The sequence below is a fragment of the Centroberyx gerrardi genome, chromosome 3 (assembly GCF_048128805.1).
Source record: "Centroberyx gerrardi isolate f3 chromosome 3, fCenGer3.hap1.cur.20231027, whole genome shotgun sequence".
NCBI classification, from domain to species: Eukaryota; Metazoa; Chordata; class Actinopteri; order Beryciformes; family Berycidae; genus Centroberyx; species Centroberyx gerrardi.
Genome location: NC_135999.1, coordinates 26904618 through 27018673, shown reverse-complemented (window position 1 = coordinate 27018673; position 114056 = coordinate 26904618). Strand labels below are relative to the sequence as shown.

General features: G+C 41.1%; 6 protein-coding genes and 1 long non-coding RNA gene across 8 annotated transcripts; 3 read left to right on the top strand and 4 right to left on the bottom strand.

Moving 5' to 3' along the window:
- The first annotated feature begins 17087 nt into the window (after positions 1-17087).
- Positions 17088-24270, top strand: grap2b (GRB2 related adaptor protein 2b). The gene is made up of 7 exons (XM_078281845.1): positions 17088-17249; positions 18388-18475; positions 19466-19557; positions 20531-20653; positions 21790-21952; positions 22695-22766; positions 23305-24270. Exons 2-7 carry the CDS (start codon positions 18398-18400, stop codon positions 23488-23490), a joined length of 714 nt encoding a protein of 237 aa, XP_078137971.1. The 5' UTR covers positions 17088-17249; positions 18388-18397; the 3' UTR covers positions 23491-24270.
- Positions 24271-26154: 1884 nt separating this feature from the next.
- Positions 26155-37789, top strand: fam83fb (family with sequence similarity 83 member Fb). The gene is made up of 5 exons (XM_071907518.2): positions 26155-26743; positions 33023-33190; positions 33893-34014; positions 34868-35613; positions 36173-37789. Exons 1-5 carry the CDS (start codon positions 26279-26281, stop codon positions 36217-36219), a joined length of 1548 nt encoding a protein of 515 aa, XP_071763619.1. The 5' UTR covers positions 26155-26278; the 3' UTR covers positions 36220-37789.
- A 1584-nt stretch (positions 37790-39373) lies between these two features.
- Positions 39374-55227, bottom strand: cyth4b (cytohesin 4b). Its single transcript, XM_071907514.2, has 13 exons — positions 55124-55227; positions 50793-50875; positions 50421-50485; positions 50002-50068; positions 47823-47941; positions 46625-46705; positions 45255-45367; positions 44748-44896; positions 43424-43535; positions 43054-43130; positions 41655-41726; positions 40911-41065; positions 39374-40525 (listed from the first exon to the last, which is right to left on the bottom strand). Exons 1-13 carry the CDS (start codon positions 55140-55142, stop codon positions 40444-40446), a joined length of 1194 nt encoding a protein of 397 aa, XP_071763615.1. The 5' UTR covers positions 55143-55227; the 3' UTR covers positions 39374-40443.
- A 2114-nt stretch (positions 55228-57341) lies between these two features.
- Positions 57342-73484, top strand: LOC139918220 (ras-related C3 botulinum toxin substrate 2). Of its 2 annotated transcripts, none has more exons than XM_071907521.2 (7): positions 57342-57481; positions 61816-61887; positions 63317-63434; positions 64022-64084; positions 70067-70226; positions 71416-71549; positions 72667-73484. In XM_071907521.2, the coding sequence occupies exons 1-6, from the start codon at positions 57447-57449 to the stop codon at positions 71544-71546; spliced, it is 579 nt and encodes a 192-aa protein (XP_071763622.1). In that variant the 5' UTR covers positions 57342-57446; the 3' UTR covers positions 71547-71549; positions 72667-73484. The 2 variants fall into 2 exon arrangements, with proteins under 2 accessions (XP_071763622.1, XP_078147299.1); XM_078291173.1 differs by lacking the exon at positions 72667-73484 and adding an exon at positions 71221-71230 and having other exon boundaries at positions 71422-71524.
- A 7108-nt stretch (positions 73485-80592) lies between these two features.
- LOC139918215 (trypsin-3-like) lies at positions 80593-102937 on the bottom strand. The gene is made up of 6 exons (XM_078290066.1): positions 102851-102937; positions 93453-93633; positions 86096-86275; positions 83830-83921; positions 81515-81660; positions 80593-80765 (listed from the first exon to the last, which is right to left on the bottom strand). The coding sequence occupies exons 1-6, from the start codon at positions 102897-102899 to the stop codon at positions 80619-80621; spliced, it is 795 nt and encodes a 264-aa protein (XP_078146192.1). The 5' UTR covers positions 102900-102937; the 3' UTR covers positions 80593-80618.
- LOC144543029 (uncharacterized) lies at positions 89841-91930 on the bottom strand. Its single transcript, XR_013507608.1, has 3 exons — positions 91792-91930; positions 90712-90827; positions 89841-90069 (listed from the first exon to the last, which is right to left on the bottom strand). It is a non-coding gene; the product is annotated as an uncharacterized LOC144543029 (long non-coding RNA).
- A 1521-nt stretch (positions 102938-104458) lies between the features above and the next one.
- On the bottom strand, positions 104459-113167 carry LOC139918218 (trypsin-like). The gene is made up of 7 exons (XM_078290063.1): positions 113106-113167; positions 112128-112317; positions 111334-111513; positions 110714-110775; positions 106320-106459; positions 106074-106161; positions 104459-104526 (listed from the first exon to the last, which is right to left on the bottom strand). The coding sequence occupies exons 1-7, from the start codon at positions 113152-113154 to the stop codon at positions 104459-104461; spliced, it is 777 nt and encodes a 258-aa protein (XP_078146189.1). The 5' UTR covers positions 113155-113167.
- Between the last annotated feature and the right edge of the window lie 889 nt (positions 113168-114056).

Here is a 114056-nt window from a genome sequence, read left to right as displayed (position 1 = left end):
TCTAATTTGGAGGAGCTGGACCCGCTCCAAGGCCTGCTCCCTGGCTGCGTGGCCCAGATTAGTGGCCCCTAACTGGGCTGCGATGGCAGAGAGAGCTGCCTCATCATCCGGGAGCTCCAGGGAAGCTCCAGGACAGGCAGCCCTCTTAAAAAATCTCATTTTGTAGGGAAGTGTCTATCTGAAGGCTTTCTCCCTAACACATTTGTGGTTGTGATTGCACTTTAATGGCCAAGTGGTGCAGAGACATCTTGACAACTTGTGAACTGTGAAACTTACGAGTTTCACAGTTCGTGCAGACACACATGATACAAGGCAAACAGGACGTCACATACACTGTGCTCATCTTTCTGTCTTTCTGTTCGGCTGTCAGTTTGTCTGTCTGTCTTGGAAAAGTCAGTATATGGTTTAAGCGCCAGACTCTGGTGGCCATGTGGGAAGGCTGCACCGCCTTACAAAGTAGGGAAATGGTATCAACTTCAGTTTTTGGTTGCCAATTAGTCATTGTTCTGGGCAGTTAAAAAAAACTTTAAATCTGTGATAGGCAAGATTTTTATGTAAAAATACACCCATCTTATCAGCCTAAATCACAAAGTGGGGCTGCAACAGAGAAGAGTCCCATCCCCACTAATTACGACCCTGTAGATTCGCTCTATTTGCCCAAATGAAATTCTGGAGAAGTGACGCATCAAAACTTAAGAGTGAAATCCAAACTGTCTCCTAAACAGCAGTGAGCAGCGCAGTCCAGAGAAAGCTGGACTCACCAAGGTTAAATCTTTTCCTCCCTTGTCTCTTTGGTATCTTTGGTATAAAGCATCACAGACCGGCCGGCTGGTGAACATGAGCGAGCTGTGTGACGTTTACTGAGGACGCCTTAAAGGATTTCTGGGTATTGAAGTCCTTGAAATTCAAACAGGTGTCTCTCGTCATGTAGGATTACCTGTGTGAAGCTGCCTATTGCACCTTAAAGCCATGTTTCTCAGTTTCATACCAAAGCAGCAAGGCAGTAACTGCAGTTCAAAGGCAACCTGTCAGCATCATCCAACATCTCGTTTTTTTTTGTTTCTTTTGTTTGTTTTGGAGAAAGATATTTTATAATCCTCTTTTTTTTTAAAATACTCCTGCCCTTTCCTTTCTTTCTCTGTTATCACTTCACTTCTGTGCTCTCTCACTTGGCAAATAAATAACTGAAATAAACTAAACTCTGCCTCTCTTATCTTCCCTTCCCATTTACTCTTTCTTCTCTCCTTCACCCTCCTCCTCCTCCTCTCTTTCTCCAGTCTCTCAGTGCTGTAAATGAGCTGACAGGGAGCCTGAAGCTGAGGGACTGAGCTGCAAGCACCAATCCTGTCCCAGCTCAAATGTCAAGCACTCCTGCCTGCGTCTACCACACACACACACACACACACACACACACTTTCTTCTCTGTTTCTTTATTCTCGCCTCTCCTCTTTCTCTCATCCCCCCTCCTCTCTCCTCTTGCTCTCCTTTCTCCTCTCCCCCTCTTCTTCCATACCTTTCTCCTCCTCCTCCTCCCGCTCTCACTCTATTCCTTTCTCATCTTCCCCCCCGTCCCCCTACTCTTCCTCTACCTCTCCCCCTCCCTTCTCCTCTCTCACCCTTCCTATTCTCTCTCTCTCTCTCGCTCTCTCTCTCTCTCTCTTGACATTTAACAGCCTTGGCGAGACTCGTTTGGTCTGTAATTTCTCGTCATCTCCGGCAATCTAGCAATCTAAAGGGGGTTAAGGACGGGAGTTAAAACAGACAGGACGGGGTCAAGATAAGCCATGGTGACATTTGCTTGTGTGTTCACTGCTGCTGCAGGAGCTGATCATCAGCTTGGCTGTCGTCACGGGACTCTAAAACCAAGGCAACAGTGAACTTGTTGCACCCAGATTGCAGTCACCCTCTGGACCAAATTAGTAACTAAAATAAATACACTTAATGTACAAAATATTAGGAACTTCTTCCTACTGTTGAGTTGCACCCCGGCGTGCACAACCCATGTCTTGATTGTCAAGAGGACTAAAATCCCTCTTTATCCCCCTCTTTATCTCCCTGTCATGGCTGAAGTGGATTTAATCGGTGAAATCAATACAGGATCACAGTTTTCACCTGGATTCACACTGTTTGTCACCTTGTTTTGACCTGTAATTGTAACACCCTCCTTGAGCCAAGTTTCCCCAGCGTTTTGTTTCGTCAACCCCCTCCACCCCCACAGCCCCCCACCCCTCCACACACCCCAAAGGCAGCCAATAAGCACCTTAGGATTTTTCATTATAAAAAACAAATATCCCTCAAAGGTTCCAATATGTTCATGGATGTATGGTCAGACTTATGAAGGTGTTCTTCAAGGAACCTTCTAGGGTTCCTCTCTGAAGGAAAAATCCACCGTAAAATACTTTAAAACTGTTTGTAAAGCAGCTATTGGTGATGTACTTTGTATTTCTGGGTCCATTTTGTTGTTTTGGTGATGTATTTTTGGATTCCCATGGATAACTGGCCAAACATAGATGGCGTGACGTCACTTTGAAATATTTCCGGCTCATATACAATAGAGTTTGGTAGCAGAAAAAAATTAAACTATCTAAAACATCAACGGTGAACATCAGGATTTGGTGCCAGTCCCTCGGAATCATCATTTTCCTTTAAATGTTCCTTTAGTCCCTTTATTTTTCAGAGTGTATAACAGAGCTTTGCTCCAAAACCCCTCAGGTTTGGATGACTGAAATACACTGGAATACCAAACTAAAGTGAGTTTTAAATATGAAATATGCATATGGTATAGTGTCAAAATGCTATACATTTTAATGTGCAGTTAAGAGGCTTCTAAGTGCATGTAGTAAACATGGACCATTATCATCACATATTCCATACAATACACTGTCTCATCACCCAGACCATTTACTGATATTAAATTCCTGAAACGGTGCATGAAAATGAAAGCAGTATATACTGATGCAAAGAAAGAGATGAACACTGCTTGTAATATTCTTACTGGAATTGTTGGTGTAATTATTCTGCCGTTCTGCTTTGATCATAACTCACTCAGGATATGAAAAATTGGAAACGTAAATGTAAATCTAAAGGTAAAATGTCCTTTTAGCACCAACCCAGCCCACCGGTGTGGTGTACAGTGGCGTGGCGGAGCTGGGTGGGTCTTGGGGTGGGCATCAGTGTTGTATAATGGGGGGATGGGGGCCTTGTGGGCAGGGCGGCTCCTGTGGATGGACCATCTGGTGCCCCTGGCAAACAAGGGCAAAGCTATGACCTGGGCTGTACAGACAAACACACAAAAACACAAAACATGGCTAGCTGAACACATGTAGAGAAGGATAATGGCTGCAGGAATGAGAGATGAAGGGATGAAGGAAAGACGAGAGGAGAAATTATGAAGGTGGTGGTGATAGCGATGAAGATACAGATGAAGATGCATGCTTTGCGATGCATGATGAAGGTAGAGGAAGCCTCCGTATTGGACACACTGAGAGGGAAAATTACAACAAAAATGAAATGTATAAAAACAAAGAAAACATTTAAAAAATGAAGAGGAAGTGATGGTAAGAAGGAAACATGACGATGATGTGATGATGATGATGATGATGATGATGATGATGATGATGCTTTTCCTGGCATGATTCTGGGAGAGGAAGTCTGTGGTTAGTTCCCCCAAATGTGCAATAATGGGCCCTTCTCTCCACAGCTCTAGTGGTGCATGAGGTGAAATGTATGTGTGTGATGATGATGATGATGATGATGATGATGATGATGATGATCCCAAATATGACAACTAAAGGATCCAGCTTGAGTTGCACAGCAAGAAACCCCTCCTCAAATGACTTGAAAGGGCAAGAGATGATCCAAGATCCAGATGATCAATTCAAAAACAGAAATAAAAGCAGGTACATGACTATGATTTGTTCTTACCTTTATTCTACAAGAGATGGAAAGTAACTGAGTACATGTACTCAAGTTCTGTACTTAAGTACAGTTTTGAGGTACTGGCACTTTCCATATTGTGTATTTCCATTTTGTGAGACTTTATACTTTTACTTCATTACATTTCAAAGGGAAATGTTGTACTACATTTATCAGGCGGCTGGAGTTACTAGTTACTTTGCAGAATAAGGTTTTACATGCAAAACATACAATAAGCTCATAAAATATGTTGCTTGTTAGAGTTTAAACTCCCCAACAGTATATGGAGCAGTTAGACTGACAACATTAAAATACTTCTTACAGGCTAATGCTTCAATAATTAAACACTCCAAGGGACCGTTCTTCAGAATAAGTGCTTTTACTTTCAATGCTTAAGTACATTTTACTGCTAATACTTCTATACTTTTACTTAAGAAACTTTTGAATGCAGGACTTTTACTTGTAATGAAATATTTTTCCCTTATGATATTGCTACTTTTACTTAAGTACCACTGATAGATACATATGGAGAGGTGAGGCTCTGGTGAGAAAAATGTGGAAGTGTGCAAGTGTTGTTTCCCTTTGAGAGATACCCAGTGAACATGTTTTCTGAGATTGTCAGGGCACCTAAACGTCTATTTTGTGTTTTTACTGATGTGATGTGATGGTAGCCACTGTCAACTGGCAGCAAAATGAATCGATACCTGTGTAATGGTAACGGCCATAAAGACAGACTGGTAGCACTGAATCTCTCACCTCACCGACGACCCAAAAGCCTCTACTGGACAGCTAGCTTACCTCTGTGAATACTCCCTGACCTGCCCATTGATGGCATGCTCACAGCATCCATCAACAGCCACGCCATGAGTGACTCTGTGTGTGTGTGTGCGTGTGTGTGGGAGAGAGAGAAAGAGAGAGAAGAGAGTTGAGATTGCATGAGGGAAAGGGTCAAGGTAGATTCTCTGTGTGTGTGTGTGTGTGTGTGTGTGTGTGCGTGTGTGTGTGTGTGTGTGTGTGTGTGTATGTGTGTGTGTGTGTGTGTGTGTGTGTGTGTGTATGTGTTTAACTGTCAAGGCTGGTGGCTGTCAGGTGCAGAGCAGCGTGCCCACGTTGTGACACCATTACTCTGTCAAGGATGCCTCGGATGGACAGGCCAGTGTGTGTGTGTGTGTGTGTGTGTGTGTGTGTGTGTGTGTGTTTCTGTGTATGTCTGTGTGTGTATGTGTGTGTCTCCTCTCCACCTCTGTGTCAGCATGCTGTTGATTGAAAGTCTGTTTGCTTTCACATATCTCTTCCTTTCAGCTTCAGCAGTCGCATATTTAATCAGACTGCAGCGCTCTACTGCCCCCCGCTGGTCAGCCTCAGTACTGTCACAAAACTCTGAATATACAAAATATCAGGGACATCTTCCTGATACTCAGTTGCAGTTTTGGCACAGACCACGTCAGTTGTCTCAAAGCCTAAAAGTCTGTCTGCTTCTCTTTATTTGCATCTCCTCCTTTGTGATTGGTGTAGATTTAATTCAGGAAATCAATAAGGGATAATGCCTTTTTCCTGGATTCACCTTATCAGTGGACTTGAATAGTGGTATCCCTAAAGTGTCCCTAATATTTTTTTTTATTTTCAAAGTATGTTACTGGGTAGATTTGTTTATCTAAAGTGTCTTATGGGCCCATTCTTGACAAAATAACAAAAAGTTTTAGATGTGCTAAAGGCTTAATGTCTTTAAAAACTGTAAAACAGACCTTGGTTCAGAATGTTCCAAAAAGCTTATTTTCCATCAAATCCAACCCAGAATACATAGGACCCCTATTATATGAATTACATTTTTCTTCTTCATCTTTTGATCAAAGATGTTTAATGAACAAATTGATGACATTTTATTTTGTTTGGTTAAATAAAGTTGTTGCATTTTCAAAAATCCATTCTTTTTTACAGGCATTTTCAGACTAACTTGCAGACTAACCAACTGGACTCGGTCCTGATTGGCTCCCTCACTAAACAATTACTCAAGTCCTTTCAGTCAGGCCAGTTCGCAGCATTTGAACTGGAAAGCAGGTTTACCTCATTTGAATTAGAGGAGCCGCTGCTGTTGGCCAATCAGGGTCCAGTATTGTGACTGTTCTGCCAGCGTCTTCAAACTCATTCAATCTAATTCAATTCAACTTTGAGCTAAACTGCATTTATTTGCAAAACATCATGAAGAACATTACTCTGATCCTGAGCCAGAGTAGATTTGGAAACAAAAACAGGAACACTGAATAATATCGGATCTGTAAATGCTGAAAAAAAACACTTCTGGGTTGTATGTTTAAGACTCCCTGGATTACCGGTGCTTCCCATGCGGCTTCTCCTCTATTCGCCACCCCCCCCCCCTTCTGAAGACTTTTCCGCTAAAAGCACACGCTCTTCAACGCCAGCTTCTTCCCCATCACTGCTACCAGGACGCTTCACCTTTCCTGTCACCACACCACCTCCGCTCAGTGTTGTCGTAAACATCTTCAATGTCAATGTCTGAACCTCGGCAAATGGAAAAGTTCTGCCTCCACTTACTGCGCTCCATGTTGTCCTGCGCGTACATTGTTTACTATTTGATGCCATTTACATTATCAACTCATCTCACACCTCTCAGTTTTGTGCCCATTGTGTGTTGTTTGATGTCTACTTATTGTTATGTCTCTATGTTTTTAGTGGAGCTGTTCCATTCTGTTCCATCAAAAGCAATTTCCAGCGGTCCAGGTCATATGGAAATACATATTCTACTTTATTCTACTCTTAGGTTGTTTGTGCTGGCAGTGAGAATCAGTTTGGGTAATCTATTTGTCTGATGCTCTGGCAGCAAATTAGGGCCGCAGCTAAGGATTATTTTCATTATCGATGAATCTATCGATCATTTTTTCGATTAAACAATTAATAATTTAGTCTATAAAATGTAAAAAAAATAATGACAACTGCCCATCACAAGTTACCAGAGCCTGATTCTTCAAATTTCTTCCGTAGTCTGACCACCAGACAAAAAACCCAAAGCATTCATTTTATAATATATGAAATGAATAATATGAAACGCAGCAAATCTGTGAAGCTATAACCAGCAAATTGTCATTGTTTGATATTTTTTTGTTTGATAAACACGATTAATCGCTTATCAAAATTATAATCGATTAATTTTCTCCTTACTCTTTCATCCTCTCTCTCTCTCTCTCTCTCTCTCTCTCTCTCTCTTTTTTTTTCTCCCTCAAAATCACTTTCTTTCTCTCTCCCTCTCTACTTTTCTCTCTCTCTCTCTCTCTCTCTCTCTCTCTCTCTCCCTCTCTCCCAGTCATTCCTTCTTGTTCTCGGACTCTCTCCCTCTGAATAAATCAATAGCTCCTCTAACAAGTGTTCAGATCGGCCAAACAAATCACTGGCACACAGTCTAGTCAAACAGATGGTGATTTATACAGCTTCAATGTTTCTGCACACAGGGCAAAATGCTAACCTCTTACAAAAAGGTCACTGTATTCGGTTATACTCAGTGTGTGTGTGTGTGTGTGTGTGTGTGTGTGTGCGTGCGTGCGTGTGTGTGATGTGTGATAGACAGAGAGAAAATAAAAAATGAGAGGAGAGAGAAATTGACTGAGTTACAGAGAGAGAATACAAAAGAGAGTGTAAGAGAGAAAGAAGGAGTAGAGAGAGAGGGAGAGACAGAGATAAGAGCAAGATATAGTGTGTGTGTGTGTGTGTGTGTGTGTGTGTGTTACGTTTTTCAGCAACAACAGTGATTTGTTTGGAATGAATGGAAGAAGAACTGCATAGTTGCTGTAGCAGCTGAACGCCACCTACAGAAACACCAATGTCACGGTCCCGCCCACACTGTTTGATTGACAGGCGATCTCTAGGAACTGCAGTGTAGAAACACCACAGCAATGAGCGCTGAGCACCAAAGATGGAGCCAAAATCCCCAAAAACGAGGATCTCGCAGATTATCACTTTAAATCAATTTATTAATCAATTTCGATGGACATTTGCCATCATTTGAAATGCAAATAAAAACCTTACAAAACAGAGTGTACGGGGGTTCGAGTGACCGGAGGTGCTCTTCTCCATGGCAACGGTTCCCATGTGTGTCCTGCTATTGCAAACATTGAGGAAGTGACCCTCATTTCAATAACATGCATATTCATTTCATCTGTATGACACACAGAGAGAAAGGGGGAAGGTGGGGGGGGGGGGACATCGACAGAGAGAAGATGGATGGAGGGAAGGAGGTTTAAGAGATGCTGAAGATGAGAAAGGAATGCAGCAATATATACAGGCACAGATGCAGAAATATAAGGAGTGTACGTGCGCACACACACACACACACACACAAACACACACTCAGCCCCCTGCCAGGCCAGGGAGTTGAATAATTCAGCAGAACAGAGGTGTTGCTGAGGGCAGTGGTGTGTGGAGTGTGTCCTCTGCAACCCTGACTTACCCACTCACCTTGTTGGACTGTCAGTCATACACACACACACACACACACACACACACACACACACACAGGTCTGCAGGATCAAAGATTCCATTAACCACTCCATTTAAATGACAAGTTGAAGCTGATTGTAGGACTACATTTTGCTCATGCTGTGCCAGCAGGGATTCCAGTTTCTCCTCTTTCCATATAGATTTCTGTCAATTCCAGACCGATCTCACAATCTTTTTGTTGTTTGTATTTTCATGAGATTCTCAGATCGGTCTGGACTTGACAGAAGTCAATATGGAAAAAGGTGAAACTGGAATGCCTGGAATTAAGTGGACGGACACAGAGTCCGTCCATATTATAATATCCGTATATTATTATAACATAGAATCTACAAAAAGCTTAAACAGTCAGATAGATTGATAGAGAGACAGACAGACAAATCCCCTTTCAATAATTTATTTGAAGGGTATCTTTCCAGAATAAGAGAGTGGCCATTTGAACCAAAAAAACAGCTCTACTCTTGCAAAATTAAGCAACATAACACAAGAGGGAGTGTGTTTTAGTAAATAACATCACTGATAATCTATTGCAACTAAAGCCATAATATTATTTACTATAACACACATCCTCTTTTCAAACCATATTTTTAGTCCAAGTGGACATGAAGATGTGAGCAGTCTTCTTTGGGTACAGATAAAATGGAACATTTACTGGAATCTTGCCAAGTTACATGAACCCCCTGATATTTCCTCTGTCCGTCTCCAAATGGTCTTTATGATTCTGTGTTTCTTCATTAAAACTCACGGTTGGTTTTGATGAGGAATGATGATGGTTTCAGCTCTCTCTTGCCCTCCTTTTCCCTGCAACAAAAGTGAAGTTGAATGTTGAACCAAACTTTGTTAAGTAGGCCTCTGGGGCGTATGAGCGGTGTATTATTTTCTCATCACTGGGTGTCAGCGCCTGGTGGTGTGTGGCTGCGTCCCTGCCCTCCCGTCTCATTTTCTTCACCACTCAGAGGAATACGGTATTAGCTGAACCTTCATGATACACCAGGACCGACTGATAGGGGATTCCATCTGTTCAGTCCAGCTTTGAGCCCGAGGTAGCTGCTAACACCACAAACCCCCCCCCTTTGGTGTTGCACACTCAGCTGTAGTATTCTGCCCAACTCCTCCTTCCTGATGCTTGACAGGTTCACATTTTTCTTTTATGCTGTCTGTCATTTCTTTCCCTCTCAAGTTCACCGCTGCATGTTGGTGTCCAGTTGACTGGTTGTTGTTGCTGTCGCCAACCTTAACCCCATTTTTTTGAACCATATCCATTTGTTAGCTAGCTAGCTTAGTTTGCTGACAGTACTCTTAGCGGACACTCCAATCATTTGCCATGGACGACCGAGAGTCTGCAGGTTTTCCTTCCAACCAATGTCTACACCAATGTCTACACCTGGTGATTTCATGGTGTAGACTTTGCCCTCCATGGCAAATGATTGGACACCACTGGTCTAGACTGTAACAGAAGTTAATTGTTTAACACCGGGTTACAGTGCATCAAATTCAATTGTAAACAAAGTAGAATAATATAGGAGAAGTGATGAGGCACCCGTAATGTTGTCACCCATTTAGGATGCACCCTGGCCAATCAGATTGCTTGATCAGAACCAACTGCTGTATAAGAATTGCTAACACTAAATGAAAACAAAGAACATCGCTTTTAATGGGAAAATCCACCCTAAAACACATTAACGGCATTAAGAACAGTTACTGGTGATGAACCTTGCATTTCTGGCCCATTTTTTATGTTTGGTGGTGTATCTTTCTTATTCCCACAGATAACCGGCCAAACATAGACGACGTGGCACTACGTCAAGATATTTACAGCACATCTACAATGGAGTTTCATAGCAGAAAAGTTTTCAGGTATTCTTCTGGTGTCAGCCCCTCAGAATCAAAGAGTGAGGGCTTCATTCTATACTCGCCATTTTTGCATGTTCAATCATACAGTGAGTATCTAAGATACCAATTTTCCCGCTGACAGTAGCCTCAATAGACCAGAATGCAACGCAGCCACAAGACACGTTGCCTTGTGAGTAAGGAGCGTGATTCTCGCTTTTTCTCGCCTGGAAAAAACTCTCACTCTCTTGCTCTTACTATGCTGCCACTATCGCTCTCTCCACCTCCACATAAAACAAGTTCAAGTTCAAGTAACAAGTTCACCCCCATGCTCTGGGGGTTGTTGAAAGGCATTCTGGGAAACGTAGGAAATCACTAACTGAAGTAGAAGCAGACGAGGCAGGTTGAGGGAAAGTGGGTTCACCAAAAAAGTAAATTCCGACACGTCATCACAAAATAACTCCTGGAATGCTTTGAACATTACAGATGAATGATAACTAACAGTGTAAGAATGTCCAAGGGTGGATTTTTCCTTTAATGATAGTTGGTGGCATTTACAGAATGGAGCCTCTATATTTTAGAGATACTAAATGATGAACTTAAGTCTATTAACTTTTTTTCAAAATGGACATGTGGCATTTAAGTTAAAACTCTTCATTTATACATTGGATTGTTTTTCTGACAAAAGGATTTCAGTTTTTGAAATAAGAAGAAAATCCACCACTATTCGATTATATTAATAAAAAGTTGAACCCTGACATATTCCACTATTCCAGCATATGATAAGCTCTGGACCCATTCTGTTTGATGGACTCTCTCTCCAGACTTGCTCCCCTTCCAGTTGAGGCCCCACCACTGATCTCACAGCCGTTTAAAACCTGAATGTTGGTGTGATGCAGTATGATGCATGGATATGAGCTGGTGATGTATGAGGCCAGAGGCTGAACGTGATGTATGGGCTCTGACTGACAGGCCCATCTCCATCATTATGCCCAGGACAAGGCCAGGACACAGAATGGCAAGGGAGGCCTATTAATAATGTGATATTTTATTGATCCGCTTCCCTTCCACAGGGACGTCAGGGTCAGGTACCGCCGGAGCTTGTAGGGATTCAGTGTCTTGCTCAAGGACACTTCAACAGGGTGCTGACACAACAGCTTGAACCTGAGTCCTCCGCTTGATGTGGTCTTCCTGCTCACTAAGCCACCCTGCTGCCCAAAATGTGAATAGACTAAGGAGGCTAATAACATTGAGGACATTTTTTGAGGGGGAGTTGTAGAGGATTATTGATTGCTGCACACTATCAAAGGAAAAATCTACCGTAAAACACTTGAAAACAACAGCTACTGTTAAAATATCTTGCATTATCCCATCGATGTGATGTCATGTCCAGATATTTCCAGTGTGGCTAAAATCGAGTTTGATAGCAGAAATATTTTCAGCGATCTGAAACATCAGCGGTAAACGTCAGGTTTTGGTGTCAGTCCCTCAGAATCAAAGAGCGAGGGCTTCTTTCTAGAGCTGCCATTTTGCACCAAGAGACGTTCAACAATCATACAGGGAGAAATCCATCGTAGAAGAGGAGAGAGACCAATTTCTCCACCCACAGGAGCCTCAATAGACCAGAATGCAATGCAGCCAAGCCATGTTTTGAGTAAGGGCCACGACTCTCACTTATTCTTGACTGGTAAAACTCTCATTCTCTTGCTATATCACTATTGCTCTCTCCACCTATAACCACCTCCACCTATAACCCACAGCTGAAAGCAACAAGTTCACACCCATTCTCTGGGGATTGTTGAAAGGCATTCTGGGAAACAGAGGAAATCACAAACTGAAGTACAAGTAGATGAGGCAGGTTTAGGGAAAGTGGATACACAAAAAACAAACAAAAAGAAAAACGTAAATTACAACTTTTCGTCACAAAGTAACTCCTGGAATGCATTGAACATCACAGACTGATGATATATAATAGTGTAAGAGTATCAGTGGGTGGATTTTTCCTTTAAGACCTAATTTTGCTAAGCTGCTTGCAAAGTTGTGATATTTTCAATCATATGAATTCAAAAGAAATACACTTGTACCCAAACCCAACAACAACAAACTGATGATTATGCACTAATATCAAAACTTAAATGTTTGTTCAAAAGAATAACACCAATAAGGGCTCAGCATTTTAGCAATATTCTTTCATCAGGGGGCAGTAGTCATCCAGATCATCATCCAGCTTATGAAATATGGAGGAATTGTGAATTTCAGATGCCTTTGTTTTGAAGATGTAACGTTTGTAACGTGTAACGTTTTGCATACAGACAGCTTTCACTCTGATCTCTTTCTGGAAGATCTTTCTATCTTTCTATGGAGTGCATTTCTATGGAATTTTGCTCTTCTTAGTTTTGCTGTCGGTCTTGCTGTTTTCTAATGCTGCTGGGTTATTTTTTGTCTGTGGCTTTTGAGAGAGATGTTTTGTTGAAGAACTTCAAAAGTCAGTCTTTCCTTTCTTGCTTATACTTTCTTTTGCTCCCTCTGCCTCTTCAGAGTCGGTAAGAGGACAGAGGTTTGGGAGAAGAGAGATGAGCAGAGCAGGGTAAGGTAAACAGACAGAAATGTGATGTTTACTCAGAGCATATTTACCGTACATCTCCGTCTCTCTGTTGTCAAATACATTCGTCCTGCTCTCAGTCTTCTCCCCCTCTTCCATTTGGGCTCTCTCTCTGCCGAGTTTGAAGTCCCTTGACACCTTAAAAACGCAACTGTCAGTGCTTTGCCACTGTCGCAGAGTGCTAACACACACAGACACACACTCAGTCACTCAGACACACACACACATCCACTCATGCACTCTGAGCAGAGTTAACGGGCCCATTAACACTGAATGGCAGCACTGTGTTCAGACATAAGAGTCCTTTCCACCTGCTTAAACAGAGTTTTATGAGCTCTGTCATGAGGCTAGATGGGATATTTCATGGGTATAGCCCATTAAACACAGTTTGATGGAGAATTGGTATGTCACACAAACACACTTACACACATTTGCATTTGAATAGTTACACCTGTACCTGTTTTTTTCTCCTGATGGTGCATAATTGTCCTCTAAGCAATTTTTCGGCCCAAATAACTGATCCCAGATCCTCACGTCAAAATGAATAGGGGTGTAAAATGATTGCCTTTAACCAACGAACTAATGGTCATCCTAACAAAAAATCCAAGGTGAGTCTCTAAAAAGCCTTTATGCTTATGATTAATGCAACTTGCAGAGATTCTCTATTGAGATCCTCTATTGTGCTTTTCTTTATGTTAAGGTGGATCCTGATGGGTTTTGAAGCTGCAGTGAAAAAAAAAAATGTTGCCATACTTAATTCCGGCATTTTATGGCTTTGTGAAGCGGGATAACGCAACATCCGCACCATGGTTGTTAGCAAAATATTTTTAATAATAACTTCATCATATGTCATTTCCACTGACATTATTTCACCTATTTTAAGAAGAGAGCAGAACGATTGCCATAGATGAAAAAAAATCTATCCCGATGTAACTTGACAACAGGTATCAGGAGGCAAATAAGCATTGTACACACACACACACATACACACACACACACACACACACACAATCTATGGCCCTATCAGCGCACATGGAGTTCATTCATCAAGCCTCTTGTGGCGGGAGTGCTGATTGCTATAGGAGGAGGGTTTGCTTTTTTAAAATCACATTTACGTTTCAGGCTCAAATCCCCACTGAACACCACATGGGGATCTGTGCATTTATGGCACTCTATAGCCACTGATGCTGACAGTGAAGAGAGAGAGAGAGAGAGAGAGAGAGAGAGAGAGAGACTTGGTGATGGTAGAATTTTCTTTCAATGCCACTGACTGCATCCCTGCATCCTCTCTCCTGTCTTTCTTTCTCTGTCTCTCACTCTTTCAGTCAGTCTATTCTTCTCTTTTTCTATCTCTTAGCTGTCTCCTGCTCTCTCACCCTCCCTCCCTCTCTTTCTGTCTCAATTCTGTTTTTTTACAGAGAGATTTACGCCTTCCTTCTCCCTCCATCTCTCTGCCTTACCTTTCTCTCTTGTAAGCTTATGCTACTTTTCTGTGACTGACAATTCAGCTGACACTATAGGTGCGATCACACCTAGAGTTTGTTTTCTTTGATCCCAACTATAGTGGACAAGTTGTTGCTGCATTTTTGTTCATTTAGGTTTACACAGCCCAGTTATAGTTTAACCAGGGCTTGTAAACAAAGGTCACATGACTCACAAGTAGCTTGCTTATCAGACAGAGTTTTGGTGACCTGCCATCCTGTCAGGTTAGAGATTTTTGTGTTAGGTGGAGTCAAAACAAATCTGATTCCAGTTCCTGTAACTGTAGCTAAGCAAGATGGACTTGTCTGCACTCTTTGCTGTAAATTCCCTTCTCTGGTGTTCATACCAGTTAAGATCACATGAGGAAATCACTGAAAATGAGCATCAGCCCAGACTGCAGTTTGCCCTTTGTTCATGTTGTTCCGCTAGGCTTTCCAGGAATGAGGAACTGCTGGATATCAGATGACAACATCCATCTTTTTATACCCATAAACCCTTCTGTTTTAGGGTCATTTCTTGTAAATGGTATGATTACATTCTCACTCCTAACAAACAGCACTGCAGTTGTCTTAGAAGAGGACAGAGAACTATTTTCAGCCGTCTTGGAGCGATCATTTTTCAAGTTCGAATGGCATTGTTCTCACCTGCCAAAACAAACGTAACTAAAGGAGTAAATGCTCCACTTCAAATAAACCGCTCGTGAATTGTCCTGGTGCAGTGAACCCTGCTTATCTGGCACTTCAACAGGGAAAAATAAACCTTTGGAATTTCTGGCAATTACCTTTTCACCCAGGTCTGCAGAACAAGTAGAACCTGAATTTGAGTTCAGGCTTGTCACTTAATATATACCAGTGGGACTGGGAGCAATCTGTGTCTAGGTTGATCTTGAACCAAGTCCAGAGCCATCTGAGAGGAGGGACTTCCGACACCCAAGGCTTGACTTTTCTTATAACCTGCTGCCATCTTGTGGCAAAAAATAATCATACAGCAGAATCCAACCCTTAATCTAACCTTCAAACATCCTAATTTACCATAACTGACATTAAAAATAAAAATATGAAAAGTGAAAGTAAATAATAGTAATTAAAAGCTAAATAACAAGAATTGTACACAGTGGATGGAATTTCCTACAGGGTCTTGTGATATGTGTCTAGGCCTGTTACATCTTAAGCTCCATTCTTCAATGTGTGTCACACATTTTACTGGTGTGAATAACAAGAGGGCTGGAACGAAGGCATAGAGATGAAGAGATGGATGAAAATAGACATGTGACAGCTCTCACAGCAGATAGCAAAACAAGTAGATACAAGCTGAAAACTCAAATTCTTACACTTAATCATACATTTATTGGAGCCAATGCAGCACCCGACATGTCGACTCTCAGTCTTTGATAGGGATAAGCTGGAAAACTTCAATAAACAAAGTAATGAATTATTCAGTCACACACTAAATACTGTAGAAAACATCTCCTTAAATGATTGATCTCCTTAAATTAATGCCGGTGGTTAATAAAGACACACATGCTCACATGATGTATGTGCACACAAATTGCAAGACACAGCAGAAGTAGCCTACCAGCCAAGGAAATGAGTTCAACAAACCACAACCACAAAGTGTCAGCCACTGAAAGAAATGTTGTATACACACATACAACATGCTTTTCACAAGTCACACTCTTTTCTTTTACAGGAACTAAACTTCCCCTTTTCAGACACCAGCGAGCTGATGTTGACCAAAGCTAAGACGTTATATTCCGATGCATGCCTGTGCTGCTATTGCTCTGGCCGGTTTGATACGTAAGTAAAGCAATGCTCATTGTTTCCTTGTGTTATAGAATTAATTTGCCGATGCAAAAGATGTGCTGTAACTATTTATTGTTATCATTGTGTAACTAGGATGTGTGCTTATAATGTACCTTGGGGAGGGGTCAGAGGATATGGCAAAGGGGTTCCTAACTGGGCACTTTCCATCAACATTTAGGTTTAGGTTTAGGTTTAGGTTTACGGTTTGGTTTAGGTTTAGGGTTAGGTTTAGGTTTACGGTTTGGTTTAGGTTGAGGGTTAGGTTTAGTTTCGGTGAATTAGGCCCAACAGTAAAGCCCAGTCTTTTCCAAATTCCCACCTACCTACCCTATTTTACTTTGCATCCTTGGGAGGATCCCAGGGGATCCACAGACAAACGACCACTGGTTAAATTGCGTTATAGCATTAACTAAAATTTTTCTCAAGAGAAAAACTGTCTACATAAGTCGTGCGTTTCTGTCTCCCCACTGTTGCCCCCCCCCCCCCCCCCCCCCCCCCCCCCCCCCCTTCCTTCATAAAGACAAGAATTTTCTCAACGGGGCCCCAGCGCAAAACTCCGCTGTGGATCCCTTCCTGGAAAATCAAAAAGTTTTGATGGCCTGTGCTTTAGAGGATAGGCTTGATGAGGGTTGTTAGTACCCAATGTGAGTGCATATTGTAGGCCTATAGTTAACAGTGGAGAGAGAGATTCAGCCGTAGATCATACATCTACTTTACTTTATGGCTACAAAAGTACTTCACTACTGTGTACGGTTGTGGCTTTAACACGTAAGGCTGCGTGTGCATATGTGTGTGCATGTGTATGCATGCATGCATGACTTTGTGTGCATGCAGTATTTGTTTCTGTGCCTGAGTATGTGTGTGTGCGTGTGTCTATGCATGTGCATGAACCATCCACTTGCACATGTGTTTATTCTAGTGTGTGCTTGTGTCTGTATTTTCAAGTACATTACATCCCCAAAGTGGTCAGCAGCAGAAGGCCTGTTTCAGCAGCAGCTGCAGTCTAACTGTACATCCTGTGAGCTGACAGTGGCAGTTTGTCACTTCACTGTGTCCACTGTATGATACTGTCTGTATGATATCGGCTCTGCAGGGAGAACAACACGTACATGGTGAGTAACACAATATCACTGTCTCTTTTCAAAGCGGTACAGATGCCGTTTTGAATTATGGTCTCTTGGCTAGCTGCTACTGCAGAATTTGGATTATCAATGCAAACAAACGCTTGCATATCTGAGGAGTCGATATAAGACTTTCCTCCTACTGCATTGAGGGTACAACACATTGGATCCACTTGCACTTACCATGAAATAGACTGAATCCAGGTGAAGTCTGTGATCCCTTACTGAAGATGGAGAGAAGACAGGTTAAAGAAGGACTGAGACATGGATGGTGCATAAGGCTGCAAATATAAGGAATGTGTTACTGTGTATATGACAAACTCTTCTCTATCATACATGATTATTCCAGGGAGACCAGAATATTTACATCTCATGTCACTGACTTCAGCCATTGCACTCCTTTAAAGGAATAGTTCACCCAAAAATTAAAATTCGGTCATTATCTACTCATTCTCATGCCAGTACAAACTCGGGTGAGTGTTTTTTCTTCATACAACTTACCTGGAGTTCTCCAGGCTCGCTGCTGGAGGAGCTTCTTCCAGTGAATGGGGAGCCGGACGTTCTGCTTCAAAAAGGGCAATAAATGTCCATAAAATTACTCCACAAAGCTTGTGTAGTATAACCAAAGTCTTCTGACGCCTGACGATCGCTTTATGAGTAAAAAAAAATGAGATTCGATCCATTACTTCATGAAAATCCGAGTCGATCGCCATTGTACTTCTGCATTACTCACCCGAGTTTGTACTGGCATGAGAATGAGTAGATAATGACCGAATTTTAATTTTTGGGTGAACTATTCCTTTAAAATGTGCTGGTCTATAGCCTATACCTTGTTGTACTGTTGTAGAGTGTCAGCTAAATGCCTACAAAGTAAATACAACTGTAAATGCACCCAGTAAAGTGAAATAACAGACAACAGTTCACTCTAAGAAACCACTTAAAATGTCTTTAAAGATTGCTTTTTTAAACTATTTGCACAGCCCTTTGTGTTGTGCGCTGTTTAAGTTCACACCTCAAACTATCTTCAAGGTTTCTCTCTCTCTCTCTCTCTCGTCTCCCTGTCTTTTATTACCCCCCACCCCCTCCACACACACACACATACCTCCTCCTTTTCATCCCCATCTTTCAGTCCTTGTAGCATGGAGGCTACGGCCAAGTATGACTTTGACGCAACAGCCGCCGATGAACTCAGCTTCAGAAAGGGAGACCACTTGAAGGTAAGGACACACACACACACATTAAATAACACTTTTCATGATTTTTGCATAGTTCCTTGATTATGCTTTCAACAAGCCAGTGAACAAACCTAATCAGCTATGAATTGAATAAACCCAATATGAAAAACATTCAAATGTGGACTGTTTCTACAGTGCTGGCAGTATTTGCATGTAAATCAGTATATATTCTAATTGTCAGTGTAACCTTGACAGCTTGACATTCTACTACATTCATATGAGTAATACATATTTGCATCAACATGCCACTGTTTTCAGAAGGACTTTGAAATAGTTTTGCAGCAGATTGTGAAAATGCATTATGAAACTGCCTACGTCTGTGCTAAGAGGCTATTGGAAAGGTTTCTGGAGAAGCCTTTCTGGGTTTGAGGGCGATGTCACCCTCCTGCACCAGGAAGTGTCACACTTCCTCTTAAGCTACAGTATAGTGAAGTTCATAGGGCCATACGACTTGACCGTTCATTCTAAATGCATATAGCACTATTATTAAAAGCTTTATGTGTACTAAAAAAAAGGTTTAAAAATTTCCGTCCTGGTGTAAACTAGGCTCAGAGAAGCTTACTTAGCTTGCACTGAAAGTAAGATCCTCTGTTATGTTACAGAACTCAGTTCTTGGTTCAGTTCAGTCAAACTGTTATTGCCCAGAAGGGAAATTTGGTATGTTAACAATGAAAACACATAATAAAAAATAATTGAAACAATAAAACACAAAACAAATTACCCAAGCATATACGTATCAGCTGATAAGACCAGACAGTCATTAGCTTCATATTGTGCAATTACTGCAGTACAACATACAGAGCATGGTGGCTGTACTGTATGTATTAATGTTTCTGCTTTAGTTTTTGATGCATCTCCAAACCGATGCCACCAAGACAAATTCCTATACATTCATTGTAATTGACAAACGAAGTGATTCTGGTTGTTTTTGTGTCTTTCGCTGCACTGTGTGTGTATGTCTCTCTCTGTCAGATCCTGGGAACCAGTGACGACTGGTACAAAGCAGAGCTTAATGGAAACGAGGGTTTTGTACCCAAAAACTACATCAACATTAATCTGCCCAGGTAAAACTCTCACAGGAAAGCACAGAGAGAATGAGAGAGAAAAGGATGGAGGCTTTTGATCATTTTTAAAGAGACTTATCACTTGGAAACAACAGAGAACAGAGAACAGAGTCAGCTTCACATGGAAGCAAATGGACACTGGATAAACACTACACAGTGTCTTACTAATTCATTGAAATAAAGCAGTATCATGTATCATGTAGATGAGATGAGAGATGAGCAGGAAAAAAAAATTGTGAAACCCAATGATGTTGTATTTCCTCATTTTGGGTGGTGGATTGCTAAATTTAACTAGAAAAAGAGCCATCACTCTTAAGAAATGAATGAATTGTCTCCAGCAGCCACAAAGAACAGAGAACTGGATTTTTTTTTCTTCAGTTTTTGCAATTTTTCAAGCCTTTTGCACCTTAATGTGTCTTTTACACTTACATTTTACATTCAGCTGATGCTCTTATCCAGATCAACTTAAATGTAACAGTAGAGTAAGATTTATTTCCTTGATCGGCAAATTACAAACGGCCAACAGTGAAGGGGGCACAACCAGAGAAGAAGAACAAGAGCTAAGGAGAGTTAATAGAAGCAATACTTATGGAGGATAATATCCCTCTCTCTCCCTTCCTCTCATTCTACCTCTCTCTCATCCTCCATTTCTCCCAATCTCCATTTTTATTTTACCTTTCTTGACCTATCCTCCTCCCTGCCTCCCTCATTTCCCCCTTCCTCTCTCCTTCTCCCATCCTCTCTACTTGCCTCCCTCCCTCCTATTCTTCTCTCTTGCCTTTCCCACCCTCACCCGCTCTTTCTCCCCTGAGTATTTCACCTATAACTCGCTCCCTCATTCCTCCCTTCCCTATCTTCCCTCCTCTTCCACTCCTTCCTTGCTATGCTGGCCTGGCCGCTCCCTGCCTCAACTCCTTTCCTTCCTTCCTTCCTTCCTTCCTTCCCTCCTTCCCTCCCTCCTCCACGGCTCCAGCTGGTACCAGGAGGCTGCCAGTCGTGGCGATGCCGAGGAGAAGCTGATGGCCCAGCCTGCGGGGGCCTTCCTCATACGGGGCAGCCAAACAGGCGCACCAGGAGAGTTCTCCATCTCTGTCAGGTCTGTCTTCTGTGTGTGTGTGTGTGTGTGTGTGTGTGTGTGTGTGTGTGTGTGTGTGTGAAGAAGGGGACAGGTAGGGGTTGCATGTTGGGCAAAAGTTAAAGGAAAAATCCACCCGCGGATACTCTAACTCTGTCATATATCATCAATTTATTATGTTCTAGGAGTTATTTTGTGATGAAGTGTTGTCATTTACTTTTCCCTTTTTCCTTCTACTTAGATTAGTGATTTACTACAATTCCCAGAATGCATTTTGACAACCCGCAGAGAAGGGGCATGAACTTGTTGCGTACAGCTGTGGGTTTTATGTGCAGGTGCAGATAGTGATAGCAGATCGAGAAAAAGTGAGAGTCACATCCTTCACTCAAAGCAACATGTCTTGTGGCCGCATTGCATTCTGGTCTATTGAGGCTGCTGTCAGAGGAGAAACTGGTGGATTTCTCCTGTATGATTTTTGAACGTTGGTGCAAAATGGTGATGTCTAGAAAGAAGCTCTTGCTCTTTTATTCTGAGGGACTGAGCAAAGTGCTTTAGGGTGGGTTTTTGCTTTAACAAAGTAGCACTATCTTCTCTTCCCTCTGCAGTCTTTCCTTTCCTCAATCTCCCTCTCTCTCTCCTACACCTTACTATCCCAAAATCCATTTCTATTTCACCTTTCTTGACCTATCCTCCTCCCTCATTTTCTCCTCCCTCTCCTTCCTCTCTCCCTTATTTCTCACCCTATTATCACCCACTCACTTCTCATCCTCTCTCTTTCTGTCTGACTTTTACAGAGGTTTATAGGGTGGTGGGATTGTCACTGTGCTGTGTTTTGCTCAGGGACGGGGGGGGGTTCAACATGCTGTAAGAGCACAAGAACGGCTTTTAGTAGAAAATAAAGGCTACTTCATATATTATGCACTGTATATACGTTGCATTACACACCTTCTATACCTTCAATACCTATTATAGGCTGAATGAACCCCAACAAGAAGCTGTAAGCCAGGAAAATGTTCTATAAAAATGGTTTCTAATACACTAATGCAGAGAAATGATCAGAAGTATAAATTGTAAATATTACCTGGACACCATGAGAGTTTAATAGGCGAGGAAAACCATACTTAGATACTACTGTTCTCTATTCCACTCCATTGCAGACACGGAGCAGACGTGCAGCACTTTAAGGTGCTGCGGGACAGCAGGGGGCAGTATTACCTTTGGGCGGAGAAGTTCCCCTCCCTCAACCAGCTGGTGGAATACTACAAGGGGAACTCTATCTCCAAACAGAGTCAGATCTTCCTGCACGAGCCGGGACAACAGGTAGAGCTACGAATGGAAACCTAAATTTCCTTTTGTTTTAATATATTCTAAATTTCAATCTTGTGCTGTACAGGATAGAAATTACGTGGTCCTGTATTGCTCCATAGAACATGGCACTAACACTACCAGAATTATGGGTTCCTCAATGGGACCACCCATATTAAACATGTGTAAACTTATGGCATTGCAGGGGTACTGCGTCCACTAAATGATGTATACAGGGGATGTAGTGGAGGGTAAACAAACCTAATCGTAGTTTAACCCCCTTTTAATTTGCAGAACAGCATTTACTCACCTGTGTATACTATTCATAGTAAACATCATAGTAAGTAGTACAAAGCTGGTATATCAGGTCTTTTAAATGAAAAAAGCACAAATTAAAATATGAAAATAGAACTGATTTTTGTTTATCTTGGTGTTTATTTGCCTTATGATGATCGCAACTGGATGTCATTGTTCACCCACCCTTTTTAACACCATATCACTGGGTGTTATATATATAAATAAAATAAAAAATAAAAATATAAAGAACATAATGTGGACAACACAAAGGTTTCAGCACTAAGGCCTTCCTCAGTGGGAACACAAACATTTTCTGCATTGATAAAAAGAATTAGAAATAGCAAAATCTGAAAATGCAGTTACTGTAACTTGAACACTGCAGACCCAACTTTGATTGTTGCACACTCCAGCTGGGTGAATGTTATTCCCCCTTAAACCAACACTGCTTGTGTCCTGACAGCAAAGAGGAGCCACAGACCGTTTACCACCTCTCCCTGCCACCCGTGCCCCACCTAACCCTGCACCACCACAGGTACTCCGCAATACTGTGTGTGTGTGTGTGTGTGTGTGTGTGTGTGTGTGTGTGTGTGTGTGTATGTGCATGCGTGCTCTCTCTTTCTCTCTCCCTCTATATGTGTGTGTGTGTGTGTGTGTGAAGAGAGAGAGAGAGAGAGAGAGAGAGAGAGAGAGAGAGAGAAATCATAAGACCATGCATACGTATGTACGTATATATGACAGAACATGGAAAAACAGGCACATTACGGGAGATATTTTTTGTTGTTTTTCATAGATTTGGGGTTTTCACTTTCAGAGCCTTGAAATGTTATATTACACAATAGGGATCAACAAATAATTTGGTAACATAATTGCCTATTGCACCTTTAATACTGAACCAAAAAGTGCTTTTTGATCACTCTTTTGCTGATGAAACATGGGTCTCCTGTAAACTTAAATGAGCCTGGGTTCATGGATTTTTGGCACATGTATCTGTCTGTCTGTCTGTCTGTCTGTCTGTCTGTCTGCCTGCCTGTCTGTGTCTCACCCTGCTGCATGTCGTCCTCCCCGTCCAGCACGCCCCCTCGTCCACGCTGCGGGTCAGAGCGCTGTACAGTTTCCACGCCGAGGAGAAAGACGAGCTGGCCTTCAGCGCCGGCGACGTCATCGAGGTCCTGGAACACTCCGACCCGTCCTGGTGGAAAGGCCGGCTGAGGGGCAAAACAGGCCTCTTCCCCTCTAACTACACCAAGCCCGTCTGAGAGGAACACACACACACTTAACCATAGCCCTTGCCCATACCTAAACCTAATCCTTCAAAACATAACCCTAAACCCAAGCCAGAACCCTAAACTAGCCCCTTGAAGAAGTAAAGACTGGCAAAATGACATTACTTTGGAAGATTTTCTACATCCACTGTATACCCTTGTGAGACATTTGGTCCTCATAAGAATGAAGAAAGACTGGCTGGTTGATGGACAAACTGGTAGGGACTCAGTTGTCCAGAGTCACATCCAGCGTAGAAAAAAGGAACAGTTTGTCTAAAATGTCAGCTTTTCAGGAATTAAGAAAAACTGGTTGGTTGAGGGAAGCACATCTAGGGTTTCAGTTTCCCACATCAGGGCCGGTCTGCATACTGTTGGTTTCCTGTAATAGAAAAAGAAAAGTGTCTTCAAAATGTTCAGGAATGAGGTTGATTGTAAAATTGACGCTGGATTTCTCAAAGGATCATGAAATAATTTTTATTTTAATATGTTTTACATATTTTATACACATATCAGCTGTCAAATGTATATAAAAAAAAACCCAGCAAAACTGAAGGTGTAAAAGAAGAGTTTCATTTTAAGGTGAGATATCCACTATTTGAAAAAGTGATGCCTACTTATTATTGCTTTTTATTGTTTGATTGTTAACACAAAATTAAAACAATTAAGAGGTAATGGAATTAACTGTTTCAGCTATCCTACCACATCTATCATTTATTTCACTGTGTTTGGTGAAAAGATTATAATCTACAATATGCTGGTTATGAAGGTAATACAAATAAAGATATTTATTTGCAAAAGATGTTTATTTTTTTCATAAATTACAGTGATAAGAGTTACTATTGATAACTGACAATAAATTGAAACAGAACTGGAAATCCAAACATTAGAAGAACAAAAGGCCCGCTTCAGGTCAATGGTCCCATGCATTTTAAGGCAACTCTGGCATGTCATGGTGTTTATGTCAATATGATTTATCCATTTACTGTCCATTTAATGTTTTTGTAATTTAGGAATCTGTGAAGTTATAGCCGATTGCTTAGCTTCCTCAGAACAAAAGGTTTCTGCAAAAGCAAAATACTATTCTGAACTGATTTATTCATTTGGTCCATTGTGATCAGCCCAACAAAGCCTATATAGCCTACATTTATTATTATGTGTAGACTTGTTCATTACTGGTGATATACATCAAATACTGTACTTTGTCCCAAAACTTAATACCAAAAATGTATAGCCTAATCAAAGGCTCTCCAAATGTAAGGAAGGAAAACTACCGGGAGACAACGTGTAGGCTACATATCATACATCCATATATACATCCATCCATACATCCATCCATCCATACATACATACATACATACATACATACATACATACATATGCCCATAAGCCTATATGCACATACTCTAGCCCATAATACAAATTTGCATTTGAACATTCAGCTGGGGAACTCCAGTGTGACTTATAAAGAGTGCAACAGTAAAATCAGCTTAAATTCCTAAGCCACATATATTACAATAATCTATAATTGATCACAGAAATGCATTAAAAGTACAGTGAAGAAAGACACCACTGAGTTTATTGCATTAATAGGGGATCATAGCATCATGTTAGTATGTACTGTATATAGAATAAACCTTTGTCAAATCAAAAATGGGAAATGTCAACAGTTCCAGAAAAGCATGTGACACAGTATGTCTTGTTTACAGGTTATATGAGCATTTTATAACTTGGACAGTTCGATTTTTTACAATAGGAACAAGGGTTAGGCTACAAGAAACTCCTTGGTTCAATACTTCCCAAAGAACCAGCCCTCTCTAGATAAACATAATGCTGCATTCAAGTGCTTCTTGTCAGTTCGGTGTCGCTAAAAGCGAGTCTATTGTGTTGCAGTGGGAGAATGAAATCAATGTTTCCATTAGCTTATTCAAAACAAAAATGTGTGATAACTATATGTTAAAAAAGACTATAAAAACATACAACAATACTAATTATTTACATTGGATGCCAAACAAAAGCAGAAAAATAAAATAGCCTACATAATTTTGCAATTGATAGGCTACACTGCAAAAAACGTCCATTTTAACAAGTCATTTGGTCTCATATTCAACCTTCAAATCTTATTTTTTTTTTAAACAAGAGAAAAATTCTGCCAATGAGGTGTGATAACGCCACTTCTTTCCATTGCATTTTCACTTGTTTCAGGAATCTTCTAGAAATGTATGTCAACATCTAGAAAAAAAAAGAATAAGGCAGATCACTGCACTACTAGCTGCTAAGAAAATGAAACCTGATTCTACAAAATTGAAACTTGAAGTTGAATGACTTGACTTGAATTGAAAATTGAAGTTGACAAGTTCACATTGGACACAAGTGAAATTATTTTACCCCATTGGCAGATGTTTTCAGTTGTTTTAAGAAAATTATGATTTTAGGACTCAGTAACAGACTATATGACTTATTAAGATGGAGTCTTTTTTTTTTGCAGTGTACAGCTTACATGTTCCATGATGACAGCTAATTCCCACTTTCCCACTCCTATTCATTGCGGTGTTCAAGCAGGCTACACTTAGCACGTAATTACGATATTTCCGATAGCACTTGAAGGCAGCATGAGTTTCCTGCCCCGAGCCCCACCTCCCTCCGTCTCAGTCAGCCAGGTAAGAAAACTTTCCCAGCTTTCAGTTTACCTGTCCGGCGTCACACAGGTAAACAAGCTTAAAAACACAACAGGTGTGACAGCGTCTCTGAGCTCCAGAGGGGGGGAACCGCCGCCGCCGCAGCCATGGCCGAATCCCAGCTCATGTGCATGGAGGACGGCCACATCAACGCCAAGGTCCCGGAGTCCAAACCGGAGTTTTACTACAGCGAAGAGCAACGCGCCGCTATCGAGGAGCTCCTCAGGAACGGGGACAGCGCCTTCAAAACGCGACTCCAGGACGACGACACGAAGGACTTTCTGTCAGCCCGAGAAATTAAATGGATAACGAGTGTTTTCAGAAGTTATAACGATGAGAACAAAAGCAAGTCCAATGCGCAGGAGGGGGCCAGCTCCGACACAGACTCAGGGGTCCATTCCACCTACTGGCCCCAGATGTCGGACACCGAGGTGCCACCGCTGGACATCGGCTGGCCCAGCGGGGGGTTCTTCAGAGGGGTGACCCGGGTGGCCGTCCACACACACCCGCCTAAAGACAACGGACCACACGTCAAGGAGGTGGTGCGCAGACTCATCCAAGAGGCCAGCAAGGTGAGGTGTGGTGGGGTAAGGTCACTGCGTAAAGAGGGCCACATCCTGGTTTCACATATGTGTGTGTGTGTGTGTGTGTGTGTGTGTGTGTGTGTGTGTGTGTGTGTGTGTGTGTGTGTGTGAGATAGACACAGAAAACATGAGAAAAGAGAGAAGTTAATTATGTGCGTTACAGAGAGAGAACACAAAGGAGAGAGTGTTAGAGAAAGTGAGAGAGCGAGTGTGTGGGAGTGAGAGCGATGGGCGAGAGACAAAGAAAGTGTATGTTTATTTGAGTGAGAGAGTGAACAGGGGAGAGAGACTGTTCTTTTCTATTCTAAATGTCAGCTACTAATTTAAAGCCCTACAATACAGGAACTGCTTTTGCTTGTTGATGCCTTCACTGCCTGGTGGAAACCTGTCTGTGCAGTGTGCACAACTCATTTACTAACTAATTACTACTGACAGATTTTTTAACACAAACATTCCCTGTTGCCCTGCCCCAGTTCAGTCAGCAGCACTGGATTTGTAACACACACACACACGCACGCACACACACACACACACACACACACCTACACACACACACACACACACACACACACACACACACTAATGTCAGTGTTAGTGTGAGAATCATCAACCAGTGCCTTCACACCACATAAAGAAATGTCTCTAGCCTTTGAAGGCAGATTGGAGTTTTAGTTATAACCTACAAACAGAGACAGAGCCGCTCTGCAGGCAGAAATAATCTTATTGGTTGAGTAAAACCTCAGTGGGCGGAGCTATAGAACCACAGTGTTTTGGATTGCAATGTAGCTAACTGGCAAACTTGAATGGCAAATAAGGAGATTTGGCAATGGCGTCTTGTTTTAAATTCCTTCATGTTCATGGCATTCATGCTGTTTTTTTTTTTAAGATTATTTTTGCCTTTATTGGACATTTTGCCTTTATTGGACAGTTCAAAGTAGAGAGAGACAGGAAAGATTGGGAGAGAGAGGGGGATGACATGCAACAAAGGTCCTGGGCTGGATTCAAACCCAGGACGTCACGGTAACATGGTACACGCCTTAGACCAGTGGTTCTCAATGTGGGGTCCGGGGACCACCAGCGGTCCTTGGGGGGGCTCCAGAGGGTCCCCAGCAAATTCATGAACTGAAGAATGACTGTTTTGATCATAGTTTCTCTGTTATCTCTCTACCTACAACACAGATAGTCGTGGGATTCTGGACAAAATCAAATCTAACAATAAAAATATTCTCAGGTTTGTGTCCGAGAGACAAAATCTCATCAAATGTTGGTCCGTGGGACTAATGTGGACTAAATTAGGGTCCTGGATATGAAAAAGGTTGAGAACCACTGCCTTAGACCAGGATGCCCAAGATAGCTAGGCCAGCTAGGCTAACTAGCTAACCTAGATAACTTAGTATGGCTAGACTTCAGTTTTTTCACTTCGTAGTAAGAGCGCTAGGCTTCATAATATTACCTACCTACCTCCTCTCTTACCTCCTGCTTTTTTCTCTAGTTCAGCCTAACATTGCCAGACAAACTGTAGTTCTTTGGCTCCGCCCACTGAGATTTAACTCCACCCATGAGATGAAGCAGCTCTGCCTCTGAGAAGTGTTTGTATTACTAAAACTCCAATATGTGCCCTTTGCAGCGCCGTGTGTTGCACAAGGCCTGGTTAAATGGCACGGTGAGTGGTTGTTTGAGTGATTAATACCTACTCACACAGCAACAGCAGGCTGGAGTGGACTGCTTATTTGAGTTGCCCCTCATAATGTTTGCTCACAGACTCCTGGAGCTAAACTGAGTCATTCATTCCGCCTATTCACATTCACACAGTGACAGGCTTCACTTGACTCGCCCTGCCGCCCCTGTCTTTAAACTGGGTCATGGAGGAATACTAATGCTTACTGTTGGGTTTTGTTTAAATGCCTTCATTACATAACTCCTCTACTCATTTTTTCCTCTAAGTTCCTTTAGAAATTCCCTTTGTCTCTTCCCGTATTTCTTTTTTCCTTCTGTCCTTCCTTCCCACATTCTTCTTCCTTTTTCTTTCTTTCTTTTGCTCTTTCTTTCTTTCTTTCCTTCTTTCTTTCCTTCTTTCTTTCTTTTGTTCCATTTTATTTGTTTTGCTCAGGTATTTCTGTTTTATTGTGATTATCTTGCCTTGCCAGCAAGTCACATTTCCCATTAGGGTCAATTAAGACCAGAACTTATCTTGGGGTTAGCTTTTAAGATAATATGAGCTTGTGCCAAATACAAATGCCTACCACCGATTGCGTTCTCCTTATCTTTGTTCCATTGTCTCTTTATATTCATTCGATTTTTTTTGTGTACCTTTCAGTTTTTTTTTATTCCTTTGTTGTTTCCCTTTATTTTTCCATCCTAATTTACCCCCTCCCCTCCCCTCTTTCCTTCCTTCCTTCCTTACTTCCTTCCTTCTGTCCTTCCTTCCTCCCAACCATCATCTTCTACTGTTGTCTGAGTGTCTTGCTCAAAGGCAACTCCATGATAGTTTTTGAGGGACAAGAGAGAGCTACTAGTTCACTTTATTTGCTCAGATTTCCCCGGATAATTCAGGGATTAGAACTGGCAACCCTCAAATCTCAAGATTACTATATACATACATGTACTTATATACTTCAGTTATTGTTATTTTTATGCCTCTTCCTACGGTGCTGACGTATTCCCCACAGTTGCCATACCTGTATGTAACTAAATATGTAACTATGAAGGTCGTGTTTGTGTGTGTGTTTGTGTGTGTGTGTGTGTGTGTGTGTGTGTGTGTGTGTGTGTGTGTGTGTGTTTGTGTGTGTGTGTGTGTGTGTGTGTGTGTGTGTGCCTTTGCCAAACAGGATTCCGTTGAACACAACCTAGATGCTTTGAACTTCACTTATGGGAAAGGGAGGAAGCTAATCATGAAATAATGACAGACAGGCAGACACACACACACACATACTAGAGATAACACATGTTGAGCAACCAGTTTTCCAAGTACTATCATATTCATCTCTCCACACAGATATTAGATTTATTCTTTCGTGTTGTGTTTTGTTTATTGTGCTTGCATGATGATGATATGTCGCCATGACAGTGCAGCAGGGGGCTACTGTACACAAGTCCCAGCGTGTGTCTCTGTTGTTACTGCCACAGGCACGCTCAGCATATTTCTTCAGTGAGACACTGGCTGGAAACAACAGGCCGTTTCTGAGAGGAACATTTGTTGCAAGTTTAGAGAGACACATTTTCCATGAGTTTGCTTGTCGAGGAAATCGGAACAGCTGAATGGGAAACATCTCCTGAATGAACCTCCATCCTCTACTTGGACTCAAATACACCTTTTTAAAACTGCTTTTAATCTCTAACTCTCTTCCAGCCTCCTGGTCTTTTAATTTTTAATTTTCTTGTCTTTCTCCCTATTTGAAATGTTTTATTCTCTGTCTTATTTATTGATATTGTCTGTTATGTGTTTTGTGTATTCCGTTTACTATGTAAAGCGTCTTTGAGTATTTAGAAAAGTGCTATACAAATAAATGTATTATTATTATTCCCATGTTTAAAAGGAACACTTTTTACTCTACTTTTTTCCCTCTGTGGCTCTCATTTCTTTACCTATTTCTTTTTCTACCTGTACCTTCTGTACATTACCATTGTTTCAAAGGATAATACAGTATATAACATCTACTGTTTGTTAGGGATGGGACGATATATCGAAATTGCGATACAAAAATGTGACCATTCGTATCGTGGGTCAGAAAAATGGATCGCGATATTAGCTCCATTTTATTCTGCTGTAGTAATCACAAATGAGACGGCTTGACCATCACAATTCACAAACTCTCCATTGAAAGTATATTATTTACACTTTGTAAAGACATTTTTAAATTGTTGTTTACATTGTTGCAAGCCAATACTATTGATAGAAAGTGGCTCAGAAATAAATATAATTCTGCACAGTCAGACTTTGTTGTCATTGAACTTTTATTTATTACATTGAGTCGTGGTTGTATTGTATCGTGAATATATTGCGGTAAGAAATAATAACAGTTATGACACCGGCCCTAATTTTTATTACCGTGACCACCGTGATAACCGCCGACTTGTTGGAAGGCTGAATAACAAAACACAAAAAAGTCAATATTTTACACAAATTGTCAAAAAAAAGGTGAATCCAAGGCACTCTTCATATGATTAAAAAGCTTTAATCAAAGGCTAGTTCATAGTCGAACAGATAAAATCAAGCCAACATGTTTCGGCCACACACGGCCTTCGTCAGGGCATAGCAATGAAAGCAGTTCACCTCACATACCATATATAACATATATAACATATATACAATTACCAGGTAAGGCCATCAATATTGACCTATCACCACCAGAGGTCAGTGTATACATCTATCTATGAACAAACATACATGTCATGTCAACACATACACACACAATATATAAATCAGATAAGTCTATAGAAAAGAAACCATGTCAATAGAGTCATTCAGACCAGGAAACACCATAGCCTGGAGCTTATGGATCCAGCGGCTCTCTTTTTGGTTGAGTGTTCTCTGTCTATCCCCTCTTCTAGAGGTTAAAGGGACATGATCTATACCGATAGCTGTAAAAAAGACAGAGTCACTATTGTGAATGTCCTTAAAATGTTTAGCAATAGCATAATCACAATTACCAGTTTTGACAGCATATTTATGTTCAGCCAATCGGTCCTGTAGACGTCGTTTAGTGCGTCCCACATAAAAAGCGTAACACAAAGAACAGGAAAGTAGGTAGATAACATATGTAGTCTTAGTTAATAAAATGCCTAGTGGTATATAACTGTTGTGTTACTGGGTGAGTAAACCCTTTTGATTTGACTACTATGTCACATTGTTTACAATGGCCACACTTATAGGTACCATTGGGCACTCTAGGTAGCCATGTGACTTGTTCCTTGCCAGATAGGTGACTGTGCATCAGTCTATCACCGAGGGTAGGAGCCCTCCTAAAAGAAAATACTGGGGGGTCTAGAGAAACCTCGCGTAAGGTCTCATCACACTGGATGAGACCCCAATTCCTTTTGATTATGTTATGTATAGTGTAAGCCTCGGTACTATAACGGGTTGAGAAAAAAACTCGATCACTTTTTACAGTCATGGGCTTCCTAGTTAAAAGGGAATGGCGTTCAAGAGAGAAAACTCTTAGCATGGAGTATGGTATTTTTATGTGCGTTCTTTCTAAAGATCAGGGCACTTCAGTTGTGACCCTTGCACTCTTTAATATCGTTTGCTTGTAATGTTGGCGATGTAGAATTTTACTCTCATTCTGCTGTTGCACCAAATCTACGAGTGATATCTGAATGCCAAAAATGTTCATGTACATTCCTTTTTGGTACAATTAGCCTTTATTGGTTTGAGGCATTTTGTTATACCCACAACCATCGTGCTGCCGCTTGGCCAGGTCTCCCTTGTAAAAGATAAATTGGCTCTCAATGGGTTTCTTGGTAAAATAAAAGTTAAATAAAAATCGGTTCCGGCCGGGGAATTCCTTTATTTGCTATAAGCAGAGGGGAAACTTATAGCAAGGCTGTGAAAGAGGAGAAAGTGAAAGCGTTGTTGAACTAGTTCTTAAGATAAAAACTGAGATTAAAGTCCTGGATTCCTCAAGCTCTATCTCCACAGCAGGATCTGTTGGTCTGACTGGAAGACAGCAGAGGGATAATACATTGTTTTGCCCCACTGAGTCTGCTGTTGTAAGGCCAGCTTGGACCGTTTTATGTGGCTTTACAACACACCCGCAGGGTTAGAGTATTAGTGGGTCACTAAATGCTTCACTCAGACAGATTAGCTTCACCTGTGTCTTTCTTTGTTGGCTGTCTAGGAAGGCAGTCCACCCTTAAGCATTTTGTGGGTTTTTTCTTCTTGGCTGTCGATAGGGAACAGAGACGAGAGACAGAATGGGCAGCCTGACTTGAGATTCATCCTCTTGCAACTGTGAGAAATGTATATTCTCACCGCAGTGTGAACAAAACTGACCCACTGGGGAAATCAGAAGAATTTTATAAATTCATCCTTTTTTTGTGTGTCGGTCCACCCTTGTAAAATTGAAGATTCTTGTACCAAAAAGTGACATCCACTCGTACAAAAAGATTGCTAGCAACCCTTGATGGGTTTGTCTTGACGTTATGCATCATATTAAGACCTTTGCTTACATACATCGTTTTAGGTCTTGCAAAGTTTAACTTTATTTCAAGTATAACTTGAAATAAATGTACGTATGTAAAATAAAATGATTATCCTGTCCCTTCTAGGTGATAGCCATAGTGATGGACATGCTCACAGATCTCCACATCCTCCAGGACCTGATGGATGCGGCCTGGCGTCGCTCCGTGCCTATCTACATCTTGTTGGATGCCCAAGGCGTGCCGCACTTCCTGGATATGTGCTCTAGGCTGCAGATTGGCGCGCAGCACCTACGGGTGAGAGGGCGTTTATATAGAAGATAAATCAGACATTCAGGACATTGACCCTGGACAGCCTGAATGGAGATTTTGCACATTGTTAGGCACTTATATCCAAACAGCCAAACTTTCAGGAATTGACTTTTTTCAATGATGTTTATTTTTTCATTACGTCAAACTTTTCACCATGCGTGCATTTTTTCTCATTGCAATGCATTGTCAATGGATTTATTAATTCCTTAAAGATCGACAGCAGAAAATGCAGGTTTTATGAGCGTCTTTGAAATAAAAATATAAGATATCAAGTTACCTTAAAAGGAAGGCTGTTCGTGCAAAACGTTTGATCTTTTGCCTCTGTCTCTGTTTGATATCTTTGGCATAAAGCAATCACAGACCGGATTGGTAAATATGAGCGTGCTGTGTGCAGTCGACTGATCTCATGATACATGATTTCTCAAAATTCAAACAGTTATCTCTAAAATGGCATAGTGCAGCTTTAAGTTATAAACCCTGCTGTATGAAGTACAATGTCAACTGTTAAAGCCAGAAATAAGCCTAATTTCCAAAATATCTGCAATCCGTCCATCCGGGATCTTCAGTCTAAACATATTGGTATCGGCCTTCAAAAATCCATATCGGTCAAACCCTCGTGACATTGGTGATGGTGTGCAGTATTCCTCCAAATGTTCTGACAGTAAACTTTTCCCTTTGTGGCTCCAGAACATCCGTACCAGAACGCTCCAAGGAACTGGCTTCGCGTTGTCCTTCGGCAGACTGCCTGGTTCGCTCTGTAATAAATACATGCTGGTAGATGGGGACAAAGTCATGTTCGGCTCCTACAGGTGAGGTGTGTGTGTGTGTGTGTGTGTGTGCGTGTGTGTGTGTGCGTACAGTGCATGCTTGGGCGTTTTCACTTCCCAGCTTTTGACTTTTTGGAGCAAAAGTGTCTTGCCACATCTTTTCTATTATTCCACCTGATTTATGATTTATGTTTTATTCACATTTGTGTGAGTGTGTGTGTGTGTGTGTGTGTGTGTGTGTGAGTGAATGTGTGTGTATTCATATGTGTGTTGTGCTTAATTAATTCCGTAATAACTCCATAGTAATTGAAGGATTAAATTAAAGGGGACCACCACTACCAAAGAACAAACTCTCAAACTCAAAAATGATGTAAGGTACAGCTAAGTCTGGAGTTGCTCTACAGTGATTTATAAGAAATGGTAAAGCTGACTGGGAAAGCACCTGGGAAGACTTTCTAGAGATAGGGGTACCATTCCTGGTTCAGAGCATAAAAAGACAACTGAATAAGGCTGTTTTGGATATTAAAAACTCAGTGAGTCAACAAAATCAGTCTCCCTACGGAGCAGCTCCAGACTTAACTGACAACGTTAAAATGTTTTATTCTCCTCTGGTTTGTGGTTTTGGGAGAGTTGTTCATCTTCACAATTATTGGTTTGACTGATTGATTGATCTGTTGGTAGAGGGAGGAGGAAGGCCATGACCGCTTGTCAGTCATGTTGAAGATGTTGATGTTGATGATTTGTCTTATGCTGCAGGTCTGTAACTCTGCATCGACACCTTGCATTGGTGACTGACTGTTTGTTATGCCTGTATTATATTTTTATGTAATGCTGTTTTTAATACTTGCTACGAAGCCAACAAATTTAAGCGAAACATTTTTTTTCTGTCTCCTAGTTTCTCCTGGTGTACGTCTCGAATGGACCGGAACATGATCACCGTGATGACGGGCCAGGTGGTCGACTTCTTTGACCGGGACTTCCGCGAGCTTTACGCCATCTCCGACAAACTGAACCTCTACAAAGAGTTCCACATCAGCCCGCCCGCCGACACGGCCACCCTGACCCGCACCAAAGTGGGGCCTAAACGTCCTCCTTTACCAGCCACCACGTCCCGGTTCCAGGTTAGCTTAGGCGACTCACGGAAGGATGACATCAAGGTGCCTGCGCACAAATACCACAACCCCAAATACTTCCTGGTGTTCGGGGACCGCGCGCGTCCAACGGGGTCCCTGCAAGAGCCGGGAGCCAGGAAAGCGTCAATCCTGGCGGAGGTTCCTGAGGAGATGGACCCGGGAAGGCCAAGAGGGGCCAGCAGTGAGAAGATGGACAGGTTGAGTCCGCTGCCTTCAGAAGAACCGAACGAAAGCTTCAAGAGGCCCAACGGAGTCGGACAGGACAAGAAGACAAGGCCTTCGTTGAGGCAGAGACTCTTCCGGGGAAAGTCGGGCAGTAAGCTTTCCATCAACAGCATGGCAAGCAGCAGGTGCCCTTCCCCTACGGAAACCAATAGGATCGATGAGGGCGAGGACAGCTTTGAGGTGACGGTGAAATCCTCATCCAAATGGAAGAGTAAGAAGTTATCTAAAATGGGCGCCAAGAGTGAATCTGTGCCGGCGTTCAACACTGGACAGGACAATGAGAGTAAGTCGGGACTGAGTGAGCACATATTTGAAGAGATTTGTTCTAAAATGAAATATCCATCATTTGAAAACTATGATATCAACTAAAAAAAATAATGGTAGTTCATTGGTCAAATAACGTAACTGATTGGTTGATACAGACATGTTTCCAGACACTACTTCTATATTTTAAGGATACTGAATGAAAAACTGACTTTTTCCCATAATGAATATATAGCATTTTGGAATAAAACTCTTCATATGCTATTTGTATGTACTTTTGAGTGTATTATTTTCTATGTTTGACTGTCCCCTGCTATCTCTCTCTCTCTCTCTCTCTCTCTCTCTCTCTCTCTCTCTCTCTCTCTCTCTCTCTCTCTCTCTCTCGTCTCTTTCCTCTCTTGTTCTATGAAAAACATGACACTGTCCCTCCCTGTCTCCCCTCTCTCTTGCCATCTTTTCGTTGCTTTTTCTCTCATTCCTTTTCTCCGTTTGTCTCTTTTCCTCTCTGTATCTCTTTCTTTCCTTCCCTCTCCTCACCATTCTCTTTTATAATCTCGTCCTTTCTCTTTTTGTCACAGGCATGACGAGTCGACAGCGTTCAAAACCATCTTGTACAGTATCCTGAGCCGAGCTCCCGGGCTACGCAGTCCAACCAGTCTCTGACCACAGAATGCAGTCACACATTCTAAAAACAGCTTCCAAAATTACTTCCTTAAAACTTCTGTCACCTTTGATTGTGCAATATTGTAAATACTTCATCGGGCCATACTGAATGTATGTTCGTTGTGTGTGTTTTGGGTTAATAACAAATCTAACAATGTCAGTGCCTTACAGAAAAGAGTTGTTTTTCCTACGACCGAGTGAATGTACAGTCTTCCAGGAGTTGGAACGTGTCGTTTTTTATTTGTTTGATGCCAAAGTCTAATGCCAAATCAATAATCAACGTGTTGTGGGATGTCTGTTGCCAATATTATCTGGATGTGGCGGTGACGGCTTGAATCTCGCGTTTCGCGCTCTGGACCTTGTTGTGGCCTGGGTGGTGCGGGGATGTCGGTGGGGGTGAGCACTTCCCTGCTGGACGCTGAGTGCATTAAAGTGAGATGCACATCCACCTCTTTCACTGGTGCTGGACATCGATTAAAGCCGCACTAGGCAAGATTTTTATGTAAAAGTTTTCCGGTTTTATCAGCCTAAATCACGAAGTGGGGCTGCAGCAGAGAAGAGCGTCCCATCCCCACTAAGGGAGACGCCGTAGACTCGCCCTGTTTGCTTCAATGGCCGGAAATCTTCTTGGTACACAGGAATCAAAACTTAAGCGTAAAACACTAAACTGTCTGCTAAACAACAGTGACTGAGCGCTCCATCCAATCCAATCCAAACCTTTATTTAATCTTAGTGAACACTGAAGGGCGAACCTCACTTACAATTCTACCAAGAGCATTATTAAAATTCAAATGGTTATCTAAAACTAAAGAATAAGTATAAGGCAATTAAAAAAATACTAAATATATGAATATATATCTATAAATATACACACGTCCAGAGAAAGCTGTACTCCGAGGAATGTGCAGTTCATTATTTTGGGGTTTTGAAGTCTTGTTTTAAATATTACAGTCACACCTCTCGCTGCCATTTGGACCTGCCAACATGTGAAGTTGCCTAGTGCAGCTTTAAACTGCAAAAGTAAGTCCACACAACATTCTTGCTCCACCAGAATCCAAAGAAAGTAGAGTATTTCCCCCTCAGGGATTACTTGTGCAGCTGCACCACAACTGGCCTTTCAAGAGTAAAACCCCAAGACTGCAAGGTGATGATCCAAAGACAAGTAAGACCGTCTCAGATCAATGGAAACCTAAGGCAGGACACCATCAGACATCGGATGGGATCTCCTTCTGACCCCGACTCCCCCTCAAAAGAAAACAGGGAACCCTCAAAGATTTCAGACCCAGCTACACAGAGAAAGTGGGAAGAAAGAAATAAACAATCATTAAAGGTCTGGAGTAATTTGGGTTTGGGTTAGGTGTCTCTTATGTCAAGGGAATCCTGATGGTCCCTTCTGTATGAACCGTACTGTAATGCATTCTTTGTTTTTCTATGTTGTCATTTATCTGTGAATTAATGTTGCATGGTATTTGTTTCAATGTCTGTATTTGATGCACTAAAAAGTTGTGGGATGTCTTGTTCATTGTGCTCAATAAATGGTTTCTAATAATGAACGGCTTTAAAGGTGCAATCATGTTTTTTTTTAAGGCTTGGATTGTTAAACAGTGGAACTTGCATCCCATCATAACTGAATTTATAGGTATCCTGTGCTTACAAGTATGATATTGATTTTACTCTCAGACACTGCTAGCCCTTGTGACAAGAACATATTCACAAATTCTAGACTGGAAATTGCTTGTAATCAGTTGTCAATTTTAGGTTTCCCGTGACAGAAATATCCTTTCATGCCCTTTCTGAGTGAGGGTTTGGCCTTTAAAGCCGTGAGGCATCAGTTTGAGGACAGAGCCACCTAGTGGTGACGCACACTAGTGCTCCAGGATTTGATGAGCAATTGCTCATCAAATCCTGCACTCTAAAACTGATAAGTGCATTGCACAGCCCCACAACGCCCCCGTGTGGGTGTGATGAGTTAGAGAAAGCTACAGATGTGTGAGAAAGCATCATAGCTTCTATTTTCTCTCTCTCTCTCTCTCTCTCTCTCTCTCTCTCTCTCTCGATGACAGCTCTAACCTCAGAGAGGAACTACAGGCCTGATGGAAACTCTGGCTCGAGAGGGTGGGGGGTTGTGTGTGGCGATGTGGTGCAACACTGAAACAGGAAGTCAGAGTTGCAGCAGGAAGAGGCGTAGTCACGCTAATATATAGACTAATTTTACTGACACACATCAGGCCTGAACATTAGTTAGTTTCTGTAACACTAATATCTAATGGTTCTCCAGCAACATTGCAACTACTTGCTGTCCTCTGACTTGTGTGCTGTTTCTGCATTTCAGGTAACAAGGCTAACTTTTGGCTGGACAGAAGTCATTTTATTTCAAGATGAGTTGTTCACACCAGCAACTCTCTTCTCTAAATAAAGGCCAAATGTCTCACCTGAGAGACACTGGTTCCACCAAATTGGATTGAGCCCAGTCCTATAGGCTACATTTGCACTAAAACAGAAAAATATCATACTAAACCTTCTTTTCATTGCTGTCTGAATCAAGGGAAAATTAGTCTGCATGTTGTTTCTCCCTATTTAGATAACCATAAATGAGAAGGTCACATGTTCTACAAATAGATTAAAAAAAAATAAAATACAACAGATACTTTGTGCAAATCCAGATACAAGCTCTAATACTGTATTAGGCTTAATCCATGGCTGTAACTCTAGGCCATATGTGTCTTCCATGTGGTGATGAAGTCATTGTATACAGCAAGTCAAGAGTTAAGATTCAAAGCGTGTTGAAAAATAAATGATCAAAGAAAGTGGAATTGCTGACCTAGTGTTTCTAACCTACATGCCATGGCACAATAAACCACAGAGGGAATACAGATTCTGTCAGTAGCTTTTTAGTAAAACTGCAACGATTACTACTAACCACTAGTGAGGTTACAAACTGAGGGACTGTCACACACACACACACACACACACACACACACACACACACACACACACACGGAATATGAGGAAATGAGGCGTGATGTGGTTTCAGTGCGTTCAGCTGGAAACACAGGTGACTCCCTAAACCAAAAACAGGATGTAGTTTTACATGTCAACATGCACCTAAACACTTTTTATTAAATAATATCTTCATCAAAACAAAACAGATACAGTAGTTACAAACACATACGGTACAGGTAAAGGATTTCTTTCATACAGTAGTTACACATTTCAGTTAAAATGAAGCAAACCTATTGCATATTGCACTGTACATTGTACTTAGAAGCTAAGTGAAATATAAACTCTGGATCACTCTACAGAACACTACAAACTTTAAAACATGTTGAACAAATCAAGAGTTAACTCACTGTATATTAATTTTGCAAAAATGTTGCAACAGTTCGGAACACAATTCTATATTTACAAACGTAAGTATTTCATCTTGAGGTGACACCTTGACACCAACTTTAACGGTAATGTGCTTTAACCAGAAATCATTTTGTAAGAACAGGCAACACTTCTTTCAAATGGTGGATATCTCATTTTGGAATGAGACTTGAAATGACCTGCTGGACAGAAGTAGAGCTGTTTCAAACAGCGTGACATGAGAATGTCTACTTTTGTAACATGTGAGAGCGAAGAGGAAGCTGAGAGACTGTGCATCTCTCTTTTAATAGCACACACAGAACTGACGGGATGTCACATGCTTGATTTGTCTCCTTGACAGCCATATTCATATAAAGTAAATACTGTGAACAGACTTCAACCAAAAAGCAATAGTCTTGTCACGGCAAAAGAGAGAAGCACATGCAGTACACAGCCACCTTTCAGTACTGTGAACTGAAGCAGAAAAATATCCACACACGTGCTCTGTCCAAAACGTGTATGTGACAGATATTTCTTAATCTCCCACTTCCGCCATTTTGTCGACAAACAATGTCTGGCTAGTCGTTGACAGTGAGAATAACAGAAATTAGCCAACTTTTTTCACCTTTGACACTCTTTAGTTTAGTCCCAAAAAAATGAGAAGTGGAAAGAGAAGTCCCTCTTTTATCCCAAACGACCTCTGTGAACTTGTCACTGTCTAGCCTCCAGTGTCCAAGCCCGTTGGGTCGACTTGCGCTGTATTTGCTACAGTCTAAAGGGGGGTGGACCCCCACTGGGGTGCAGTACCATAATGCTTCCATAGGGGACGCCAGGCGGCTCAGTCCTGCGGGGCTTGGTTTATCACCTTCTTCTTGCGGACTGAGACCAAGTCGTAGAACGGATCCTTGGTGATACTCGCTCTGTTTGAGGTAAAGGAGATTGTCATGATAGGTTGAGAGGTTGTTGCAGATATAGTGGTAAGTGTGTGTGTGTGTTTGTGTGTGTGTGCGTTCTTGTATTTCAGTACTTATGGGGACCAAATGCCCTCACAGGGATAGAAAGGTAGAAAATCCTCCAAAGTGAGGTAATTTTGCAGGTGCTTACTTCTTCAAGATGCTAGTTCAGGATTAGGATTTAGAGTTAAATTTAATATTAGGATTTGGATTTAGTTTAGATTAGGGGTTGAAGGTTAGTCATGTAATGTAGAGAGTTAGGGTTAGGGAATGAATGTAGCCTATGAGGGTCCTCACTAGTGATAAAAACATGTGTGTGTGTGTGTGTGTGTGTGTGTGTGCATGCTCAGACCTGATAGCCTCGATCCAGGAGTCTCTCTCCTCGGCGCTGGCGGCACAGATGGTGTAGGACTGGTGTTTCCCCTCCACCACTCGGCCGTCTGTTTCTGTTTTACAGGCCTTGATCTTCTGCCCTCGGCTGTTGGGGTTGTACAGCTCCAGACAGTACTAGACGAGCCCAGCAGAGAGTATGCAGCATGATCAGTCTAAAGCAACAAATCACTGGCACTGTTCTAATTTAATATGAAGGAAATTACTGATTAAATTCTAGACTTAGTTTGGATGTAAAGGTAGTTATTGATTAATTTGTAGCTTTTTAGCTTTTCATCAAGTTTTCATCTTTTGATTAAATTCTAATTATTTAAGTGTAATCTTATTCATCAATCATTAATCTATAGATCTAACCCTCTATTCATACATATATACATCCATACATCTACCCATCCATCACTCGATTATCATTCAATCAACCAAACAACCAAGATATAGTATGTATGGTGTGTATGTATGAATCTATCTATCTATCTATCTATCTATCTATCTATCTATCTATCTATCTATCTATCTATCTACCATTCCATATTCAATTAAAATAAACATAAAAAGCTATTCAAACATATCTGTGCTAAAATATTTGAAAGAAAACATTATCAGTCAACCAGAGAACTGACTGACACAACTGAGTAACATAATCAGCTACAAAATAAACAGAATTATAATACATTATAATACAAAACATAAGACGAGAGTATCTTACAGGTTTGCGAGGATAGGGCACCTCTCTGACACACAGGTTCTCTAGAGGGATGATGCCTCTGGGCTCTTTATCCTGCAGACAGACAGACAGACAGACAGACAGAGAGAGAGACAGACAGAAAGAGAGACATAGACAGACAGACAGAGAGATGGAGTGAGTCAGGGGATGGATGAGGATGACAAGAAGGAAGAACAGAGCAAAGATGGAATAGCTGTGGTCAGAAAATGGGAGGCATAAGAGACTGAGAATCACTTAAAGTAATAATCCATGGCATTTTCATATACATAAATGTATGTTTTGCTCTCTGCCGACTGACGTGACAGAAAAGTGATTCAATCTATACCCGGTTTGTTTGGAATAAACAGAAGAAGAAGAGCTGGGTAGTTAGCATGAGCAGCGATAGCCACCATGACTGAACAGACAAAGAAAAGAGAAACTCAAACTGCATCAACAGAAACTTCATCAGCAAGCTCCGCCCACACTGTTTGATTGACAGGTGATCTGTGGGAAGTGCAGCGCAGAAACGCCACAGCACTGAGCGCTGAGCAACAAGGATGTTGCCAAAAAAATTGAGGAACTCATGGATTACCATAAGATATATTCAGAATCAGAATCAGAATCAGAAATACTTTATTGATCCCCGAGGGGAAATTGGGTTACGTTGCAGTTGCTCACAGAAATATATACAGGCCTAGAGAAATTATAAGAAAAATAGAAATAAGAAAATAAATATAAAAAATATGTAGAATATGGGCATTATACTACAATATATAACAACAATAATATAGAAATAAGAAAAATAAGAAATTTGTGGGTGGGTGTGGGGGAGGAGGAGTAGGAGGAAATCCTTGACCTGGGCTTTCACTCCTGCTTTTTCCTTCCCCTGTGTTTTAAATTATTGCACAAAAGTATTACCGGAATCAGTATTGCACAGTTTAAATATAAGTTATAAATTATGGGGTTATTAAGCAGCTGACAGGGGTGAAATAAGTCCAAGGTCCAGTCTATTGACAAATATATTGATAGTGATATACTGTATTTTAAGGTAGTAGCTTATGTACTTTCGGACATGCATTTCAGAGCTTTACCACATTTTTACCTACTTTCAAAGCACAGTATGAAGACTAAACCATCTGAATGTAATGGAAACCTTTCCAAGAGTTGATCATACGCCTTTCATAAAGAATCATTTGTATTGGAAAAACGAAATACTGTCAAATATTGCTATACTGTCAATATTGTTTGTTATTTTTGGCTGTCATCCTGCTTGTGGAAAACGAGTGTGGATCAGAATTGAAATTGAAGGGGAAAAAAAATAGAAATTGAGGAAAAGATTGGTAGGATTAGTATTAGCAAGGATGGAGAGGAGGTTCAGACGGATGTCAAGGTGAAGCCTTACAGTGGTGAACTCAAAGTAGTAGAGGCAGTTGTCGGTCAGGATAAACCATCGCCTCTTCCATGTCTTCACTCTTCCTCCTGAAATACAAAATGATGATTAATGAAGCAAAAAGAAAAAGAAACGAGCTACCTAAAAGTTATCTGCTGACAGGTCTAACATTACTAAGGTTATTATTTCTGTTTAATTAGATTGTGTTAAGCTCCAACCCTAAAATGTGTGGTTTGCAATGTATGAGTGTGTATCCTGCTACTGAGTCATTTTCTTGTTACTTCCTTCCTTGCTGTTTTTTTTTTTTTTTTCACTTCTCCCTATATGTAGAAGGCCCAAATTATTCATAATAAGTAAAGATACATTAAGAGAGGTGTTTTACCAAGTTTGAGGAGCCAGCCTTCTCTGTCCGGGTTGAAGAAGGTGTGAGTCAGGTCATTCCCATCATCCTCTGGGATTTTGAAAGGCTCGTTGCGTATGCTCTCGTACAGTTTCTGAGTAGGAAGGAGGTGAAAGGGTAAAAAAAATCACCGTCCGTAGATTAGTGGATGAATGCTTTTCAGGGAAAAACACGGCAGGTCAAATATCCAAAGTCTGGAAAGCTGCTCATGTTTTACCTTTCATAAAGGAGAGGAAAGAGCGGTCCTAACAACTATCACCCTATTTCTAAACTGTCCTGCCACTACCTTAGTCTTAAACAACATTGTGTCTGCTTTGGACAAAACTATGCTGCTGTTTTTGTTGACCTTTCTATGGCTTTTGACACTCTAGATCATTCCCTCCTACTACACACATTATCACATATCAGCTGCCTGTAGTTGGTTTCAGAATTACCTGTCTGACGGATATCAGTGTGCAGATATCAGTGTGCAGTGTTGGGCGGTAATGTTTTGTGTAATGGATTATAATTTCAAATTCAGTAATTACATTATAGTTACTAATCCCAGTAACACTCTGTTAATGCGTTACTTAAACCTGAACTTCCCTTCAACCTTTTCTTTTCTCTCAGAATTTTTTTTTTAAATTGTTTTTTTTTTTTTTTTTTTTTTAAATCCCTGTTTGGTGTTTTCGTCATATGTATCTTAAGGACATGCAGCACATTAAGTCGGCTATTAGCTAAAAAAGCAAAACATAAGACAACAGAAGAAAGGGTGAGGGAGAGACGCAGACTTTCAGCAGCTGGAAGTTTTCCCGTTACTTTGAATTGATCTCAGTCAAGGGTGCAAAGAACATTATTGTGTTCGCGTATATATTGTAAACTTTGTGTAGCAGAAAAATGCACACACACACACACACACACACAAACACACACACTGCGAAAAACACAACATCCAATTTATCAAAGCATCTAATACGCAACACAACAATGTGAAACTCAAGGAAAAACAAGGAGCCTCTACTGCCAACGAAACGTAATGTAATGAATAATGTAACTAATCACTGCTCCTGTTGAGTAATTAGTAGTTAGTAATTAGTAAAAGTAATGCTATTACTTTTTAAATTAGTAATAAGTAAAGAGTAATTGATTACATTTTCAGAGTAACGTGCCCAACACTGTCAGTGTGTGAAAGTAGGTGATGTTCAATCAGAGTTCTTGCAGATAACAAAAGGTGTACTCCTTGGTCCTGTTTCAGCTCTATTAGCATTCAGGAGTTATTGCTTCCGGGCATCCAATGCGGATGCTGTGATTGGCCGGCGGTTCTCACCGTGAGCAGCTCATTGGGTAGATCCCCTCCATTGTTGATGCCTCTGTTCATGGAGATGAAGCGCTCCAGAGTGGTCTTGTCCTTCACGTTGGGGTTGTGGAGGCTGGTGTTCAGCATGATGATGGCAAAGGACAGGATGTAGCATGTGTCTAGTGTTACAGGGAGACACACACACACACACACACACACACACACTCACAGTAAGAGGAAGCATTCACTGTATAGATGCTAAGTAATGATAATGTAATGTAGTGCACACAAACACAGAGTGAGGAAAAAAAAACTGAAAAACAGAAGAGGGACACCGAGAGAAACAGAGAAAGACAGAGAGAAAGAAAAAGGAAGAACGGCAGAGAAAGTTGAAAAGGCAAAGAAAGAAAGAGAAACAGAGAGACAGAAGAACAAAGATGCTGTGGTCAGTCACCCGCCCCCCCCCCCCCCCACACACACACACACACACAGACAGACAGACAGGAAGCTGACACACGTATATTAATTGAAGCCCACCTGTTGACTGGAAGACGTGAGTGTTGCAGTCACAGTAGCGCGTGGCGAAGGCCTCCATCATGCGGTCAATCTTCTGGGCTTCACCCGGCAGACGGAAACTCCACAGGAACTGTCTGTCACGGCACAGAGCCAGCAGAACGACAAGATGAGAGCTGAACTCACGTGTTTAGTGATGTCTGTGCTGTGCAGTGTGGATACACCTCAACAGCCACAGCACATGGACAGACACATCTGTAGAAGAGTGTGAGTGTGTGTTGCCAGCAGGTCCCTGACGCACATTTTATTAGTCATGCTGGATTTCAGCCGCTGTGTGTTCTTTGTCTTGTCTATACTGACTGTGCTAATGCTAACACTGATACACACACACACACATAAACATGATTATACCATACTAGGGTTAAACTGATATGGGTTTTTGAAGGTCTATACCGATACTGATATTTTTGGATTGAAAATTTAAATGCCCCCCAAAAAATTACAAGCATTCAGTGTTTCCCCCAGGATTTTATTCTTAACGGGGTGTGAAAACCCGTGGAACATTATGGGACACTAAAACTCTCAATTGAAACCCAGAGTAATGAAATTATTTTAGGATTGGCAGTTCTTTAAGGCAGAGCGACCCACCCAACTCTGGGATACATAACTGCCTTTAAATGAAGAATTTATTAGTAATCTGTTGTTGTTCTTATTGTACGCTACTCTGGATAAGAGCTAAAAGCATGTAAATGTGAATGTTGGTGGGAGTGATGATGATGATAAATTAGCAGAGGTGTGACCAAGTCAACTTTGCTCGAGTCCCAAGTCAGTCTCAAGTCTTGAGGCACAAGTCTCAAGTCAAATCCTAAGTTTAAAAGTAGATTACCAAGTCAAGTCCAAGTCAATGTCAAGTCTCAAGTCTAAATGTAGAGCAGCAAGTCAAGTCAGAACAAATCAAGAGTCCAGTATCAATTTAATATCTTAAAGAAAACTAAATATCTAGGACTTTTCAATGCAATATGGTTTTAATAGGATAAAAACTTGGTAAGAGCATCATGAGTTTGATTTCTATAATCAGTTTCAACTTCAATAAATCCAATCATTCCATACAAATTCAGAAAACAGAATTTAAATTCAGTCGTCTGCTGGAACAAATCTCATCACTTTCAATCTAAGTCATTTACACAAACACAAGATCTCAAGTCAAGACTTTAGAAACCTTTTCAAGTCATCAAAGTACAAGTCAAAGTCGAGTCCCAAGTCACCAGAACCCAAGTCAAGTCAAGTCTCAAGCAATTAAAATTGTGACTCGAGTCCAAGTCATGTGACTCAAGTCCCCACCTCTGTAAATAAGGGTAGATGAGAGGGGGAAAGTGGAGATGACAGGAGCTGACCTGAGCGCCTGGACCAGGTTGAGGTCGGAGAACTCGTGGAGCTCCACAAAGGCCTTCAGGGTCTGGAGGTGCAGCTCCTCTCTGGGGGGCGGAGGTTTGGAGAAGACACATGAAACCAGAGGCATGGTGCAGTAGACACTTTATCTGTTGGGACCTGTGTCTTCACAATCCCTCTCTCCTCCTCCTACCTCGCCTGATATTCAGACTGAATGGCCATTTTGTTCCCACTCCATTATTCAGCCTGGGATTTCCTCCTTGTTAGCTGTTTTCTGTGTGGGGGGGGGGTTGATTTTCCCCGAACCAATCACTAGTGACTGATGTATCTGAACCAATCACTAGTGACTTCACCAAGAACTTCACCAAGAATGTCGGTTGTCTTTGCAAAGACAATATGTTGGCTAAGGGAGTGATTTCAACAAATACTACTCTGCCGAAACGCCAATGAAAACCGTTGCACGAACGGTTCAAACTTTAGTCCCGCCCACAAAGGTGCTGATTGGCTCCTTTGTTTCTGTTGATTAGAGCAACACCAGACTCTCTGAATCGCTCGACAAAATCTGAAGAGTGGGCGGGACGCGATTCAGGAGTCTGGAACCAGGCCTCCTTCTCCTACTCTTTCTCTTTATTCCTCCTCATTTTCTGACTTCTTCTCTTCTTCCTCAGTTCTCTTCCTTCTCCCGTTTTCCCTCCTCTTCCTCCTCTTTTCCACCTCCACATTTTCCCCCTCCATGATTCTCTTCTTTCGTCCCCTTCCTCTGCCCCTGGCTGTTTTTCTCGCTTCCATCCTCCTCTCTTCCCCTCATCCTCATCCCCTTCTTCTACACTCTCTCAATCTCTCTCCTCTTCTGCCTGATCTTCCTCCTTCACCCTGCACCTTCCCTCTCTCATTCCTTTTCTTGTTTCTCCTCTTCCTTCAATCATTTGTTTTCTTTTTTTTCTTCCTCCTTCTGCCTCTTTCCTTTCTCTCCCCCTTCTTGTCACCCACCATGATTTTTACTCCTCCTCCTCCTCTCCATTCACCCACATCCTCCTCTTCCTCCTTCCCACTCTCCTTTTCCTCCCCCTCTTCCTCTCCCACCCTTCAGGCCCCATTGATTTGCCCTCCAATTCTACCCCTCTCCACTTCCTCTGCCTCTATCCTCATCCTCCTGTCTGTCCACCCCCTGTTCCTCTTCCTCTTCCTCCTCCTCTTCCTCACCTCTCTCCAAGGAATTCTCCAATGGCAGTCTTGTTGAGTCCCTCCTCCTTATAGAGGAACTCAGCGATGGGCTGGGCTCTTCCCTCCAGCAGCTTATTCTCCACCAGGTAATTGATACCCTACACACACACACACACACACACACACACACACACACACACACACATCGTACATCATTTATTGGAAGTATACAGTAAGTATTTCCACATTTTCTGTTTATAAAAATAGAAAATTTCTGCATATACTTTCAGTTAAAATGTGAGCAGCACTTCACATGTGAACACACTCTCGCACACACACATACACACCAAATGCTGCGGTTAGGCATGCTTTGTCCTTGACACTGGAAGTTTTATGTTAGTTTCATAATGATCTCATTTCCATGTTCTTAAGCGCAGACTCCTCATGCTGCGGTTTTGTCGGTGAGCTCACAGCTTCTGTAATCCCAATTCCTTAAAACCAATTTCTCTTCCTCTTTCTCTCCGCAACTGCCTAGACAGGAATGTATAGCTTAAAATATATTTGGTGTGGAAAAAAAACCTTTTCCTATTAAAGGTATGATCTACAATTGCAGCAATCACTGAGCACTAAAACAACACTTTTTTTTCAAGTAGGAAAGAATGCTTATTTTCTAAATGACAGCCAAGTATTTTTGAAATTATGCAAGTGCGTTTTTGTTTTTTTTTCAAGGGTCCGAGGGCCATGAAACTCTCTCAACACACAAATGGCCACGCAGATTTTCAGTTCAAGTGAGAGAAAGGCCAACACCAAAGTTGCAGTTACATGGTTTTTCATGACAGCAGTGTTGTGTTTCTATTCAAACTGAGAACCCAAACTACTGAACAGAAACATATAAACAGACAACATCAACCACATAGAACGCAGAAAGAAGCCGTGGTGCAACAGCACCAGATGTGACACCATGTATATTTACGTATATGTATATTTGCTATGTAAAAATAGTTCCCGTATACTGTACTTCTCTCCTTCGCTCTTATACTTTATTTCTTTTCCTACCACTCCACTCTTCTCTTTCTAGGGTCACAGGAATTTTGTCACAGCACAAACTCTTGCACTTCTCACTATTGGTTGCTTGTAATGTTGGTAATGTAGAAATATAGGGTTATTCTACTCTTGCAGTCGCTCTGTGAGTGTAAATTAAATGCCAAAAACAATAAAATGTAGATGCAACTCTTCACTCTGAGGTAAGAAATGAGAGCCAAAATCTCTAAGCACCAGCTAAAGTGCCGAGCAGAGGTTAGTGGGTGAGAAAAAATGTTAATGCTTTCATTTTATTTTTTAGTTGACTGTAACGAGCTTGACCTGCTACCAAAACCACAGCCGGAACTGAGCTGTGGGCCTATGTCACTGTCAGTATACCGACCCATAAGAATTACACTGTGGTTGAGTCAGAAAGGAAGTCTACACAACAAGCAACTGTTACTTAGTAATGAGGATCTATGAACAAACAGAGGCTGAAGGTTCTCAAGAGAGACAAAGTGAGGCGTAAAAGGCTTTCAAATGTTGGGAGAATAGCTGACACTCTAAATCCCAGATTGTATGTAGATGAAGATTGTATAGCTAAAATATGTGACTCATTTTTATCCTCCACACAGTGTCCGAAATTGAGTTTTTGACTCACCTGCCAAGCACTGGTAAACTAAGAAATTACCTGCCAATGATAACTTTAACTAGCCAAAATAATAATAAAAAAAAGAGCCAATTTAGAGCCAATTAACAGGCTGTTTGATACAGAGCCATTGTCATGCTTTGGTTTGATTTGTTCACGGTCAGAGTGTGTACGGTGGCCAGCAGGGACAAAGCTGAGAACATTCAAAGACTAAAGACTGTATATAACTGAGGGATTCATATCTTAATGTCTTAGAAAGTTTGCTTGTCTGATTTTAGCAAAATTTGGATGGATGATGTGCTTTGGCAGGGTGTTTGGTGTTTTAAAATGACGTTGTTGCTGATTGGCCCAAGAGATGCCTCATCATTCATGTCGTAACCCCATGAGTGACGCAGGCATCATTCATGGGGTTACGACAGCTGCTAAGGGTGACCTTAGCTGGCCTTTTGTTCACCTGCAGAAGTGTCCTTGAGCAAGACACTAAATACCGACCAGGTCCACACACACACACACACACACACACACACACACACACACCTCCGCGCTCACCTTTTTGGGATCCATGTTGAATTTCTTCCTCCCACTAGAGAACTGCTTGCCCTTCTCTACGGTCTTGCTGCAATAAAAGCAACATGGGAGAAATTCATCCTTGTTATTAATGAAGGGTTTGATTCGAAAAACACTATATATCTATTTTGAAAAGATTTTGATACCTGTTATCATCAGTCAATTGATCTTAAGATGACTCATGACCTTCAAAACCTATGTTGTATGTTGTGCTTCATTTTCACGGCAGCATAGTATTTTGTAAAAGTTGGCATCTGTTTACTTTCAAATAGTGGAGGGGTTGTGTTAGGGTTCAACCCAGTTGTAAAATTGATATATATATATAGTAAACATATAGAAAACTAGGGGATGGGTTTGTAAGGTGAATGTTAAGTGTGAGGTTTTTGCATTTTGAAACTCACTTTTCTTCTGCAGACTCAAAGCTCATTATACCCGCCATGACGTTGTCTATCTCCATCTTTAGCTTCTGGATAGGATAGAAAAAAACAACATTTTGGTTATGTCTTTAATATCCGTGTGATCTATAGTGAGTGCACAAAACATTAGGACAACACACTTTTCTCAATAAATAGATATAAATCAACTAAAATAAACGTCAGTCACAAATGGAAAGGTAGAGGAAGGAGAAGAGAAAGGATTAAGAAGGATTTTTTAGCAATGGAAAAATTGAGACATGGATTTATGCAAAAGGATGCTCAACTGAATGTGCGTATGTGTAGATGCACATGAACACTTGTGTATTTGGGTGTCTGAACCAGCGTGTGGGAATTCACCTGGATGTCATCCAGAAGGTCTTTCTTGTACATCTTGATGGTCTCAATCTCCAACCGCTCATCTGCTGTGAAGTCTGAGGACACTGCGGAGAAAACAAAAGGAAACGAAAGAAATAGGTCACACAGGTCCATAGAGATTTCAGTCATCCAGTTTGAATAAAAGATTTCCACCTAAAATGAAGTACATTCTCAACACAAGGATTTCCAGTCAACAGTATGTATTTTGATGGTATAATCATCCAGTGTTTCCATTGATTGCCAGCAATTAGGTAAAATACACTATAGCTCTGTAATTTGAGATAGGATGGGATGGTGAAGTTTCAGTAATGCTGTTTCTTTTCATTTGAAAGTATTGCACCTGAAAAACCAATGGGTAGAAATTAAAATGATTAAATCTGAAATCTGTGCTTTCAGTATGGTGCCTTCTTTTGAAACACTGACACTCCACAACCAGCTTTGTTCATACAGTGATTTACCATATTTACTATATTTACTGGATTTAAGCTTTTATTTTTTCCACTATGAGATTATTCTTTGACTTTTACTTACAAGGGCTGACAGTACATGACAGCTAAACATGGGTTTGACATGGATTTTGAGGCTGTAAAATGTTGTTTTTTTTGTGATCACTGGAGTAAAATACAGGTGTATTCCGAGCTATGATGGGCTAAGAGAGTATCATTATTTAATTATTTTCAAAAGGAGTCAAACTTCTCAAGAATCTGAATGAACATCCTAGGTCAATAATACTCAAATTAATTGATGATTGTATCGTTAACCGCAGGACTGGGAAGGAAGGTTCACTGGAAAAGGCAGCAGCTGGTATGGTTTTCTCATGAAACATTATACTTACCACAAAACACACACACACGCGCGCGCGCACACACACACACATCTAGGCCTATTAAAAGTCTGTCGGTCTCCACCACCACCTCTCTCCTCTCCTATGTCATAGAAGCTCACAGATACAGAAGGGAAATATGGATTATAAATATCTTATACAGTCATACTGTGAGAAGGCTTTCATTTAACCATCTTCATTGTTTTAGATGCTATGCTGAACTAGACTGTGACTATCTGGTGCTATTGCTGTTCAACTTCACTGCTATTAATCCTGAAATACAGGATACAGCAGTTAAAGTTCTGGTTCATGAATGTCTTGGCTTACAGTGCACTGAAAGAAAAGAAGGAGGATTTCATAACATAATATTTATTGTTTTTTTATTCACTTTTATTCACTAGTGCATACATGCTTCCATCTAAGCATCAGTCTTCTCTGTCCTTATCCCTGCAACAGGTAATGCAGCCATATATTCTTGAGGAAGACACTTCAAGCAAAAATCCATCTTCAGATCCTCTTACAGTAGCTGCGGTTACATGAGCCATATTTTTTCAACATAGGCTTACGTTTTTAAAAGATGGACCTGAGTTGGGCGCTTGGCACCAATTGCTTTACTGTTCTTTCTGATGAAGCAACAGTTTTATCAGAACATACGACTCCAAAAGTGTCAGAAAAAGACGTTTTGTTTTGCACCCACAATGATTGGATCCACTTGTGAATGTCACGCTTACGCCGCCTACATCAAGCCCAAGCTCCCCGCCGTTAATAACATGCGCAGCCGTTCAAATTCTCCAGGAAAAAAGCAAACAACATTGACATCACTTAGGTCAACTGGGTGAGCGTGCACAGAAAGAGTAGCGTACAGATATTCCTACCAAAGGAAGTGATCGGAATGAGCGTTTAGATGACAAAATTTTATCCATCGACCGGATTATGAAAGGGTGAAACCACCCCGCTCAAATGGAATGAAATTTCATTGGGAATGGGCCGGTTTATTCTGACTGAGGTGGTTACATGATGCATTTTTATTCTGATTGGGCCACTATTCTGATTGTTAGTGGAATGAAAGGCTCCATGTAAACGCAGCTACTGTTAGATGCCATCCATCTGTGACGTTGAATGCATGGCAGGAGTTGGCAGGAGGTGTTGAAGTGAATCAACTTTCCCTCAACCCACCTTGTCTACTTTTACATCAGTTAGTCACTACCCACGTTTCCCAGGATGCCTTTCAACAAACCCCAAGTGAATGTGCCTGAACTTGTTGTATTCAGTCTGTGTGGGTGGAGAGAGTGACAGTGATAGTGATAACCAGGGGTGGGCTTACCATTAGGAATGCCCCACAAAAGACAAGACTAGAACGAATATGAATATATTTTTCATCAATTTAAAAGACATTTAGTTTATGAAAAACACCTCTCTTTTAGTTACGGGTAATTATTTCAGTCTATAGAGTCCTGGGCTGGCCACGCCCCTCAGTCAGGCTATAGTGGACTGTTCCACTTAACTTCTATTGTGATATTATTACTTGACTTAAGGCTAATTTTTCTTGCTGCTGCACCAGTTACTGCGAGAGAAATACAAAAGTGCACAACCCTTGCCTTTGCTCAGCCCAAACTTGAAGGTAATGTATAGAAAGGATGGATTGTAAAGGGTGAGGGTTGGGATTCAGGGGGCCCCATGCTTGCCTTTGCCGAGGGCCCCCAAATCACTAAGTCCACCCCTGGTGATAGGTAGAGCATAGTAACAGCAAGGGGACAAGAGCGAGAGTCGTGCCCCTTGCTCAAAAGGCAACATGTTTAGTAGCTGCATTGCATTCTGGTCTATTGAGGCTTCTGTGGGTGGACAAATTGGTCTCTCTGCTCTTCTACGATGGATTTCTCCCTGTATGGTTGTTGATCATCTCTTGGTGCAAAATGGCGGCTCTAGAAAGAAGCCCTCGCTCTTTGATTCCGAGGGACTGACAGAAGATTTACTGTTGATGCTTTAGATAGTGGAAAAAAATTCTGCCATCAAACTCCATTGTAGCTGCACTGAAAATATCTTGTCACATACATTTGGCCAGTTATTCACAGGAATGAGAAAAATACACCACCAAACAACAAAATGGGCAAAGAAATGCAAGTTACGCCACCAATAGCTCTTTTTAACATGTTTTAAGGTGATTTTTTTCCTTTAATCCCCTATCTGCTCACTCATTGTAAGTCAATCTGGACACAAATGTCCACTAAATGCCTAAAATGTAAATGTAATGTACTGAATATGCATGAATATAAATAAAGTCTGACTTGAATACAGTGGTTACAGTGATCTGAATGGATGTACATATAAACCATGCTCTGCAGTGCTTCCTTGCAGAGGGTGGAGGAAAGTAGCGGTGTGTTTTACACCATTAGAGAGACCGACATGTAAGTGGAGGGTCCCAGGTTCGATTCCCCATTACAACAAATGTCTTCCCCAGTAGAATATACAGTTAACTTAAAGTCAACAACCATAGCTTCCTGTAGAGTTCACTACTGTGTATGAGTGTTAGAGATCTGACCACAGGACTTCCAGTTCCCCACCCTTCCTTTACGCTTCTTAAGCAACATGCCTCCGAAACCCGACAGGCACAAATGATCAAACTTGGCTGTTAGTTTGGATTTTGGTCTTATTCTCAAAATGTCTTTGGCCAAAAGTAACTAAGGATTGTTTAGACGTCTAACCAAGGATGGCAACTTCTGTTTTTTTTTCAGAGCATACTCTTGTCAGTGATGTGCAGTCTTATGATTCTTATCAAAAAGAGCATGTTTTGCATATGACTGTCTCTTCCCTATTTCAGACCTCAAAAGCTCCCATGTGTTATTGTACCACACTGTATGGCAAGACATTAGAGTAGAGCAGTACCTCAAGCCTATGACATGTTGATAGAAAGATACTCCCAAAAAAGAAAAATTACATGGGCTATTGATTTGTATTGTATTGTTTGTTTCTTTGTTTGTTTGGTTTTGCAGTTGATTATGCTGAGACATTCTTTGATGTCATTCACAATGAAGTTTTGAAGAGAGGAGGATATCATATAACCTGAGGAGATGCGTGTTCTTAGCATCATCATAGCAGGATGAATATTGTCTAATTTTTTGCTGACTTGATGTGGAGCCCAAGTAGAGGAGTTAGTATTATGGTAACCATTACTTAGGGCTCCAATACAACAAATATATACATAAACCAACAAGGATGATAGGTTAGATGATGACCTCATCATATGTAAGAACACATTACAAAGACAGCTGAGGCTGGTAAATGGCAAAACACATGTGATAATGTCATGAAATAATGTCCTCTGACCCCTCAACTTTATACAGATTTCTCAAACCACAAATAAAATCAAATGCCATATTGCTGAATTTCACAAGTTCCTGGAGATACATTATTTATAATTCACTTTATCCTTTTAAATCAGAGAACTGACAAGTAGAACACAGAACGAGAAAGAGGGAAAAATAGGACTTACCCATTTGGCAATCGGTCATTGATATCCAAGAAGAAATGCAACAATACCAACACAGTTAAATATAGTCAAGTCAAAATATCAAGACATCCCATGCAAGCTTCCTCAGCACAAAGTGCAGCGAGACTTGGATGAAGTCGACGTCCTCTTTAACTCCACCTCTTCCCCATCCATCTCAGTGTCAAGCCTGCGTCAGCGTCAAGCCACACAGAGTGAAAAGTAGAACTTCTGGTCAGAATTTTCAAAATAAAACCATGATCCTAACCTTAACATAATGTAGTGGAGCAGCCAGACAGAGTTAGATAGCCCTTTGTTCAAGCTAGTCGTATGGTGTTCTTGGTATCATTTGTTTTATGTTCGGTAATAGTCATGGAAATGTGATAAACTCTAAATTGGTAAAAACCTTAGTTGTTGTTGTCAACGGTTTTGCTAAATATGTAGTGATAGGTAGGTTACTTTAAAAATTCATTAATCCATTACATTACATTTACTAATTAGCTCATCAAAATTGTAATAATTAACATAATACAACCCAAACTCTGAAATATATTTGGATAACTTTCAATTTCTTTCATATTTGATCTCCATGATATTATTAGAAGGACTATCAGTGTTACAGCTAGATATTTAATCTGACTGTAGCCTACTGGATATTGCGATATGATTATGAGGGGTGTGAAGTAATCTCTGTTGGCAACATGTAAGAATCACAACATCAGCAGAACTTCTCTCTTCCTAGATTTTTGGGAAAGTCTTGAAGCTGGTGAAGTAATCGCTGAGTCATTGGTATTGACCAACAACCCCATCAACCCTCACAGATACACTGTGGTCATTTTGTGCCATGTGGCACTAAAAATCTTACTCATTTCCCCTTTAATGATTCTTTCATTTAAGGTTGCAAATTGTACACTTTTATTTTGAAAGCAAAATCACTTTACTTCTTGTGTTACTGTGGCTAACTCTGATGCAGTTTGAGGCTTCTGACTAAAGCAGAAGTCCGAGGCGAACAGGCGCTTCTGCACACAGCATCCTGCTGCATGACGACTGACAGTAACCTTCTGCTTTTTGGACTGTTGCACTTTTTATAACTTTATCTGGAGCATCAGCTGAAAGCCTGACATGTAAAGGCATCCTCACAAAAGGAACAATAGTAATTCTACAATAAATTTCAGACACTATGCAAAATGCCACAGCAAAACTATAAACTATTTATAATATCCTATTGGGGAGCTACCATAACATCATAAAAATACCATAACAAATGCTAAGTGCCACAGACACTGTATAAGTCACTACAGTAATATTATAGGAATATTCTAGGGATTGTTCGCAATGTAAATGTTTCATTCACTTTCTTATGGTTGGTCTGACAATGGCTTCGGCTGCTTGTCAAGAAGCTGTAGATTCACCTACTGAAAGAGTATTAAAGTGTGTTAAAATAAAGAGCAAACACAAATGGTGGAGAGCTATAACAGTTGAAGAATCAGATCCTCTATGCTGAAGTGTTTGGTCATGATAACCAATGACAAACGTTGTGCTAAAACTCCCCCTAGTGGTCAAAAAGCAACATCACAGTATAACGCTACTAAATAAGCGTGTGTGTGTGTGTGTGTGTGTGTGTGTGTGTGTGTGTGTGTGTGTGTGTGTGTATTACTGTGGTTTATCACTTTAAACTAAGCTAAAATTGAAAAACTGTTGCAAACAGTTGCAAACTGCAATTTCAGTTCACTGCAAACTAAACTAGTGTGTGTGTGTGCACATGCACGTATGCAATCGTTCATTTTGAATGCAGAAAGAAGAATGAGGAAGTTTGTTTGTTTGTTTGTTTTTTGGCTCAATTCCATATCCACCAACATAAACACACTCTGACCAAGCCCAAACTTTATTGTATTTTAATTCTTACTGTGAGACCTTCCCATTAAATTGACCCAGATTTGTCAAAGTTTTTATTTACTGCAGCAATGTCTTTTTCCCCCATCTCAATGTGACATTTTATTTACACTCTGCTGTTTGTATTGCACTTGTATTTTATATCCCTCGCACACTGTTTGCGCATGTTCTGTTGTTCTACAAAAAAAAAAAAAGGAAGGAGATATGAGAGCGGGCGAAAATGAAGGAAGAGAGATGGAGATAGAGAGAGAGCGAGTGAGCGAGGGAGGGAGGGGAGGGAGGGGAGGGGAGGGGAGGGAGGGAGGGAGGTGTGTAACAACTTCCTGTAACTGCATGTTGAGTTGTGTCTCTGTACTTTCCTCTCTGCCTCTGAAGCTGTCAGAGTGAAGAACCCAGACGGAGCAGAGCTGAGCTGAGCTGAGCGGAGCGGAGCAGGATGCAGGCTATCAAATGTGTGGTCGTGGGAGATGGGTACGCTTTTACTTCACCTTACCTTACCTTTTACCACCTCGGCTGCCTTTCCAGCGCTACTTATTGAATCATCAGGTGTTATGCTGCTCGATGCAGCTGATGGATGAGGGAGATCTATATTTGATCGTGGCCTGTGTTCCAGCCAGCAGAACTTTGGCTAATCATTGGGTAATCGACCTTGGGTGATCATTTAAAACACCTTGGGCAGTCTGTGGTATGGTTGTGTGATACAGCATCAACTCAACGACTTACTCTCTATGTAAATCAGTGGGAGAGCATGATCTATAAAGTGTAACATGCAGATGTTAGGTGTCTGTGTGACAGTGTTGATCCAGCAGTGGAGTGAGAGCGCTCGATGTGCTGAGCAGGCCACAACATGCAGGGAAATGCTGTCATGCAACAGGCAGAGTGCAGACTACCTACTGTAGATTAATACCCAGGAAACGCTATATAGAACAGAATAGAAACATGAAAACACATGAAAACTCACACTTTTGTTGAAGTTGAAGCTGGTCATTATTGGTTCCTTTAAAGGCCGGTGGATGGATTTATAGTTCTACTATTTCCTGGTGTGATTTTTAAAATCGACCAAATGTGGTTCATACAGAAAGTAGGTCATTTTCAAATTTTCAAAAATCAAAACATTTCCAAACCATCCATTATGTGACTGCTGCTCGGTCTTTGGAGTGTTAAAGAGTTACAGAGTTATGAGTCTGGGCTTTTCTTCTTCACTTCTTCCGTAAACGACAAGTGGAGAGAGAGAGAGGCTCCGCTTATTAACAGAACACAAGGAGACAATGCTATCTATGTAAAGAAACTCTGCAACTACATTGTTTATGTGTGTGCATGTGTGTGTGTGTGTGTGTGTGTGTGTGGTGTGTTTGTGTGCCTGTCTCTGTGTGACCAAACCAGTTTGAGCACAGTTGTCTAATAGACAGAGTGATATAAAGCGTTCATTACCAAGAGGAACTTGGCCTCAGGTAGTGGGGAAGTCACTGTCAGTTCTCAGTCACTGTGTACATAAGCCACCATGCTGCTGATATATGGTCGGCCATATATCAGTAGAGTCAGCCTGCTGAGCAGTAAACAGACCTGGGCTCTCTGGATGGATGGATGGATTAATGTTTAGTTTAGTTTATAGTCTATTAAAAAACAACAACACGTCACACTTACAACACTTACACAAATCATATTTAGTATATTATTTAGTACTATGACACAAAAACTCAAAAACGTATTTCTATTGTGATCCTCAGTCTTAAAAACGATGGATGGATTAATGTCTAGTTTAATTTATTGGATATTAAAAATATCACGTTAAGCACTTACACAAATCTCTATTTTTTCAAGGAAGACGCAATTAATTACCTTAATTAAGTCCTATTGTGAACCTCAGTCTAAAATCCAATGGATGGATGCACTGCAAAAAATGACAAGCTGTCCAGTGATTTTAACTTGTTTCCAGACTTATCAAGCTAATTTTGTGATATTTTCAGCCAAATTATCTCACTGCACTGGCAGATAATCTTGCTGGTTCCAACTTTCACTTGATTCATGCCAATATGACTTCTTTCAAGAAATCATCATAAAACAATTAGGAAAATTCTGAAACCCGAAACCTTCTCCAAGACTATTTCACTTTTACTAAGTAACTATCCTGAAACAAGTTACATTCTCCTGAAAAAAAAGCCAAATTTGTTGAAACCGGTCAAATTATCTGCCAGTGCAGTAAGATGATTTCACTAAAAATATTCTAAAATAGGCTTGATAAGTCTGGATACAAGATAAAATAACTCAATACCTTTGTCAGTTTTTGCAGTGTGGATGTTAAGTTTAACACTTAAAAACGTAAATGCATTTCAAAATGATCCAGGATGACACAAAATATCAAAAACCTTATTTTTGTTGCAGGCCTTGGTTTAAAAAAAAAAAAAACAATCGATGGATGAATGGGTGGATGAACAGATGGACTGATAGGTGGATGGATGGCTGTTTAGTTTAAATTCTTGGACATTAAAAAGACAATTGTTAAACACATTAACAAGTCTCAAAGTCATGAAGGACGACAAAAAAGGTCCAAAATGTCTTTCCATAGTGATCCTCAGTCTTAGAAACAAAGAAGAGATGGATGGATGGATGGATGGATGGATGGATGAGGACATTATTTATCAGTGATTCAAGGTTTCTGGTGCCATAATATGCATTGAAGTTGGCATAAAACGTTATATACAATCAGTATAAAATACATCTGCAGTAAAATCAGTACCAGTAGTGAATAAGTGAATGGGATAACCTGATCAATTTTGTCTAATAACGTCAAATGATATTCAGCAGTGAGTTTTAAATTCATGTCAGCAGTAGGTGTCACGTCTCTCAAATGATGGACGGCCCATTTTGGACTGAATCCATTTCAAGTATGTTGCTGAGGTGGTTTGATCACAACAATGAGGCCTAAAGGGAAGAGGAGAAAGAGTGGGAAACAGAGAGAGAGAGAGGGAGGGAAACAGAGAGAGAACAAGGGAGAGAAATACATAGAGGAGGGAAAAGAAAGAGGAAGACAGACAAAGAATGAGAGGCAGAACGAGGAAGAAGAATAAAGACTAAGAGAGAGAGAGAGAGAGTGAGAGGGAGAGAGAGATAAATGAATCCCCTTTGAAGAGATTGCCAAGCTAAAACCAGATGATGTAGGACAGTGGCAGCAGGGGACAGAGAAGAAGTTGATGGAAAACCAGATTAAGACCAAAGCAGAGAGAGCGAGAGAGAGAGAGAGAGAGAGAGAGAGAGAGAGAGAGAGAGAGAGAGAGAGAGAGAGAGAGCGAGATCAGAGGCAGATGTCTGTTTTTCATGATCGCCCAGTTTCGCTGTTTCCTGTTTTCAACACCAACTGATAGTTTTGAAACAGATCAGTTCCTGGTATGCCATTTTGACTCGCGTACACACACACACACACACACACACACACTCACACACACGCCTCTCCTCATAGCACTACCGTGTTGTTTGGTGGCTGGGCTGGCCTTAAAATGGAAGTTTCAGTAATGAGTACCTATCTTTTACACTCCAGATGGGTTCTTAATGTGGTTCCCTTCTATTATTGTCATCATTCATATGAATCCTATGTACATACACACACACACACACTCACACACACACACACACACACACACACACACGCATGAACAATACAGTTGCAGAGTTTCTTTTCAAAGATAGTATTAACATGCCAGCACAGACACGGCCGTCTGTTTCATCACGTTCTCAGTTTGAGGAAACAGGTGAAGTTCGAACTCTTCTCTCTGTAAATGACACGCCAACTTCCCGCACACCATGTGATCTCCGCTCGTTGCCATGGTGACACGCGGCTCCGCAACCATTGTCGACGTCACTTCCAGTCGTGTTACCTCACACTTTGCAACATTCAGTCGTTGCCAATTTTGTAATTCCTCTCTCTTCCTTTCTTTCTTTCTTTCTTTCTTTCTTTCTTTCTTTCTTTCTTCTGTTGTGAGATGTTTCATTTAAGCAAGTCAATTATTTTCTTCTTTCTCTTGCTCTTTCTCTCTTTCACTCATGCTCTTTCTCTCTTTCTCTTGCACTCTTTCTTTGTTTTGCACTTTTTCCCTTGCACTTTATTTCTGTTTCTTTGTTTGTTTGTTTCTTTCTTTCTTTCTTTCTTTCTTTCAGGCTTTCTCTCTTTCACTCATGCTCTTTCTCTCTTTCTCTTGCACTCTTTCTTTGTTTTGCACTTTTTCCCTTGCACTTTATTTCTGTTTGTTTGTTTCTTTCTTTCTTTCTTTCTTTCTTTCTTTCTTTCTTTCTTTCTTTCTTTCTTTCTTTCTTTTTGGCCGCCCCTTCTCAATTTACCTCAAAATTATGATTACCATTAAAGGAGCACAGTCACCAAGTGCAGCTTGCATTAGCTTGTTTCTATATCTAAAGTAATGAAAGTGCATGGTGTCGTGCTAGAGATGATCAGCTAGCTCCATTCCGTTATGTTCCAGAACTTTGTTGTCAGGATTTCCATAACAAAATCAGAACTGGTGCCATATCTTCAGTAAGGCGGTGACACACAGCAGCAACCTTTTGAGCAACCTGATGGGCAACAGTTCAACAAAACCTGATGTCGAAACACATATATTGTATATTGTACATATTGTATATTATGATACATGTGGTGACTGCACTCTCCTTATTCTGTCCTCCTGCCTCTCTCTCTCTCTCTCTCTCTCTCTCTTTCATTGCCCCCCTCCCCATCCATCTTTCTCTCTCTTCTTATTGCCTGGAACAATATTTTCATCTTGTCATGTTCTGTGTGTGTTTTTTCCTGTGTGTTTTAGAGCTGTGGGGAAAACTTGTCTTCTCATCAGCTACACAACCAATGCCTTCCCTGGGGAGTACATTCCTACTGTGTGAGTATCACACACACACACACACACACACACACACACACACACACACACACACACACACACACACACATCCCTGTACTTCATGAGGACCATCCATTGACTACATTCAGTCCCTGTCCCCTAACCCTAACATTAACCCTCACCACTACATGCCTAGCCTTAACTTTTACCCTAACCTAAACCTAATCCTAATTTTAACCTTAACCCTAAAACCAAGTCCTAACCCTAAAACTCTCTCTTGAAGAAGTGAGGATCCGGCTAAAATGACCTCACTTTGCAAAAATGTCTTCACTCTGAAGGTTTAAAACTCAAATTGGTTCACAAAAATAGAAGTACAGGAACACACACACAAGCTCATAAAGTGCATGAATGCCTAAACGTAACTTACACAATAACTCACACACTCACACACACACACAAACAAATGCATGTATACAAACTCATACATACTCACGCATACAGACAAATCTATACACACACTTAACACACAGATACACACACGTCTGTGGTACTAACCGTTCAAATCCTGGCAGGGAAAATCTCAGTAGAGAAAGTAAATGAGAAACAGTCTCCCCTTCCTCAGCAGTTATTGTTGCAGTGCCCCTGAGCAAGGCATCGAACCCCCAGCTGCTCCCTGGCCAACAGTAGAAGACTGTGGCTCTACTGGGAAGCTTCCAGGTGTGAATATGTGTAAATGCATGAATGTGAAGCAGGGTGTTCCAGAAAAAGAGTATAATATGTGTTCATTTAACTTGCATATGTAAAGTAAAAAAAGAGATTTGTTACCATCCATACTAAAAATGCATGCACTGATGGTGCTGTAGGGCTGTTTGGATGAAGCCATCCACCAAATGTTGTTAGGTTACGTTGTATATGGGAAGTTGAGGGAAACACAATACAAAGCTGTCAGATAGACTGTACTGTTTCAGTTCAACCACATGGGTGCAGCGCTGCTTAACATATTATGATCTCAACAGTGTCTTTCTGCAGTGGCTGTCATTCTTTTCCATCGACTCCATGGTGCAAATGAAAGCACATGCACACCTTACAGACTAAGCTTGCTATGGGCCAGAAAAACTAAATTCAGTTTTTATGACATTTGCGTTAATTATTCTACTAAATGATAATATTGCTCTTCTCACACTCTCTTTAATATGCTTCCTTTTCCTTAATTTCTCTGAGACCTCAAGCCCCCCCCCCCTTGAGATCTCCTTAGGGCCCCGACCACAGGTTGGGAAACACTGTCTCACTGGACGATGCCACACTTCATAATATCATACTTCAGTAGATCACTGATGTTTTCCTATGAGGCAGCACCATGGCCTCACTACAGCATTTATAAATTAAATGATTGATTGCTTAAATAATGGATTAAATAAATGATTGACTGAGTGACTGATTGATTGTTGATTTACTGTGTTCCCCATAGATTTGACAACTACTCAGCTAATGTGATGGTGGACAGCAAGCCAGTCAACCTGGGCCTCTGGGATACAGCCGGACAGGAAGACTACGACAGGCTCCGCCCACTGTCCTACCCACAGACGGTATGCACACACACACACACACACACACACACACACACACACACTGTCCGCTCATTAAAAACTGCACTATCCACTTTCTTTCTCTCCGTGAGAATAACACTCGTTGGATGATATCGACTCAAACCCAGGAGGCTTGACATGCCACCTAACTGCCTGATCCATACAGACTGACTGAGCTACCTCCCATTAAATGAAGAGACAGGGAGAGAAATGAAAGGCAGGAGAGATAATTGAGAAAGCTGCTTAGTGTGTGAAGACCATGTGACTAATGTCTGAGAGAGGAAAAATCCAAGTAATAATCTCTAGACATAAACCTCACATGATTGCATTCTAGCTCATTTATATTTAGTTTCATTGCACAGTGATGAACAGCAAAGGTTAGGCAGAAACATAATAGGAAAAAAGACAAATCTGTGCAGGTGAGATAAACGACATAAAAACAGGAGGTGCTTATAAAAACATACATACAAATGCAATCTAATATTTGAAAAATATATAATATAATCTGCCAGCTAACCTCCCCTCATTTTCTATCTTTCCTTCTCCACCTTTTCTCTTTCTCGCCCCCCGCTCCTCCATCTATCCAGGATGTATTCCTCATCTGTTTCTCCCTGGTGAGCCCAGCATCCTATGAGAACGTCAGAGCTAAGGTGAGTCTCCTCTCTGTGTGATACATTACTGACTGGTCCTCTTAATAAGTCCCCAGTTAATAAGTCACCTGAATTATTAGTCACCCAGCCAGTTAGTCACCTGAATGACTAGTTGCCCATTTAATAAGTCACCTGAATGACTAGTTGCCCATTTAATAAGTCACCTGAATGACTAGTTACCCAGTTAATAAGTCACTTGAGTGATTAGTCATCTGGTTCATATGTTACCCAAATGACTAGTCGCCCAGGTAAAAAGGCACCTAAGTGATTAGTTACCCAGCCAGTTAGTCACCTGAATGACTAGTCACCCAGTTGATATGTTTATTAGTTGTTGTTTTTTTTTTACTTTATTTAATCATGTTTAGACTGACAATGACAAAGGTTTTAAATAAGCAATGTGTAACAATGTATATTAACAATGAACAATCAACGAACAATCAATTCACCCACTTGACAAGTCAACTGAAATATCTGACATCTGCAGAAAATGAACAAAAGTATTACACATTGAAGCATGAAGGAGTGACATTTGTTCTAATTAAATTGATACACTTGATACACAAAAAGGTAAAACTATGTTTGAACTTTCTGTTTGAACCCAACACATCCATTCGGGAAAAAAGGGGATAACAATGCTTTTGATATTTCTCTATAGGCACGAGGTGAATCGAAAATATGATCAGTTTGATTCCCATTTCATGCTTTAATAATTATACTGAGTGGAGTTGTTGATACTGGTAACCATATGGCGATGGTGATGGCTGATTGTGCTGCTGCCAGTGGGAGGGTTGATTGTGCTGAAATGCCTCAACATTTCCTCTGCTACCACACTTGGTTAGTTCAATCAAAGACTGCTTGATATTTTGATTGTTTTTGCAATCATGTGTGTGTGTGTGTGGGTGTGTGGTAGTGGGTGTCAGTGTTTGTATGCAAAACAGCCTGAGTGCGTGCATGAGCGTGATTATGTGTCTTCTATGATATTCCTCAACACTATCTATCTTTAGTCTGACCTGTGAAGAACGAAGGAGAGGAAAAAAAGTTGCATCACCTCACCATCACTGCGGTTCATGATAGAGCGAGTTATTTCTTATGTCTTATATCTCTTCAAACATCTCTAATATATAACATAGCATGTATATTGCATGTAATATATACTGTATGAGGGGCGTTCGGGTTCATCTTCTCGCTTCTGCCCGTACATTTTGATGTCAACACACGCATTGTACAGATTCCTATTGGGATCATCATTTCTTTCCCCTGTATTATTGCTATAATATTGCTCAGTCAGAGGGAGGGGGGTAACTGGCAGCCAAAACCTTTTCATACCTTTTTCCTGGCCTAGCTGTGGACAGGAATATTTGTTCTTGTTTGTTTATGGCAACAAGGACACTCAACCAGAGGATACCAACAGAGTATGGCCAGCAGCCGCTGACACACATGCTGTAGAGACATCCGAACCTCACATACATGTAATAAGACTGCAGGACGGACAGTACACAGTACAGTATATACATATACAGTCAAAAGTTTGGACACACCTGTTTTTCATTATCTTAAAGCCATTTTGATCTAAAGGCTTCTGCTTAAATTCTTGACATGTTTCTTAGACAAATATAAATAGTGAAGTTGATCCTATGTATGATTTTCTTTCCAAAGCCTTTGCCTTTCCATCAAGGCAAAGGGCGGCTACTTTAAAGAATCTAAAATATAAGATAGTTTTGATTTGTTTAACACTTTTTTGGTCACTGCATAATTCCATTTGTGTTATTTCACAGTTTTGATGTCTTTACTATTATGAAATGAAAATGTGAAAAATAGTAAAAATAAAGAAAAGTGGCATCCATCCTTACAAAAATTATTGCTGGCTCGACAGCAAAACTTTTTAGACTTTAGCTTACAAAAAGTAACATTTTATATGATATAATCTGTTATATCATCAGTTTTTGAGGTATTGGACAAGAACATCATAAACTCTGTATTTTTCTTTTTCATTTGGACATATGGTGTTTTGAGTTGAAACCCTTCAAATATAGCCCTCTCATCTGAAGTGCTCTATCTCTCTTGGCAACTTCACATATTCTCCATTTGGCTTGCCTCCAGCATTAGGATGAGGCTAGGAGGAGCACTAAAACACGATCAGAGCCTCCGTTCTGCAGGGCTTTCAGATCTGACCTCCCTCAGAAAACACTCACTCCTCTTCAACCCAAACGCATGCAAATAACATGCAAGTCCCCCTCTGCCCACACTTCACCTATATAACTAAAGAAAGAAGAAAGGACAAGAAAACAACAACACAAATCTTGATTAGATTCATCTGAGCATGATGTTCAGAGCTGCTTTGCTCTTCTTTTGTGAATCCCTTATAGAGTCGCCATAGTAACAGGGAAGTGGAGTGGTAAATGTGGTTTCTGCTGGATTAGTCGGTGTGGAGGGAAATGAAAAAGGAAGACAGCGACAGGGTGATGATGAGGTGACAACAGGAAATCTATTGGGTGAAGCTTTGATGGAGGGGATAATTTTAGACCGAGGAACAAAGCTGTTTTTGGTTCAAGTGGCAAAATGTACATTTTGGAAGAATAAGAAAAATAATAAGAATTCGAACAAGAAACAGAATGAGAGTAAGAGTAAGACTTAGATTGAGAATGAGAGTAACATCGAGAACAAAAACAGGAGTAAGAGTGAAATTGAGAGAGAGAAAGTGAGACAGTAAAGAGCAAAAATAGGAGAAACAACAACAATAAGAAACTATATTTGTAAAGCACCTTCCATACAACAAATTGCATGCTTCAGCTGTAAGATTAATCCAAGGCTGGCACCCTTGCACCCTAAAGCCCCTTTATTACTGAAGTGCTCTCTGAACTAGTTTTAGATTCTAGGATGGAAATCCCTCTGCCTTGCTGTCTGCGTCTTGCAGCAATGATCGCAGCCATTCTGAATGGACAAACTCAAAGTTGCAAACTAAAGGTGTAAAGTTTTACGCCACCTTCCAAAGGATTTTATAAGCACTATCATTTGGGGCAGTTGGTGTTGCAAAGTGTTAGTGAGTTGGATGCAATCTCAATTTTCATGGCCTGACCCACAAGTAACTGTTACCTGCATGTGGGTGAAATAATGAGATTTACATATAATTTGTATGTCCATCTGTATGAAATAATGAGATTTACATATAATTTGTATGTCCATCTGTATGAAATAATGAGATTTACATATAATTTGTATGTCCATCTGTATGAAATAATGAGATTTACATATAATTTGTATGTCCATCCGTATGCCCATGACAGGCGCAAAGTGGATAAATTTTTTGACCAACACTATTAGACACACTTTCCACTCGTAGTGCACAGTTAGTGAATAGCATGACCTTATGATTGGGTCATTTTGCAAACTTTGCATGAATCTGGACCTGTTTTTAGACTCTTTCTGAAAAGTGAGGATAGCAGCTGGCTTCAAACAAATCCGTCCTCTCCTTTCACCGTCTTTCCATCATCACATTGAGAAAGCTCACTTTTCCTGCGCAGCGGTAAATACCCATTGACAGCGTGACACAAGAGCAGCAAAATATCAGGCAAGTCAACAGCAAGTCGATGCGTAATGACACAATGGGCCACAGATTGGCCTGCAATCTGTTCACTCAGTGTCCATCCACCCGAATCAGACTGTATTCACACCACGCCACACCACAAGACTCGCAATCAACTAAAGATCATGTACTGAAAAGGCGGTGTGAGTGTGTGTGAGTGTGTGTGTGTGTGTGTGTGCATGAAAGAGGGGGGTTTAATGGGAGAGGGATCAATCAATCAGTCCTCATATCAGCAGGACCGGAAATTGCCTTCTGTTTTCAGCTTGCTGATGGAAGAAAAAGAGAATCACATATCTGAAAGAGTTCAGTTTTTCAGGAAAGAAAAATGTAATCCTTATTTTCTCAGTGATAGTGGGGATTCAACAGGTTTCAAGGGCCCAGCAGTCATGAAACTCCCTCAACTCATACATAAACATGACCATGTAAACTTTCAAACTCACGTAACAAAAGGAAAACTTTTTAACTTTGTTTTGACAGCAGCAAAAAGAGTAAGTGCTCTCTGTGTGGCTCCCCATCAATCTAGCTAGCCAACTAGCTAGCTTGTTACCAGTAGGTTGCTGGGTTCAATGCCCCAGAACGTGCTGCGAATTCAAAAGCACGCTGTGAATTGAGAAAACACATGCATCAACCTGACAACACATGCAGTACATTTTAGAAACGCGCTGCAAAGTCACAGACATGATGCAAATTCAGTAAACACATGCACCAATCTGAGATGTTGTCCACCACCAAGAAAGAGCTAGATTGGCGGCCACTCCGCCGACTTAGGAGACAGGAAGAGAATAACATTTTCCTCCCATTGATTGAATCCACCATGCTTAATCTCCTCTTATCCACCATCTCTGTTAATGTTGTTTGGAGCATGTGGTTGCATCGCAGCTGTGACTTTGCAGTGCGTTTCTAAAATGTAGCGCATGTGTTTACAGATTGGTGCATTTTCTGAATTTGCATCACGTCTGTGACTTTGCAGCACATTTCTAAAATGTAGTGCATGTGTTGTCAGGTTGATGCATGTGTTTTCTCAATTCACAGCGTGTTTTTGATTTCGCAGCACGCTGGGGTCTTTTGGCCACCGTACAGAACAGCTTGAAAATCTAGGGGAATCTGTGCAAAATCTGGGGAACATAAATGAGTAATGCTCCCCCCTCCTTCAACAACTACTGTCAATGTGCCCTTGAGCAAAGCACTTAACCCCTAACTATTCCAGTGTAGCTGCTCAGTGGCCCAAAGCAGAAGACTGTGGTTGTACTGGTCAGGTGTGAATGTGTCATGTGAAGCAGGGCCCTGCTGTAAAGAGCATACCATGTTCAGGAAACCTTCGCTGATTGAATTAAGTTTTAAAAATACCTGGATACATTTCTGATGTCTGTGAGCAAGACAGGACATCAGAGTTAAGGTTAAAGTTACATTTCTTTTTCATAGTCCTGCAGAGACAGAGAGAAAGCTATATATTTAGAGAGAGAGAGAGACTCAAGGAATCCATGACTTTAAACTACATGGTGCTTTAAGATGAGGTGATAGGTATATTTGGTAAGAAATTAAAAAATAAGAATTAATCTAGGGCCTCACAGCGAGATTGACAGCACTCTGAATTACCAGGTAATACCCATAATACCCAGGTAATACCCAAACGTCCACTGGCTGGCAGTGCTATGCAGGTTCGATTTGCAAGTCAAACGGCTAAAACTCCTGTCATCGGCTTCTTGGTGCTATCAGAATCTATCCGCTGTGTTTGATTCATTTAGCAGATAGCATCTCTCATATCCTCACTGAGCCGGGAAAAGAGATGGAGAGAGAGAGGGAGGAGAAAGAGAGAGAGAGTGGGGAGGACAGAAGAAGCAAAAGAGGAAAGTGAATTGGGAGAGCGATAGAGCAAGAGTGAGGAGTTTAAAGAGGAAAGGGGAGATAGGAGGTGAGAAGAGACAGCAAGCGAGAGAGATTGGGGTACGATTTTGGTTCATGGTTAAATAAGAAAACGCTTTTGCTGAAAATGAAAACTTGCTGGGATTGAAACCTGGGTCGCTGGAGTTGACAGCCACACCCAGACTTTCTACCGCATCAAACTACTGCCTGTTTCTAGACATGTCTGCTCCACATCATCCTTTCATGGTGTGAAAACGTATTCCTCTCATTGTTCGTGTTATTCACATTTTAAGTCATCATGTTCATCTCACGAAATTTCATGAAAGCAAGCTGATTTGTTCCCTCTACTCTCCCATCCACCTTCTGTCTACCTCCTGTCTCTCCTCTTGTCCTCCTTCACCCCCTCTCCTTCTCTCTCACCCACACATTCTCTCTCTCTTTCTTTCTGCCTCCATCACCCCTGTCTCTCTTTCCTGCTTGATCCCTCGACACCCCGTCCCTTTTCGTTCCCCTGACCCTCCCTTCCCCTCCGGCAGTGGTACCCGGAGGTGCGCCACCACTGCCCCTCCACGCCCATCATCCTGGTGGGCACCAAGCTGGACTTGCGGGACGAGAAGGAGACCATTGAGAAGCTGAAGGAGAAGAAGCTGGCGCCCATCACCTACCCTCAGGGCCTGGCTCTGGCTAAGGAGATAGGTCAGTCGCGCCCATGGGGTTCCCTCAGGTCTTGCATGACAGTAGTTTGTTACCTATTTGGCCTCCAAAAACCTACTAATGACTAGGGTTAGACCGATACTCCAGCTTGCCAATATATTGAGCCAATATTGAAATTTTATTAATATCAGATCGTGCAACTCTGATATGATGGAAGTTCATCCCTGACTACACACAACCTTAGAAAGGATGTGTCATTTTTAACATACATGTATGTTAATGATAGTTTTAACACAACGTGTTGTTAATAACATCTTGTGTTGAAAAGTGATAACACAGATGTGTTAAAAATGACAAATCCTTTGTAAGAGTGAAGCTACAAGAAAAGTCTGTAAAACCTATTAAAAATTCCATTTATGAATTTAATTGTTCAGTTATGTCGTTGAAAATTAATTCTTCATTTAAAGGTAGTAATGTGCACGTGTCACAGTTTCCCCAACAATTGAATAGGTGGGGTGCCAATCCATTAGTATGGGTTTCAGTGGAGAGTTTTAGTGTCCCGTGGTTTAAAAGCTGTTTCAGAGGCTTTTCCACCTTGCCAAGGAAACACTGAATCCTTGTAAGTCTTTGAATTGTTCGGGTAAAAACAAATAGTCAAACTGAAAGATGTTGAATATCAGCATGAAATATTGGCTATCAGTAGCTTCATTCCAAAAATATCAGTATAGGTATCAGTTTAAAAAAAACAACAACACATAGGAGTCAAGCTTTATTCACATCCAGCCACTGCAAACATACATGAGTGGTGAACTTTGACCTCATATGATCCCTGTTTTGCTTGATTTATTATTTAAAATCTGTCATTATTTCACAAGAAAAAAGACATTTACCATAATGATTTAAAAATGACAATACATCTTTACAACCCCCCAAAATCATCAAGTACGGGAACTAGAGCTGAACAATTAATTGTAAAAAAAAAAATTAAAACACAATATGAACTGCTGCGATTTGGAAAGGTGTTTTAGAGCTGCAGGTAATCTTTGGTCCATGAATCAAGTGGTGAAAACCTTTCATCATACTCAAACTAAATCCTGGGTAAAAACACTGACATGTATTTTTTTTAACAAAATTACTCTCCTTTAAACAATTTTAAAGTTCTAAAGTTCTCGCGTGCTTCCATGTTGATCTGTGTGTGTGTGTGTGTGTCTTCGCGTGTGTGTATGTGTAGACGCAGTGAAGTACCTGGAGTGCTCGGCTTTGACCCAGCGTGGCCTAAAGACTGTGTTTGATGAGGCCATCCGGGCCGTCCTCTGCCCCCAGCCCACCAAAGTGAAGAAGAAGCCGTGCTCGCTGCTGTAAACGGTAAGACTACTGCATGGAAAGACAGAGGGAGGGAGGGTGGAAGAGAGGGAGAGAAGTAGGGAACAACTGAAGGAAGAAAGGAACAAGCGAGAGGAGGAGGTGGAGGGAGTCAGTGGACAGAGATATAGGTAATGAGAAAAAAGTGAGATTTAGACCAACCTGGACAAGGAAAAGTGGGTACACCAAAAAAGTAAATCACAACTCTTTATCACAAAATAACTCCTGGAATGCACTGACCAACACAGATTGATGAATTGATTTATGAACTCCTAGTCCATCAGTCACCCTGCTGCACAAGTACCGCTCTACGTGACACTTGGATCTCTTGGCAATACCGAGGGGGAGAGAGAGAGAGAGAAAGAGACGGAAGCAAAGAGAAAGAGAAAGAAGACACAAGGAGCAGAGAGAAAAATAGAGATAAATACAGTGACACAGACAGAGACAGCGTGAGACAAAGAGACAGGTTGAAACAGATGCGTTGAAAGTATTCCGGGAGATGAAGCCAAATTCTCTCACAAGATCTCCTTAATCTCTTTGTAAACTGATTTTCACTCATGTCACATTTGATATGCGAGAAACGTTCCTACCACAGGGACTGGGTAATTATTTTCAAACCTCAAGGGCAGATTCCAATTTGCCAGGAGGAGGAGAGAGACAAATGGCAGTCAATGAGGTAGAAAATATAACAATAATTTGACAGACAAAGATCCAACCCTTCTCTCCGCAGGAGATACATTAGCAACCTCGATACACAAAGACCAAAGAAAAATAGAGCTAATTTAGAGTTCCTGACTTTTGCAAATTACCATCATAATTGTGGTGTTGAACGCATCCCGCTGGGACTGCAGTAGGCCAAGGTAAGGAGAGAATAAGAAGGGAGGGAAAGGGAATTTATTTTACGAAACTGTGGAATGATGAGTCATTTGTCCTCTGAGACAAAGAATCAATTTAGTTTATGTTGAAGCAGAAATTAAATTAAGTTTCTGGGTGATGGAAAAAAAAACAACGTATACTCCGTCTCTATCCTCCCACATGCATTGTCATTTCAACCTGTGTGTGTCTGGTGACGAAGATGTTCTAGTTTCATATTGTCTCTATTGTCTCGTATTTCTCCCAGGACCAGTGAGGAGAGAGAGTGAGAGACGGTCTGCTGACCCTGGGTTAAAAGAAGAAGATTTGAAAGTTCTGTTATGTCTCTAATGGAAAACTACAACCGACACTGCCTTAGTTATACTATTATTAATAATAATAATAATAATAGCAATAGTTAAAACTTTTGCAATTAGAATAAAACAATAGCAAACCTTTTTGTACAGCGCATTTTGAAACAGAATAAAGTGCTTTAGAGACAATTAAAGCTGCACTAGGCAAGATTTTTATGTAAAAATACACCCAACTTATCAGCCCAAATCACAAAGTGGGCTGCAACTGGCTGTCCCATCTGCCCTAATTAAGACGCCATGGATTCACACCATTTGCTCAGATGAAATTCGGGAGTTGGGTGCTTTATGTGCACCGCCTATAGGAAGTGAACAGCGGCGTGCTGGCCTTATCCTAACTGCCAACTTCCTGTAAGTCATACTACCTCTTACTGCCAACGGGGTCGGCAACGTGCAAAGTTGCCTAGTGCAGCTTCAAATAATGATAATAATTTTTATTAATGAGAGCAAACGTAGTGTTACGATCAGACACTGGAAAATGTGGAGGTTAGCATTCAGTCAGGTAGTATTGGTAGGTAGTATAGGTAGTGCATATTGTGTTACGATTGTGTTTTTGAGAGGAACGAACAATAAGCATGCATAATGGAAAATGGAGGGATAATGTAATTGTTCTCAGAGCGGGGAGCTGAACAAGATTATATTACAGTGAAATGTATTAAAAAAAAATGTATTGTTTCTTGTGATATTAAAATTAAATATTTGGTTATAGTGAAAAGCATGATCTGCAGAGAAAATGTTATTTCTCCAGAGTGGAGGTGTCAAGTTCAGCTTCAAGAATCGATCATCCTTACTCTAATCTGTCTTGCAGCAAGAGATACAAGACACACGATAATCATTTCAGCTCTGGCCCAGAGTGGCGTACAATGGGTGAGCAGGTGGGTGTTCGGTGTCTTGCTCAAGGACATTTCGGCTGGACGCACGGCTGTCGATGGACACACATATAGGCTGTTGTGAGGAACAAACTTTGACTTTTCAGTTACTGGATGGCCTCTCCAGCCTCTGGGCAACCCTGCCACTTCTGTACATAATGCCAGTCAACAAATTAAAGACGCATACTTAAGAGCAGTAAAATGACCGGGGAAGTCGGGGCACATGGTGGAGGGTCTATCTACTGTAAGTTGACATTGATGTACCATTTTTCGGGTTCATCTGATTCCATTTGTACCATCTGTCACAAGCATCATTAGAAACTGTGGTAGAGCCCCTGTGATCGTCTGTCTCAGTTTTCCTAGAGGGCATGACAGCAGGACACAGTGATATCAATCTGACTTATTAATTTGTGCTGATTAACAATGGATTAATGGTGTAAATTGGGGAGAGTCTATACGGTCAAAATCATCTCTCACACCAGTGAGAAAGATGGCTAATTATTGTTTGAGTGTGTGTGTGTGTGTGTGTGTGTGTGTGTGTGTGTGTGTGTGTGTGTGTGTGTGTGCATGCATTTGGGGTTTCTGGTGGGTAGGGGTACAAATGGTCCTGTATAGCTCAAAGGGTAGGCACTAACACTGCCAGGGTTACAAGTCACAATGAAATGAAAAAAGTTAGAAAAAAATATATTTTCTTGTATTTGTATTACAGTCCCATTACTTTTACTTCCTGGAAAATTACATATTTTTACTGGTTAGTTCACATAAACATAACAGATTTTTAAACAATTGCCCCCTCCGTGCCTCCCATAATATAAAACCTGAAACTTTCACAGTGACACATGAGTGGCAACATGGTACAGCGGTGCATTTGTGGGTGCTCACCCCCGAAAACCTTGTTTCCTGTCCCAGTCACTGGGACAGCAAATTTTACCGACTACACCAAATATGCGACGGGCTTCAGTGCTTTTCTCTTTCCATTTTTGTAATGGTCCAACCCACCCACTCAAACAGTCATTCACCGTGTCATGTCCCACCCCAAACATCCTGTTTCAACCTGAAATACATTGAATTATGGAAGCAAGACACCATCAAAATGCCATCTCCTTGTGACTTTAAAAGCTCAATTCCACTGCATAGCTAAATGGGTAAAACAAAGCAGTAATACTGCCAGGGTCATGGATTCAATTCCCACTTGGGCCACCCATGCTAAAACATTTTGGGTGAAACCATCTGCTAAATGGCTTTTGTTAAACTTATGTATGTGGTCATGGTCTACAAAGCCACATGGAGCATTGACCCAGTAAGGAAGACATCACCGGCTTTGATGGCCAGCCAGGATGGTGCATGAAATTCGTAATTTACACTTGAATGGTAATGGTGGTCGCAGAGCTGCACATGGTGTCTGCAGTCGCAAGCGGCTACAGAGAGGATCTGCAGACCTGCAGTTGCCGCGGAGACATGGATTGTCTTGTCAGAGTGAGGCGGGATTTCCGGTGAAAACACTTCCTCACGTTCCTTCGGCTACTATATACAGCTCATCCAAGTTGGACCAATTTGAAGAGAGGTTAGTGTACGGTGACCAGACGTCCCGGTTTGTCCGGGATTGTCCTGGTTTCAAGATGGGTGTCCCGAGTCCCGACAAATATCTGTAAAACACTAAAATGTCCCGGTTTTCAACATTCACTACCAAATTGTCCTGGTTTTCACCACAATTAGAATAATAATAATAGTATTATACTTGTTTTCAGCGCTTACATAGACGTTTATCATGTTCTGTCCCGCTCATTATTACCTAACCCAATCAAAAAACATAAACAATGCACCACGCATCTGAATTCAACACTGATTTGTCTGTATGTGTGTCAGTCAATCAATGTGTCGTTGTCAAGGCTGTTGCTAACCTATGACGCTTGTGGCTCTGTCTGACAGAGTCTGTCAGTATGCTAACGGTTAGCTGTCGTGCCGAAGAGAAAGTCGCTCTTTTCTAAAGACCTCCAGAAGACCTTACTCTTTTCTTTGTGAAGTAGCCGGCAACGAAAATGCTGCATTCTGCACACACTGCAAGAGTACATTTTCGGTCGCGCACGGTGGAAATGCTGACATAAAAGATCATATTAAGACAGCCAAACATAAGCGGTGGCTACAAGCTAGTACTAGCACCGTTGCGACCTACTTCAGCGGGGCAAACGCCGATGACAGTGATCTGAAACTGGCAGCTCAGGAGGGGACCTTTGCCTACCATCTGGTGAAACACAACCAGAGCTGAAAGGTATAATGTTTTGGTGGATTTTTGGAGACAAAACATCATTTTTCGTTTGCTGAGGCGCTGTCCATGGTGTTGAAAGGTGCAGTCATTAGGTGTGCTAAGCGCTGAAATAATTGTCTCCCATCCTGATGAGAACGCCTATGGTGCGTGCATAAGCCCATACATGTGCGCATGCATGAGCGTGCGGTACACTTAAGGGTCCCGGTTTGGAGGTTTGAAAATGTGGTCACCCTAGGTTAGCAAGCAAGCTCACACAATTACAAAAGAATGTAACCATGAATTCCTGGCAAGACATTTCCAAAATTCTGCAATCCAGATACTGAAGAACTCGCCAGAAAGTACAAAAACCATAGGGACAGATTTGTTAAAATTCAAAAAAGCTAGCTAAACAAAAGCAGTACATGGTCTGCTGCGCACCTATGTGCAATCACTAAAAACTAGACATAGATAATTAACTTGTTTACAATCTACACAGAGAGAATAATTTTGTCCATAAACTAATTAACTTAACAAACTACACTCAGAGAACTTATTTGTGTACAAATTACACACAGAGCACTAACTTGTCTCTAAACAACACACACAATCAGCTTGTGTACAAACTAAAAACTAAAGAATTTTATAAAAGCATAGGTGTGAATCAATGGGATTTCCTGTGCATCTGAGTAGAAATTATCCTGCTAAAATCAATTTCTCTTTACTGCCGCACCAAAGCCTCTTCTGAGGCTTAGCAATTTGTCTACCAGCAGCCAGTGAATGAGGGATCTGGCCTGCAGCAGTGAGGCACACAGCCTTTTCAGCCCAGATTGCCATTGACTTAATGATCACAGAGAACTAGGGCCTGACAACCCAGATCAGGATCAATGGGGAGTCTCTCCACTTAACAAGGCTTCAATGTGTTCTACTATTGGAGTATTTTCACAAACTGGATTTCCAAAGTGCTTTACAGAAAACAAAGGACACAAAAACAGATTTAAAGTGAGTAGACAAGGAACGAGGAAGACACTGACAGGACTGCAAATGTGATCACTGTGTTGCTCTCTGGCACTCAGGCACAGACAAGGAAGGACTGATTTCAGATTTTGAAGTTACTCTACATTGTGTGATGGACTGAATTTGATTAAAAAAAAAAAATCATTAATCAATACGCATGAACAAATTAGCCTGTTTGAGGATTGGAATTAAATTAAAAATGTCTGAGGGTGAATAATCTGTTGATGTTATTTATTAATAAAGTATAGCCTACTTTTAGACTTACTTTGAATGTACAAAATATTTGGACCACCTTCCTAATAGTGAGTTGTAGTTGTACCTCCTTTTTTCTTAATCCATGCCTCATTGTCTCAAGGCTTGGAAACCCTAAATTAATTATGTATAAGCTTATTTGAGCCATTTATTCTGGGCTATGGTATGGTAGCAAGACAGAAGCCACTTCCAGCAAAAACGAGCATCCAATTTTATCTTGATTATGCAAGAATACACAATCAATCTTCTAAAATCATGTGGGGAAACCAAGGTACAACTTTTGGTGTTTTTTATTTTTAATTTATTTAGTTAGACAACTTCATAGAACAAAAGACAAGGACAAAAGACAAAAACATAAAGGATAATATAGTATTATGGAGAAAAAAAAAAGAAACCAAGGCAAATACCTGATTTATAGTTTGTAAAATATATTTAGTATAATAGTAATAGTACTAATGAAGATTTGTCGTTGCACTTCTTCTTTTGTCATTTACCAATTATCAGTATGAGTGTCCTTAGCCTTTATACCTTTAGAAATAGGCTGAATACAAGTGCATTAGAGTTACATGGAGTACAAAGAATACAGCTGTAACCACATATGGAAATATACAAAATCACTGGGAAATGATTTTGATTTATCTATGCAAATAGCTCAGTTGTTGCACAATGTATCCACCTTTTGCCAAGATGCAATCATAACATGGATACAATTTATATTTCTGTTTTCCACCTGAGTCATCAACAGATATCCTCCAGAAATTATTATGGCTTAATGTCAATATTGTTATAGGTGTAGAAACACTCTTGAACTATTGTAATTATTGTCAAGCACATTGATTTTCAAAATAACATTGCTGATGCACATGGGAATATACTCAGTTATATCATGTTTACAAAAATAAATTGTGTATATATGTACGTCTAGACATAAATACACACAGTTAAAAGCAATATACAGTAAAGTTACTATTTGGTCACACAAACCTCTTTGCCAAACTGCCTCAGGTTCGTGTCCCATCAACATCACCAGAACTCCTTAAAGATCATCTTCCAAGTCCAAACTGCTCGCTTTAACAAAAGTGAAATTTTCTCTTTTTAAAGGACAATATACAGTCAAAAGCATATTGGGACTCCTTGCATGCCATTACATATCAATGGATATTAGACGAAGGATGAATTCTTGGGGACTCTTCAGTATAGTGTGGAATACATGGTTGACTATATAGATGCAGTTTCATATAAAGAGTTGTGGGACCAAAGAATATCTTGACAGGGCTTTTGGACTGCTGACCTGAAGCAGTTGTTTCCATGTGTTTTGTATGAATAAATAATGACTCAGATTAAATGTACTTGACGTTAATTTATCTCAGACGTTGAGTTAATGTCATCCAGGGCTTGGCACTACAGTGTTTGATAAGAACTTACTCCACAAAGTCCCATTCATTCAGAACAGTACAAAACCTCAAGTCCAATGTCCTATCTAACAATTTCAATATTTCTGCTCACTATTTGCTTAAATTTCTTTCAAATCACTCGGCTCCATTCAAATGAACTTCTACTCCCCATGACAAGCAGTCCATTCAGCCTTCAACACCCTCTAACTTTCAGAGAATATTTGGTAAAAAGTAAAGTATAAACATTTCAGTGTTCACTTTGCTTGATCACCATGTTGATATTGTTCTCTGTTTCCAGGTAAAATGTTTTCAGAACTTTTTTTTTTTTAATGTGAAATTGACGTTAAATTAACGTTAAACTCCAGACTTCTTTCCACAGTGTTTAAAGCACGTTATGCACTTATGCAATATAGTCATTTACCAAGTCTCCTATAGACAGCCATCAGTGACTTCTGAACACATGCTGCTCTATTCTAACAGAACAATTTTGAGGGAAGTGGCAGAAAATATTGATAGCTACTCAGGTACGATCAAGGAAATGCTAGTAAACTATGAAACAGGTGAATTGTATTTTTTAAAGGTAATGTCCATTCTATCAGTATCTTAGCAAGGACAACAAGAGACTGAGGGAGTCAGGATCAGGGAGACAGCAGAGAGCAGCCAGACCAACCAAACCCCAAATCCAGACAGGACACCCATGGCTTCACTAGAGCCAATGTCATATCGCAATGTGTTTTTGTAACCGTAATGACTAATCTATGCTGACCAAAATTATAAATTATTAATAAAGATGCCCTCCTAAGATGGGGTGGTGGTGGCAGGTAAACGTTACTACTGTATTTCCTCTAATATTGGCCCAGGCCTTTATTTACCTCAACTGCAGAGGGTACCAGGCCTTTATTGGAAGCAGGCTTATATTAGAGACAGGCCATTATTTCTAATTCCCTCTGTTTGATAAGTATATTTGCTCATATTTTAGTACGAAGCCTCCTTGTTTTCTGATCTGCTTCTGTTGGGGTATGTTAGGTAGACGTTTTTTTGTTACTGCAATGCATTACGATAATTACGGTAATCGACGACGGCACGCTCCAGAGACTTCCGCCGGCCGAGCCATCTTGTGGCACTTGTACGTTACTACAAACTACAGTTACAAACAGGCACCAGGAGTTTACCGGTATCCACCGTTGTTTGCATGTAAGCTGAAGCTAATTGAAGCTAACTGAACCTAGGCGCCGATGTGTTCCCGGTGATCCGGCCGAGATTTCGGCGGGGGTCCGGGGCTTGGATCGGGAGGATCAATGCGGGCCGTGGGCGCGGTGGAGAGGACAGCGGCGGAGAGAGGAGACGGACACGGTGCAGCCATATACTAGGTTTTGACCTAGTCTTGTTTCCTTTGTTTTTTCCCCCGGCCTGTATTTGAGACCGGCCTTTATTTGTTCGTGTCGACGACGGCCATTATCGGAGACCCGGCTTTTAATTGACTACAGGCCACTATTAGAGGAAATACGGTATATGTAATTCAAGATGTTACAATTAACAATAAAATAAAGCTGTCCTATTAGGAGTGGATGGCTGTGAGGAAAAATGAAAGGAAATCAAATCTAAGTAGAACATACTTATGGCAGTGAGCCTAACTCTTTATAATAATATAGTATATTATATTTTATTGGCAAGCATGAGGAAATTCTGACTGCACCCCCAGTCAAAGCAGACTAAATCCAGCCCTGAATATGTTTTATACTGATTTTTGAATAGATAAGACATAAAGCATAAATCTCAATCTCCCAAGCTCATTGTTGCACTACCTTTTTTTAATACACTGTGTTTCCTGGTAGATGGCACAATGTAAGTTATATTATAGATCAGTCTTTTATCAAGTGTTAGTGTAGACATTTCACATTTGTATCCTAATATAAGAAAAGGAGAATCACAGTTTTACATGATTATTGTGGCGAACACTGTTTCCAGTTTGTTTGAGAACATTTTCTGGGAACAAAAGACACAGAAATCACATCAGTTTCTTGTAGAGCTGAGATCTCATAGATTGTTTATTATGAAAGAGTTTCAGCTTAGGGTCAGGCAATAGTAGATAAGATCCATTGCTTGTATTCACAGACATCCATGAACCCGGCTGCTTCATTACAAGCAGTTTTCGGATCACCAGTGAAACAATGGACCCCATAAATCTGGTTCTGATACACCACTCCTCCACCGGAGTCACCCTGAGTGACAGAAACAGAGAAAGCAAATAGATTAAATAAATAAATAAATATAGATTTGGCCTTTATATAGTAATACAGGGCAAAATGATGTTACAGCATACGAATCAAGAGTTTTTCCTGGTAATTTATTGACTGTCTTCAACTTCAAAAATGTGTAGTCAAGTCAAGTCAAGTTTATTTATATAGCCCTTTATCACAAGCATGTCTCAGAGGACTTTACAGAGAATGTGTCTAGCTAGATCTAACTAAACACAATCAGTGGTAAACAAAATTATGCAGGACAAGCATAATGAAAAACACAAGGTAGGTAGGAGCAGATTTAGCAAGACAAACAATCAACCTATTCTATATAGCCTAACCTACCCGGCACCCCAGTCTTAGACCCTAAATGCACACAAGGAAAAACTCCCAGGAAAAACCTTAGTGGGAAAACTTGGAAGAAACCTTGGGCGGGCTGAGGCAGATAGGGATCCCCCCCCGGGACGGCTTAGCGTGCAATAGGTGCTGGGCAGCATTGACAGAGTCATGGGCAACAATGATGACAAGAGAAAATAGAGAGAGACAAAAGAAGGAGAAGCAGCATGCGGCGGTGAGAGGGGGCTGAGACCAGCACTAAAGGAGCGAGGGCAGCAGTCGTAAATCAGCGTCCAGGTGGGAACAGCGGAAGGGAAGAGCAAGGCAGCACTGACGACGAAGTAATGTTTGGACAAGAAATAATAAGGTTAGAGGTCATGCAGATGATTACTCACTGGACATGTATCCACTCCAGGAGTTTGACCACAGAACCAGTGTTGATACAGTCGGGGTGATCTCTCAGCTTGTTTAATACTTCTAAGCCTCGTACAGTCGACAACAGTTATATTCACACATTGGAGGGTATTTGGCTTATCAGATCCTAGAGTAGAATGGAAAAGAAAAGTGAGATCCTTCACTGCAAAAACAAAAATATCTATCTTAACCTGCCATTTAATCTCATATACTCTGACAATAGTTAAATACAACATTTTAAAATGTATGTCAGTACTGTTTCTACGGAGCCTCTAAGGAGACATGGAGGAGAAAAAAAAACTAGACGGAAGAAAAAAAAATAGTATATAGTATATATATATATATATATATATATATATATATATATAATAGATGGAGGAGAAAAAACACACCCCCAACTAACACCAGTACAACAAGGGCGTTGATAGACAGGTGTGAAAGTCACTTCATCTCCTTCTCCTCCTCCTTTTTCCATTGACTAAGTGTGTTTACAATCCCAAACAATTTTTTTCCACACTAAATGTTAGATATCTAAGATAAGATATATGTCCTTTGAAATTGTCAAATTGTTTTTGATTTGCTTTGAGGTTTTCTGTTTTTTTCTGTTTTCTGTCTTTTTAATATTTTACACTGTATTGTAAAATAATATTTATTACTTATAGAGGCCATGAATAAGTCCCTAAGGGTTTCTTGCCTCTTACCCTACACTACATATTGTTTTTGTTTTTTCTCATGTCTTCTCTTTCTTGTTTTTAAACAGTGCAAAGTAAAACTGAAAACATAAACTGAATTATCAAAAATAACCTCACCTCTTTCATTACTGGAAAGTACAGTAGTGGCACCGTAGCCTGCCATCTGAACTATTTCATTTCTGGAAAATAGCAATCATGAGAAGAAACAATTTATATAGCACTGATCTTCAAACAGAGTTGATGACATGCTTCACATAAACAGATAACTTGGAAGTCTGAGCGCCACTGAAGCAGCTGAATAAAACAATCCCAACAACATGTGAACTCTGAGATCCAAGTGGTCAAATTTGACCAACACACAGGATCTGAGTCAACTACTAACCACTATTCCTAGTGCTCTCTTGGGTGAGCACCTCCCTAGAAACCTGGGCTGTTGGAGGAAAGAGGGATGAGTGACAGATGGGTCACTGTGGTTTGTGAGAGTTCACCTCCCATCACAGATGTTTTGCTGAATTAAACCCAACAGGAAGTTCTGTAAATGACACCAGTAGTGGGGCAACCATCACAGATGTTTTGCTGAATTAGACCCAACAGGAAGTTCTGACATCCCTCAACCTCCTCCTCCATCCTCACTGATCAGAACTATACTCACCTACACTCTCCTGTATCTACACCTGTTTCACCACATTACATCAAATAATGGTCTCAATAGCAATAAGCTGATAGACAGCTGACACTGATGGCTTTAAAGACACATTCAGCAGTTTATTCAACCATCTAATCCTTTAATATATTATCATCTCTTGTAGAGTTGTAGATTTCAGACTTAAGATGGAAGGTTCTGCAGACAAACCTTTTACAGCCTCAAAATACCTGCCAAACTCATTCAGCTGTCACATAGTCCTTGTATCATAAAAAGTCAGAATAAGTCTTAAATCCAATAAATGTAAATGACACCAGTAGTGGGGCAACCTGCCATCCTGCAAACACGGATTGGGCCTTTAAGATAAAATAAGAATACTGACCCCAAAGAAACTGAACCAGACACTGCAAATCAGTGCTGACTAAAAATAAAAACATAAAAACATACAACAATGTTTTTGGGTAAAAAGATTGCAACTGTAGGTACAATACCCTCAGCTGTTCCCTATGTAAAGAACTACAACTGTTTCCTGTGTTAACCCCCCTGAACACCTAAAACCGTGCCCTGATAGGCTGCTCGTCATTTCACACCTCGGTGTTGAGGAGCGCACGAAACTCTCTCTCTTTCCCTCCACACGTGACAGACGTGGCCAGCAGAGAGAAATACAGCTGGATCACCCAGACAACAGAACAATCCTTTTCCCTGGGAAACCAGAGTTTGAAACCGCAAGCTTTGAACCACACACACCGCGAGAACCAAAGGACTGTAAGACTACTTTGCATATAGCTTAGCAACAGCATTAGGAAAATAACAGATATATGTTCAATGAAGTGAATGTAAATTGTTTGCTAATGTTAAATTGTTGAGATGCATTGCATTTACTGTTGGTCTGTTAACACCAAATAGCCATCCCACATGTTAGATAGGATAAAAGCACAAACTTTGGATTTGCATGTATTACCACCACTAACATGATCTAACTTCATGATCTCATAATACCTTACATAGGCGTGGGAAGGGGGGTGCTGAGGGTGCTGCAGCACCCCCTGTTGGCTGAGAGTGAAACACAGTGGAAATTATATTGTACCTTTATAAATAATGTCTGATATATTATTTGAAATTTAATTCCGTTGTCCGGAGAGATGACGCGTCCGTCTCCGTCAGATTTCCAGGTTTTTGACGGACAGAAAGTTCAACCCAGCTGAACTTTTTCTGGACGGACAGATTCATCACCGTCCATTTAGCCAATCAGAGTCATTCCTACAATTGTTTTGGAAACAACGGTATGACCAAAACAAAGATAAAACGGAGAAAGCCTGGTATAACGTTGGGATGACTGCAGGTCAGTTTCTTATTTAATTTATACTGTATAGTCTGTTTCTTCTTTTTTCTTGTAATACCGTTATGAGGAAAGCTGTATCTGCCTCTCTCACCTTGTTGACGGTCCAAAACAGCCCAAAGGACAGAAATATATCCGTCAATAATTCTGTCCGTTTTCTGACGGATCAGTGTGGCCATGGCTTAAAACTTCACAAGTGATTTTTTTCTGACCACTAGAGGGTGACAGAAACCGCAACACATTTTGTAAACACACACAGCAAAGCTACTGGACGGAAGCCCCTTAGGACAAACCGTGCATAAAGGCTAATGGCTAAAATAAACCAGTCTCGCTTTGCCAGATTTTTCTCCTGCTGAAGGTTACATGTCCCACAGTGACAAGTGAAGAGGCAGGTAGCACGTTTACTAGTTGAAACTGTTTACTTGCTCGCTTTATTGATTCGCCATTACTCGGGCCGACTTTGACAACAAGCTTTAGGAAAGAGGTGAAACCAGCAACACAGCTGGTCCGCGTGTGTGGCTATATGTTTACATCTCACGGAAATGTCCATGTAGCGCACATTAGTTTCAGGACTGGCGGATAGGGTCTGAAATCGCTTATTGCAAGTTTAAGGTGACTAAAAACGTGGATAAGGAGTACCATGACTCAAAAAAGGTTCACACACATATGGCTCTTCTGCACGTAAGTAGTGACATTCTGGACAGGCTGGACATTGAACTATTAATGAAAACGTTTGTACAGAACACACCAGAACGCAAGGCCACCTTTGGAGCCTTCAATTAAAGGTAGGACATCGTTTTGGTATTGTCGGTTAGTTAAATTGTTATTACTTTAGAACATGAATGATCGTTGTATTAAATGTTGGTAATCCCCAAGTTATGAAGCAACATTCTTCCACCATCCATATCTAATGAACAAGGGATAAAAATGTGATTTGGAGCTATTAACTTAATTGGATTCACAGTGTCAGTGTGTGTGACTATGCGCAGCCATGCACGTCCATACAGTGCTAGTAAGTAGGGGCTGCTGCTGTGATCGTCTTGATATTGAATATTTCTGAGTGTGGAGTTCTGGTTGCTCCTTGAGCTTCCTGCTTGTGTACTATCATGATGGAATGTTTTGTGCACTTTGTAGATATTACATTGCTCTTTGTTGTTCATGGTGGTCCCTTTTGGTTGCTGATGTATATTCGGCAGAAAAGACCTTCCCGTGCGTATGTCATAATATCAAAGAATCTATTGTCATTCTCATATTCCATTGTCAGAATTTTAATTCAGCTCAGTTCACCAACTCCACCTAGGCCTACACAGCTCTCCCTCCATCTAGGCCTATTATGACCCTTTGTTGCCTTCCCTAACAAAGGACCAGCACCCAGCCATGTGCCCAGCATGCTCACACATGCCCTATAGATAAGGACACATGCAGGCATGCACACACACACACACACACACACACACACACACACATTCATACACATTCCTGTATATAGTTAGTATTCGTTTGTTTGTATTCGTTTTATTCAATAAATTGTGTTGATTCTAAAAGGGTCTTGTGTCTGTATTACATAATGCATGAATGAACCAACCTCAGCTGTTAAACACCTCACCTTATCCTTCAACCCTTAGTAAAGTGATCAATATTATTAATTTAGTGTTAATTAAAGGTATAATATTGTATTTTAATTGAGATGAACTATTAATACTGAAATTTCAATAATAATTATTCAGTTGTTAGTTGATATTCCAAATTGATAGTTAACTTTATGAGACTGATATGAGACAGATTTTTAGACATTGTAGGAATATTTATCTTATCATTTGTGCCACCTTATAAAAAATAATAACTCTTCATAATCAGTGCCGAGGAGGACATTCCCTACACAACTCACATTGGAGGAGGGCCATGAGCACAGTCAGGAAGAGCTATTAGGTGAATCTGAGTGGGTGTCTGAGGCAGCTGCAGTAGCATGATGTCATGTCTGCCGTTAGTGTCACTATAGACCTCCTGTCTTGTGATTTGGACTTCTTGTCCTCGACCTGGATGCACACTGATATTTGCATACATAGTCCTACAATTTAAGAAATCCAGTATGTTATTCCTCAAGTGTAGAACAGTCTGATCAATATTTGTGAACATGAACAACTTTCTCCCAAATCAACACAACAGAATGCAAAATTTGTGAAAGAAAGATTTAAATTAAAATGATCTATCTATCTATCTGTCTATCTAAGTGAAATATTTTTTTCCTTTTCAACAACACCAAACTACGGAAGCCCTGAGAGGCAAGCGAGAAAAAAAAAAAAATCTGGTGATCCATTTTCTAAGTCTGATCTAAATTGTTTTCTCTCCTGTGTTTATGACTTAAGAACAGGTGAAAAAAAAGGTTTTGCCAGGATAATCTTTCTAAGTTCCTTAATTTTTTTTTTTCATCTGTGAAATAGGTGGGAAAAAAAAGTTTTGCCAGGTGAAAAAAAAAAAAGGTTTTGCCAGGATCGTTTTTTTCTAAGTTAATTTTTTTTTTTTTTTTCATCTGTGAAAACAGGTGGAAAAAAAAGTTTTGGCAGGTGAAGAAAAAAAAGTTTTGCCAGGATCGTTTTTTTCTAAGTTAATTTTTTTTTTTTTCATCTGTGGAAAAAAAAAGTTTTGGCAGGTGAAAAAAAAAAAAGTTTGGCCAGGATCATTTTTTTCTAAGTTAATTTAATTTTTTTTTTTTCATCTGTGAAAACAGGTGGAAAAAAAAAGTTTTGGCAGGTGAAGAAAAAAAAAGTTTGGCCAGGATCGTTTTTTTCTAAGTTAATTTTTTTTTTTTTCATCTGTGGAAAAAAAAAGTTTTGGCAGGTGAAGAAAAAAAAAGTTTGGCCAGGATGGTTTTTTTCTAAGTTAATTTTTTTTTTTTTCATCTGTGGAAAAAAAGTTTTGGCAGGTGAAAAAAAAAAAGTTTGGCCAGGATGGTTTTTTTCTAAGTTAATTTTTTTTTTTTCATCTGTGGAAAAAAAAAGTTTTGGCAGGTGAAAAAAAAAAAGTTTGGCCAGGATCATTTTTTTCTAAGTTAACTTTTTTTTCTTTCTTTCCTTCTGGGGAAAACGGGTGAAAAAAAAATATTTTTTTTGTCAGGCTCATTTTTCTAAGTGTTTGGTGTTGTAATACTCATTTCGGCCACAAGAGTGCACCACTACCCCATGTTCTAAATAGGACTAAGAGCATTCATGTTTTCTTCCAAACTCGTAATAGACGGGGTGGTGCCCGGCAACTGAATGCGGAAGAGCAAAACCCTGTTGTCTGTAGCTTAGCCTAGCACGGAAAAATGTCCAGAAAACAATCAACTGCACCTGAAAGATGGATCTATCCTAACTGGACGTGACTCAACAGCAAACGTGCAATCGGTAAGTGTCGCCACTTTGTGATTATATTTACAGTTTATTCCAAGTACAGTCAGCTGTTGAGAACATGTCGAGGTTTGCTAACGTGTAAAGTTATGTTCCATTTGCTTGTTTGCGACATTGTGTTCTTGTTTATTTTACACTCTATGATGCTTTGTTGCTAAATCAGTTGCCTTATGTGGAGAGATGTGTCCGCTAACGTAACTTGAGAATGAGAAATGGATAGGTAGTTTATGGTATTTTAGTCCGATTAGCATCGGGTAGCGACTTAGCTCCAGTTCTGATGAGACAGTTTGATGCGGGCCTGTGAATACGAGGAAGCCTGTTGGCCACAACGACAACAGTTAGCAATAGGGACAAAAACATGTGCAGCTAGAGTCGGTTGTAGGCTACCTCAGCCGGCCAAAACGAGCACCTCGTCTCGTTAACCCGGTGCCGTTGGGACACACGTACTCAAGGTTAGGGGCTAGTGCCACTTGCAGCAAGCTAATCTAGCGTTAGCCGCTAGCGCTAGCCGCTAGCTAAGGTTAGCTTCTCTGGCTCACTTTGCGGACACCTCTCCTTACACGAGACAACCGCAACTGTAACGTGGCAAAACTCGAAAAGTACTTTGTCGATCAGGGACTCTTGTCACCATGAATATTTCACTTCTAACGCCAAATGAATGGAAGGGAGTTACTGGCTGATGAGATTTAACATTTCACGTTCTGTCTTTGCACCTAGTCTGGGAAGTCTAGTCTTGTAATCAGCTGGGGTTGTGGCAACCTAGAAAACCTGAACAACGACACTACAAGAAATACTAGCTCTCTGGAGGTTATAATGTACTATTTTCCTTGACTGTGGTGGAGAGATTTAGAATCAACTACATAGTAATTATTGGGGCTCTAGTTTGTGGTAATGTAGTTTTGGATTGCAGAGATTTCAGAGTTGGATCTTCAGCTGTCCCCTTTGTTCCTCCACAACCTAGCCTGACCTCCCCACTTATCAAGAGACCATCCAGGAGACCCGTCTTGACCTAATGGAGGAGGAAGAAGATGAGGAGGACCCTGGGTCTGCTTAGCCAACCCCCTGAGCCAACTTTCAGTAGGTTTACCAACACACATTTTTATTGCACACACAAAACTTTGTAAATATGAAAATTCAATAAATATACAAATGTCATAAAGTATAAACTACAGTATAAAGTAATCTATAAATGAAAATTGCAAATTTGCTACACACTAGTATGTGATGTACACTCTTGTAATGGAACTTATGATTTCTGTGTTTGTTACTCCACACATTACGTCGATGAGTTGATGGACCTCATCTTTGATCACGTGTTCCAGGACCTGCACCTTATGTGAGCCAGGTTTTGAAGATCCCCGTCCCAGAACACCCGTGCGCCCAGTCTGACAGGCCAGCCAAGGAGGACGTCATTGCAGCCACTTGTCTCGGTTCAGTCAAGAGGCAGTCTGAACCCGACGTAGCTGGCAGCATCAGGGAGCTCACAGCATATGCACAGCACCACACACACTGGTATCACTACTCTGACCCTGCGACCTAGAAAGCCCCAGCACTAGCTGACAAAGGATCTGTTAGCTGAGAGGAAGGTACACATACTGTCAATATATTTCATTTGAATACTTAGTCTCTTCTTTTGTTGTTTTGGTTATCTGGCATAAGGTCAGGTTGTAGTTGGGTGTTTTCCACGAATACATAACAGATAACTAAAAACATCAAATTATAAATCATTTTGGTGATTGATACTGCGCTACTTTACTACACTGCAGTAACTGCTACAGTGGAACACTCCCCTGTGTACACTCACAGATGTAGATTTTGTAACATAACAGCACCCCATTATGGTCCTGCACAAGCAGTATTATGTTTCTACATGTGCCTTTTTTATGCCTTTTCTATAATAAAATAATTGTATTCTGTGAACAGTCAGTGTTGTGGTTACTTATTGGGTTCACATTTAATTTACATGGGTGTGTAAAGGGAAAAATATATATAATCCCACACACACTGTCTACACTTGCATGGTGCTTTATTACATTTCAGTCATTGAAATAAAAAAAATAAAAAATAAAATAAAGCACCATGCAAGTGTAGACAGTGTGTGTGGGATTATATATATTTTTCTGTAACTTTTGTCCTATGCCTCTGTCACTAAAAGACTTTTAGGTGTGCTTTTCAGTTGGTTCTCTACATGGATGTGTAATAAAGTATAACAACAGTTATTTTACTCAAATTTATTGTCATGTAAAGTATTATCCAAAGTCACATGTTGGCCATATTATTTGGGAAATCAATTCATGCACAGAATGCATAAAAGAAACTTACTGCTCTATACCTCTAAGCTGTAAGGGCCCATAATCTGCTTTCTAAATGTTCATTGCATTCTGTAGTGAGAACACATTCAAACATACAGGCTGCAGACCAGGATGATCAACATGCATGTAGGTGGATCCTGAAGCTGATTCATTCTTCTGGTAACCTAGGGAATGAGAAAGGGTAACTTATTGAATTTTGCTAGCGTTATAAGAACATTACACTGACAATGACGTTTATCTATATTATGTTTATTATTTAGCACAGACAATTTAGAGTAGATGTGAGTACTGTACAAACTAATGTAACATACAACATAAACAATAAAGGTGTCAACTCTAAAAGGTAAGATGTTATGTACAGGGGGAATGACCAGCAGGCCTCCATGAGATGCAGTTTTTGAATATTTCAGCTACAGCTCTAAAACTGTTGAGCTGTAGCTGAATAACACTGGCATAAATTACGACAGTCATATGTCCAAATGGGACATAACCATATGTTTGCCGGTGTCGTGACAGTATTTGTATCCCCTGAAGAAGAGTTCTTCTTTTGCGTCTTCACATCAATTTGATGTAATTGAACGTAATAACTACATAATGTCTGGTGTGGATTTGTTAACGGGTTAACGAGACGAGGTGCTCGTTTTGGCCGGCTGAGGTAGCCTACAACCGACTCTAGCTGCACATGTTTTTGTCCCTATTGCTAACTTTATACTATAGTTTATACTTTATGACATTTGTATATTTATTGAATTTTCATATTTACAAAGTTTTGTGTGTGCAATAAAAATGTGTGTTGGTAAACCTACTGAAAGTTGGCTCAAGGGGTTGGCTAAGCAGACCCAGGGTCCTCCTCATCTTCTTCCTCCTCCATTAGGTCAAGACGGGTCTCCTGGATGGTCTCTTGATAAGTGGGGAGGTCAGGCTAGGTTGTGGAGGAACAAAGGGGACAGCTGAAGATCCAACTCTGAAATCTCTGCAATCCAAAACTACATTACCACAAACTAGAGCCCCAATAATTACTATGTAGTTGATTCTAAATCTCTCCACCACAGTCAAGGAAAATAGTACATTATAACCTCCAGAGAGCTAGTATTTCTTGTAGTGTCGTTGTTCAGGTTTTCTAGGTTGCCACAACCCCAGCTGATTACAAGACTAGACTTCCCAGACTAGGTGCAAAGACAGAACGTGAAATGTTAAATCTCATCAGCCAGTAACTCCCTTCCATTCATTTGGCGTTAGAAGTGAAATATTCATGGTGACAAGAGTCCCTGATCGACAAAGTACTTTTCGAGTTTTGCCACGTTACAGTTGCGGTTGTCTCGTGTAAGGAGAGGTGTCCGCAAAGTGAGCCAGAGAAGCTAACCTTAGCTAGCGGCTAGCGCTAGCGGCTAACGCTAGATTAGCTTGCTGCAAGTGGCACTAGCCCCTAACCTTGAGTACGTGTGTCCCAACGGCACCGGGTTAACGAGACGAGGTGCTCGTTTTGGCCGGCTGAGGTAGCCTACAACCGACTCTAGCTGCACATGTTTTTGTCCCTATTGCTAACTGTTGTCGTTGTGGCCAACAGGCTTCCTCGTATTCACAGGCCCGCATCAAACTGTCTCATCAGAACTGGAGCTAAATCGCTACCCGATGCTAATCGGACTAAAATACCATAAACTACCTATCCATTTCTCATTCTCAAGTTACGTTAGCGGACACATCTCTCCACATAAGGCAACTGATTTAGCAACAAAGCATCATAGAGTGTAAAATAAACAAGAACACAATGTCGCAAACAAGCAAATGGAACATAACTTTACACGTTAGCAAACCTCGACATGTTCTCAACAGCTGACTGTACTTGGAATAAACTGTAAATATAATCACAAAGTGGCGACACTTACCGATTGCACGTTTGCTGTTGAGTCACGTCCAGTTAGGATAGATCCATCTTTCAGGTGCAGTTGATTGTTTTCTGGACATTTTTCCGTGCTAGGCTAAGCTACAGACAACAGGGTTTTGCTCTTCCGCATTCAGTTGCCGGGCACCACCCCGTCTATTACGAGTTTGGAAGAAAACATGAATGCTCTTAGTCCTATTTAGAACATGGGGTAGTGGTGCACTCTTGTGGCCGAAATGAGTATTACAACACCAAACACTTAGAAAAATGAGCCTGACAAAAAAAATATTTTTTTTTCACCCGTTTTCCCCAGAAGGAAAGAAAGAAAAAAAAGTTAACTTAGAAAAAAATGATCCTGGCCAAACTTTTTTTTTTTCACCTGCCAAAACTTTTTTTTTCCACAGATGAAAAAAAAAAAATTAACTTAGAAAAAAACCATCCTGGCCAAACTTTTTTTTTTTCACCTGCCAAAACTTTTTTTTTCCACAGATGAAAAAAAAAAAATTAACTTAGAAAAAAACCATCCTGGCCAAACTTTTTTTTTCTTCACCTGCCAAAACTTTTTTTTCCACCTGTTTTCACAGATGAAAAAAAAAAAATTAAATTAACTTAGAAAAAAATGATCCTGGCCAAACTTTTTTTTTTCACCTGCCAAAACTTTTTTTTTCCACAGATGAAAAAAAAAAAATTAACTTAGAAAAAAACCATCCTGGCCAAACTTTTTTTTTCTTCACCTGCCAAAACTTTTTTTCCCACCTGTTTTCACAGATGAAAAAAAAAAAAAAAATTAACTTAGAAAAAAATGATCCTGGCCAAACTTTTTTTTTTTTCACCTGCCAAAACTTTTTTTTTCCACAGATGAAAAAAAAAAAATTAACTTAGAAAAAAACGATCCTGGCCAAACTTTTTTTTTTTTCACCTGCCAAAACTTTTTTTTTCCACAGATGAAAAAAAAAAAAATTAACTTAGAAAAAAACGATCCTGGCAAAACCTTTTTTTTTTTTCACCTGGCAAAACTTTTTTTTCCCACCTATTTCACAGATGAAAAAAAAAAATTAAGGAACTTAGAAAGATTATCCTGGCAAAACCTTTTTTTTCACCTGTTCTTAAGTCATAAACACAGGAGAGAAAACAATTTAGATCAGACTTAGAAAATGGATCACCAGATTTTTTTTTTTTTCTCGCTTGCCTCTCAGGGCTTCCGTACCAAACACATGTATATTAGATGTCCATAGTGTTTAGATGTTTGCAGCTATTACTGTAAGCCTGGCAGGATTTTCTTTATTGACACATTGACTCACTGACCCAGCTGGATCGGTCCAGCAACCCACTTATGGGTCGTGACCCTCAGGTTGACTGGTTCAACACTGCTGTAACATATCCTGAAGGAAATGTTGTGTCAGTCAACATCCTTTCTGATACTGAAGGGCTGATTTCTCCCCAAAGCACAGACTTAAAGTGACAGGTAAAGGGCTCACTGCAAAATTCAAAGGACTGATGATTTGGTTAGGAGCACTCCAGTTGTTAACAAGTTTGTTTTGTTTACGACACCATAGTTAGAAGATTAACGCAATGAAGATTGCAACTTCAAAGAGTTTCAGACTGAATTTAAGGAGTGAGCAATGTATTGCATCTAATTTTTAAGTAAAATAGTCTCTTTTTCACCATCCTGCAGGCCAGCAGTGAGCTGCAGTCAGAATCCACCGGTCACTGATCAGAGAGCCAGCACAGAGGCGTCCAGATCCACCTGGAGTGACTGGTCTCAGTCGGACATGGTACAGCCGCTCAGTCTGTCCACATGTTTGACCTCCAATGATCCTCTTCTGCACATCACCCCCTGTGACATCTGAAAGATAAAGAGAAAGAGAGAGAGTCCTCCACCAACTGAAATGAAATGAAGACTGTGGTGCTTCACACTTGATACAGAACAAGAGGTTTGATCTCAGTAGGAGAGAAACAAAATGTGAATATCCATGAGGAGAGCAGAAAAACAGCCAATATGACTGATGTAGACAGCTGAGATATCTGAGGTGGCTAACATGGATCAGAAATAGAGATTAGATCATTTGATAAATAACAAAAAAAAAATAAAAAAATAGATAGATTGAAAGAGACACAGAAACATAAGTCTCCTTGGTCCAACTTTATTTGGATAGTCCAATGTTGATACTAAACTTCCTATCAAGTGACTATAATGTGTCACTAAAAAGTCTGCTGAGTTTCAAGTGAGAGTCATAATTGTGTGAAAAGTCTGTAGATATTCAGTGTCTGGGCTGTTTGACTATCAACATTAGACTATCCAAGTAAAGTGCTTCCCTCTCCTTAACAAAGGCACAGCGCTACAAAACTGCTGGATGTGTAAAGGGTTGGAAAATTGACTTATTTGTAGTTTTATGAAAAACAGACACCCCCTATATTTTTTTGAGTATGTTGTGCCAAACTAACCAGAGTAAAGTCTTTTTATATATTGTTTTCTTTATTTTTCACCTAAAACATGTTACACCATCTGAACAGCAGGTGGCACTATTAGTGTGAGTAATGAGGGAGGCATTAAGCTCAAGCACTGCGCATGTGCACGGCAGAATAAACCTGCGTACGAGCTGACAAGTGTTTTCTGTGTCCCTCCTTTCTTCATTGCTCAACAGGTACGTAAATATGTTAAAAAAACACATTTAGTTATCACTTAGAGTCCCGTGAAATGGCAGGGAGATTTGTGTAAAAGCTGTATTGAGGAAGTGTTGTTAAGAAAAGAGATGTTTTGTCGAGTGAAGTCAGTTAGCTAACTGTAGCGTCCCAAGCTAATGCTAACGACGACGGAGTTATCCTCCACCTCGTTAAGGGTAATATGGATGTACAGCTTTAAAATGCAGCTTCGGTAAAGTAGTAAAACGTTGAATTAAAATGTATATTCTTCTATGTTTATGTAATGACGGCGTCTATCGACGGCCCGCCCGTGTTTAAAATGTATATTTTTCTGTACCTATTTAATGACTGCGTCTATAGACGGCCCGCCATGTTACAGTGAGTTTGACGTTGCATTTCATGTTAGGAGCAGGCTGTAAAAATGTGGGTTTTAGACAGAATAACTGCTGTAAAATGGAAGTGCCTCTGTTTAGTTTCTTTTGAGTAATTATTTGATTTTGATAACTTGTTATAAGAGCATGTTGTTTAAGAAGAAATGTAGAATGCACCTTACTATATAACCTATGGGTTAAAAGAGAGTAAAAGGTATTGTGTGTCATTTGTAAGTGAATGTCCGGTGACAATAATAAGTGTTTTTGATATTATTGTGCACGGCAGAATAAACCTGCGTACGAGCTGACAAGTGTTTTCTGTGTCCCTCCTTTCTTCATTGCTCAACAGTGCTCAGCAGAGCAACTTGCTGCTGGCCCAGGTTCCCCTAGGCCTGAGGCCGGTAACAATTGGGGGCTCGTCCGGGATCCGTTAGCGCCACCTGTCTGAAGAGGCCGTAACTGCAACTGTGAGATCCTGCTTCTAGAGCTTCAGGGAAGGCTGCGATTCAGCGCGTCATCCAGAGAGCCGAGGCATCAGGAATCTAGTGGAGATGGCTACTTTGAGTGAACGGAGGCTGCTAATCTGGGATCTGCAAAAGAAACTACTTGCTTTGAATGTAAATCAGCTACGAGCGGTGGCAAGTGCGCTGGATGATGGTCAAGGAGAAAAGCCTGTTGACACGTCCAGCTTTACTGAACCTGAACTGTACGACTTCATCATTGACTTTGCAAAGAGTGAGAAACTGAGGAGCCTGGAGGACGAAGGTCTCTCTCGCCTGCTTTTTCTCAATGAAGCCATTGATGACCTGTTGAAAAACAATGACAGTACACTCGCTTTACCTGGTAGTGCTTTACCCGCACAGGGTGGAGACTCAGCATCCACACCACTGGAGGACATCACTCTAACTCAGCCTGGTGATGCGTCTCCAGCCACACACACAGACACATCCACCACGAGCAGAGACTCGGGTATACCAGCGGTGGACAGAGACTCCACTATCACCAGAGACTCTGTGACCAAGAGTAGGAGGGCAAGTAAACTCTCCACTGCTTCTGATCAGGTGGTAAGACTTAGTGATGTTACAACTCTGTTGCCACGTAGGGAGTTTAAACTTTTTGGTGGTCAGTTATCAGATTCTGGGTCTGAACTCTCCTACAACAGCATCTGTAAACAGATAGACGAAGGTCTTCAAGAAGGGTTTACTGAGTCAGAGGTTATCAGAACCGTCATAAAATTTACTAAACCTGGTACTTTCAGAGAAATGCTTACCAACAGAGACGATCTTACTGTTGATGAGTTAAAGCGATTTCTCAAGTCGCATATCAGGGAGAAAAGTAGCAGTGAGCTCTTTCAGGAGCTGAGTAGCGCTAGACAACAAGATAAAGAAACACCTCAACAGTTTATGTACCGACTCATGGGTTTAAAACAGCGTGTTTTGTTTGCATCACAGCAGTTTGGTGCTGAATTTAGCTATGATAAAAAGCTCGTTCAGGGTACATTCCTACACACGCTATACCAAGGTTTAAATGAGAAAAACACTCACATCAGAGGTGACCTCAGACCTTATGCCACAGACTTCCAGGTGACTGACGACGTCTTGTTAGAACAGATCACCAAATCGACCAATGAGGAGGCAGAGAGACTGAAACGACTTGGTACTGTGACTAAAGCCAGACCAGTGACTGTTAGTTCGGCTCTGCAAGGTGACACTGACCAGGTTGACTGTTCCAAGCTAACCACATGTGACAAAAAAGAAGACAATCACACAGCCATCTTAGCTTTGACAGCACAAGTGTCTGCACTAACTAAACATCTGGAGAAAATGTCTCAAACCCCAGATAGTGAGGCTAAGGGAAGCACTCATCAACCTCTCACCAACACTCCCCAAACTCCCATCAACACTCACCAAACTCACGGTGTGAACACCAAAGGTCGGTGCCACGAGTGTGTAAATAAGGGAAGGGCAAGCTGTTTTCACTGTTTCGTCTGTGGACAGGAAGGACACAGAGCCGTCGGCTGTTTGAAGAAAAAGAGGCCGGGAAACGGGACATGGTCACCGGAGAGGGGCAGCCAGTGACCAGTGCCAGTAAAATGTCCCAGGTGCAGGTTAACAGTATCAAAACAGCAGCGCCAATTAAACAGAGTAACACACAAAAAAAACAACGCATCGCACAGCTGATTGGGAGACGGTGTATCATTTCATGTGCGGTTAACAATGTTCCAGTACAGATGTTGTTTGATTCAGGGGCTCAAGTCACCATAGTCGGGAGGGATTGGGTAGAGAAGGCGTTACCAAATGTTAAGATCCAACCCCTTGAGACATTGCTTACAGATGGCCCCTTGGAGGTCTCTGCAGCAAATGGTACTAGTGTTCCATTTAGTGGATGGATAGATGTAACCCTTGAAATGCTGAGTGCTAGCCAGAGAAGTGTGGCTGTGCAGGTGCCTATGCTGGTTGATCAGAACTGTGTTGGTTGTCCACTGTTGGGGTCTAATGTCATTGCAGAGATGATTACCGAACACAGTGAGCAGCCAGACAGTGTGAATGTCATCACGCTGCTGAAGGAAGCTTTGAATGTCAGTGAGGACACAGCTGAAGCTCTTGCCTGTGCCCTCAAGGCAAGAGAACCTGAACATACACCTACACCCTGTGATGTGAAAATGGGTAAGAAAGGACTTACCATCCCTGCTGGTCAAATCTGTGAAGTAAAATGCAGAGTCAGAGCTTGGCCTGGAGGTGGGACAATGCTGTTTGAGCCAGCCACAGAGAACAATTGCCCTGAAGGGTTGGAACTATTCCCTGCCTTGGTAGATGTTCCTTGTGGTCCCTCTAAAGTGGTCAAGATCCCCATTCAGAACTCTACAAAGCACAGTATCTACCTCCCACAGAGAACAGTGCTAGGTCAGTTTGCTGAGGTTACCGAGGTGAGACCAGTGAACCAGCCTCCCGGGCAAGGGAGCTCCGAACCAACACATCAGTCCAGTCCCACCCAAGCCTGTTCAGCTCTCCGAAATCCTGAAAACCTGAGTGAGCAAAATGAGAAACATGTCAGTGCACATGAAAAATGGCACCCACCTGTGGATTTGTCTCATCTGTCTGCAGATGAAGAAGAAACAGCCAAAAATATGTTGTTTGAAGAGTCTGATGTTTTTGCAAAGGCAGATAGTGATATCGGCTGCATTCCAAACCTGAAAGTAAAGATCAACTTGAAGGATGACACGCCTGTCCAAAAGTGTTACAATGCAATCCCAAAGCCCTTGTACAAAGAGGTGAAAGATTATGTACAAAACCTTTTGGACTGTGGCTGGGTAAGGAAGTCCACCTCTCCTTACTCGTCTCCTGTGGTTTGTGTACGGAAAAAGGACGGCAGTCTACGCCTGTGCGTGGATTTCAGAGAACTCAATCGCAAGACAGTTCCCGACCGACATCCTCTACCACGAATACAGGACCTACTGGACAACCTCGGAGGCTACACTTGGTTCTCGATACTTGACCAAGGCAGCGCTTACCATCAAGGCTTTGTGGACGAGAGCTCCAGGCATGCCACAGCGTTCAGTACACCGTGGGGGCTATATGAGTGGGTGCGCCTTCCATTTGGTCTTACCAATGCTCCAGCGGCGTTCCAAAGGTGCATGGAGGGTGTCCTCGAGGGCCTGCGAGATGAGTGCTGCTCTCCTTATTTAGATGATGTACTTTGTTATTCCAGAACATTTGATGAGCATGTGAAAGATGTGAGGCGAGTTTTGTGTCAGATGAGAGAACATGGTATCAAACTTAGGCCGAAAAAGTGTGAGCTGTTCAAACGCCAAGTAAGATACATTGGTCGTATGGTGTCTGGTGAGGGAGTTCAGGTGGATCCCAAAGACCTGGAGTCTGTGTTGCAGCTGAAAGAGAGGGAGCCCAAGACTGTTGGGGAGGTCAGAGCGTTGCTAGGTTTTTTAGGCTACTACCGCTCTTACATTCAGGACTTTGCTCGGTTAGCAGGGCCTCTGTTTGAGCTCCTCCAAAACCCAGGGGTAGCTAGTGGGAAACCCATCATACCTAAGCCCACCAAAACTAAATTACAGGGTAAAAATAGTGGACAACTGCCCTCCAAAACACCAGTCCAGTGGACTTCCAAACATGCTGCTGTTGTCTCCAGATTTGTGGACATGCTGACCCACCCACCCATTCTTGCTTACCCAGACTTTGACTTACCGTTTGTGCTACACACGGATGCATCCAACAAAGGCCTTGGTGCAGTGCTCTACCAGCATCAGGGAGGTAAACTACGGGTCATAGGTTATGGGTCCAGAACACTGTCTCCAGCCGAGAAAAACTACCACCTACACTCTGGGAAACTAGAGTTTCTAGCTCTCAAGTGGGCGGTCTGTGACAAGTTCCGAGACTATCTCTACTATGCACCCACGTTCACTGTCTACACCGACAATAACCCGCTGACCTACATCTTGAGCACGGCCAGACTAAATGCAGTTGGTCACCGCTGGGTTGGGGAGTTGGCGGACTTTCATTTCGATATTAAATACCGGCCAGGGAAAATGAATGCCGATGCAGACATGCTGTCACGTTATCCTGTCCAGCTGCATGATAACATGAGCGAGTACACCGAAGCTATGGGTCCAGATGTCATCTCCGCTATCTGGCAGGGGAATAAAGCAGCGAAAGAAGAGGATGTACCGTGGGTGGCCGCACTACAACTCAACTCATCAGCAGATGATGGCTCATCGTCAGGGGGCATACCTGTGATCACATCGGAGGACATTCGAGCTGCTCAGAAGGATGATGCTACCATCAATGAAGTGATAAGTCTCAAAAAGAGAGGATGGAACCCGAATGAGAGAGACAAAAGACAAATGGGACGAGAGACAAGGAGACTCGTTCATGAATGGAACAAGCTCAAATTGGACAGAGGAATCTTGTACAGAGAGGCTGGTCAACGGAAACAGTTGGTTCTCCCAAGCAAACTCAAACCAGTAGTGTTGAAGAACCTACATAATGACATGGGGCATGTTGGGGCTGATAAAGTGGTCCATCTTGCCAGAGAGCGGTTCTATTGGCCCTTTATGCAGCGGGAGGTTGAAGACTATGTGATAAGGCAGTGCGCCTGCATCAAGCAGAAGCGACCCGGTGTCCCGGAGAAAGCACCCATGGGTTCAATCACCACAAGCGCACCGTTTGAGTTTGTCTCGGTGGACTATCTCCACCTTGAGGCTAGTAAAGGCGGGTATGAATATATACTCGTTCTGGTGGATCATTTCACCCGTTTCGCTCAGGCATACCCCACAAAGAATAAGTCAGGCAAGACGGCAGCTGAAAAAATATTCCAAGACTTCATCCCTCGGTTCGGGTACCCTGAGAAGCTACACCATGATCAGGGCCGGGAGTTCGAAAATACCCTATTCCAGCGACTCCAACAACTGGCTGGAATAGCCCGCTCTCGAACCACCCCATACCACCCTCAGGGAAACCCTGTTGAAAGACTGAACCGCACTCTGCTACAAATGCTCCGTACTCTGAAAGAGGAGAAAAAGTCAGAATGGAAAGACCACCTACCTCACATTGTCCATGCGTACAATTGTACGAGACATGAAGCCACGGGATACTCACCATTTTTTCTCCTTTATGGAAGAGCCCCACGCTTGCCAATTGACCTTCTCTTTGATCTGAAACCAGAGCAGGAGACACAGACAACACAAGCCTTTGCACAGAACTGGGCAACCAAGATGCAGGAGGCCTACAGAATAGCCTCAGAGAACAGTCAAAAGTCCTCAGCAAAAGGAAAAAAATATTATGACCGAGGCGTTAAAGGTGCTACGCTCCAGTCAGGTGACCGAGTGCTTGTGAGGAACCTTTCCGAGAGAGGCGGCCCCGGCAAACTCCGCAGCTACTGGGAAGCAAGAGTGCACCGCGTCATTGACCGAGTTAACGATGGGCCTGTGTATAAAGTCCAAGCTGAGGCTGGAGATAAAACCATCAGAGTGCTGCACAGAAACCTCCTGTTACCAGTCAATGACTTGCCTCTGGAACAAGACAGTGGAACCAGACCTGTGAGGAGAAAACTGCAAAGTCGGAGGAAAGCAGGCAGCAGTGAGACGGCTGAGCAGGATTCTGACAATTCTGATGAAGAAGAATACTCATACAGGCTCCGGAAAATACCGGTCTATGAGAAGAGACAGGTCAGATCCCAGACAGCTCAACCTGAGACACAGAGCCAGCTGAGAGTCTCAGCCAGTGAGTTCCAACCTGTAAGGAGAGAACCAGTAGAACAAGAGCCAGTGGTGATACCAGGATCTGTACAGGAACCAGCACAGCCTGATGCTCGTCCCATGGAAGAGATCCATGAGGAAACCGAAGTCGATGATGGAAACCAGGAGGAAGTTCAGGAAGTGGAGGCTGACTCTGAGGCAGGCCAACATGGTGCAGAACAACCGGCCGCTAGACGGTCCTCCCGTGCTGCAAAATCGAGAGAGATGTTCACCTACAACAGTTTTGGCCAGCCCTCATATCAGTCCTGGAGACCTGGAGCAAATGCTGTGTTTCAGTATGAACCATACTTCATGCCGGGTAACGGGATGGCACGCCAAGTAATCCCAGAAGCCTGTTACTACCCAAGACAAGTTGCTTGGACTTACTAGACCGTCAACTTACCTGACCTGGTCTAGACTCTGTCCTTAACTACCTACTTACCTGTTACTTATCTGACGCTTACCAGACTAGTTGACACTATCTTTTGTTTTCTTGCTCCTTACCTCGTTGGTTTGGTGACAGATGTCAGGAGACATCTCTTAAAGTAGGGGAGAGTGTAAAGGGTTGGAAAATTGACTTATTTGTAGTTTTATGAAAAACAGACACCCCCTATATTTTTTTGAGTATGTTGTGCCAAACTAACCAGAGTAAAGTCTTTTTATATATTGTTTTCTTTATTTTTCACCTAAAACATGTTACACCATCTGAACAGCAGGTGGCACTATTAGTGTGAGTAATGAGGGAGGCATTAAGCTCAAGCACTGCGCATGTGCACGGCAGAATAAACCTGCGTACGAGCTGACAAGTGTTTTCTGTGTCCCTCCTTTCTTCATTGCTCAACAGGTACGTAAATATGTTAAAAAAACACATTTAGTTATCACTTAGAGTCCCGTGAAATGGCAGGGAGATTTGTGTAAAAGCTGTATTGAGGAAGTGTTGTTAAGAAAAGAGATGTTTTGTCGAGTGAAGTCAGTTAGCTAACTGTAGCGTCCCAAGCTAATGCTAACGACGACGGAGTTATCCTCCACCTCGTTAAGGGTAATATGGATGTACAGCTTTAAAATGCAGCTTCGGTAAAGTAGTAAAACGTTGAATTAAAATGTATATTCTTCTATGTTTATGTAATGACGGCGTCTATCGACGGCCCGCCCGTGTTTAAAATGTATATTTTTCTGTACCTATTTAATGACTGCGTCTATAGACGGCCCGCCATGTTACAGTGAGTTTGACGTTGCATTTCATGTTAGGAGCAGGCTGTAAAAATGTGGGTTTTAGACAGAATAACTGCTGTAAAATGGAAGTGCCTCTGTTTAGTTTCTTTTGAGTAATTATTTGATTTTGATAACTTGTTATAAGAGCATGTTGTTTAAGAAGAAATGTAGAATGCACCTTACTATATAACCTATGGGTTAAAAGAGAGTAAAAGGTATTGTGTGTCATTTGTAAGTGAATGTCCGGTGACAATAATAAGTGTTTTTGATATTATTGTGCACGGCAGAATAAACCTGCGTACGAGCTGACAAGTGTTTTCTGTGTCCCTCCTTTCTTCATTGCTCAACAGTGCTCAGCAGAGCAACTTGCTGCTGGCCCAGGTTCCCCTAGGCCTGAGGCCGGTAACAGATGCAACTTCAATATGTGAAGTACTTTTCCTAACCCTGACCCTAAAGCTAATGTCAGTTTCACTACAATGGAACAGTGGAAATGGGGCCACACACACACACACACAGTAAGAGAGTGAGGGAGATAAAGACAGGGAATGATTATAGTATCAGAAGTGTGAAGTACAGTGTTGAGTACTCACCAGCCCACACCAAAAGGAGAAGAAGCATTAGCCGAGCCATCGCTGTCATTGACCCTCCGATGTCTGCCCTCCTGCTGGGACAGCAGCGCCTCTCACTGCTGTTCACACTGTCCTGTTGGCCTTTGAACCACCAATCACCTTCTGAAACTTTATCCACACAACTCCATTGGCTACGAAGCTGTACAGTTATGCAAATATATGAAAACCTATCTATTGTTTGCCTTCGTCTTTCATCAAGTGACAGTGGGAGAATGGCATTACACTGAAAAGAGCAAAAAAACAACGATCAGCTCCCTCAACAGTTTCTTTCTGAGCAGGTCTATAATGCTAAAATATTGCCAGCAACAGAGTTCCTGCAGGCAACCTAAAATATATAAACAGTACTTAATTATCACAGACACTGTGTAAGTTTGAAGTCAAAAGGTTCAGCAAAAGTTGAGCTGAAGTTGGTCTTTTTGTTGTGATCGTACATATTGTGACTAATTTCTGTGAGTGATTAAAATCAATATACAGTAAAGTTACTATTTGGTCACACAAACCTCTTTGCAAAACTGCCTCAGGTTCGTGTCCCATCAACATCACCAGAACTCCTTAAAGATCATCTTCCAAGTCCAAACTGCTCGCTTTAACAACCTAAGAATCTGTTTCAGTGAAATTTTCTCATCTTAAAGGACAATATACAGTAAAACACATTTTAGGAGTCCTTGATATTAGATGAAGGATGAATTCGTGGGGACTCTTCAGTATAGTGTGGAATATATGGTTGAATATCCAGATGCAGTTTCATACAAAAAGTTGTGGGACCAAAGAATATCTTGACAGGGCTTTTGGACTGCTAAGTTGAAGTAGTTGTTTCCATGTGTTTTGTATGAATAAATAATGACTCAACATAAATGTACTTGACGTTAATTTATCTCGGACGTTCAGTTAATGTCATCCAGGGCTTGGGCACATGTGCACTACAGCGTTTGATAAGAGCTTACTCCACGAAGTCCCATTCATTCAGAACAGTACAAAACCTCAAGTCCAAAGTCCTATCTAACAATTTCAATATGGCCACCGTTTGCTTAACTGTCTTTCTAATCACTCGGCTCCATTCAAATGAACTTCTACTCTCCATGACAAGCAGTCCATTCAGCCATCAGCCACCTTCTAACATGTTTTCAGAAGTTTTGTCTTTGTCTTTGTGTGTGTGTGTGTTTGTGTGTGTGTGAGAGAGAGAGAGAAATTGAATTAACACTAAACTCCAGACTTGTTTACAGTGTCTAATGTTTAAAGCATGTTATATCTGTTATTGTAATAAAATGAAGTGTTGTTGCAATTTCCCTCTGATGTGAGAGAGAGAGATGACCACAAACCACCTCTCTCTCTCTCTCTCTCTCTCTCTCTCTCTCTCTCTCTCTCGCATTTCTCTTAATCCAATTGTTTTGGGCCCTTGTAGTGTGTTTGCACCCGTCAAAGTCCTGACGAAGACTGTGCTGGTCAAAACGTTGCAATAAATTTATTGGGAGCTTATATTCAGTGTGCTTCCTTGTCTCTCTGTAAGTTCTGATTTTGTCCTGCACCTGTACCCAAGTTGGGTTGAATGTGCACACCATTCTACTTTTTCTACTTTGCACCCGGCGGCCACAGTATGACGGCCTCCTTTTTCACCTTCTCTCCCTCAGACCTGAACCCTGAACCAGCACAGAGAAAAGGTTAGATCACATTAGTTTCAGCTGCAAGTTAAACAGGTGATTAATAACAATGTGGTACTTTAGTGAAGCTGAAGGGAAGTTCAGAGCACAGGCTCAGCTACTGCAGCTGGCAGGGAGTCAGTGTGTTGCTCAGGACACTTCAGCTGGGCCGATGTTTGCTGAATGACTGAACTGCAGTTGACTGGTGGCCTCTCTTCTCACAACGCCACCCTGCTGCCGCTTCATGCAAACGCAGGGAAGAAGTGAATCACACTGAATCACAGGTTTCTGCAGGGTCTGTCCTGCCATCAGTGTCTGACTGTTGGCTCTATGCAGTCTGAACCTCTGAGCGAGCTATCTGAAGCCAGCGGGGTCAGACTCCATTAGCTTGTTGTTGCTGAGAGAGAAGTTGAGTGTGGAAACTATGAGGAGTGTTTTGGATTAAATGGTGCAGTAATATTGTTGTGTTTGTGTTGGTTGGTCAGTGTTGAGAGTGAGTATGGGAATGGAGGTTAAGTGAGAAGAGTTGAGCAATAAGCCATGAGAGGCTGTGGTTTATATTGATTTTAGAACAGGTAAGATATGAAGCCTAAATCTCTGCTTTGACCGGCTTATTGTTATTTCAAAGTGGCAGTAAGGCACCATTGTAACTAAGTGACACATACAGTAGGCATTAGTATTAATTAACAGTTTTGAGTCCAGAGTTTCACACCTAATCGGTTCCATGGTTTGCCTTCATTTTTAAGGAAGCACCTCTATTGGTTGTTTGAGCACAAACTTTCTCCTTGAATAAAATCCAATAGTGTAATACTAATAAAAATGTAAAATGTAATACAAATGTATGAAAATTTATCAGACTGTTGATTCATGTAATAAAAAGTTATTACATTAATGGTAGGTTATAACTTGGAAAAATTATTACGTTAATGAGATTATTGTACTATCAATCGCCAATTGTCTTTACTGGTTCAGGTTCATTTGGTTAAATGCAAGTTAATAAGTAACACAGATCAACAGGACACACTGACTACTGCAGACATCAAACCTGTGATGTTTCAGTTACAAACCAGTTTTTCTAACCACTGAGTCACTCTACAGCCAAGCTACTTATCTCACTACCTGTTTTTTTTTTGTTTGTTTTTTTAAATACATGGTGTTAAGCAATATGGTTTATACTGAGTTTTGAATAGGTAAGACATAAAGCCTAAATCTCAATCTCCCAAGCTGATTATTGCACTACCTTTGTTTAATACATTGTGTCTCCTGTTAGGAGGCACAATATAAGTTATATTATAGACCAGTCTATTATCTAGTGTTAGTGCAGACATTTTCACATTTGTATCCTAATATAAGAAAATGAGAATGCAAATATGTTTTCCAGTTTGTTTGAGAACATTTTCTGGGAACAAAAGACACAGAAATCACATCAGTTTCTTGTAGAGCTGAGATCATATAGATTGTTTATTATGAAAGAGTTTCAGCCTAGGGTATGCCAGTAATAGTATGATTGATCCATGGCATGTATGCACATACATCCATGAACCCACCTTGTTGATTACATAAATCGGTAGCTTCACCGGTAGCAATGACACCATAGATCTTGTTGTCATACTCCACTCCTCCACCAGAGTCACCCTGAGTGACAGAAAGAGAGAGAAAAGAAACAGAGAAAAAAAAATGTCATACAAATCAAGTATTAGTTCTGGCCATTTATTGACTATCTTCCATTTGTCAAAATGTGTAATGACTGAACAGAAGACATAAGGTTAGAGGTCATGCAGATGATTACTCACTGGACATAGGTGATGTAGTTCTGACTCTCCACAGAAACAGTGTCGTTGGTCCCTTGGTATTTCATTGGGAAGCGGCTGATGAGTTGAATATGTTTGACATTTGATAACTCCTATATTTTCACAGTACACAGGAGTAGGTACTAGAGGAGAGTGGAAAAGGAAAGTGTGATTCTATGTTGCAAAAACAAAACAAAAAAAATCCTTCTTAAAAGGACCTTTAATCTCTTACAATCTCCCTTGAGACAAATGAATAAAACTCTTCCAGTGGTGTTAGATAATTTTCCTTGTCTGAATGCATCTCAACTTGTTTTAAGAATGTTCTTGAGTCAAGTGGCATTATCTTAAAGAAAATGTAATGATCTGCTATATTTCAAGAAATTGTCATTTGTATCTCAAAAAATATTAAACTAAGTTACATTTTGAAAAAAATGAAGAAAAAAACAAAACAACATTTTGATATGACTGAAGAACGATTTGAAGATAATCGCTATGTTCACATTACAGGTGGAAGTGGCCCAAATCTGATTTATTTTACTCACATGACACAGATCTGATTCTTTCAGAGCAGTGTGAACACCAAAAAAACCAAATCTGATCTTTTCAAATCATTTCCTAGATCTGATGCATATCTGATCTGTGGCCATGCGACTGCAGCAAGGCCGTAATTAAAATATATATTGGGGGGGACCCATCCCCCCCAATATTTATTATTGTTATATTATTATACAAATATGCTCAAAATGTCCCCCCCCAATATATTGATATAAAAAATATAAATCTTTTTTTTTTGCTATGCTACGACAGGCAACCACGCACCGCCGTCCGAAATAATCATTAGCAATTGTAATCATAATCATACCTAAATTAACAAATTGCCATTATTATTACTACCGGTTCTAGTATTACTGCAGTTCTGCGTGTGGTTTGTCCAAATGGTGTTGCCGTACCCCAGCAGAAACCGGTGCTCGACCGCTGTGGGTAGGTACAATCAATGTCATTTTGCGCTGGAACTGTAATTGTGGAAATAAATACTATTTTGTACGAGTCTAATCGTCGTCAGACCGATAGACGATGGGTTCCGATTTGCGAGTGCTAATCAATCATCACTAACGTTAGCTATCATAGCTAAGTTACCTGGAAAGTAGTCTCGCATAGCCAGACCTATCTCCACACTTCTGCAAAGTTAATTAGCCACACATTCACCCAGCGACCAACAATGGTGCTCACGGGCGTATTCAACTAACGTTAAGGTTTATTATGTTATATTTGTCAGAAAGCCCACGTGAAGTCTGAGTAAAGAGTCAATCATTTATGTTGCACTGCATGTGTAATTTATGTAGACAGTAGTAGCTTTCATTTATTGCATATTCGTATAGTATACTGTATAGCTGTACTTGCTTATGATAAATAGAATTTTTAGTGTTTGTTTGATTAAAGTGCAAGCAGTTTTATTACAGTCAGCTTTAAGTGTCATCATGAGCAAGAGGAAGGGTGGCAGTGACATTCGTCAGTTTTTTGGGCAGCCTCAGAAAAGAAGAAAAGTAAGTTGAGAGCAGTGAGAAAATGAGTACCAGTCAGATGATAGAAGTATACAGTAGTACAAGAGATGAGTCAATGTTTCTTGATATAATAATCATTGCCATTCAGATCAGAAATGGTTAGTAATCCATTCCTGAACATCATGGCAAGAAACACCACTTGTTTACTGATAATATTTCTTTCATGTTCACTCTGGTGCGTTCAGAGTAAAGAGAGAGAGGGAGAGAGAGAGCATGAGGATGTCGACAGGGCAGGGAGAGAGAGGGAGAGATGACTGGAGAGCCCCAGACCCCCCGGCAGATTTGGTCCCCCCCAATGTTGACTCCATGGCTACGGCCTTGGACCGCAGTGAGAACTCTCAGATTGGAATTCATGTGGGTTTTTTTACGTCACACTCCACTGCGCAGGCACAGATCACTGTCATCATCACTCAGTGTCGGCAACAGCTCACTTAAAAAAATGGAGGACAGCAACACCAGCAACAGGAGCTGCTAATACAGCTACAGCCATGCCTTTGACCCTTTTGTGCGCCCTCATCCTCAACACCCCTTGAGATGAACGATTGCGCCACTATTTCATTAATTTCCATGATGGACTGATGAATATGACGCTTTTTGTTGATGTCAATGTGCGCATGTGGGTCCTTTCAGGGCAGAGGTCTGTTCACACTGATGTCGGATATGGGTCACTCACATCCAAAAATGAATATGAACAGTCAAGACAAAAAGATCAGTTCTGAGCAGGAAATAGGAATTGAGCGTTAAGGCCTGTAATGTGAGTAGATTAACGAGGACACACAGTGTCGTAGATGCCAAGCAGCCTGCACAGTTCAGCAGTGTTGCAGAGAGGAGGCGAGTGAATGATCCTGGTTCAGTGTGTCGTCTGCAGAAATTGCCATGTCTCCTAACAGCCACTAGGGGCAGAGAGGCTAAAGCGTGAATTAGACTTCTCCGTCAACGACACCGGGGGGCACGGGGGTACGGCGGTGAAAGCATTTAGGGTTTCACGTTGGTGATCGTTCAGTAGGCTACTCCACCGAAACACTAGACGGCTGTAGCGTGCTTTGTTAACATGGAAGTAACAACAGAAGAAGTAGTAGTGTTTACATTCTCTGAAACTCGTGTTCTGGGATATTTCTCACCATGAATTCAGTGACATCTGGTTGTCTTTATAATTTGGGGATGAAGTGTTCTACAAATCAATATATTTGCAGCCCTCCTCAGCTCGTCTCTCTTCTATCTGCTCCACTGTCTTCACTATCGGCGGACATTAACTGGATACAGGTCGGAGGAATACGAAGCGGGCCAATCACCGTTCTCGCGGTCGTGCGTCGCCCGACGCGTAGGTAAATTTTTGGAGAGGTGCACGTCAGCCACGGCAGCTCCCTCTGCGGGCAACGCCGGACCTTCGCACTAAACATCGATGGCTCCATCGTCACCCCCTCCACCCAGGTCCGCAACCTCGGAATCATCCTTGACCCCACCCTCTCATTTCTACCTCATGTCAATCAGGTCACAAAAACTGCCTTCTTCCACCTCAGGAACATTGCCCGCCTCCGGCCCTCCCTGTCCTTTGCCGCTGCCGAAACACTCATCCATGCCCTCATAACTTCCAGACTCGATTACTGCAATAGCATCCTCTACGGCTTACCTAACAAAACCCTTAATAAACTTCAATACGTCCAGAACTCCGCTGCCCGCATGCTCACCTCCACCCGCAGCCGAGATCACATCACCCCTGTCCTTCACAACCTCCACTGGCTCCCGGTTAAACATAGGATTGACTTTAAAATACTACTCACCACCTACAAAGCCATACACAACCTGGCCCCTCCATACCTCTCCGACCTCATCCCCCGCCACACCCCTACCCGATGCCTCAGGTCCGCGGACGCAACCACTCTAGAGACCACCAGGACCAAGCTCCGGACCTGGGGCGACAGGGCCTTTTCAGTTGCTGCACCCTCCCTCTGGAACACCCTCCCCATCCACATCCGACAGGCTAAGACCCTACCATCTTTCAAACAGGCCCTCAAAACCCACCTCTTCAAGCTTGCTTTCACCTGTTAACCTCCTCTCCCTTCCCTCCATCTCATGATTCCTCTAGTTTTTAACTACCTACTTTTATTCTTGTCTTTTATTTTTTATTATTATAAATGTACCTATTAAATGATTTTACCCTGTATGTGAAGCGTCTTTGAGTACCTAGAAAAGCGCTATACAAGTCTAGTGTATTATTATGTGCATCAGCAGTGTCATTTTGAAAATCAATGCACTTGACAATAATGGAGTTCAAGAGTGTTTTTACACCTATAACAATATTGACATTAAGCCATAATAATTGCTGGAGGATATCTGTTGGTGACTCAGGTGGGAAACAGAAATATAAATTGTATTCATGTTATGATTGCATCTTGGCAAAAGGTGGATACATTGTGGAACAACTGAGCTATTTGCATAGAGAAATCAAAATCATTTCCCAGTGATTTTGTATATTTCCATATGTGGTTACAGCTGTATTCCTTGTACTACCTACTTTTATTCTTGTCTTTTATTTTTTATTATTATAAATGTACCTATTAAATGATTTTACCCTGTATGTGAAGCGTCTTTGAGTACCTAGAAAAGCGCTATACAAGTCTAATGTATTATTATTATTATTATTATTATTATTACTGTTACCAATTAAAACCACTAAATCTAATGAAAATGGGTCATTATCTGAAAGAATAGCATCTTGTGCAGCTCCTATGTGTTTTTGAATATCAAATATAAAAAAAACATTACAACAAAGGATTTAGCACCACAAAAATGTATCTGTCAGTATAATTGTTATATTATTAAAAACAATCTCACCTCTTTCCGCATTACTAATTGTAAAAGTGGAACGGTGGCCAGCAACCCGAACTTTTTGACCGCTGGAAAATAGCAGTCATAAGAAGAAACAATTTATAGAGCAGAGATAACCTGGAAGGTCTGAGTGTCACTGAACCACTTGAATAAAACAATACCCATAACACATTTCACTACATTACACCAAATAATGGTCTCAACAACAATAGGCTGATAGACAGCTGACATGTCTGGCTTTCAGAAGTTCATTCAACTATTTAATTCTTAGTCATATTCTCATCTCTGCTTGAAGATTTTTAGATTTCAGACTTAAGATGGAAGGTTCTGCAGACAAACCTTTTACAGCCTCAAAATACCTGCCAAACTCATTCAACTGTCACATAGTCCTTTTATCATAAAAAGTCAAAATAAGTCTTAAATCCAATAAATGTAAATGACACCAGTAGTAGGGCAACCTGCCATCCTGCAAACTCAGATTGGGATTTTAAAACAAAATAATAATGTTGACTCCAATGAAACTGAACCAGACGCAGCAAATCAGTACTGAATATTGGTATCTCTTAAAACTAAACTACTGCAAAGAAACATACAAAGATGTTTTTGGGAAAAAGATTGCAACTCACATTGGAGGATGGCCATGAGTACAGTTAGGAAGAGCAATTGGGTGAATCGTAGTGGGTGTGTGAGATAGCTGCAGTAGCATGATGTCATGTCTGCCGTTAGTGTCACTATAGACCTCATGACTTTTGATTGGAACTTCTTCTCCTGGACCTGGATGCACACTGACATTTGCATACATAGTCCTACAAATGGGAAGGGGTGAAAGAGGAACATCAGACAATTTAAGAAATCCAGTATGTTATTCCTCTAGTGTAGAACAGTCTGATCAATATTTGGAACATGAACAACTTTCTCCCAGTGGAACACACCAGAATTCAATTTATAACAGAAAAATAAAAAATAAAAGTAAAATATTTTTTTCTTTTCAATACTAAAAATATGTCGATTAGATGTCCATAGTGTTTAGATGTTTGCAGCTATTACTGTAAGCCTGGCAGGACTTTCTTTACTGACACTTGCCCCAGTCATTGAGTCATTGAACCAGCTGGATCGGTCCAGCGACCCACTTATGGGTCGTGACCCTCAGGTTGACTGGTTCAACACTGCTGTAACATATCCTGAAGGAAATGTTCTGTCAGTCAGCATCCTTTCTGATACTGATGGGCTGATTTCTCCCCAAAGCACAGACTTAAAGTGACAGGTAAAGGGCTTACTGCAAAATGGGCTGAAGATTTGGTTAATGAGTTTGTTTTGTTTATGACATCATACTTTTTACATGGATACATTGAAGATTGCAACATCAAAGACTGAATTTAAGGTGTGAGCAGCTCATTTTTAAGTAAATAGTCTGTCTCACCCTCCTGACTTCCAGCAGTGAGCTGCAGTCAGAATCCACTGGGGACTGATCAGAGAGCCTCCACAGTAGCCTGTAGATATAAGTGTAGCGTTCTGAAATACTGCTCTCAGTCGGACATGATACAGCCGCTCAGTTTGTCCACACGGTTCACCTCCGCTGAGCCTCTTCTGCACATCACCCCCTGTGACATCTGAGAGACAAAGAGAAAGAGAGAGAGTCCTCCACCAACTGAAATGAAATGAAGACTGTGGTGCTTCACACTTGATACAGAACAAGAGGTTTGCTCTCAGTAGGAGAGAAACAAAATGTGAATATCCATGAGGAGAGCAGAAAAACAGTCAATATGACTGATGTAGACAGCTGAGATGTCTGAGGTGGCTAACATGAATCAGATTTAGAGTTTAGATGAATCATTAAATAATAAACAAACATAGATATTTATAAACAGACACAACAGCCTAACTCTCCTTAACAAAAGCACAGCGCTATAAAACTGTTGGATGCAACTAAAAATAGTTAAATACTTTTCCTAACCCTGACCCTAAACCTAATGTCAGTACTACAACACTGGAACAGTGAAAATGGGGCAACACTCTCTCACACACAAACACACACACACACACACACACACACACAAGAGAGAAAAAGAGAGGGAATGACAGACAGGGCACATAAACAGTGTATCTGATGAGTCAGCAAAAACTGATTGCTAATATCTCAATAGTGGGAGAAGATATTAAGAAGTGGTTTGAGGTAACTACTGACAAGTAAAAATGTCATGGAAAAAACTGTGCTGTTGTCCTTTTCACAAAGAGATGAAGGAAATATGAATTTCATGCCAATAAAAGCTGCCATCATATTTATAAAATAAGATTTCAAGAATACATTATAAACAAAAATTGAAAGTATGATCATTTTAAAAATAAGGCAAGGTTAAAGTAAGTATTGGAAGTGTAAAGTACAGTGTTGAGTACTCACCAGCCCACACCAAAAGGAGAAGAAGCATTAGTCGAGCCATCGCTGTCATTGACCCTCCGATGTCTGCCCTCCTGCTGGGACAGCAGCGCCTCTTTAAATCTGTTCACACCGTCCTGTTGGCCTTTGAACCACCAATCACCTTCTGAAACTTTATCCACACAACTCCATTGGCTACGAAGCTGAAAAGTTATGCAAATATCTGAAAACATATCTATTGTTTGCCTTCGTCTTTCATCAAGTGACAGTGGGAGAATGGCATTACACTGAAAAGAGCAAAAGGTCACACAAACCTCTTGCCAAACTGCCTCAGGTTTGTGTCCCATCAAAATCACCAGAACTCCTCCAAGATCATCTTCCAAGTCCAAACTGCTCGCTTTAACAACCTACAAATCTGTTTCAATTCAACTTTCTCGTCTTAAAGGACAATATACAGTCAAAAGCATGTTGGGACTCCCTGCATGCCATTGTGTATCATGGGAAATTGGATGAAGGATGAATTCTTGGGGACTCTTCAGTATAGTGTGGAATACATGGTTGACTATATAGATGCATTTTCATATAAAGAGTTGTGGGACCAAAGAATATCTTGACAGGGCTTTTGGACTGCTGACCTGAAGCAGTTGTTTCCATGTGTTTTGTATGAATAAATAATGACTCAGATTAAATGTACTTGACGTTAATTTATCTCAGACGTTGAGTTAATGTCATCCAGGGCTTGGCACTACAGTGTTTGATAAGAACTTACTCCACAAAGTCCCATTCATTCAGAACAGTACAAAACCTCAAGTCCAATGTCCTATCTAACAATTTCAATATTTCTGCTCACTATTTGCTTAAATTTCTTTCAAATCACTTGGCTCCATTCAAATGAACTTCTACTCCCCATGACAAGCAATCCATTCAGCCTTCAACACCCTCTAACTTCCAGAGAATATTTGGTAAAAAGTAAAG

Excerpts from the sequence above, each read along its gene's own strand:
- grap2b (XM_078281845.1), top strand. The coding sequence starts at position 18,398 with ATGGAGGCTACGGCCAAGTATGACTTTGACGCAACAGCCGCCGATGAA. Across the intron at positions 18,476-19,465 it reads GAAAGGGAGACCACTTGAAG|ATCCTGGGAACCAGTGACGA; the intron begins GTAAGGACACAC and ends TCTCTCTGTCAG. Across the intron at positions 19,558-20,530 it reads ATCAACATTAATCTGCCCAG|CTGGTACCAGGAGGCTGCCA; the intron begins GTAAAACTCTCA and ends CCACGGCTCCAG.
- fam83fb (XM_071907518.2), top strand. The coding sequence starts at position 26,279 with ATGGCCGAATCCCAGCTCATGTGCATGGAGGACGGCCACATCAACGCC. Across the intron at positions 26,744-33,022 it reads TCATCCAAGAGGCCAGCAAG|GTGATAGCCATAGTGATGGA; the intron begins GTGAGGTGTGGT and ends TGTCCCTTCTAG. Across the intron at positions 34,015-34,867 it reads GTCATGTTCGGCTCCTACAG|TTTCTCCTGGTGTACGTCTC; the intron begins GTGAGGTGTGTG and ends TCTGTCTCCTAG.
- cyth4b (XM_071907514.2), bottom strand. Across the intron at positions 50,486-50,792 it reads ACCTTCTGGATGACATCCAG|AAGCTAAAGATGGAGATAGA; the intron begins GTGAATTCCCAC and ends TATCCTATCCAG. Across the intron at positions 40,526-40,910 it reads TCCTGGATCGAGGCTATCAG|AGCGAGTATCACCAAGGATC; the intron begins GTCTGAGCATGC and ends TACCTCAAACAG.
- LOC139918220 (XM_071907521.2), top strand. The coding sequence starts at position 57,447 with ATGCAGGCTATCAAATGTGTGGTCGTGGGAGATGG. Across the intron at positions 57,482-61,815 it reads TGTGTGGTCGTGGGAGATGG|AGCTGTGGGGAAAACTTGTC; the intron begins GTACGCTTTTAC and ends TGTGTGTTTTAG. Across the intron at positions 70,227-71,415 it reads GGCTCTGGCTAAGGAGATAG|ACGCAGTGAAGTACCTGGAG; the intron begins GTCAGTCGCGCC and ends GTGTATGTGTAG.
- LOC139918215 (XM_078290066.1), bottom strand. The coding sequence starts at position 102,899 with ATGACAGCGATGGCTCGGCTAATGCTTCTTCTCCTTTTGGTGTGGGCT. Across the intron at positions 86,276-93,452 it reads CACTGCTGGCCTGCAGGATG|GACTATGTATGCAAATATCA; the intron begins GTGAAAAAGAGA and ends CTTAAATTGTAG. Across the intron at positions 81,661-83,829 it reads GTTAGATCATGTTAGTGGTG|GATCTGATAAGCCAAATACC; the intron begins GTAATACATGCA and ends ATTCTACTCTAG.
- LOC139918218 (XM_078290063.1), bottom strand. The coding sequence starts at position 113,154 with ATGACAGCGATGGCTCGACTAATGCTTCTTCTCCTTTTGGTGTGGGCT. Across the intron at positions 112,318-113,105 it reads TCTCCTTTTGGTGTGGGCTG|ATGTCACAGGGGGTGATGTG; the intron begins GTGAGTACTCAA and ends TTTGTCTCTCAG. Across the intron at positions 104,527-106,073 it reads CGATTTATGTAATCAACAAG|GGTTCAGGTCTGAGGGAGAG; the intron begins GTGGGTTCATGG and ends GTGCTGGTTCAG.